The sequence below is a fragment of the Pholcus phalangioides genome, unplaced genomic scaffold (genome assembly GCF_987345545.1).
Source record: "Pholcus phalangioides strain wild (caught in Gottingen) unplaced genomic scaffold, Ppha-v1.0 ptg000008l_1, whole genome shotgun sequence".
NCBI lineage: Eukaryota > Metazoa > Arthropoda > Arachnida > Araneae > Pholcidae > Pholcus > Pholcus phalangioides.
The window spans coordinates 26,478,713-26,622,891 of NW_028301601.1; the positions used below are offsets into that span (position 1 = coordinate 26,478,713).

General features: G+C 38.6%; 2 protein-coding genes and 1 pseudogene across 2 annotated transcripts; 2 read left to right on the forward strand and 1 right to left on the reverse strand.

Moving 5' to 3' along the window:
- Positions 1-7,805: 7,805 nt before the first annotated feature.
- LOC149084110 (5S ribosomal RNA) lies at positions 7,806-7,921 on the forward strand (annotated as a pseudogene).
- Positions 7,922-13,008: 5,087 nt separating this feature from the next.
- On the reverse strand, positions 13,009-90,010 carry LOC149084111 (nose resistant to fluoxetine protein 6-like). Its single transcript, XM_089234459.1, has 15 exons — positions 89,458-90,010; positions 63,547-63,791; positions 63,284-63,398; positions 56,300-56,390; positions 49,833-49,939; positions 43,263-43,433; positions 43,065-43,158; positions 41,134-41,226; positions 34,522-34,690; positions 34,326-34,405; positions 33,518-33,640; positions 25,990-26,113; positions 17,797-17,983; positions 14,445-14,587; positions 13,009-13,445 (listed from the first exon to the last, which is right to left on the reverse strand). Exons 1-15 carry the CDS (start codon positions 89,843-89,845, stop codon positions 13,146-13,148), a joined length of 2,430 nt encoding a protein of 809 aa, XP_089090585.1. The 5' UTR covers positions 89,846-90,010; the 3' UTR covers positions 13,009-13,145.
- A 4,591-nt stretch (positions 90,011-94,601) lies between these two features.
- LOC149084112 (uncharacterized) lies at positions 94,602-95,682 on the forward strand. The gene has a single exon (XM_089235450.1). It carries the CDS (start codon positions 94,933-94,935, stop codon positions 95,680-95,682), a length of 750 nt encoding a protein of 249 aa, XP_089091576.1. The 5' UTR covers positions 94,602-94,932.
- The last annotated feature ends 48,497 nt before the right edge of the window (positions 95,683-144,179 follow it).

A 144,179-nucleotide genomic window follows, 5' to 3' on the forward strand; every position in this document is an offset into this window, starting at 1 on the left:
ACTTTTATATCATCCGAAAAGTTAGGAATTCAGAACTGAAGGCACGTGATTATTTTGCGTAAACTATAGAGTTAGAGTTATTACGAATTCGTGAATGCAATGCAATGTGAGCGTACGAATGATTACATTGATATTTATACTAGATCTATAATGACGTATTAATCAATGCTGTCGGTTGCAGTTCGCCACAAACAAATGAGTCGGTGAATGAGTGAGTGAGCAAATGTGTGAAAGACGGTGTGAGCAAGTGAGTCGGCTAGTAATGAATGAGTGAGTAATTAATCATATAAGTCCGTAAATGAGCAGTTAAGTGAGAGTGATTGAGCAGATAAATACAAATACAACGCCACAACAGGCAAATTGCCCAACGAGGTGGCTGACTTAAGAACATCATGGATCCCCGAGCCATATTTTGGAGGCCCTACCTACTACTGCTACACCACACATGCAACCCCCCCCCCGCGGAACCCCCCGACGAATCGGTACATGCGGGAATGTGCGTGTACGTGTAGTGAAACCTGACGTGAAGTTTTGTTTCTCTGTAATGCTTGTTATGTGCCGTGCTGTCATCTGCCACCAGTTTTTCTAACTATGAGTGAAGTGTTATGATTGAATGATTTATCGTTGTAGGACTGTTGCTCTCTGTGGCGAGGGATTTTAACGGGGAGATCGGCTCGCATTTGCACCTTGAAGTTGGGAACCACGGAAAACCAACTTCAGCCGACCACCACTGTGGGGTTCGAACCCGGATCCTCGCATCGCGAGCCCGTCACTATAACCCCTCGCCCACCACAGCGGCCTTAAGTGACTGAGTGATTGAGCAGTTAAGTGACTGAGTGACTGAGCAGTTAAGTGACTGAGTGATTGAGTAGTTAAGTGCGTGAGTGATTGAGCAGTTAATTGAGTCAATTGAGCAGTTAAATGAGTCAGTTAAGCATCAGTCATATAATCATTGCTTACCAAAAACGAAATATACTTCACTCATCGTTCAGTTATGATTCCCTTCAAACTCGCCGTCTTAGGGCGCTTACTAGGCATTTTGTAAAAGTTCTTCACTTTGATATTGATGCACCTGAGATATTCTACAACTTATTACTTTTTATTGCCCACGGATCAATCTTAGATGCCGTAATCTTTTTTATGTTCCTCCATATAGTTCTAAAATGTTTTGAAAAATTCTCCATTGTACCGATTTCCAAGATGCAGTAATACTCGTGATGTCTATTTTTAAATTTTTATTTTGTGTATACACATGTTTTTACCTTTATCTTGTATTCATATATGCAAACTGTAACCGGGCTTTTGCCTGTAGTTTGTATTTTTAAACAAACAAATACATAAATAAAAAGGAAACGTTGAGACATTCTTTATCTTTGCTTAACAATCATTGGTTAGGTGAACAAAAATATTTAATATTGCTCCAATTTAAAGTTTTAAGCTTACCTGAATAAATTATATTCGATTTAACGATTTATTAAACGATATTGAATTCAAAACCATCATGGATTGTTGGTTTTCAGGTACTGATTTTTACCGATGTCGTTTAAGTAATATAATTAAGCAAACATCTATAAAAATATACGGAAATATTATAATAAAGAAGGAAATTTTAACAATCAAGGTACAATCTACCTGAATGCGATCATCTAAGTACATTGAACGACCGATCAAAGATCAATCAGTCAACGATCACAAGAGTATAGGAGAGCCCAATCATCCGAGCTAATGTGGGCTGAATCCAATTTGGATAAAGAAACTTAACTCCGGATAATCTGGACCATAAATAATATGACATTAAATATATATGCATGGTACGTATCGCTAACAGGGCGTATGAAATTTTAATGGTGGACCGTTGTTCCTATAGGCATACGTCCAATCAGAAAAAGCATCCAAATAACATGTAGTACTCAGATGTGTCATTAATGTTGTAAGCACGGGTTTGTACAGTTATTGAAATAAAAATGCTAGCTTTTTATATGGACACTCTGTGCTTACGAACACCCAATTGCTCAATTGCAAAGTTGTCATCCTGTCTCTCTTGATGTCAACAAAAAAATTCCACGTTTCCAAGTGCAATATTCATTGAGGTACAGTAGAACTTCGGTTAACGAGCGGTTCGGTTAGCGAGCAATTCTTATTACGACCAAAAATTTTGGCGCTTTGTTTATTTATTGTCACGTTTTTACAACTAAGCTGACAATTTTTCGCTTTCATGAACACACGTACTGTGGAATTGAAGGTAATATTCTCCCATACAGTGCCCGGTCAGCGTGCCTCACTGAAAAAATTGAGTGTGACTGTTATACGAAACTAGATGTCGCATTGTAATCGCTAGTATATGCGCTTGTTTTTTATTTAAACTCTGCTTGGCCAGGGGTTGACCATAGACAAACTGATGGACCTCCATTGCATGCAACAGCATATATGGAAGGTATATTTTTCTGATGAATAGAGAAGTGTCTCTCCCTTTTCAAATTTGATTAGAGAGATGTGCGAATCCATGCAAAATTCTGTAGGAAAGTACCAATCAAATAGAAGCACAGTAAAGCAAGCAATAAATCTGTCAAACGAGCCACATGGCATGAGGTTGCGAACTACTACAATATATGCAAAGAAAAATCATTTCGCACTGGAACTTTTGCTGTCACCTATCGAATAAAACTGTTATAATTTTCCGATTAAAGTTGTTGACAGACTTCTATAAAGCGTAATAAATTAATAAAAAAAAATAATGCATCATATTGATAATATTTTAAAACATAATAATATATATAGAATGATCAAATTTGCTGAAAAAATTTTATCAGTTAGTGTTTATATACAGTAATATAATATGGATAAATTTTGTGAAGTGCGGCCGTCTATCATTTTAATAAGTCATAGAGATCAAAGACATGAATTAGAATGAAGCAATGTGTTCTTACAAGCTAAAGACGGCTTTTCTTTTGTAAGTTTACTCATATTATAATACTTTATTAAAACATTAACCGTTAACATTTTAACGCAAATCATTAAATTCAATAAATATTATTATTTATAAAAATATTTTATTATACTATATTATGTAATTTTTTTCAATTTAGTGCACCAATTGGAACCCTCTTATCAATGTCAACTGAAAAATCATAGTAGTTTTATTCAGTAGATGGCAGCAGATATTTATAAGAATCATTTATGTTATTTACATGTTAGATTGTAGTGGTTCTCAATATGGTACTATATGGCCCTCTAGCGTCTCTGGGATATTCTGGGGAAGGGTGCACAGGTGAAAATCAGGGGGACCACAACAAGAGAGAGAGAGTGTGTGCTGAAGAGAGCCCTCAGAGAGGGAGGGAGGTGATAGATTTCAAATGAATTATTTTTTGTGGGAGAAAATGTTAATACTTTCTGAATCCAGCACAGCAGGAACCAGGACCATCTAAATTCGCGGGTCCGGGCCGTCATATCCATGGGGGCACATGAGGAGTTCTGGTACTACAATTTCTGGATGTAATTAATATGTAAGCTACTACTTCTCTCCAGCCAAGTACGGGTGACCCCAGAAAACTTTGTCAGTGCCGTCTTAATACGTGGGCCCACCCTGGAACGGCCCGGGAACCTCAAGTTTGAAAGAGGTGCTCATGATAACGATATTTGCTCAAAATTTTCGAGAGCTTCAATATGTGAATAGCACACTAGACAAGAATTTCTATCCAAGTACAGGGCCATAGAAAAATTACTGTATCCAAGGGGGGAAGTTGATGGGGCTCTTACGACGACCCTGCACTTTTCCTGAGGACCCATGATGTTGAGACGCCCTCCCCGCAAGAAGGAAGTTCACTGATTTCTAGCCCAGGATAGGCGCGGGCCAAGATCAATATCTCTGAAAATTCATTACCTCGTCCAATATATGTTATTTTATTGTATTTGCATTGTGTGTGTGTGTATATTATTGATTAACTGTCGTTCTTATTAGTCATTTTTATGTGAATGAATGATTGTGGAACGGAATTATCCGTGTTTCCATTATTTCCTACGTTTGATTCGAATAACGAGCGATTCGTACAACGAGCACGTTCGCGGAACGAATTAAGCCTCACGAGCTTAATTCGTTCCGCGAAGTTCCACGGTATTCAAAAACGGAGGACAGTTGGGGGAAAAAATGGCTTCACATAAATGCAGGAGGGAATGGTTTACCCACACATTTAATGCTCTCTGTTTTTTTCCGACTTATCTCTATTTTTCGAATCCGAACATACCAATGAAAAGTGCACTTAGAAACGTGGAATTTCATTTATGGCATCATGAGAGACAGGGCAAAGATTTTCTAATTGGGTTTTTCAGCACCGGTGTTCGTATAAAAAGTTTAATTTTTTTTAATTATTAACTAACTCTCCTTTTAAAGGAGAACAAAATCATTGTCCATCATCGTCCAATCATTGCCTCCATCTTTGAAACAAAAACTTTGTTGCGGTTTCAAGTGACGAAATCGTTGAAGTAAAAGCCAGGTAAGGAACTTCGATTGGATATAGCAGACGTTATACTTTTGTTCAAAAACTGCAGAGGAGCCATTCTAGCATTTGAAAAATTTCTAGGCCCCCCCCCTCCTCCTCCTCCTTCTCCTATCCCTAAAGCTCCTATAACGGAAAGAGGAATCGTCGTCCATCTTGGACAAAGAATAGGTTTGCCACTCCAAGTGATATCTTGGAATTAGTTTGGGAAAAAAAACAGGAAAGGGAACGATGATTGGCCATAACGATAATACTGAATTGCCACTTTTGGTCAAAAATGGTCGAGGAGTCCGCTTAAGGTTTCAAGGAGCCCTGTCTCATCCCACCATTTCAGAAGTGCTTGAGCCTGCAGATTTGAAACTTTGCTTGCTCCGATGTGACTGCGAGAGAAGGTGGAACATTGTGATACGATTTCTGAGATTTTCGGTGATTGGGAGATGAAGAGAAGGCCGAAGCGCCACCAGGTGGTGCAATTTGGTCACACCAGCGGTCGTCAACTTCTCTGGAGTAGCAAGCACTGCATACACTTATCATCAAAGAGCACCCCTTACGGCAAGGGTTTTCAACCTTCTTGATAGTGAGGGCCACTATATTGGTTTGAAAACGTCTCACGGGCCATTCAACTACTAAACACACTTGCGTGATCCTTGAATGTGCCGCGGGTCACTTAAATGATCATGATTTTGCGGTGGGCCACTAAAGTAAATCTGGAAGTATGTTTTGGCAGCTTGAGTGATCTATAGTTGTGCTGCGGGTTCAATTAAGTGATCTGTACATATGCCGTGGGTCACTTAAGGGATCAGAGACGTCAGTGATCTGTGAATGTTCAGCGGAACAGTGCCACCGATTACTTAAGCCATCTGAAAAAATGACGCGAGTCACTTAAATGATACAAAACTGCACCACGTGTCACTTAAGTGATCCGTAAAAATGTGCCGCTTAAGTTCATTTTCACAAATTTACAGTTTTGAGGTCGCGGGCCGCATCGTATTGTACCGAGGGCCACATTAGACTCACTAGCCATGAATTGGTCATGTATGCCTTACGGTAACATTTACATACGTATGCTTGAAATCTGCATAATCGTAATTAACGAATGCGGATTTTTTTTTCAAGGTATTTAATTAAAGAGTTGCTCACGGGCATGAAATCTGAAAAATACGAGCACTCTTATGCTCCACAGAGCACCGCAGTGCTCGCGAGCAACAAGTTGAGGATGGCTGGGTTACGCGCACACAAGGAAGTATACTAAAAAGAAAAATTCTCCGACTCTCACTAGAGAGCATTAATCTCTTTCACTTGTTTTTCATTTTAAAAAACAGACAGTCCATTGTGGGACGCTCCGAATCATAAATCGATTCCCGCGGGACCTTGACCACCGACTCAGAGACCCCTGAGAGAGCGATACGGGTTCCCGGCCGCAAGTACCGTAAGCAATTAATATCTTGCAGAGAAAGATTTGTATATATACCGCGCGAATAAAATAACCATTATACGAACTGTTAATGGCTTGACATCGGTGAATTTTCTTCCGAACACCATGTCCCGTTTTTTTTTGTTTTGCGAAAAGGTTAATTTGAAAACTCACTTGTGTCTGATCCTCAGCGCATCTTTAGAGAGGGTTGTTCAAGGTTGTTCGAGGAAACCGCTATCAACAGGTGAGAGCTTGATTGGTCCAACGAGATGACCTCGGTAAGTACCGCGAAGATTGAAAAAAAGAACAAGAATTGGACATCGTGAATTGTATCTTACAATAGTGTTGTGATACAGCTGAACCAGAGCATTCAAGGACGCTGGGGCCAGAGGGTGAACGAATGTTTTTAACCTTCCGTAGTTTCAGTCATTCGTCAATATTACTTGTATTACACAATTTTTCGGAATTTAACATGTGTATGAACTTCAACTCTACGTTGTTAAATTATTATTATTATTTTTTGTGATTCTACAATCAACGAAATGTTTTTTTTACCTATTATGGCTTCTTCGGATTAGGATGTTGTTGCTTGTATCATGCCATGGAGCGTTCGGTTCATTTGGAGAAAGTTGTGCTTCCATTGCGTTTCATGAAGGACGTTTTAATGGTTCCTGACATCTTAAAAATATTCAAGTCTATAATTGCAGGAGAAATCCGGAAACTTTTCACCTCCAACATTCACCGCTGGTACGTTTGTTCCATGGTACATTTCTCTCCTGGACATTTCACCTGCCCTGACAATATGAGTGATTGAGTGAGCGAAAGTTTGCCGCCTGACGTCCAGTGGTTAGGGAACTATCTGTAACTGTATAGGGCTGGGTCCCAATCCCGGTTCGCGCATGAATGTCTACTAACACTAATCTCTTGGACAGATCTCTTGGGTAAATATGCCACTGGATATATATTAAAAAAAAAAGAACTTTGAAACTCTATCTTTCAAATGCTTAGTCTCTCATTTGTCCCTATCTCAATTTTTTTTTTCAGAACAGACCCCGACTATTGCGCAAATCTATACATTATGACTAGCATTTTCTCATGTCACATTGGTATTCTACAGATTCCATAGTGAGAATCCATGTCAGTACCTGCTATTAATATATTGTTCTAGAAAACGCGAAAAACGTTTTAATATAAACGTAAATACGGGCCGCTTAAATGCTCTGTAATTGTACCACGGGACACTTAACCGATCTGTAAATGTACCGCTTAGTTCATTTTTACAAAATTAAGTTTGAGGAGGGCAGGCCGCATCAGATAACCCCCAGGGGCCATATTTGCTCCGCGGGCCAAGGGCCTTTGTGCGATTTATCATTATATGGCTTAGAGGGTGGGTAACAATGGATTTATAGAAGATATAAATTTTCAGGAGTTCATAACCTTCAAATAACATTGGAATTAACAGAAATTGATTAAAATAACATATAAAGGTATTTTCTTCCGAAATTTTAAGTTAAAAAAAATATTTTTTTGCATTAAAAAATAAATTTTTGATCGTGGGAGGGGGGAGGGCACGAGTCCCCCCATGGCCCTCCCCCCCGTGTACGTCTCCGATCCTACCAATATGCGTTAGGATTCAAAGGGGCGGAGCTGATGACGAAATTTTGCTGACAAAGGAATACGAGATCTCTTGTATGTGAGAGAAGCCGCCGCTCTCTGTTCAGCGCGTTCCATCAAATCGCTGCTTGTGAATGCGGCGTGCAAATATAATATATGCTGTTCCGTAAAATAAATGTATTTTCCTGAATTATATCGATTCGCGCTTTGCCATTTCGAGTGCTTGCGAGAGCCATTATCCAGAACAATATATTCAGTTTCGGCTCAGGTTTGAAGAGGTAGCCAACGGCCATACCATGCTGAAAACACCGGTTCTCGTCCGATCACCGAAGTTAAGCAGCATCGGGCGCGGTTAGTACTTGGGAGGGTGACCACCTGGGTACACCACGTGCTACACTTTCGGTGGCATGGTGGTAAGATGCTCGTCTACCACTGTGAAGGTTGTTGTCAGGGTCCCGGTTTCGAACCAAAGGGAGGATATAGATATTTTCCCTAAAGAACTCGCACGAGGCGACCACCGATAGACAGCGCCTTCACTTCCATCCCCTCTCAGTAAATTGCAATATAGCGATATGGCCAGAGTTGGTGTTTGGTGAAGTAGTACATAGGTGTTATGAGCATGCAAATATCTTATTAAAATTTATTCCAAAATTTAACAAGAACAACAATATATTTCGTGTATGAATTTTTATTTTGGAAACCACGAATGACTTGATGTTTATTTATCACTGGGGAAAAAATTATAAATATTGTAAAAATGGTGATTTCCAAGGCCATTCTGAGTCCTTCGTGATGTCTCTCCCTAGACGATCCACGAAAGGTTATCGTAAACTACAGCTGTCTTCCTTAAGCTCAGTTCTCTCAAATGAAATAGCTGAAATTACGAAAAAAAGATGATATCCTTTCAACTCTCCACACGCTTATCACAATAATCTGCTATTAATATCATAATTATATTCAACACTTTACATACTTTCATTATCTTGGTATTCTTGTATCGTCAGCCATTATTAAATTCCCATGAGATTACGCGACCTTATCTGGTTGGCATCAAAACCAGCAGCGCCACTTTTTTACCGGAACCATGAATATTCACGCGCGTGACAAACTTGTCTCCCCAAGAGGAACAAAATTGCAGAAAATGCATGGAGGAATTCATTGCAGACGGAAATACGGCGTATGTGATATGTTACGTTGAATGTGATAAATAGGTTATTGCGCATAATAACCGGTTATTATGCATACTTACCAATCGTCTTGATATGTTTGATAAATTTATCACTTTTACCGGTAAATATGCATGATACCCAAGCGCAGTTGGTAAATTTGATAAATATTAAAAAAATTATCGCAGGTTTAATGTAATAACCACGTGTCTCGTTGGTAAATTTGATAAATACTTGAAATTTATCGCCATTAATATTTGCGAGTATGTATAATATCCTAATGCAGTGGTTCCAAAACTTTTTAAGTCGCGGAACACAAGTTTATCCCGGAGCTGGAACGTTCACAGGGAAGCCGAAAGTCACACTTGGGGCAACCAACTAACATTCAGTTTTTATATATGCCATCCCAATTTACACAAAAAATTAATGTGCCAGAGTTTATCATGGAAGTCTTTGTGCAACTAACATCCCCGCATGTGGGAGGGGGGCCGACAGGGCTCCAGCCCGGTTACCCCGACATGATTCTCATCAATTTTTGTTTTTGTTTTTTCACTTAATTCATAATAAAGTGGGCCAGTGACCTGGGGCCTGACCAGTTTGGCCTGAGAGGGCCAAAGAAAAAGATACCAGCGTAAGAACTATACAGAAGGATATGGAGGTCATGGGTTACCGTGCAGTGCGCGGGTGGGACTCGTGTATTTGGATGGCATTGGATGTCCCGTAAAGTGTACACAAATTCTACAATTCAACAATATCCTCACTTCTAGTGGATAAAAAATTTCGAAAAAGCATCCTTTTAACAACTTATTATACCCCTGATAAATCACAAAATGGCACTCGCGAACTAGCTTCTGGTTAAAAAAATCGAATTGTATGCAAAAACGAGTGTTTTCTTCTGTTCCCCCCCCCCCCCGTTTTTTTTCTGATTGGGCGTTTTCACGTTTTAAAAATTTACAGGTTTGGTAGTGTTCTGCCATCTGTAGGAATTCAAAGTAACTCACGGATTCCTTCCATTTAGCACGGGAACCCGAGAAAAATCTTATTTTCGTTTTTGATTACTTCATCACATTTTTGTCGCACAACGGTCATTTTCTGCACACGAGGGCTAATTAGACCGGGACCCACTGCCAATGTATTGCCAATTCCGAACGTCAGATATTTTTAATACTCACCGAGATGTTGGTGAGCCAGTCCCTCGATGTGGGACTCCCTGTTGTAGCAATCCTTTGCTGTTTCTTTTGTACCCGCTGCGTTAGGAAATTTTTTGACTAGGACGAACTCTCCCCCCTCCCCCGCGACACCTCTAAACATCCTTCGGCACTTTATAAATTCACTCATATATAATAAAATCACTCAAAATATCTCAGTTCAGGGAGCGTGGCTTCAGGTTGTGGGTTGGAGGGGGGGGGGGACATGAGAGCACCGAAACATGCTCGCTGGGAAAGTAAAAATGTTATTCCTACATGAAATATACTCTATAACTTTTTTTCCATATAGTGGGCACATTCTGTTTTATTCCACCTCCATAGACCTGTTGTTTTTCTGCGCACGAGAATTTCGATATTTGTGACAAAAAATAACATGCTATTTTATACTATATAGGGATTTCTCTCTACTCAGCAAAAAACTCTGTGTACAGGGGCATTCTCTCAGTCCTTATCAGTCTCTAAACTTCCATACTCTACAAACTTATTCACCACGAAAAAATTATGTCTTTCTTTGTCACTCTTGTCCACAACCAATAAACGGGTAAAAATAAAATTTTATCAGAAAATGAGCTTTCCTCTAGAAAATATGTGTATACAGTACAGTATACATTACATTACATGCAAACATCAGTGAAATGAAGAACTGTTACCGTCAAATAAAAAACACAACTGTCGCCTGATGTGATTTGTCGAATGCAATTGATGATCGAATTTTGAGTAATGGCCCCGAATAGAGAAAATGTCGATATTTTATGATATTGATAAATATTTTATACACTATATTAGTTAAATTGTTAAGTTTGCTTAAAAATTTTGACGGTTGTTGTTTAAATTAACACAAGTAAAATGCGTAAAACAGTTTTAATTGGTTCTTTGTAATTGCAAGCGAAAAATGTAGACTTCATTCAAGTATGATGTCAGCATAGATCGATAGATAGGGAGGGAGGAGTTTGTATGATGCTTACGTCATCTCACACAAGCACCCTTAATAAAAATACTTCGTAGTGACATCTTTACTGAGGTGTGTGCCATGAACTAGAAAAAACCTTTTCCTAGATTGTTGGCACCTGAGCTAAAATTCCCCCAATTATAAGTCCTCCTCCTTATAAGATCCACTTTAGTAATCCCTAAATCCTCCGCGGATCTTTTAAGTGGTATGGAAATGTGTTTGGGCCACTTAAAGCTCTAGTATTGTGCAGCGGGCCACTTGAGTTGTCTGGGACAGTGCTGGGTGTCGCACAAATGATACGTAGATATACCGCAGATCACGTAAATAATCTGAGAAAGCGCCGCTAAAAAATTGAGTGATGTAGAACTATGCATTACGGGCTGATTAAGTGCTCTGAAACTGTGCCTGTCACTAAAGGGATCTCTAAACGTGCCACGGACCGCTCAAGTGTTCTGGATTTGGGTTCGGATTTGCTGACTTTTGATGAAAGGGGGTGGGGTTGAATGATGCTTACGTCATCAACCATCCTTTGTAAAAATATGGAGGCATTCTTAATGGCATCTTATACTGTGTGTACCAAAAACGGGAGTAACCTATCCCTAGTTTGTGGGCACCTGAACTAACAATCTTCCTCTTGATAAGGCCACTCTCTCTATAGAACCACTTCAGTGGCCTCTAAATGTCCCGCTGATCCTTCAAGTGAGCTGGAAATGTGTCCGGGCTGCTCACGTGTTCTAGAAATGTGTAGCGGGCCGCTTAAGTGCTGTGGAACAGTGTAAGCATGCCAAAAATCACTTAAATAATCTGTAACTTGAGTGATATAGAACTGCACTACGGGCCGCTTAAGTGCTCAAAAACTGTGCCCCATAAGGGATCTCTAAATGGGCCACAGACCGCGTAAGTGTCTTGGAACTGTGCCGTGGGTCACTCAAGTGATCTGTAAATGTGCCGCTGGTCACTTAAGTGAGCTGGGAACGTGCCAACTTGAGTAATCTGAAAATGAGCCATGGGCCACTTAATTTCTCTGGAATTGCGCCACCGGTCAATTAACACGTTCACTGCTAATGACGCTATGGTGGCGTCATAAAGGACTTGTATTAGGGGGCTCATGAATGGCGTCATGTACAAAACTAGTTTTAATCTTAAAAAAAAAAATGTGCCCCACATACTTGACAAGCAATTTAGGCCCCGCAGTGAACGTGTTAAGTGATCTGTAAATGTGCCGCTTCGTTCATTTTCACAAAATTAGATTTGAGGTGATATCATCAGATAACCCCTAGGACCACATTTGACCGGTGGGCCCATAGATTTAGCATATATGGGTTAGAGGGTACGACGCAATGAATTTTGGGAAGAGAAATTTTGAGTTCTTATAGCCTCCAAATAGCAATGCACTTAGCAGAAATCGATTATAATGACATATAAAGGTATTTTCTTCCAATATGTTAATTTTGTTTAAATATGTTTTGCATCAAAAACAAATTTGTGATCGTCTGGGGGGTCATCATGAGGGAAAGGCTTGTGCCCCCCGTACGCTAGCAGCCACCCCGCTCTGATCCCAATATTGCGTAACTCAGTTTTGCTGACGGGAGGAGGGGGGGGGGCAAAATTGCTAAAAATCTGCTGACGTAATACTTGGACGGTCCAATTACAGGAAAAAGCAAAATAGGGAACAAGTCTTGGCTATATAGCGATAATACAGGCATCATGTTCACGCTCAAAGATAGCGGATAAGTCAGCCTAATATTGAGCTTTTGGAAGCCCCCAAGGCTGGCCCATCCACCATTATTTGTCAGTAGGGTGACGTCACACACACACACAGTATTACCGCTGCAGCCATCTTTGTTCCATATTTTGTAGTGAAATCGGCCGATGCTTGAATTTCCATGTTATACAGTCGAATCCCGTTTCAACGAATACCTTTATAGCGAAAATCTCGTTTTAACGGACAATTTTCTAGTCCCCCCATATAAGTTTTCATTGGAACAACGCAAAAACCTGGAATTCCTTTATGACGAAATTTCGTTGTAACGAATTGATTTCTCCGGTCTCTTGGACTTCGTTATAACGGGATTCGGCTGTACGAGCATCGTGTTGGAAGTCGGGTGTGTGTGTGTCAAAGTGGAGTCACAAAAATATTTACACATCAAAACGACCAGGCAAATAAGAACGAATGAAATTTATCGGCAAGGGTTACACGCTTAAAGCTCGTGAGAAATGATAATACTTAGTAATATATGTACATGGTGCGAGATGTGTGTCTGTCAATCACATGTGTAATATAAGTTAATGGAGTTCAGGTCATAAGTGACATTCGAATCCGGGATTTTTCAGACCGTTGGCCACCCCGTTCTCGAGCTGCAGCTCTTTGGCCGACGTCACCTGAGGTAAGGTTCCGTTCGGCGATGCGTCTTTGGGCTGGACGTTCTCCTCGTCGGCTGCGTTCAGCTTCATCAGCTTGCGATTCTTGGCCCGCTCCTCCCAGGAGTTGTGCTTCTCGAAGATTACGAACCCCAGCGTTATGAAGGGAGATTCGATCAAGACGCAAATAGCTACGCCGAGCAGATAGCTCATGGCCAGGAACCCGAACCAAGTGTAGACCTGGTAGAACGAGACAAAACCAAGAACCGCAATTATTTCAGAATCGTGTTTATAAGAGTACATACACATGCTGATTATGATTTTATCATACACATCAAAATCAATTTTATCCTTCAAAGTTTCAGAGTTTGATTTTAAAATGTTATATTTTCGTGAAACTTTTATGTTATTCAAGAAAATGTCCTCGAATACCAATAGCCACGAGACAAAAATGCAAAAAATGATCGTAATGTAATTACGTAATTACATAATGTAATAATCGATGAAATGTAATTACGTAAATACAGTCGAATCCCCCCTCCCCGGACATTTCGCCTACCCTGAACATGTAAGTGACTGATTGTATGAGTGAATAATCGGTCGTGTTATTGTCCATATAAGTGGGTTAGCGACAGCATGAGTGCCCGATTAGTGACCACATGAGTGATCATAATAGTGGGTGAGTAACCATATGAATGAGTAAGTGACTGTATGAGTGACCGTTTCGTGATCAAGTTAGTGACCGTATGAGTGACCGTTTCGTGATCAAGTTAGTGACCGTATGAGTGACCACACTCACTCAATTTGTCACTCATACGGTCATACGCCTACTCACATCTGGTCACTTACCCACTCACCTGTTCACTCATATGCTCACTCGCTCTTCGATTGGTGACTCATACGGTCACGCATCCACTTACATCTGGTCGCTATCCACTAATACGGTTACGAACTTGGCCACTGATACGGTCACTTTTTTGATCACTCATTCGGTCACTTTTTTGGTCACTCATTCGGTCACGCAGTTGGTGAATCATATGATCATTAACTTGATTACTCATACGGTCACTCACTTGGTCACTCACCCACTCACTTCTTCACTTCGTCAGGGCATGCAAAATATCAGGGCTAAATTTCCGGGGGCGAAATGTACAAAGGACAAAACGTGCCGGGGCCGAAATTTCCATAAACCGTATGATGTTGGGTCCTAAAATAGAAATAAAGGAAAGCATAACTTACGGCCATCACGTTTCTGGCTTCGATTCCTTGCCTTATAGTCGCATAGAAAATTTTTTGTACGAAAGGATGGACCAAATACACGGCGAACGTCATCCTGCTGAGAGGTATCAGAGGTTTCCAGCAGAGGAACTTATTCATCAGTCCTACAAAGCATAATAATTGCGTCTTTTAGTGAAACGTATCGAAATAGTGAAACAGTTCGGAAAAATGGCATAAAAGGATATACATGAGCAAAAATGAATAGTTTCAGTACAGGTTTTCTGGAAAATAATAATAATAAATTTCTCATAAATTTTTAGGTGAAAAAAATGTTTTATGTATTAATTATGTGTAATGATTATGCATTTTTTATTTAAAAAAACAGCCACTTTACTGAAAAATAGCTAAACAATTTGTCGATAGATGTTACTGTAGGGAAAGTAATCGAGATCAGTATGCAACGGCAGTTCATGCCACGATAGGATTAGCACAGCGTCTATTACCACATCACTGCGTTATTAAGGCCGACATTACACTATAATAGTTTTGTGAAAGTTCTTTTATCAAACTTGGTTACAATCGATCGAATGTAACCAATAGGCTTATTTGTTGCATTTTTCAAGTTTGATAAGATAACTTTCATAAAACTTTTATAGTGTTATTCCTGCCTAACCTTGATTTTGTGTAAGTTTCTTATTCATATGTCATATAAGGGTGGATCAACTGAAAACGGAACACTTGTTGTAATTTGGTTTATTTCTGTGTGAGTGTGGTGAAGCTTTGTGTTGAGGTAGGACGGGATACGGGAAAGGCAACCCTTACTCCGGAATGGACTTGCCCTATAGTCCGTTTCAGGTTAACTTTGCAGTGGAGAGAAAGGTGGAGAGTGTATTCCTTCGCCGCAAAATAAAGTTCCCATAAATTGTAGTTTTATGTGATGATCATTTATACAGAATATTTCAATTTTTTTTAATGATTTTGAAAAAATAATGAAAAAATATCGTTTTGAACCGATGTTTCATCGTTTGAAATTTTTTAATCAGAAAAAAATATTTTTTACCAGTATCCAAAGATCTATAGCAACCACAACGACATTTTGGTGTGATACCCTAGAAATCGTCCATACCTCACCGAGGCCGCGCATCGATACATTGGTTAAGAGGCTTTTGTTGCCATAGAGTGATGAGTTTCCTTCGTAGCTTCCTCTTCACTGCAAAGTTAACTTGAAACGGACTAGTCGTACGGACGGAATCACGTGATATGTGCTGGTGATCGGCCGACATTCAATCGGTTAGTTTTTCAGTAGAAGAAGGAGTTGAAGTTTGCGAAGTGCATCGGCGAACGAAGGCAGTGTACTGAAAACATGCACAAGCGTTTCCGTGTGGAATCCGTGAATGATGATACAGGACCTTGTCAAAGTCACCTCAAGACGGACGTTTTGGTGAAACAAGTCGATCAGATAATCAACCCAAACAGACGGCGCACAGTAAGGAACATCAGCAAGAAGGTGGGAGTGCGTTTCGCTTCGATTCATGCCATCGTTACAGAGAAACTCTTCTACAGAAAAGCCAGTGCACAGTGGAACGCTTGTGTCAGTCCTGTACACGAGTCAATAGAAGTGAATGTTCACTGTGCAATGCCTTCATTCGTCGATGCACCTCTCGAACTCCCCAACTTTTCTGATACTAAAAAACGAATAGCATCACGTTGCTCTTCTTTACTCGCAACATTAATGTAATTAAATAAAAATTGATTCAAAGTAAAGAAAACTGATCAGTGTGTGTTCATAAAATGGTTGAAAACATTGAGAGAGAAACATCGACTCATTTTTTTTTAAATGTAATATTAACCAAGTATTTTTGAGTGGATCTCAAATCTCTATCGCCATTTCATGAACCGAACTTTTATTTTGTGAATCAATTTTTATTCAATTTCATTGATGCCACGTTATTTTACCATGTCCGTCAGCTGTTTTCAATGTTTTTTTTTGAAAATTTGTGAAAACTTAATTATTAGAGATATGTAAAATTTTTCACTGGCATAAGATAGCATATACATATGTGGTAAATATTGAAATAAATCAATTGATATAACTAATATTTTTAATAATATTTCAATATAAGAAAGTTTTTTCACCATGCAGGATTCCCCTTAATTGGCACTGATATTTTTCTTCTAGATATTGCAGGGATGAAAAAGTGAAACAGTTTTGGCTTCTAGAATATCTACCCCCCTTCTAAATGCACACATAACAACTATTTCAGAATTTTTGTGAAATTCTGAGGCAGTCGCCTTAAGAATGTAGCGACGTGTATCGGCAACATTCAAAACTTAATTTTTAAATCACGGTTTGAAATTTACTTTCTCTCCAATGAAAACTGCAAAAAATCCATCCATATCGCTAAACTTCCTTTCATTTCCAATTGTTTTCGCCTTAAAAATTGTGCAATCATTTTTAAGACACCCTGTATGCATCTCGTATGATTTTCACGTTCCGTGTACCTTTGAATGAGTGAATGAATGAATGCCAGAACTTTGGCACTGGACTTATCCCGTTGCCGAGACCTCTTCCGGCCCAGCTTCGTGGCAGAGTCTGGAACACTTTATTTTGCGTCAAAAAAAAAAAAGAAGAAGGAAAGAAAGAAAAAACATATACAAACTTTTACAACATGCTCTCCTAGGACAATTGGATATTGTCGCGATTAACAAATTTTGTGCTGATTACAGCCTTTAAACACTGAAATTTAATCAACTTAATTTTTTTTTCTGCTGTATAAAATGTACAAATTAGTTCAAAATTAATGGAGAGTGAATGGAAACTCCCGTCTTCTACATTCATTGCCAAAGGGCTGTCTATATACACGTGCGTTTGAAACATCTCGCCTCCAGCGACAGACGCGTACCGTGACGTCAAAATGTAACTAATTGATGCATTTCAGGTGTATATCATAGCGAATACGAAGACGGAAGAAAAACTGCCGCGCGAGACTAGAAAAAAATCATCGAAAATCGTGTTTATGGAGTTCAAGGTTCCATATTTCAAAATGTATCCTTGAACTCATAACGGTGTGAAAGGTATTTTTTTTTCTTTCCTTCTTCATAGGAGGCTAAAATAAAGGGGCATATACGCGAGTTTTCGCATACTTCCGCGTTACTCTTAGGGTTCAGGGTCAATTATGTTCCGATATTTTAATTTTAACCAGTTTGGGGGCCAATAAGTGATATTTCTTCTCGAATCAGTTTTGAGGAGAACATTTCCACTTTTATCGCAAAAATTAGAACTTTGCCTGGTTTTAATTTATACAAAAGTATATACTAATAATCTGATATATAATTCAAAATATATTCATTGCTTATTCGTTCCGATACTCACCTCCGTGGCCCGTGCTGCAGGTCCAAGTGATCCAGGCCAGACCCACGGTCCAAGCGACTCGACTCAGTGCTGCGTAAAAGGCAGTAGCTATGGGTCCAGGATCATTACCGATATTCCACACTTGGACACCGAAGAGTGCGGTTGACGTCAGAAAGGCCGTGAAAAGCCAACCGAACACTTGCAGCGACTGAAACAGAATTGAAAGGAATTTCAAAAAAATTGTACGCACAGAAGAAGCTCATCACAAAAGACCACCAACAAAGAATTTTTGCACACCGAAATATACGAAATTTCTTAATGCATTTCGACACACTATGGGTGCGGTCTTCTCTGAGGATAAATAAAAAAGGGGGGAAAAACCACTATCTAACTGGACCGGGAGATCCCACTTGGGTCGGGTACCGAATCTTAACTCCCGGTTGGTCGGCAGAAAAGTATTCACGTCAAATTTCGTCGGTTTGAATGGAGCTGAGCGCATTCGTGTGCAAGGGTACGAACATAGTGCACGCGTTGGTTTCCAATTCCATTACGGATTGGCTGAAAACCTGAAATTCAATTTTTTTAACCGATTCATAACGGTGCCGACTTGCAGAATCTGAAACCAGCGTGTACTACAGTATGTTTGCACCTTAATTCAACGTTCTGATCGGTTGCTTCCGAAATGGATCTATTTGATTGGTACATTCAAATATCCTTAAATTTAACGCTCGTAACGAGCCTAAACCATGACGCTGTCATCATAGCACCAGATGGCATTATGTAACTCGTCTATGGTCATGAGCTCCCCAACACGGAAGCTGCCTGAGTAGAAACATGGTTCCCTCCGGGCAAAATTACACAGACGAGCCCCCCCCCCACCCTCCTTTCCGGGATACCACCTTTACTACAACTATACCGTACATGCAACTCGTCCATATTCCTCAATGGAATTTCTAACATGATGGCAGGGCCAACTTAAGAACATCATGAGGCCGCCCGGGGCAAAGCTATTTTTCTCAGCATCCCGCCTTCCCCCTACCTGCCAAGAAATGACTGCTTACCAATTAGCATGCTTACTCTGCATAATTTGAATCGGATCTCATTTTTATGAGGCACCTCTGCACATGCGGCCACCGGGCCCAGCCACTGGTTGGCTCGCGCGTTAAGACGACACTGTATATTCGAATGTGCGTGTTAATATTAAGAATCTAACGTGAAGTTTGTTTTTGTGGAGTGAATGGTTGTTATGTGTTGCTTGTAAATTGGTTGCAATCCGTCTTCCGAATTCGGAAGCAGACTTAGACTTTTGGCATGTTGGTTTTGCTTGCGTCATGCATGAATTTTTCAAATGTTGTGGGCCTGATTGATCTCTGTGGGGTGACTTTTTCAAATGGGAGATCGGCTCGCATTCGCATCTCGAAGTTGGAAAACAATAGAAAAACCAACTTTTGCCATCAACCACTATGCCGTCAGGGGGGTTCGAGCCTGGGTCCTCGTGATGTGAGTCCCTGAAAATGTCCACACGTCCGCATAGCGGCTCTACTTCCAGGTTGGAGAAATACCAGTGCCCCTCAATTTAAATTCTTTAAAAAAATCATGCTATCAGATCTCGTTAAGATGGAGGGCCCATATGTATCCGAGCCCCGGTTGGTCCCATGCGTTAAGATGGTGAGAGTTCTATGAACATTTTTGCAAAATTTGGAAAAACCCCCTTGGCTCGGGGGGCCCATGATGCTTTAAGACGGCCCTGACTGACTCTTGGCCATCCGTCACGTGTCCTTTTTCGTTTGATTTTCACCCGTGGCCATTTCAAAATATCCCAGTACCCTGGGGGGAAGCATATGACTCACTGTTGAGAAACACTGTTGTAGATATCTATTGGAATATACAATAACTCTGCTAATGCATAACTACAGTAGAATCCCGTTTTAACGAATATTGTTATAGCGAAAATCTCGTTTTAACGAATATTTTTATAATCCCCAGATAAGTTTTAATAGGAACAATTCAATAGCCTGGAATTTTACGAAGGGATTTTACCGGTCTCTTGGAGTTCGTAAAATAACGGGATTCTACTGTATTAAGATATCCAGGTGATATAAATATGCCTGCCATCTGTTGAGAGAATACTAAAACACATAGTTATCAGAGTGATGTCCTTAATTATTTCAGCAGACGGTTCAAACGCATCTTATTCATCATTATTGCATAATATTATTTAAAAATTAGAATTTTAATTTTAATTCCATAAATTTATTGATCAAAAGTAATAATTAACTTCTAGTTAAACGATATGCATATATATATACAGTGCAATTAATACAGTTATATTTCTATTGTAGATAAAAGTTATTGTCTTTTGATGTAGAAGTAAGTTAATACTTCTGCGATGTATGAATGTGTTGGTTACAGGTAGTTGACAACATATCTTGTACAAAAACAAGATGGTTTTGTTTTTTTTTGTGCAGGGTGCAGCATTGCTAACAACTAGCACTACAATTTATTAGCGAACAAATGATCACATTTTTTTTTTTAATTTATTTCACAATTACAAACGTTTTACACAAATACATACACACAAACAAGAAAGACTGAACAGTCCTTTCAGCAGGACCCCGAAAGGAATTTAGTCCATGGAATATTTTTTAGCAAAAGCATTATTAAATTGATTACATACTAGCTGCTACCCGCGGCTTCGCTTTCGAGGATTTGGTAATTGAATTTGGTTCTGAAAATTGCTTGGCGATGATTCTTTTCCAATAAAATTTTAATCCCTCATGACACCCTTGGGTGTTTCAATTCCAGAAATCCCGTCTTGGCGAGAGTTAGTATCATATTATAAAATATAATACTAACCGAATTTCATATTTATAGCTTCCAGAGCAGTTTGAGATCAGCAATGATTGCCCCTCATAACTTTTGGAAACCAACCCCCCCCCCCCATATCCCTCTTACAATATGAATTTTCAAAAATCCCTCCTTAGTGAGTTTTCACGTTACGAAAAAAAAAATTCTGACCAAATTTCATGAATATATATCTTCAGCCGTGTATATATATATATATATATAACACACACACTCAACATAATACATCATGCATTATTTCTCTTGCATCTTCTCATTCAAAAAATGAATTGTAATGAATTTTAATTTATAAAAATTGAGGAAGAAAACAGCAATGAGGGGGAAAACATTCTCTTTTAGTAGAAACGTGGAATTTTTTTCTTTGTTGGCCTTGGTAGAGACAGAACAACAACTTTTTTATTGGGTTTTTGAGCACAGGTTATCCGTATAAAATCTTAATTTCTTCATTTTAACAACTACGCGATCCTTTGCAATATGAATGACGTATCTGAGGTACACACGTTATTCGGATATTTCCTTCAATTTGAATTATGCCTCTAGAATCAGCGGCTCGCCAGTAAATTGCGGTGCCAGCTGTTAGCTATGCACCCTGTGTATAGATTTATTGCATGATTATACACTCATGTGCAAAATTAAGAGATTTTGCTCATTTGTGTCTATTTTCGCAGAAGATACTAAACCCAAAGGTACTAATAATGCCACCGAAGAAGTATCCAAATATTCAGTGTCGAATACGTAAGCGTACACGTGCGCGTGGGCGGAGCTGTGACCACGAAGGGGATGATAAAGGCACGAGGCGTTTTCCACGATTCGTGTACTCGTACTCCTCGGCTACATTCACTGTGTTTCTCGCAAGAGTTTGGCAAATTTTATAAGCTATCAGGTAAAATGAGTAGCCACAAACGTATGGATGACGGAATAGGATGGAGAATAGTCGTTAGATTGGAGGCAGGGCAATCACAAGTGCAGGTAGCTACAGAGCTCGATCTAACGCCCATTGTCGTCTGGAAACAGTTTCAGGACGCTGCATCCATATCGAGAACATAACATAATTTATTTGTCCACCAGTCAATTACGATAATACTATACAAATTAGAATTTACAATGAAATTACATATATTACAATATTCGAAAAAAAATGCAGAGAAAGAAAAAAGTTTGAATGAAGACGGTCGAACAGTTAATTCATAATGTGATGAAGAAAGCTGGGACAGGGAAGAGAGCAGTAGCTAAACGCTAGTGAAATGACCAGGACAAGGTCGTCGAAGAGTCACGACGTCGTTATTTGGCCACAGAATTGCTACAGCATCACAGCTCTCACGTGAGCTGCATTCTGCCACAGGAACTAGAGTTTCACGGTTTACTGTTGCCCGAGGACTTCATGCTTTGTGCCAGAAGACCCGATGTTTACGTCCCGCTCACTGCAGCACACAATAGAGCGCGTTTAGCATTGTGTAGACAACATCAGCCTTAGACCAGACTTCATTGGAGCACCGTGCTCTTCACAGGTGAGTCGAGATTCAGCCTGGCCACTTATTCTCGACGTACCCTCATCTGGAGAAAGCCTGGTACCCGATACCATCCCTCGCACATCAGGGAAATAGACTACTATGGTGCTGGAGGTGTCATGGTCTGGATAGGCATGATGTTTGACGGCCGCACACCCCTCCATGTTTTTTGGAAGAGGGTGCGTGACTGCTAGGAGGTGTAGAGAGGATATCTTAGAGCCCTATGTTCGACTTTTCAGGGGCGCAGTTGGTCCTCGGTTCCTGTTCATAGATGACAACGCTCGTCCATGCCGGCCTCACATGGTCAACGATTATCTGAAAAGTGAGGATATTCGGCGTAGGAATTGGCTAGCCTGATCTCCTGACCTAAACGCATTAGAACATGTGTGGGACGCTCTTGGGAGGACAACTGCATCTCGCCATCCTGCCTCCGAGAACCATCCCGGAGTTGAGAACTCCGTTGCTGCAGGAGTGGGACCGATTGCCACAGGGACACCTCAACTGCCTCGTGTGCAGTATGGCGTCGCGCTGTGCGACCTGTCTGACTGTGAGAGGGGACCATACTCCATATTAGACCGGTTATTCGGTACGATCTCGCAACGTGTATTTTGGACATTCCTGCAATGATGATCGTTACTGACAATCATGAATGCTTACTATGACTTCTGTATGGGTACATCTCTTTCCCTGTTATAACTTCCCTGTGTTCGTACCAAATTTCATTAAAATCCGTCCACTAGTTTTTCAGAAATTCGTCATGCGTCGTAAATTATGCTGTTGTCATCTCTTCTGAATCGGCTTTGATGATTACGTTTTGGGAATTGGAGGATCTAACGAGGGGTTTTGTTTTTCAATTTGTTAACAAAGAAATTCGAATTTTTATGATTTTTTTAAATTAAATTTTTGGTGAATTCATTCTGATTTTTCGATGGAACTTCTTTTGTTCTGACCATAAATAGAAATAAATTTCTGTAAAAAAAATGGTTTTATATTTTGCGAAATATATATGGGGTTTCCCCATAATAGCAAATACTGATTGTTTCAATTTAATAAAGTTGATTACTGTGCTTGTTAATTAAAAAATACTTTAATTAAAAATAAAGACACTGGATTAACGTCCAATTTTTTTTCCTTAAAGTTCTCCGAGTTAAATTTGAGCGAATGTAACCAATAACCTTATTGGTTGTATTTTTCAAGTTTTGTAAAAGATATGTTATCAAACTTTTAGAGTGTAATCCCGGCCTTAGAAGCAATTTATAAAACATAGCATAATTTTTAATATAATATATGTGGAGTTGTCTGACTTTGAAGTTTTCAGCATTTCTTGCCAGTGATTGACAAAGTGGTTCAAAAATTGAGAAACTGAAATTAAATTCAAAGTGTGTGTGTGTGTGTGTTTAAAAAATTGTGTTGTTTCTAGAATAACTGTCAAAAAATGTAATTGTTATTGATTGTGGATAAAAAAATAAAATAGTTTGAGTTCATTCTGTGTACAGTTGCTAAAAATGGCAACATCTGAGCTAATGAAAACTTGCCAACGTAGTAATAAGTTGCCAAAATATATGATTTTTTAACTTTCAATATCTACGTAAATATTACATTACATTTGTAAAGAAAAGGTATATTTCCTCGAATATCTCTACAAATATTGAACTTAGAAACGTGTAATTCTTTTTGTTGGCCTCAGGAGAGACAGGGCAACAACTTTCTATTTGGAAGTTAGAGGATGGAGGACCGCATAAAAATTTAATTTTTTTTTTATTTTATGACACACTGTATTTTCACTTTCAAAACTGGTGCAGAATAATTTTTCGACTGCCGTTTGAGCATTTTTTTTTTAAATTAAAACTAAACCTCTACGATGAACGATTGATGGGATGAAGGCAATTAGCATTTACGGGACACCCTGTATATCTTACGGTTAATGCGATAAATCGGTTATTATGCATGCTTAGCAATCATCTTGTTATGCTTGATATATTTATCACTTTTACCCGAAGCTCTGCATAATAACCAAAGCGTAGTTGATAATTTTGATAAATACTGAAAACATTATAATTTTTACCGGCGATTATGCGTAATACCCTAGTGTAACGGATGAAGTTGATAAATATATAAAAAAAATCCAAATGAGTCTAGTATGTGTGATGAATATATAGTCGGAGACCCCTCCCCGATATAATGATATAGGAAGGAGACGACGACGATTGTACACCAATATAATGATACAATACACGTATGATTTATCATGTGTAGTATATCATATAGAACGATTTATTATGTTTATCAACGACACGACGCTTGGATGTTATGCATAATCACCGGTAAAAGTGATTAATTTAGAAAAATCTATCAAATTTACCAACGACTCTTGGGTGCTATGCATAATCACCAGCAAAAGTGATAAACTTACCGAAATTTATCAAACTTACCGAAATGCTGGGCGATTATGCAAATAACCGGTTATAATGCATAATAACAGGATTTCTAACATTTACCGAAACGCATATTTCAACAACGTACGTCAATGGATCAGGTGTTCCCTCAATGTTCAAATCTTGGACCATTGCTCTTCTTAATATTCGTGATTGTCCTTCCTCGGTGCTTCAGTGCGTTTAAATGTGTGATGCATGCTGAGTCTGGAAGATTGCGTGGGTCCACAAAGAAACCTCAAGTCTCTCCATGATTGGTGTGGGGCCAATTACTTCCACCTCAATATTCGCAAATGCCACGTCGTCAGCTATACAAGGAAATTGCCATCGACCGAATTTGACTACACCTTTAATGGAATCTCAATCGGCCGTGTTTCTGTCACCAAAGACATTGGTGTTTTTTAACTCCAAGCATTACATTCATCGACCATACATACCAGTGATTCCCAACGTGGGAGTTAACGGCCCCTGGGGGCGATGGAATGTTCCATGGGGGAGGTGGTGGAAGCTACAAGTACAACATATAATCCTATGGGTTAGATTACGTTGGGGGGCGATGGGACAAAAAAGGTTGGGAAACTTATATATACGATCTCAAAAATAAGTGCTTAAAACTGTTAGGATTTGTTGTGAAGAGCAGCATCGATTTCAAATCAATTGCGACACTTTTCAGAGTTTATGTGCTCCCGAAACCGGAGTACTGCGGTATTATATGGAGTGCAAGCAACAATCAATACTCCCTGATGCTAGAACGAGTCCAGAACAGGTTTCCGGTACATGTTTTATAGGCAATTACAAAATTCACATTAATGAATTTGCTGTGGGGCGATATTTTTTTTTTTTTTTTTTTCAATCATTAGAATACCGGAGAAGAAGAAGTTACCTTCGATATTTGTATAAAATCGTAAGTAATGTAATTGATTGTGATCTTCCTCAGCTTGTAGAGCAGTGATTCCCAACGTGGGCGTTAACGCCCCCTGGGGACGGTAGAAGCTACGGGTTCAACATAGGATCCTATGGGTTAGATTGCGTTGGGAGAAAAAATTTCTGAAGAAAAGGGGGCGATGGGACAAAAAAGGTTTGGAAACTATGTTGTAGAGTTTCCTGTGCCAGTTCTAAATTGATCTGTTCGGCGAACTTTTCACCTGCCTAAACCCCTGAACAAATATTTTGCGACGGTCCGCTATGTTTGAGATGAGCAATTTGTATAATCAGTGTCCTTTGAAACCCGCGATTGGTTTAATTCAACTACGTATGAGAATTTCTCGAAAGTTATGATATGTGATTATTGAAGTGTTTTAATATAGGCCATCTCTCCCATCTGTTTCTCGTCTCTTGTTCATCTCTATAATTGAGCAATGCTTACCTGTTGAGATGTGCATAAATATATATTTATACATCAAACATACCTTTGGAATTTTCTTATCTGCCCACGGTGAATGGAGATAGTGGCCGATGTACATACCGAGGCAATACGCTGGTAAATGAGAGTATGGAGTATAATACACTTCCATCATCAGGTCTATTCTCTGCCTGTTGAACGAGTGAGAAGTTAAATGAAAGCATACCCTATATACATTAAACCATCGGATATTTGTATTTTCACTCGAAACAATCAACGTTAGGATTAATACAGTCGAATCCCGTTTTAACGAATGCCGATATAGTGAAAAATCTCGTTTTAACGAACATGTTTGTAATCCTCCAGATAAGTTTAAATACGAACAATGCAAAAAAAAATGGAATTTCTTTATAACGAAATTTCGTTATAACGAAGTGATTTCTCCGGTCTCTTGGAGTTCGTTATAACGGGATTCGACTGTAATATAAAAACTGCATTGCACAGGGTTAACTATAAATTTATAAACACAGTAGTTTAAAAATTCATTAAAATTGAAGGATTTTCTTTATTTGAATGCGGCTAGAGAAAAAGTTATTCCCACAAACAGGGTTTTTTCAGTACAGAAAAAAAAATCGACTCATATATTTGTCGGTAGAGGACCCTGCACGAAAACAAGAAAACCAGGGGGAAAACAGGATTCCTTCGCAGAATTATTCTTCAATCTCTCCTATACTCGAAACATTCGTAAACTTTCAGCCACTATTTCGTGGCTGAGGTAAAACAACTTCACCCTAATAGTGTTTTTTTCCTACCAATATCAACATCATAATGAAAACCATATGAAGCGCCAGTGACAGGAAAATTCAGAAATGAGCTGGTAATCATATACCCAGCATTTAATTGGAATTTGTATGTTTCCAGTGATTTGTTTTGGTCCACTGCCCTCTATCAACAAAAATATGAACTTTTTGTACAAAAAAAAAAAACCCCCTTTCGTGAGAAAAAATAACTCTTTCGCAAACCGCATTCAAAACTAACAAATACTTCAATTCTTATGAATTTTTAAATTATTTATGAATTTAGGGGACAGCCTGAGCATTCAATGAAGCATTTCTTGAGTTCATATTGCCCTCGCTCAAGATTGACTTTGCGATCGTAAGGTGCTTCTATCACATGTGGAATATTTTCTATTGTAACCGAGCACAACTCCAGTCTACCTAACAGTCTGAGTGCGTATCTAGCGCAGTGCGTGAAATTTTAGTGCTGCTATCTATTGGACAAACTATGATCGAAATGTAATTATTGAATATTTGTGACGTTGGGGATCTCCAGTGATATTATTCTACTTTTTAGACTTGTAACGAAAATTTGTAAAGTACCACTCAACCGTACATGCGCCTCGTAAAAATTCTTCTGGGGAATTTATTTGTTATAATTCTTTGAAATAATTAAATGATAAATAAAACATCAAGTATTGATATTGTTGTCTTCAAGGCTTGCTAGTTATGTGGAGTTGAGTGCGATAGACGTTATCGCTGCGCAACTATGTTTTTCTAATTGTGCGGAAATTCGTTAAAATTACGTTAATTGTCATCATCAAAATGATGAAATGACTGCTTTCTGCGTGTTAGAGGAAAAGTCCGTTCGGGGCTAATCAAAATATACTTCACGTCTGGGTACTTTTGCTAGTATCAATGGTTTTTACGGTCGCCGTATAGTGTCATCGTGAAACAGTTTCTCTTCTGCTGGAAAGTGTCGTCTCTTTTCAACGGTCTTGTTTTGGATGGTGGTTCCGGTCTTTGCGAATAATTTGAATTCTTGAAGCAGTGAAAGCGAAGTGTCCTCGGAACTGGATGCACTTGCTGCTTTTTTTGGGCAGAAAACGAGCTGTGAGATTGGCAGCTCGAGGTTCCTCCTTCATCGCCATTTTGTGATAGCCCGACTGGGGCAAGAAAAATTGTTGTATGCGCTCTGCCTCCCAGTAAATATGCCGCTTAATTGCCCCTATTCCGATAAGATTGAGTTGGTAAAAATACTTGAGCTTTTTGAAAATTTGCTGAGAATACTGTTGATGATGAGGATAATGACTAGGAGTTATTTGTACAAAAATTCAAACCATGGATATGTGAAAAATATGATTTAGCTAATGATGGTATTACTGATAACTGCGAAATTATGAAATATTTGCAAAATGTTATTTCATCTTATGTTGAATATTTGGCAAAACCCTCTCAAATGGGTATATTATAATTAATTTGGTCACAAATGGTATGAAGTTCTTTAATAATATAAATGATTATGATTGTATTCATAAGTTGACAAACAGATTCAAGAACAACCAATTCATAAAATGGTTACTGATCCTCTCATTGCAAAAAGTTATAGACCTATCAGCCTTCTCTCTTGCATCTCTCAATTATTTGAGTGTATATATAAAACACGATTTGATAACTATCTCAATCAACATAACATCATCCGACCTGAGCAACATGGTTTCCGCCGAGGGCACTCCTGTGTAACCCAACTGCACAGTGACAGAATTCATAATTGACTCATTTAACTACAAAGATTACGTCCGTGCAGCATGTCGCGACATAAGCAAGGCATTCGACAAGACTAAACATGATACGCTACTGGTCAAACTTATCGAGATCGGCTTCCCGGAGCATTTTATATTATTCTTCCATAGCTATCTTTCAGGAAGAACTTTCAGAGTCAAAATTGGAAAAACATTATCAAACGTGCACCCAGTGAGAGCCTCAGTTCCGCAAGGATCCTGTTTAGGCCCTCAGCTCTTCTTACTTTATATCAATGACATTCCTGCACCTCTGGTAGGAATCATAGCACTTTTTGCTGACGATGCCATCATACTCACCAATCATAGGAAATCTAAAAATTGTCGTGAAAATCTTCAAGGCTGTTGAGAATTGGTGTGGCATCAATGCCATTGAGCTGAACCACAGCAAGCGCCAATTTATTTGGTTCACAAGAAAAACGGACCCAGGAAACGCTCCCATCTATATCGGTGGAGCGGCCGCGGGACCAGTGAGAAAAGTAAAATACCTAGGATGTATTCTGGACCGGCCAATGACTTTTGGTCCGCAGATTGACTATGTCAGGGACAAGGCCACCCAAGACCTAGGCATGCTCTCCCAAATGGCATTTCCTCAAGCTCGTTTCTCCCTAAAGAATAAAGTGATACTATATAAATCTATACTTTGACCAATTACGACTTATGCAGCCCCGGTCTGGGCCTACGCAAGTCATAACAACATGCAAAAACTGCAGTCTCAGCAAAACAAGACCCTAAGGTCTCTTGTGAGGGCACCTATATTTATACGTGGAGCTGACATCAGGAAAGACCTGGGTATACCCCTTATATTGGACTTCATCAAGGAGCTATCTGCGACCCACTATGACAAACTACAGAACTCTGAATATGGCCATCTCAATGAGATAGTGGATTACGTCCCATTACAGAGAACAATATACCATAGGCTAAAAAAGGTATTGCACTCTGACTGGACACTCTACTGATAAAGAAAATTATGTTTTCTATTATTATTTTGTTATAAATGTTTTCGAGAAAAAAAAGGAAAAAAAAAGAATTAAAAGAAGAATTGAATTAGAAAAAAGAGGAGATAGATTTGAAAATATATGTACTGCATTTATATTGTGCATTTCTATTTTTATTGTTCTGTATAAGTCATCCTATTATATCCCACTTTATCTACTTTGCCACTGGTATATTGCACTCATTCATGTATCCGTATGTGTTATCTATATGTCATATGTATTGTATGAATTATATGTGTTATGGAGAACGGGAAAAATGGAAGGTGCATGGTCATTATTATTATTCTGTGATGTGTTTTAGAGACAGGTAAAATGAAACCTGATTACTTATTCCATTCATTCTTCATACACATATGCACGCGTAAATACTCCCTATTCGTATTTGTGGCCCACACGTAAAAACAAACACTACACAGTCATTAATTACTCGATTATTATTATTTATTAGATGTTCAGCGAGGCTGAAAGTTGTATTATTTTATATATATTGTGAAATGGACAAATTCACACTTGCACACACTATTTCACCCCATCTATTGATGTAAACCCCACACCAAAACACGCCGCATATCCACTAATTGCATCATGATGGTTATTATTTTTATCTTCTTGTATAATATTCAAGGGAAGTGACGGAAAATATTATTTTTGTCATTTTAACAAAACCTCACGTCACACCTTAATTTTCCCATACCACCATGTGTGTAACCCCACCCGGAACACCTCCCACACTAATTGATTGCCGCAATTAGAACCCCATTGATTAACATGTGAAAAAATTAAATCCCTCATTTTTGTAAATTTTCTCTGTTCCCCATGATCATGAGTTATAACATTCGGCGGCAAATAAAATGAGGAATCCAAATTCAAAATCTCAGAACTGTCACCCCATAAATTCAACAGAAATTCAAATTTCCATGTAAAGAGTCAAGATCTTTGCATATTCTTGTTTCCACAAGAAGCTTCCATTCCCCCCCCCCCCTTCCGACGGTGAATAATCGTTTGGCGCGCTTTCACGGAGGAGAAGAAAAAGATAAGAGTCGTCACGGTCACGTGAGCAGCGGCCACCTATCAGGATCCGGAAAAACCCCGACTGAGGAGAGAGCTTCGGAGAGCATAAATACTCCAGGGAGCAGGTTTGGGGGTCTTGTGGGGCAGCCGGTAGGGACCACGATGGAATGCTTAAAGCGCAAGCGCGAATGGGCGTGATTTCTCGCGTGACGTAGGAGCACTTAAACAATAAAGTGAGCAAAGGTAGGAGGTTCCCTTAAAATTGGCGTCTAAAATTGGCAAAGTGGCTTAAAAATTACATTCTGCTTCTATTGCCAGTTCTCTTGTTCGCCATTTTTTCGTCTCGTTATGTTCTCGTGTTTTCCACATTTTTTGTTTTGAGAAATGGCAACAAAAGATCATCTCTTTCTCCCTTGGCGACGACAGTTCATGCGATAAGCTATTTATTGTGGTAACCTTGACTAGATATAACGCAAAGGATTCTGGGACTGACACCGCAACGTCATAAGGGACGTCACAGAAGAGATTCAAGTTCTGCGCATGCGCTTTGAGTAATATTCCATTCCGTTTCTTGATCCCTAACGTCTTGTTTGTGACTTGTGGTTGATTTTTTGCCAGCTCGTACGGACGGCTCTCGCCAGTAAATTCCAGCTCCGTACACGGAGAAGGATCCCCTCTCTTCCGACACCTACATGCCGTCGGCCGGTGAGGAAGGACGGTGGGCTCCCGAACATCGAACCACCTCTCCGAAATGTGGTCCTCACGCCACTGCTCAGGGCAAACGCCGCGTAGACACCACCACTGTTGGAACTAGTCGCAGTTAAATATTCTCTCCCCCCCCCCCCCCGGATGCAAGGTCCTCTCTGCCTCTCGCCGTCATCTCTCCTGGTACCACTGTCGATGGACTCTACACCACCACTACAAGAAATCTCTGAATCACCCCATCATTTACTCTGTTTTCAATCATGCGTACATTTACTCAGTGGAGGTTCCCTCACCAGGTGTCCCCAACCCCAATGATTTTTGATTTGTGTGAAAAATTTAATTGATCTTTTGATATGAACGGGGCCCCTTTTCCTAAAATTTCGAATACCCAAAATTTATATTAAATTGATGAATAACTAAAATATTGTCTTGACTGATTCACTGCATTTGTTGAGATGTTACTTTTCATTTTGGTAATAATATAGTTTCAGATACTGTAAAAGAACCTGGGTGGTTATTCGCCCCTTTCCACCTCTTATCACGGCCTTCCCCTATTTAAATTTGGTAATTGTAAAATTAATCTAAATAAACCGTATAACATATGGTTTTTGTCTACCGACGATTTTTTCTTTAAATATTGAATATTTCAATTCCCCCCCCCCCCCACCTATTGCGATCTTTTAGAGTGCATACTACATTTGTACTTTGGACATGACGTTAGACTGGGCTTTTGTGTACACAAACACACACTCATGCTTTACACATACATGTACAAACTTGTCTTCCTCCTTCACAACGCCTCAGAAAGTCTATTTATAAGTTGCCAGATAGCCTCATTGGGCTGGAAAACGACGAAATAAATTAAATTCTGTTCTTTAATCTTTCTTTTATTACTGAAAATTTTTATCTGTGGGAATTTTCTTCAGAGCGGAATTCAAAACATTCATTTTTGAAAAATGAAATTCATTCATTTTCAAAACATTCATTTTTCACAGAGCGGACATGGTTTAAACTAGTCACAATTTTTTGATAAGATATCGACATGGATTGGTTAAATTCAGGGTTTTCACCAATCTACGTCGATCTCTTATCCAAAAATTGTGACTACAGTTTAAACCGTGTCGGTGAATACTTCCCTGGTATAGTTTATACACTCACAATGAATTCTTTTTTTTTGAAAAAAAACTTTTCGTAAAGTGAACGTTTCATGTTCTCAGAGGATCCTTCTGGTATGTTTCTGAGTGTCATCCCAAGCACTTGCGGAAGTTTTTATTCATTCGGAAGCCAGAAATCGCGTTCAATGCATTTTCATCATGCCCAAGGGATTTTTATCAGGAGGGACAGACTTGGTTTTTTGCAACCTCCATAACAATATTTTTTTCCATAACAATGTATGTTTTGAATTAAAAACCCTCTTTTTTTTCAATTCCCCCCCCCCACCCCAAAATTGCTACTTCCTCAAGTTTGGTAGCTGCCCGCCGCCTCCTTTGTCCCTGTCTTTAGTTCTAGCGTTGTATAAACTTGAGTGTTCAGAGTAAAAAGTTACGGAATTTTTTTTTTCCCATGACTTATTATCAAGGAGAACATTTTTAGCACCAATGGCAGTCGCTATGCGGTCACGTGGGCATCTTGAAGGATTCGCATCAGGAGGACCTGGGTTGGAATCCTACCGGTGGCGCAATGGTGGTTCGCTGAAGGGGATTTCCATCTTCAGGCGCAAATGTGAGTCCATCTCCGCTGACAAGTCTCGCAACAGATCTTAGTCATGGTCGCAATTTCACGTTTTTAGGCCTTAAAAATAAGCATACAGAATGAGTAATAAAAACTAGAGTTTTTGTTTTTGAAAGAAAATGTTTTCAAATTTCATTAACAGGTGCGTCTTTAAAACAAGAAAACTCGACATAACACGTAAAATCACGCAACACAAATAATGCATAATTTATGTTTATGACAATTTGCGTTGCATAAAACCACCATGTTTCAACCCTCTCACCCGTTTAGATGTTGCCCGAAATAAAAAGGGAGCTCATATTCAAATATGATATTTTGATTATACGGTGACACCTGTGAGGGAAATTTGAACTTTATTAATTTCTCAAAGAAAAATCTATATGGGGTATGATGGGTATGTTAGTTTGGACAGTACCCTTTTATGTCAATTAGTTGATTTGTTATTAACTTTTAAAACGTGCCTTTTTGAAATTACGCCTGCACCCTTAGGGAGAGTTACATATTTATTAATTTATCACTGCGTGTGTGAAATGCCCTGCAAGGCCTTACTTACTCTACATGTGATCACTTACTGTGGATCAGGATTGCTGTACAGCAATGTCGGCGGCAATTGCCTGACGTAATTGTAGCAGCCACAAATGATAATAGAACCCACCAACAGAACGCCGTTTGTTATCAATCCGACTTTCTCATGCCTGCAAAGTAAGTTCAATAAATAAATTAGAATTGTTATCAATTTATATATATATTTCACTTATAAAACAATCGCGCCTAAAAAAGGGGGAAGTACAGTGAAAACTCGATATAAAAACTAGAAAAGGTATCGTTGTAGGGGGATTATTGTTATATCGACAGGAGGAAGAATTATCATCACCTACAATCGAACTCTCACGCTGCTGATGAATCTTTTCTATACTAGCGTTATAAGTGCCACCAAAAAATAGCAATTTTGAGTATTTCTTCGGCGCAAAAAAATTATAACTGATTGGCAATCAAAATTCAGATTCATACGGCCCTGTAAAGAGGTTCGTCGCAGTACACTTTGGTGTATCATACATTATTTTCGATATGATCAGGTGGTATCAAATTTAGATATCATCAGACGTCCTTAGAAGAAATATAATATGCGACGTGTTTAAAAATATATTGAAGGATATTTCGAGCGAAATGATATATATATATTGTTGTAGCAATTGTAAAAACTCCTCAAACTATATATAGGGATTTATCGCAGTAAAGAATACCGTTGAAACGAGAGGAGTTTAATATTAGACTTCTGGTAATTCCAAACAAGGTTTGAAAAATATCATTTTAGGGAGATTTATCGTTATATTGACTATCGTTGAGGAAAGCTTTCATTGTATAAGAGTAAAAAAGTACCTGAATATCGGTATAAGAACTAGAAGGCAGATGAGATAGATTTGGAAATCTGCAGCCAAGTACCAAGAATGTGAGACGCACTGTAAAAACAACAGGTCCAAGAGTGAATCATCATCACTTCATGCACGTGAATGTCAAACCAATGTCTGCGAATTATATGCGATACAATAGGTAAATAAATCACGTATGCTATTACCCCGTTTGTCCCGCTCCTGTAAAGGTTGTTGATAAGCACCATGTTGGTCCACCAATCCTTCTTACAAGCGTCGACTAGAGGATCGATGCTTTCATGCCACAGGGGACCCGATCCGAACCACGGCAACATCATGGTGAAACCCACGAAAGCCATCTGCATGGGTATGAACCTTGAAAAATTGACAAAATTACAATCTGTATACTAGCAAAAAAGAGCAAGTTTGGTTTTAAGTTATGTCAAAAACTTATTTAGAGCATTCGTGGTAGGGCAACTGGGGCAATTCGATTTTTTAGAGGGAGCGATCAAGATTTATGAAAATGCATACTCAACGAAAACCTAATTTCTCGCAATTAATGAAGAATACATATTTAGTGGGGAAATAATTTCAGAACTAATGAAAATGCGTGTTTGATTGGGAAATAATTTAATAATTGCTTAAAGAAATCATATTTAATTAAAACTATTTTCAGAAATAATGAAAATTAGCATTTAATAACAAAAATGAGCTCGGAATAAATAAAATTCTCCAATTATGTTAAGCTGCCGATTTGACTCGAAGCCTGTGGCCCTGTTGGATGTTGAATCCACCCTAAGACAGTGTTTCCCAAAGTGAGCAATATCGCCCTCTGGTGGGTGATGAAATGGTCCGTGGGGGGGAGGTAGAAGCCACGGGTATAACATCGAATCCTATGGGTTAGCTTGAGTTGGGGGTGATGAGAAAAAAAAATTACTGAAGAAGGAGGCGATGGGGAACGGAATGTTTGGGAAACTATGTTTTAAGGCAGGCATCTTCAACCCGTTGCTCGCGAGCACCACAGTGCTCCCTGAAGCACTCAGAGTGCTCGTGTCCGATTTCGAGCTCGTGAGCACTTGAACTTTCAACTTTCAACTTTCCAATTGAACACCCCTATAAAAATTGCATTCAAGGACTGAAATTATTCTGATTTCATGCATTCGTCCGTCAAACTTTTCGTAAGGGTGCTCTTCTTTTGAGGATGGGTACAAGCAGTGCTCGTGACAAGAAAAATGTTGAAGACCTCTGTCCTCGAGATAGAAGGCTTCCGTACGCGTTGTCAAGTTCAACGTTGTAACGTCATTCAGACTACCTAGCAAGTTTGCTAAAATTTGAACCACAGCATCCTATTTCGATTCTTCTAATTTTGGCGTAGGATTTTTCCTGTTTGTGTCACGAATACTGCATGGTGATTACATATGGGTCATAGACAGACTATTCTGAGCCCTATCATTTCTTTTCCACACAACGATGATATTCCACGCGCAAAGGGATTTTTTCTCCTGAATATTCTGAGGGAAAATGGACTACTTGCCGACGTCACAAGCAGCGTGCGGACGTTTTTATCTCTAGGAGGTGCAGGTGAGACCAGTACCACCTAGAGATAGAAGACCTCTGCAGTGTTTGCTATAAACCTCATTCAGACTACCTAGCAAGTTTGCCACATTTTAAAACACGGCATCCTATTTCGTTTCTTCTTTTATTTTGGTGTGTGTGTGTGTGTAGAATCTTTTTCATTGGCTTACAAATACCACATTGTGACTGGATGTGGGGCATAGAAATCGCCAATTCTGAGCCCGATCATTTCTTTTCCTCACAACAATGATATTGCACGCGCAAGGGGATTTTTTTCTCCTGAATATTCTGAGGGAAAATGGACTACTTACTGACGTCACAAGAAGGCTGCGGAGGTCTATCTCTAGCAGGTACTGGTGAGACTCGTGTGTTAAGATGGCCCTGGGTGTCCAATAAAGTACGATCGAATTCAAGATAGTTTCTCGAATTCAAGAATCCTTGCTGCTAGCGGATAAAAAAAAATCATAGTTTTTGCAAATTTGAAACAGAAAATGGCGTTCAGGAACATTAGTGGGGACTTACTAGCACCTTCACTACTTCACCGCACACATCAACTCCAGCCTTATATCTCCATGTGGCAATTTCCAACTAGTAGAGTTGGGTGGAAAATGAAGGCTCCATCTATCGGTGGTCACCCTTTGAACTTTTTCTGATGTGCTTTCGGCTGGATTCGAACCCATGGACCTTGAGGGCAACCTCCATAGTGGAAGACGAGCATCTTACCACTGCGCCACTCGGGCGATAGGATATTCACTAGCTTCTGGTTCGAATTGCCGAATAGTTGAGAAATATACAAGTTTATTAGAGTCCTACCATCTCTAGGAATTAAAATGAACAATGATATTTTCTCTCCTGTTAGTTATCGTTTCAGGTTGCAAGATTATTTAGGAGGCTAGAAGGTGCTTTTCCTCCTCTCATCTTGTTGACAAATATTTCCATAATCCGTAATCGGTCCATAGTATTCGGCTGTGATCCCCGTACGTGTGGAGCTGCTTTCTGAACGGCCTTCCTATAGTGAAGGCAAACACATGACGAAAAAAAAAAATCTTTCTTTCAGCTTTTGATCAATTTCTTCCAGTTAAAAATTCTTTTTTCCGAGAGACTTTCTCAAGGGATCTATGGAACGAATTGTGCATTAAAAAAGTAATTCATGATACACATTAGACAGTTTCATTCAAATGCCTTCTAATGGCTGAAAAAAAAAATGCAGGCTTTTCACTTAAAAGAAAAAAAAGAAGGCCTTTTTAGAATTAAAAAAAAACCGAAGTGTGTGTGTGAATAAGCAATTTGCAACCAATTATGTAGGAAAGAAAAACAGAGTTGTCCATTTTACCAATACCGTTTGCCATATGTACCGTTCGATCAAACTGGATGTATGGTCAGTGTACTTGAAAACTGGATTTTTTTCGGAAATAGTTATCATTTGGTGATTTTCATCAGAAACCTCCCCCCCGAGTCCCGATGTGATCACATTAAGTGGCATGGATTGTAATTGTAATGGTTGAAATGGAGCATTGTCGATTGCTGATATTCACTGTTTAAAAGACGGAAAAACAGCACAGTATCTTCAACAATGGGAACAAAACATTTAGATTCGAAATTATTCATTAGATTATCAGAACATCGAACAGAGGAGAGAGTTAGTACGTGTGAATTTCATAGAGTTAGAGAACCGCAGAGCAGTTTAGAGGCAAAGACAGAATTCATGGCAAACAAGAAAAGTTCACCGGACAAGGATAAACCTGTCGAAAGCCCAAACCTTTACTGGAACTATCGATGCCTTCCGATCGGTTACGATAATATCCTGCGAATGCGAAAGCTGGTGAATATGTCGGATAGCAGCGTGTTGACGCGGTCCCAGCTCGCCCACATCTACCAAGAGTCTCCGGTTGCGCTCACCAAAAGCAAGAACGCCGTCAATCTTCTGCCGAAGATGGGTGGTGTGCCCTACTCGCTCAAGCTGAACGCGGCAAGCGTCAAGCCGCTCAAGAATTCCAAAACCACCGCTCGTGCCACTGCTGCTGCAGGTAGCCCTTCAAAGAAAAGGGTCGTGAAAATCGAACCGGACCTGAAAATCCAGAAACGTAAGACATCTAAGAGTACCACAAGGGCCACTTCCGCTGCTGTTGGAGCTCCAAAGAAAACGGCAGCCAAAAAGACGACGACCTCCACTAAGAAGCAGACACTCAAACCAATGGAGGCAGTGGACCAGGAAATCGGGCAGCGCAAAAAGCTTAAAGCTACCGCGAAACCCGTCGCCAAAGTCAGCCCGCTCAAGGTGAAGAAAACCACCAAGAAACAAAACAAAGATATTCCGAAGAATTTCGTGGAAAACACCATCAAACGCAAGACGCCCGTGAGCCTGGCATCGTCCACAACTGCAGCTAAGGCTCCTAAACAGAAGAAGACCACCGCCAAAAAGCAGGTCCTGGTGCCGAACGAAGAAAGTGAAGCGGACTATGAAAACCCTACTCGTAAGAAGCCCGCCGCCAAAGCCAGCACGACCAAAAAGGTGACGACGAAGCCCGCCGCCAAAGCCAGCACGACCAAAAAGGCGACGACGAAGACCACCGCCACCAAGAAAAAACCCGTCGCACCAAAACGTAGACGGGAAGATTCCGACTAAAGCGACTAGGACTCGCAAGGCAAGCTCAAGGCGGCCATCACCATTGCAGTTGAATGCAGTTCACACGATTAAAACAAGGAAAACACAGAAATCCAAGAAAAGAAAATATCAGGGAATCTCTCAATCTGATGGATACTGTTTCATGTTCCGTTCGCGCAATGCGGAATCACCAAGGATAAAAATTTGCTCGAACCGAATCTAGTCATTATTGGATCTTTTCTCGTACTGTATGTACATAACTAGGCTGACCATATTTGTTAGAGGAAAATACGGGGTATTGGGATTCTCTAAATACGGGACATTACCGATTGCCGCCAAAAAAAAAGAGCAAAATTGCTCATTCAAGAGACTGTTGCTAAAATCAAAGAAAACTCGCCAATCGTGGGAAACGAAGCACCACTGCGAATTGCAGTGAATTAAAAAAACCCATGAATATTCTTGTTTATATTCGTAATTATGGTAACGTAATTTCTGAGTTAGGAAGATAATTTTAATCGTTGATTTGAAGAATAAAATGTCAAGTTGGCTTCGTTGAAAATACGTGAAAAACCGGGACATATTTGCAAAAAACGTCGGGACGGCCAGAAAATTCAGATACAACCTATACATAATTGATTACGTATGGTTACCCTGTTCATAATGAAAAAAACGTCAATAGCATAAGAAATATCAAATAATGTCTTCTCCTTAACCATCATTCATCTAAAGCAGGCCTCTTCAACCCGTTGCTCGCGAGCACCAAGATGCTCCCAATGGAGGCCAGAGTGCTGGATGCTAGTATCAGATTTTGTGCTCGCGAGCACTTGATCAACGTCCCAAGTAAACAACTTGTACAAATTGCATTGATGGATTAAAATCATCCTGATTTCATGCATTGGTATGCCAAACTTCGCGTAAGCGGTGCTCTTCTTTTGATGATGGGTGCAAGCAGTGCTCGCGACTAGAAAAAGGTTGAAGACCTCTTCCTTAAGATGTCACTGTGTGAACAGAGATACTACTTTCTGACGTTGGCTATTGGGCTTCATGGAAATTTTATTTTTGTCTCACGCACTGGTTGTCAAAGGTTGAAAACCTCTGCGTTAGGCTCAAGATCCAATGTTTCCCAAAATGGGTGTTTCCGTGAAATGGGGATTATTGAAATAGACCATGCCGGAGGCAGTAGCTTCATAACAAAAGGTATATTTAGTGTATTGCCATCCTTCTTCCCAGTGCCGTAAGTAGGCAGGTGTAACAGGTGCACCCACACAGGATCCACTTGGAAGGAGGGGCTAAGGAAGGCGGGTCATTCTGGGCCCAAGAATAGGCCAAAGGGGCCTAAATGCAAATTCTTGCTCATGGCACAATAATGGCTAGTTACGGCACTGCTCCTTCCACTCTGATTTGTAAGACCAGCCATCCGCCTGTGAATATGCCTCTGTCATGGGAGTGATTCTCAACCGATGGTACACCCTTGTGGTAGTAGATGAAGGAAAATTAATTTTAAGGGGAGCCGCGACAGGTGATTACGGAGGCCACAGAGAGCCGTGAAAGAAAAAAAATAGATGTAAATGAGAGAAAGAAATACTATAAAACCAATAGACTTTCAAGTATTATGTCGAGGTGAACTCGGGGGGTGAATTTGGGGAATGTCGGGTGAAATTTGGAGAAAAAAAGTTGCGTTGTTCGTTCTTGAGCCGGATCAACACACACGGCACTACGCAGCTTCAACACGCGGAAAAACAGTACGTACAATTTTCCTACCGGGAATTGAACCCACGGATGGCATTAATGATGGAAAGAAGAGTTTTCCGTTCGATTTTTTAATCGAATCTTAATTGTTCTTTCTTAATTTTTCTCCGATTTCTGAATTCAAATGTATCAGCGAATATTGCACATAAAAACTTGAAAACTTTATTGTTGGCCTAAGGAGAGACAGAGCAACAACTTTCTAAGTGGAAGACAGAGAACAGGATGGGGGGGTGGGCAGTATAAAAATTTAAATTTTTTTATTTTGTGACGCAGTGTATTGTCACTCTCAAAACTGACGCAAGGCAATCCTTGAACGCATTTCGAGCATTTTCTAACCATTTAAGCGACAATGACGAGACATCTCAACTCTATAAAAGGCTCTTATTTAAGCATTAACAAGACAGAATATTTTGTGAAGTTGATTTCTCAACAGAGGAGAACTGTTCCCTTATACCCCTTAGTTTGCACCTGCTGAAAATCGGAAGAAAGCCTACTTTATTCAAATAGATATGGCATTTTGAAGGGTGATTTAGATTTCTAGTTGCCGCTTTTAAAGGGTAAAATTGAAATTATATCGCTACGAAAGATGGTTGGCAAGATAAAGGCCTCTTTAAGCACTTGTAGGACACCCTGTATAATATATACTAAATACCACTAATATTTTTACCAACTCTTGATATTATTTGATGATGCGTTTCTGTAAATTCTGTAACTCTATATGCCACTTGTTTAGATGATCGATTTTTCTTCCCTCAAAATAAGAAATCAAGAACCCCCCCAAAAAAATGTTGTTAGGACCCGGGACGTTCAGTTCTTATTTTATCGAACTTATTTTACCGGGACCTTCGGTTCGCATTAGTGCGTAGAAAGTGTGTAATATTGTACAAACCTGTATAATCTATGGATAATGTACTGCCAGAATTTGGGTGTCCTCTTTGTCTTCTTGACCACCTCGTATGTGACGAAAGTCATCAGCAGTCCACTAAAGATTAGAAATTACTTACAGTTATTTCGGAAATTTTCGATAGCATATGAGAATATTGCATTCGAAGTATTTCCCTGCGTGTAATCCGCGTATGTCAATCCCACCACTTCGAGCAAAAATACCATCGTATAATCAAATAATATTCATGTGAAAATTTCATTCATCAATAATAACACCATAAGAAGTGGAAAGGATTTGTTTCCTCACATTTTTGTAGAAAAAAAAAATTGCGAATGCTAAAAATGCGACAAAAATACGGAAGTTCTTAGGGTCAATTCTCGCCGAAAAAAATTGCTAAAAGTGTAAATAAACATTGCCAATTAGGGCTGGAATTGCGAAAAATATAGCGCATAGGCGGGAAAGTTAGGGTTAATTGAAATCGTTGCGATTTCAATTATATTTCAAGAAAAAAAGAACTTTGCACATATGGCATATATTCATATTTATACTCATAACCATCATAATGTTATATAAGAGAAATATATTTATCAACGATTTGAGCTAGGTTTACAGATTTGAGTACGCTTCGAGGAAAATACGGGACAAAAACGAGGCTATTCTATAAAAATAGCACGGGTGGCCAAAAATAGAGAAACACGAAAATATCCTGCTACATACGGGTCGGCCGATCTCCCCTTTAAAAAGTCTCGCCACAGAGAGCAGCAGGCCTACAAACAGTACAAATGAAATTCAGTCATAACACATCAATCACTTCACTTCTGAAATATAGATGGCAGCACTGAAAAATCAAACACAGTACTACATACGCACTCAGACTGTCAGGTACACACACAGTTACACTTCCGGCACAATTCACTGGGTAGTAAATCGCCCATAGAGGGTGATAGACCTGAGTTGTGCTCGGTTCTCAAAGAAAGTTACATACGGGTTGTATTGTAACTAATCTAAGATCCCTGTGCACTCTATTAAACTTTACTGCTCTTAGCAATACGCAAACCGTTGACAAAGAGCTAATGAGTGGCAAAAAGGCATTCACCATCCAATATTTCACTTGGTGCATCATCATAAATTACCTATACGATAGGTAATTAGACTGGATTTACGGAAAATTCACCGCCAATAATTCACCACCACGCAATTCACCAAAAGGAATGTTCATCAACGGAAAATTTATTGCTGTGAAAATATACCGAGAAATAATTAAAATACCGAAAATTCATCGCCAAAGAATTCACCTAAAGGAAAATCCACCTACAACACTTCCCGAAAGGAAAATTCACCAAGAAAAAATTTTCCGGCAACAGTCCTTCACCAGTGAGTGAGTGGTAACTGAATATCAGGGAATGAATGAGAGAGCGAAAATGTGAGGAAGTGACTGGCGGACTGAATGACCAAATGCATACGTGAGTGACAGAGTGACCGACTGAGAAAATGTACGAACAAAAGAGTGGCTGAGTGAGTGGCCGATTGAGTGACTGATTGAGTTATTTCCTGAGCAAGTGACCGACTGCGAGTACTTGCTAGTCCTCAAAGCACTAGCCCACTCATTCATTAACACACACACACACACACACCTTACTTGCTCATTCCCTTACTAACTGACTTGCTAATTTCCTCACTTAATTACTTCTCACTGACTCACTGTTGTGTATGAATTGTTTGTCGGTAAATTGCGTAACGGAATTGAATTTCCCGAACACGATTAGACTGATACGTAGAGTCGATCCCGAATAGCACTCCGAAAATTCAATCGCGATTTACCGAAAACACAGGTTTGTTCCCAGAATATGCTCGCACAAGGAATAGCTTTTCTGTACATTAGACGTGGTAGAACGGTAGACGTGTATAACGATAAACAGTTTGTAATCACTTACCTGATGAAGAAGAAGTTGTCTACGACCAGCGTGGCGTTGGATATGATATTGAAAGAAGTGTTCTGTAGGAAATCTAAAGTCAACCTCAAGTTTCCTGTGATATATATGAACGAAAAGAGTTATAACGTCTGAAAACGTTTCGTATACTGAGAAAATCGAGTAAATAAAATGCGAAAAATCGTATTGACGACATCTTACTGAGAGATGCAAAGTTGACGTGGAAGTACGTGTGTCCAAGAATGATCCAACATATCGAATAGAACCGAATACCGTGTAGACATCTTAGCTTTCCACTCCCGGCGTTGACGTCTAGAACCTTTTTAAGATTGGAAACAACCGAGAAACACCTCAGGGAACGTACAATCAAATCTGTAAATGTAAGAAGAATAAATTACGTATTTAAAAGATAAAAGTCGTAAAACAAATAAAATCAAACTCGTTATAATGGTTCACGGATGGCGTGCGTAACCTTTGTCTTGAAAAGAAAAGAGCATTGAGGGAGTATAAAAGTGGACGAGGTGATCTATCATTGCTTACTGATAAAAGAAAGGGGACAGCTGGCCCCTCTCGATAGGAGGGTCTAGGGCAGCGGTTCCCAACCTTTTTCAGTCCTTGTACCCCAACCTCGGAATCCTCCAGGCATCCCCCCCCCCGATCTGTTTCACGCATTACAGATTCCGAAAACTTCCATGAAAAGGTAAATGGTGAATTAAATTTTCAAAGTTTTGAAAAATTAAGCTCAAAAGAGTATAAATACGAACTCAAATCCGGTGCTGCGTTCAATTTGCTTCTATATTTATTTTTTATATAAGTATACGAAGAGAACTCCCGTTCAAGAAGCTCCGTGCTAACAAACGGCAACACAAACATTATGGCTTTTCTAAAAAGTTCACTCTATTCGTCAATGACTAGGTGACGACTGTTGTCGCCCAAAAACTGACTAGGTCCATCATTCCGCCATAGAAGAGGTTCTTCGTAGTGGTATATGATGCGATTTCACGTTTTCTGAAATGGACAATGAAAAAAGCCGGTTGAAAATAGTCTTCTTTCAAAGGATTAGGTTTCCACCGATCACCCATTTACGCTCTGAAAATTTTTTTCAAGTGAGTACTTTAATCCTTCTAAGTGCTCAATTATCTTATCACCAATGGTTAATTTTTGCTCTGCTTGTGACAGGAAATCGTGAAGTGTTTCGAACACTTCCAAAGAAAGGGCTACCTTGTGCCGAAGTTCGAACAGTCACATCAGGACTTAACCCTGGGACAACCACCTAACTTCGGTGGACAATAGCAAAGTGTTGTGAAGGCTGTCCATGTGTGCGCACAGCAGTTTAAACAACCTGGAGTTGGTAGGCTTCGCCTTGATAAACTTGACAACTTAGACCGCTTCATCAAGAACGTTTCGCAAATTTCGAGGCAAAGTTTTCGAGATGCAAGGCTCTATCTGTGAATACAGCAGTCCATTCCATTTCGGGGGTGACATCTGCCACGCCTGCACGAAGGCCTGAGTAACAACCTTTCGTGGATTTTCCTCCTTCTGTGGTGAGCCTCGCATTTTGACCAGTGAATTCCTTTTTCAACGAAATAACAATCGATTGCTTTAAATAGGTCTTTAGCAGTCGTACGAGAAACAGATATTATCTTGAATTGTGGATCGTGGTTTCTTGCTGAGTGCAGACTCAGCTAGGAAAAGCATTAATGACCGTGACCGTTGGACGTTATACAGAGTACCGAGCTCAAGAGCTATTCTCCTTCCACCTTGGAAAAGCCCAATATTACATTGATGTAAATGCCGATGCCGTTGATAGTTGATGCGAAGCACCGAGCTCTCGTCTTCTCCGTCTTGGTTTCTCTACTTAGGTAGAGATATTGATCAGTCAATGGCAAAATGATTGCTTAAAAACAATCATCGATGATTTTTTTAAAAATATTATATAAAATGTTCTCACTACTGCAATACGATATTAGTATATTGATTTACATTCTCAACAATTTGCAGAAGTTAAAACATCTTTTACTACTTCTCTCAGATCATACATATTTTCAAAAATAAATCCCGAACATGCAAATATTCTCAATATCCACAATATTAAATATGCAAATACAAATACAACGCCACAACAGGCAAATTGCCCAACGAGGTGGCTGACTTAAGAACATCATGGATCCCCGAGCCATCCTTTGGAGGCCCTACCTACTACTACTACTACACCACCACCCCCCCCCCCCCCGCGGAACCCCCCAACGAATCGGTACATGCGGGAATGTGCGTGTACGTGTAGTGAAACCTGCCGTGAAGTTTTTTGTTGTTTCTCTGTAATGCTTGTTATGTGTAGTGCTGCCATCTGCCACCAGTTTTTCTAACTATGAGTGAAATTATTTCACTAAAGTGTTCACTAAAGTAATTCACTATTATAATTTCACTAAAGTGATTTACTTCGTTACAAATTACAAATTTAACCAATGTTTCACAACATAAGTTTACAGCATCTTTTACAGTATAATTTCCATTCAGAGAAAGGTGATATGTGTATATACATGAAATCCCCAAAAATGCCATCAGAACCATTTAATGTGACTTTTGAGTATTTGACAAACATATTAGGAAAAATAAATAAATAAACTAAAGTGGAAGGTTGCAAATGGTTATTAGAATTTACAGAATACATCCCCCAGTGCCGTCTTAACGCGTGGGCCCACCCGGGCCAGGGGCCCCACAAAAATGATATCCGGTTGAAATTTTCTTGAATTTACCAGATGGGGCCTCCGAAAAACCACTTGGCCCGGGGGCCCATGATACCCTTAAGACGGCCCTGCCCCCCCCCCCCCTCATACAATCAGAATCATTTGATGTAATATGAATCATATTATGTAACTTTTGCACATCTGACAATTATATTAGATTTAAAAAAATCTATATATGCTGATAGGTTATATAATTCCCAACGCGTTCATATCGTATACCTTTCAAATTTTACAATAAATAATCAATTTAGTGAATGAATGTATTTACATTAAATATTTTTACATTGCTATCAGTTGCAGCATTTTACAAAAAAATTGATGTAGTTTATTTATATTAATATTTATCTATATACTATGCTGTTGGTACATTATCAATAAAAAATGCACGGTATTTTCAACATCATAACTTCAGTATGATTAACCATTATTGCTTGTTCTATGGCAATTAAAATTCCTTTCTAAAATTTGTAACCAAGAAATACCTTGGTCTTAGCTGTGCTAATTTCTGTTCAGCTGGGTAGTTGGATGCTGAGCTGATAACATCCACTTTTGAAGCATCTTGCTTCTCAAAGTACTTTTTGACCAGCTTATAAATTTGTAACCAGACCAGACCAGAATGATACTTTTAACTCCCGGGCCTGGCTCAGGGGAGCCATCTGTGGGCTTATATGTATATTTGTTAGACGGATGGAATTTGAAGATCAGCGTGCAGGTCGGTTTGTCTGAAGTATTTTGGAGCACCTGTGAATCTTCAGAGAATATAATTTTGATGATTGTAGAGGTTGTAAATATTGCTTTTCTGAGCGAAAGCCCAAGCCGATGCTCAAAAAAAATAAAAAAGCTTAACCTAGTCTAGATTGATCAATGCTGCATAAATGAATATTAAAAAATACTGTATTATAGATTTCTCTGTAATTTGCAGTAGTCGCACATAGATGGCAGCATCAGTGAGATAATGATTTTACATTTTCCCTTAGGTCTGGGCTGACCATATTTCCTCGAGAGAAATACGGGAAATCGGAATTCCAAATACGGGAAAATAGGGGACATCGCCAATTATTGCCAAGAACGACGCTAAAATTACGCAAAGTTGCCAAATATTGCTGGAATTACAGAAAAATCGCATTGGCGTGAAACGAAGCGTTGCTGCAAATTGCAGTGGATTAAAATGAATTCCACGAAATAAAACGTTCAACAACACAAATTTGTAAGATTAATATGTTCTAATTCACAGTTGTAATTATCATACTATAATCGGGCCTTTTGCCAAAAAATCAGGACGGCCAGAAAAAGAACGAAAACCGGGACTGTCTCGGGAAAAACTGTATCTATGGTCACCCTGCTTAGCCCTTACTAGAGTTTCCAGCATGGATAAAGTGACCAGATCCGAAGACTCAGACAGTAGGACGTCTGCGCACGCACGTTTGGTGACGTCACTTATCTCAATTTTCTCTATTGATGGCGCCACTATTCCGACCAATAAAGCCAGCCTCAACAATAATTTTTCCAAACTCCAAAACAGAACCGCTAGAAAAAAAAGCCGAAACAGCAAAAATTCTGGGAATTTCGATGGCTATTGGTGAATGCGCGTGGGGAAAAAAAAACAAAAACACTCGTATCAATGAAGAAATATAATGTTATGTTTCAGAGTGGAGAAAAAAATTTCCCCAGAAAAATATGAAAAATAATATAATCCCAGAAACTTGAAAATGCGGACAAAAATTCGAATTTTCCGAAACGTAGGAGGACCAGTGGTCCACTCGGGGGGTGGCGGCGTCCCAATCAAAATTCTGCCAAAATTGGTGCCTATCTTCCTGAAACTGACTAACGGCTATTGTGCCTAAATCAGGAAAAGAATAAGGCGCCCCGATTATATTTCGCTCCCACACTGACAAATACCTGGGTACGCCACTGAGGAGGACACTTGAAATGACATCAAAAAGGAGGACGGTTGCTAACCCTAGCCTTTTTACACCGGCATTCTCGAGATATCTCGTCACACTTGACCTGCTTTGTTTCGGTCACGCCGAAATATATCTCGGGTTCTTAACAAGCTTTTAGTTCCGATGTGGCAATTACGGGTCATTCAAGTATTACGTCAGCATCGATGGGGGGTTAGGATAATGCTTACGTCATCAACCACCCTTTATGGAGATATGAAATATTCTTAATTGCATCTTATTCGGTGCGCCAAAAAACGGGGAAAAACAACCGTTCGATAGTTATTGGGCACCTGAACTAACATTCCCCCTATTGATAAATCCCCCACAGAGCCACTTTAGTGATCTCTAAATGTTTCATGGGTCCTTCAAGTGCTCAGGAAATGTGTCCGGGCTGCTTAAGTGCTATGGAACTGTGCCACGCATTACTCAAGTGATCCGTAATTATGCCACGGATCACTTAATAATCTGGGAATGTTCCGCGGGTAACTTGAGCAATGTAGAACCGCACTGGGAGCCTTTTAAGTGATCTAAAACTGTGCCACATGCTGCCGCTTAAGTGCTGCTCAAGGGATCTCTAAATGTACCACGGATCGTTTAAGTGTTCTGTTACTGTGTCGCGGGTTACTTAGGTGATCTTTGAATGTGGAAGTGATCTTTTGAGGCCTACTTCAGTGATCTGAAAATGTGCCACGGTCGTTTAAGCGATTTGTAAATGTGCCGCTTAGTTCATTTTTACAAAATTAGGTTTGGGGGGGGGGGTGAGCTACATCAGATAATCTTCAGGGTCACATTTGGTCTGCGGGTGAAGGGTTTATCATATATGACTTAGAGGGTGGGTCGCAATGAATTTCTTAAAGAGAAATTTTAAGTTCTTACTCTTCAAATAGCATTTAAATTAACAGAAATTGATTAGAATAGCATGCGGTAAGGAAACAGCGATCCACTGTATATGCTATATCCGGGTTATGTTATAAGTGTACTGGACTGTATATATGCAACTTTTTGGAATTTCAAAAGAAATACGCCATAAAAAGCATTTGAGAAAATAAAGTTAAATTCTTAGAAAATAGAGTGCTGCGACCGGTGGTGTTGATTTATTGTCGTTTACTTTGAAGGTGCGAATGTATGTGCCTTCGCAGAAGTTTAAATCGCCCGTGGACTTTGTGAGAATCTCTCGTTTCCTGGAATTTGAACCTACGATAGCGCCGTTTTGCAAGCAGCCAATCAGGTTGTTGCAAAAGACTAACACGCAGGCGCTTCGCTTCATTCTTGCCCCGATGTTTGACTTGCACAGACGTATAGATTTTTCTTTACGGTTGAGCAACCGAGATTGAAGATTTGGTAATCAATCCAAGTGGGATACTCTGTGATCGTGATAGTCTTTTCCTCTGAAGACGGCACCCATAGCGAGTCGAAATGAATAAGGAATTTTTTAGTATTTCTTATTATTTGCCTTAGTCGTTGGTCATTTTTGAGTAGTATGTGCGACCTTATTTTTTTTATGTTGTCAGAGTTGTGCGTGTTTAGTGCTCCACTGGTGATGCCATCTGTCGCCCATATTTTGAAGTGAAAATTCCCGATGTCTGAATTTTTCAGTTTCTAAATAACCAACAAGACTGAAATACGACCGGAGTTATTTTTCTAGTTCCATGATCGTGCTGCTCTCACCACACCCAAAGATCCAAAAAATGTTGTGACTTTTCCGTTTATCTGTTATTTTCAATAAATGACATTAAATACTGATGCCTGTATATGCAATGATTACGTTTGATGTCCCAAACTATTTTTTATTCATGAACACCAATTGAACATCTTTAACCCCCCTTCGCTTACAAGCGATTGGCAAAAATATTCGGGTGCTCTAAGAAAGATTATCAGAAAGAAATCATTATCAGGGAGTGTACAAAAAAACCAAGACAAAAAATGTGGGGTTGCAACAAAGATTCGCGATGATGAGAGAAGATAAGAAACAGGGAGAACTTGTTTGAATTTATTCCACTGGTTTTAGGACGCAATATTACGTCCTTGATCGTAGAGTTGTCAACAAAGATTAGAAACGATGCTAGATGCTTGAAACTTACGTGTTTCCAAGAAAGTCTTGCTGCCCCGCTTCTTTCTCTCGTAAGTGTAGAATACGTCCACGAATGTAGCTATTGCGCAAACTATGAGGAGCATAGCATAACATGTTCTGGAAATTAGAGAAAAAAATAACATGCCTTTGTGTTAATATTCGTTATACATCGGGAAAATTATTTTTCAAATACAACAATGAAATTGCGTCCTACATGAAAATATACAATTCCGAATAATTTTGACATGCTGAACACGAACATCACCGTGAAAAAGTTTTATTGTGGGCTCTTGTTTTCGAGATAATACCATGTAAATTATGAGAAAAGTGCTTTATGAGTGGTTATCTGTGGGCAGCAATTAAAGTGCGTTCCACATGAAAACACAAGGTTATGAATAGTTTTGATCTGCTGAGCGCGAACATCACCGTGAAAATTTCTGTCAACGAATATTTTTTTTTTTTTTGGAGACGTCATGTACAGTGTTACAAAAAGTACTTTACCAGAGGTGTCTGTGGACAACAATGAAATTGCGGCCGACATGAAAGCTGACAACGGAAATTCGACATGATAATCGATAATTCCGAAACGAATATCATCATGAAAAACTTCTATTCGTCTTTTTATTGGAGATTTTACCATGTTAAAAATGAATAAACCATAGCGCTGAATATATTCGTGTTTCCATCGTTTTGGTTGATTTTCGTGTTTTGTTCGGTTTTTATGTACTCGCGTTGTGTTTTTGTGTAGGCCTATATTAATATTGTTTTTCTGCATATTTCCGAGGTTTCTATATGTTTATGTTGTACTTTGCACATTTATTATTTTTTCTATTGCGTTTCAATGTATTGTACTGCTGCGTATGTCTTAAATGTGCAATCACCAAGAAAACAAGAGGAAACCTAGCTGTTTTGTAATATATTCATGTTCAGCTCACTGAATTACTGTTTTTAGCAGAAAAATTTCCAAAATTTCTTGTCTAGTGTAATTTGAAGACGGTTCTTATTACCAATGATACTCATTTACTCGGTCATTCATATTGTTTCGCCACAGGACTATCTTTGCGACCGTTAATATTGGAAGCATAAGTACAATTACAATTTAAAAAAAACTACTTTTAAATCGTATGCTGTGGCTTAAAATGTCGCAATATTGTGAGGGGCCGTAAACACAAAAGAATAAAGGAATTAAAATCTTATCCATGTGTTAAATCTTCCGATTGGCGATATGTAGAACATGTCACAAGAAGTCATTTGCGAAAAATTCTATATTTTTAAATGCAATATTTATCCAGATGTCAAAGCTGAAAAATTATGATAAAAATTATAATTAAATAAAATTATAATCACTTATCAACGTCTTGGTAAGTTTTTCCTGGCTTGAGAATCTCAATTTTAAAGGAATGAGAGCAAATGGAATTACCTCATCCATTGTTATTTCGCTGTGTATTTTAAAAAGTAAAGGTTTTACTTTGCTCACTGTGTCGGATAACTTTTTGTTTATACAAATACAAATACAAATACAACGCCACAACAGGCAAAATGCCCAGCGAGGTGGCTGATAAAAAGATGCCCATAAAAATATGGTTGTCATATGTTTCAAAAATACAGCAACCCAATTAAAAATGCAATTAACACAAATTACAAACAATATATACACATGATAAAATATTATACAATGCCCATAAAGAATACTTATGGTTGTCTTATTCTAAGAATGGATAGCTTCTCGATTTACCCCAACATGTTTATCGTATTTCTTTTTAAACGTGTCAATTGTGTTACAATTTACTACCTCCGGGGGTAAGCTATTCCATTTATTAACAACCCTATTGGAGAAAAATTCCCTGCGACACCATAACCTTGCATTGTCCCTCACCAATCGATACTGGTGTCCCCTTGTAAAAGCAGTCGATTGGCGGTGTACTAAAAGTTCATGGTCCATCCTATCCATCCCATTGAAAATTTTGAACACTTCGATCATATCTCCTCGACACCTGCGTTCATCCAATGTAAACATATTCAAAAAATGAAGTCTTTCTTCATAACTCAAGCCCTGTGTGCCAATAAGGACACGCGTAGCTCTTCTCTGCACCCCTTCAACCAAGTCTATGTCCCTCTGTAGGTATGGTCTCCAAAACCTTACAGCATACTCCAGTCCAGGACGAACTAAGCCTCGAAAAAGCGGAAGAATGACTTTAGGAGAACGCGAAGAGACCTTTTTGAAAATGAGACCAAGCATTCTATTCGATTTTTTGACAACCGCTGAACAATGTTCAGAAAACTTAAGTCGCTCGTCAATGAGAATTCCCAAATCGGTGACTCTAGTTGCATCCGGGATAGTGACACCATTCAACTCGTAAGAGAACCGTGGGTTGTTCGAACCAAAATGAGCGACCATGCACTTATCTACGCTAAACGTCATGCTCCATTCATTTGCCCATGCTGCAATCTTGTTTAAGTTGGTCTGGAGCAACTCCCTATCGCTTTCATTCCCGATTACCCCCATTAGCTTCACATCATCTGCGAATTTGCTAGTAATTCCATCGATACCCTGATCGAGTTTATCGATAAAAAGTGAAAAAAGTATGGGGCCAAGGACACTTCCCTGAGGAACTCCACTTGTGACGTCTGTCCAACCAGAGAATTCCCCGTTCACCATAACTCGTTGCGACCTATCTCTTAACCACGATTCTATCCAATTCAGCAAGTTGCCCCCTATTCCAATCTCGTGTAAACGCTTCAAGAGTTTGCCATGTTGGACCCGATCGAATGCCTTCTGGAAATCAAGGTAAACAACGTCGACATTTTTGCTCTTACCCAAAGCCTTAGTCACGTAATCATAGAAGCAAAGGAGGTTAGTTACACATGACTTTCCCTTCCTGAACCCATGCTGATTATCCGACAATACATTATTCTCGTCTATCCACTTCACAAACTGCCTTTTGATGATAATTTCCAAAATTTTCGAGAGGGAGCTCGTCAAACTCACTGGACGATAATTAGACACCACTTCTCTACTACCCTTCTTAAATATCGGAACAACGTTAGCCAGTTTCCAATCTCTCGGGACGATACCCTCAGCAACACTACTCCTGTATATCTGTGCGACTGGCCCCAACAATTCATTAGCACCTTCCCTGAGAACCCTGGGATAGATATCATCTGGTCCTGGTGCTTTGCTTGCACATACATTTCTTAGAAGATTTAGGATCTCCACGTCTTCCACTTGAATATCGTTGAGCGTTTTATTACCCCATGCAACACCCGTATATCGAATATCATTATCTCCATTAAAAACCGACGCGAAAAAGTCATTGAAAGCACTACACATGCCTACATTGCTCTCTACTTTTGAGCCTCCTATCGAGAGGGGGCCAACTGTCCCCTTACATCCATTATTGACGTATCGAAAAAATGATTTTGGGTCAGAGCCAATGTTATCTGCCAACCTAGATTCAACTTGCTTTTTACTATCCCTTATCGCTTTCTTCAACAGTCTTCTTTTATCAGTAAACAATGATAGGTCACCTTGTCCACTTTTATACTCTCTGAATGCTCTTTTCTTTTCAAGATAAAGGTTCCGCACGCTATCCGTGAACCATAGAGGGTGTGATGTACAAACACGCTTTTTTCGAACAAAGGGTATGACGTCGTGCAAAACAGAGGACAGCTTCGTACTAAATTCTTCCCATTGACTTACCACCCCTACTGATTCCAACCGGTCTTTGAAAACTTCCGCTAACCTTCTTCGCAAAACATCAAAGTTAGTTCTCCGAAAACAAGGAACCAGTCTTTTGTTATCAACCTTACCCGAGGAAAAGTTACAGAGAAATCTGACGATACGATGATCACTGGAAGAAAACTCTTCCCCCACCGAAACATGTTCAACTAGATCCTCAGAACTAGTAAGAACTAAATCCAAAATAGCAGTACCCCTAGTGGCTTCTGATACATGCTGATACAAAAAATTTTCGAGCACCAACTTAAGAAAGTCTCTTTCATACTGATTTCCAGATGAAAGGTTCTCCCAATCAATACCCGGGTAATTGAAATCCCCTAGTATGAGAACCCTCTTTCGCTTACACATGTAGGAAATTTCATCGTGCATTTTGGCGATATAATTTTGATCCCTATTCGGTGGATTGTAACAAACCCCAACAATAAGCTTATGACGTCTTTTGTTCTCAAGTTCAACCCATATGGTTTCAATATCACTTCTCTGCACGTTACACTCTCTAGCCTTCAAACAGGATTTCACGTATATCAACACTCCACCCCCTTTCCTATCAGATCTATTTCTCAAAAAAGTATCGTATCCGGAGATGTGTAAGAAAGATTCATCCCCATCGCTTGCCCAAGATTCTGTAATGGCTATAAGATCCAAGTCCTCCACAACTATCATAGTTTCTAAAAAATCTTTCTTGTTACCCAAGCTCCTGGCATTTATTAACACACATTTTAATTTGCCCGGTGGTTTGTTGTCAATCGAGAAGCCATCCAAGTCAGAGGTGGGTAATTCCCCGTCAGTACTGTTGTGATTATCATTAACTAACTGTTTCTCTTGTAAAAAATCAATTTGTTTGAAAAAAAAGTAATTATTGAAGCCTCTGAAGACCATAATTCTTTGCTAACCAATGTGCGAAATGAACAGAAATGCAAATATATGAAAATAAAAAACCATGACGTGTTGAAAAACTGCCTCTTCAGAAAATGTAGAAAAACTTCTACCATGTATAATAGGCCAGGATAAACTTACAACCATTCTACAGAAAATGACAGTCTGTTTTATCATGCATTCAATATATATATATAATGGAAAATTATTGAACGGGCATTTTGACCGCAAACAATTTCGAAAAGGAAAGCTTTATATCTGAAGATTATGCCACTCTCCGCTATCCATACGAAGGTTTATAACAGCTGGCTGATGCGAAGATATATTTAGGAAAGATAAAATTCAACATGCCTTGAGGGGAATAGAACCCACGTCCTCTCACTTGCCGGGTGAACGCGCTAGAGAGCCAAACCGATTCATCATCCTCGGATAAGTCGCCATCTGGTGGTAATGTCAGCAATTGTGTGAAATCTGACCAAGTGTGTGCTTTGACCTGAAATAGCCTCCCCTCGGGATAGGCAGCGACTAGAAAAAATGAATTCGGTCGGTTGAATTTTACTGCTTATACAGGGCCTTATTGAAAATGTGCTAAGCCTAAAAAATCGCTCATAAATAAATGTATTGAAGTAATATTACTTTCTGCATAACTACTACTTTCTTTTGTGATTCAAACAAACTGAAGTAGGAAAGCTGTTTGGACTGAACTTCAGTGGGGGGAGGGGGGGAGGGAGGGAGGAGGAAATGCAAACAAAAAATTTTAACAAATTAGCGACATCACAACCCCATATGCCACATATGCTCTACAACAAACAAAGAGTTGTTGTCGTGAATTGGGACCTCTACCAGCGAATTCAAAATGCAAAATGGAAAGAGAGTGACCTCACCTCTCATAAAGACGATTATGAATTTTTATCTTCAAACTGGCTCCAGTAATGAACGGTTAAAGAACCCTTTGCATGTATGCAAATCTACGCATTCAAGTGTTACAAACAGTGAAACTATTTGATTTATTTTTTTTTTTCAGACGCAATGACAAATACATTTGTTATGTTTTGAATTTAATTGAAGTTTCTGCAATTTGTGAGCCACGCCCTCAATAATTAACGATAAAAATGCTAAAAACGTCAAAGTCACATATCTTCATAAACATCGCATTTACACTTGTTGAATGTTTTGCAAATGACTTTTCAATTCAGGTTCCACTTTTAATACGGAATCAGTCATTTTCACCGCTTCCGTAACGAGGAATTTTAGCACACGAGGACTGGTATAAAAATAATAAGAAAACACAAGAAGTTTATTTTCTTATGTGCATGTGACCTCTCAATAAAAATGACAGCATTTCAAGAAACGTAAGTCATTAAAAAAGTAAGTTGAAAGTATACTTCTAATGTTAATGGTTGAGGAAATTGGTATCTTCTGCGGGAAAACAATTGAATCAAAATGTAGGTATCAGATATTTTCGATATAACACGTATAGACGTCACGACGTTAAGCTCTATATGCTGAAGGAATTCACATATGGCTGGTCAACAAAATGCATTTTTCGAGAACTAAAATTTTATTCCGTTGAAGGTTCATGGGGTGAGAACGCTTTCAGTCCAAAAAAATCGAAAGTAATGTTTGTGCACTTTTGCATAACTCAGTGCAGTTTCTTTCGACCACGAAAACACCAGAGACCAAAAATGGTTTCAGTCCTCTGTAGTAAAACATGAACGATACATCATAAGGGGGCAACAATGTTCTTAGTCACAGCTTGTTTTAGGTTTTCTGAAAAATTTTATTTTATGGACTGAAAGCATTTTTTCCCCGACCCTTCAATTGGTATCTTTCAAAGTATTCAAAATTTAAAGTAATCTTACATGACAGGAACTTGGAAATCTTCAATTTTGCTCTCTTCCATCACTTCGCATCGGGGTTGACCGACCCAAACGCTGTCAAAATGTTTTGTCACTGAATAGCAACAGAAAATAAACTGATCAATATACATGTAGTGAAAGGTTATGTTATGTTCCTATGGGGTTATAAACACATAGTTATATGTATACATTTACACCGAATAGTACGGCTACGGGCTAATTAAAATCACTGCACGGGAATGAATCTGATTTCACGAGTGTAGACGAGATCGTATTGCTGCCCAATACGAAAAGTTAAAACATTATACGATTTCACTGTTGGGAATTTGTCGCAAAGGTAGGAGCGTTGTGATTGGTTGCCCTTCGATCCAGGGCTGTGTAGTGCAGGGGTTCTTAACCAGGGGGTTCCGGGACCCAAAGAGGTCCTTGGAGAGATTTCAGGCGGGTCCTTGAGCTTGGACGGGGAAACAACTAAATTAACCTATTGTTTTTACATTTCTATATACTGCATATCATTTTGGGAAGTTGTTCGTGGGGTTCACTTTATTGGCACATGAGTTCCGTGGACTTAATCTTATCTCACTGACGCAAAGGGTTCGTAGGAAACAAAGGGTTAGTATCAAAGCCGCTTAAAAGATTAAATGCAGCTTTGGTTAAATGCAGCTCTTAATGCAGCTTTGGTTAGTATAGTCCTCAGATCACGAGAAGAGTTACGGGAACGCCCCTCTCTGGAGAGGGTCCATTTTGGCGCGGGGAAAGGATAAAAATTATCCCGAGTTGCCAGTAAATGCTGTCTTGGCGCAAATCTCTGTATGCGGGTATTCTTCACGCTTCAGTGAACTCCGTCAGTCGAAGACACGCTTGAGTGAGCTGCTCTTTTTGTGTTGGCATTTGTTAAAAGATGTACTCGGAAATTTTTGTTATAAATTTTGGAAGTAAATTAATTTTTTTAATTTAAAAAATTTTATTTAGTAATAAAGGGAGTAAAATTACTATAAATTAATAATTAAATTCCTAAAATAATAAACTAAATTAATTGTTAAATTACTTTAAATTAATAATTTAATACAAAAGAAGTATTATTTTAATATAATAATAATAATTTATCACTACTGTAACTTATATGGCATTTTCTTCGGTTTAATTTCTATACCGCAGCAAGAGAGTGCCACCTGCTAGCAATTAGCCATTCTTCTTCTGTTTACCTTCTGTTATAGCCATATCATTGTCTTTTTTTAATTTTTTTACTTTCTCGACAGAAGCTACTCGTATGGGCTTTTTAAATAGGTGACAAATGCAGTAGCGACAAATAAAAAGATTGAGCATGCCTGCTTGTCAAATTTGCAGTTACGTCTATAGCCACCTTAAGGGCATGTCTCCCCAAGGGCAGGGCCGACAGGGATCCAGCCCTGGGACCCTGGATGATTCTAATCATTTTTTTACAACTATAAATTCATTTTAGATTGACCCATCGAAGTTTCCAATCTGAGAGCCTGGCTGCAAGATGTGGGGGCCATGCTTAAAGGCATCGGAAGAATGGTCCTCTCATGCTGCAGCAGGGATCCTGGCTGGGATCTCTCACCGGCCGTCCATTCTGAATTTACAGTGTGGAAAAAAAAAAAATTATAAGCATTCTACTATAGGCTGAATTTTGTCAGCCCATCCTTCGTGTTCAGCTCGTCTGCCACTACGAAGGTTACCATCAAGGTCCATGGGTTCAAATCCGGGCATAGAACATTCGAAGCAAGTTCTTTACCTACCGAGCCTAGGGCGACCACCGATGGAGGGAGCCTTCGTTTCCCACCCAACTCCACTGGTTGGAAATTACCGTATGGCGATATATGACCGGAGTTGGTGTGCGGTATAGTAGCCCATCCTTCTGGGGGCCATGGTCGAAAATGTTTTATACGAGCAGTGTTCGGCTTCAGCTTGATGAATGGAACTGATTATTAAAAAAAGGCTGGAGTTTTCGATCCCTTCTCTCTGCGGAATAAAAAATATATTTTTTGTATTAAAATAAGTGCTCGAGCAGCCGGGCCGTCTTAAGAGCATCACGGGCTTTCCCGGGCCAAGTGATTTTTCTGAGGCCCTACCACGTAAATTCTGGAAAATTTCAACCAGATCTTATTTTTGTGAATCTAATGCTACAATGCCTTAAGACGACACTGTCGAACAGCCGGTGTTTACGCAACAAAAACACTGCGATGACGACGTTATCGAGAGCACTGCCGTGGCGCTTTTAGTGAAATTTCTAGGAGGCCAAAATAGCGCTAAAGACGCCAAACGGGAAAGCGCCGTTGCTATTGCGCTATTCTCGATGGGCAGTTCCTTTACCTAAAAGTAAATAATAGAATCGTCCGACGTGACGTAGCCAGTGTTCTTCTCGTGATCGGTGGACTGTAACACCTGGTGCACTTTTAATTTGATGTAAGGCGTGGTGTTATTTTGTAACAATTATAGGCGCCATCTTACGGTTTGAGATTTTTGCACATTTCATGAAATTTTCATACTTCCTACAAGAGATTACATTTTATTCTTGTTGAAGTAACGTTCTGAGAAACCGAAAATGCCTGTTAAAATGTTAAATACTTGAAATTTAAAAGAATAATTAAATGATCATTAAATTAGTGAATATTACATATGTTTATTAACTTAAAATAACGTAATTCCCCTTGTCCCCTTGAAGCATTTCTCAGGCGAACCGTTGATGCTAGAGGCATAATTCTAATTAGAAAAATGTATGCTCATAACGTGTGGATCTCAGATGCGTCATTCTTGTTGAGTGGGAATGTATAGTAATTCTTCTTCAAATTTTTAAAAAAAATAACTTTTTATACGGACACCCTGTCTTTGAAAACCCAACTAGAAAGTTGTTGCCCTATCTCTCGCGAATCCAACAAAAATACGTCCACGTTTCTGAGTGCAGTATTAACTGAGACAATTCAATTCGAAAGTTGGGAAAGAAGCGGTTTCCCGTTAGGTTTTTACTTGTTTCCCAAGTTTCCAATTCCAAAAGCTCAGCGAATATTGCACTCAGAAACGTGAATTTTTTTTCCGTTGACTTCAGGAAAGACAGGGCAACAACTTTCTGATTGGGAAACTTTTTGGTGTCCGTATAAAAAAAAAGAGATATATTTTAATAACTATACAACCCCCTTGAAACATGAATGGCGTATCTGAGTTCTACACACAACGCTATTTGGATAATTTTTCTAATTGGAAGTATGCCCCAGGGTCAATGGTTAACCAGTAAAATGCGACAAGGGGAAATTAAGTAATCTCCTTGTAAATTGATTAATTTAAAATTTAAATTAAACGCATAGATGATTTCCTAGATCCGTGCAGCAAATCTGCTATGGGGGGGGGGGGGGTAGAGTTCATCGTTAAAAATGTAATTAAGGTGAGATACACAGTGGAATCCCGTTGTATAACGAACTGTAAGGGACTGAAGAAATCATTTCGTTGAACGAAATTTTGTTATAAGTTAATGTACGAATTTTAACATACGTTAAAAAGTTTCGTTGTAGTGGAATTTGGTTCTTAGGGGGAAAAATAATCACTATTATTTTTACGTTGTAGGTCAGAGGTGGCCGACCCGCGGCACGAATGCTTTCAGAAATTAAAGAAACTCTATTCCATTTTTCAATCAAAAAGAAATTCTCTCCAACTTTTAAACGATTATGAATGATGACCTTGTAGGCCACCAAACATATATTCAGTATGGTAGGCACTCTTAAAATAATAATTATGTGATGGCTTTCTATTCAATGCGTTTCTCTGTCCAGATTTCCATCTTTGGGCATAGTTACTGAACTTCCCACGTGTACGGGATTCAAGATCGTCCACATGGGGGGACATGTATGTTATAATGCAATTATATCCATGAATTCGCGGGGGGGGGGGCACTAAGCACTCTTGTAAAGTTTATTGGGGAGGGGGGACCCAAGTTCCTTGAGCCCTCTGTATCTGATGTCTCTACCTGATATAGAGTAAGTAATATATCTGAATGCAGGGTTATCCAAAAGTCACTGAGAGAGTAAAAATTCAATAACTTGAAGTGGAATGCGCGGGGTTGATAACCTTTCTTAGCCACGACTCAAAATCAACAATTCTGTCACCTTTCTGAGCCATGGGCTTATTGTCAATTTAAAAACTTGAAAACAATTATAAAATGTTACTAATAATAACAACTTGTTTGGTTTTAAAAATTTGTAAAACCAGTCAGTGGTGTCTTAAGACACCCCTAATTTATTAAAAACTTCCACATATTCTGAAATAAGTTTTTCATTAATTCTGAATTCATTTTTTCATTAATTCTGGATTCATTTTTTCATTAATTCTGAATTTATTTTTTCATTAATTCTGAATTCATTTTTTCATTAATTCTGAATTCATTTTTTCATTAATTCTGAATTCATTTTTTCACTAATTCTGAATTCATTTTTTCATTAATTCTGAATTCATTTTTTCACTAATTCTGAATTCATTTTTCCATTAATTCTGAAATCATTTGTTTATTATTTCGTCCATAAATTTCAAAATTATCTCAAAATTTTGAATTTTCATTCATTTATCAATTTTGTAGTTATTTCTTGTATCAATTTTCAATAATTTCTTTCATTTTTTCTGGAATAATTTACTTTTTCATTTATTTGAAATTCTCATCAATTCTAAATTTTCATTAGTTTTTTTGCATAGATATTTTTAGCACTTCTATACAGACATGACCGCTGACCGCCCAGAGTGACCATCTTGGGATGGTTTGCGCTCTTTCCCAAAGGGATGGACGGTCTCGGAGAGCCTGATATCAAACTCGATTGCGGAGGGAAATAAAATAAAATAAATGAAACAAAAAATAAAATAAATGAAATAAAATAAATGAAATAAAATAAATGAAATAAAATAAATGAAATAAAATAAATGAAATAAAATAAATGAAATAAAATAAATGAAATAAAATAAATGAAATAAAATAAATGAAATAAAAGAAAAATGAATAAAAATAAATGAAATAAAATAAATGAAATAAAATAAATGAAATAAAAGAAAAATGAATAAAAATAAATGAAATAAAAAAATGAAATAAAATAAATGAAATAAAATAAATGAAATAAAATAAATGAAATAAAATAAATGAAATAAAATAAATGAAATAAAATAAATGAAATAAAATAAATGAAATAAAATAAATGAAATAAAATAAATGAAATAAAAGAAAAATGAATAAAAATAAATGAAATAAAATAAATGAAATAAAAGAAAAATGAATAAAAATAAATGAAATAAAATAAATGAAATAAAATAAATGAAATAAAATAAATGAAATAAAAGAAAAATGAATAAAAATAAATGAAATAAAATAAATGAAATAAAATAAATGAAATAAAATAAATGAAATAAAAGAAAAATGAATAAAAATAAAATAACCACCTATATATTTTACCCCAGGAAGCACCATTAACATAATGTTATGCATTTTTGGAGGTCGACTTCTTCCCAAAAATGTTGTGTAGAAAATGAAGGTGACCCCGAAAATTCCTGAGTTTCAGGCTTCGGAAGTCGTTAGGGCGTCCCTGAAACCCGTGGTACAACAAATGGATTTATAAGCGGTTTGTAAGGGGATCCCATGTAAGACAGAAGCCCCTGACACCCATGCAAGACAGAAACACCTGACACCCATGTTTGGGCTGTGACCCATAGAATGAGAACCTGACCAAGGATGATAAAACGTTTTTGGATATTTATTAATATCACAGAAATGGTCTAACCCTGGCTCGAGTTCTTAACCCAGCGATACGAGTTTATGAATGACCAATAATCGAAGAATAGAGGGTATTTAGGACATTATGGCCACCGCAGAGGCGTATTTCTTAAGCGGGATACAGCTCAGAGCAGCGAGTTTGGAGGGATGGCAAATTTTAGTAACTAGTGATTAAGAACAGCTGAAGGTCAGTAAAATTTGAATAGCGCGCAGTCAGTAAAACCATAAATTCACCGCTGCCGAGGTAGCCCGCCTTAAATACAAATCAAGGCGTCTGCATATGCTTCTGTACTAGTTAACTAATGAATCTTCATTCAGATCGATTCAGTAGTTGCAGATCATAAAATTTGCTACTCGTAGCCAATAGTAAGACCATTTACTAAATGTTCTGATCTGTCTTACACGTGGCACAACTTTCCTTATTCTGATATTTCCAGAGATCTTGAAAGTTCGCCAGAGCCCCCCGGTAAGGCCTTGGGAGAGTGTCTCGAACTTGTACAAGGCCAAGAATCTTCCGATTCTGATTTGCATACTTATGGATCACCTGACCTGTAAATGATTTGTAATTGTAGGCTATCATTGCCCGTACTTCCGAACGAAAGTCGCAATGAAGGTGAATCTTCCTAGAGGGAATGACCAATTTCTGACGATGGAGCTTGATAGCTTCACGCAACGTATGGTTACGATCTTAATAGATGAAATAGATGCTTCTAAGCATTACCTCCCTCCCCCCTCCGATGAACACTCATTAGTTGTATGTATAAGTGCAAATGAAAATTTAGGAGTCCAATATTATATGACGTGACATGAAACCGAAGCTATCCAGTCGCAACTAGCGCTATCCATGACCATGGGAATTTCTGCCCTTCGTAAGGTTGTTCACGTTCGCAAGGACAAACGTATTGAATTCAAGGGTATCGTTCGTTAAACGGAGGGAACGCGAATCAAGATACGTACACGCATTCCGCGATAATTGTTCCAGGAACTGCCTTCGGAAGAGGAAAGGTATACGTGATCTTGCTCATCTTCGTTTTAGAGATGATAAATCGTCGTGCCCCTTGCTTGGATCACATTTTATTCAAATCACCTTCAGATATGCGTGTTAGGATTCAATGTACCGCTACTTTTAAGTAGTAAAGATAGGAACAATACAGCATCTATGTATGTGTGATGCTTGAATTCAGAGATAAAAGTGGTTGACCCTCAGTTAGTTCGATTCTACTCACCAGCGGATGCAAGTATGGATATGTCCTCAGGTTCGCATGTCGAAGGTACGCAGACGCCGAAACGAAAATTGAGGAAGTAGAAAAGCTGTACAAAATGGGTCACTTCTTTGAATAACTGCAAGATCAGAAATTTGAAAGAAAATCTCTTTTCAATATCGCATGCAATATTTTTTTTTTAATGTTATGGATTGAAATTCTACATCTTCGTTCGATTTTGTTATCGATTATAACGACTGAATGAAATTAGTGAGAGTGCTACCTACCCCAGTGCTGTTTTGGAATGCCTTGAAAGGCTCCATTATTTCGTTTACTTTGTAGAACTTTGGTTTCTTTGGCATTAATGGTCCTCCTTCTATCGTGCAGTATTTCCCGTGGAACAGCGTTCTTTCCGGTGATGATTTGGTTTTCTTTTCGGTCGCCTTTATGGCTATGCATTCGTCGTAATTGCCGAAGGAGCTGACGCTACCGAGGAACAGTCCTTCCATTGATTTGGCTGTTGCATCCAACACTATAAAATAATCAGTTCATTAGTATTATATGATTAAAAAAAACCACCTTATTTTTTTATGCATTTTTAACTTAAAACCTGTCTTAAGCCTTTAATGCTCATAACAGCCGAAAACGGACGGACACTCTAACGGCCATAGACGGTCCACGAGTGCGAGCATATTTCATAGGCTTTTGTAAAAGACTAGGAAGAAGAAGATCTAAAGAGAGAAGCTCTCACTAAGAGACGGTAACCGAAAACTTCAGACTTGCGGTCTGAAACCCCCATCGATGGAATTTGTAAAAGCTGGAGAACAAAAATGTTTCCCTGACTATATTCAGGAGAAGTAATTGTATTTATTTCATTGTATTGTAAAATCAATTTCGCCCGTATCAATACGCCACAGAAAGGAAATAAAAAATGAAGGTTGCATTAAATTTACGCTGTGCTGGTGAAGTTGTTCGAAAAACAAAAAAAATGGAAAACAAGAAAGAGCTAAAAAAAATAATAATTTGGCCAATTTTTCTTTATTTCGGAAAAGGACCGTTTAAGGTTTTTCGTCAGCAAATTTTTAGCCATTTTTGACTTCCCCCCCCCCTATCAGCAAAAATCAGCAAAACTCTGACCCGCCCCCTTGTCAGTAAAATTTCGTCAGCACTGCCCCCTACCTCCTAACACATATTGCGATCAGAAACCTACGCGGGAGGGGGCATAGGGAGCTCTTGTGCCTTCCCCCCCCCTTCCCTCCCAGACGAAAAAATTCTTTTTTAATGCAAAAAATATTTTGAAATAATTAAAATTTTGAATGAAAATACCTTTATATGTTATTATAATCAATTTCTGTTAATTTCAATGCCATTTGAAGGGTAAGAACTCAAAATTTCTCTTTGAGAAATTCATTGTGACCCACCCTTTGAGTCATGTGTGGTAAACCCTTGACCCGCGGAACAAATGTGGCCCTTAAGGTTATCTGATGTGGTTTGCCCCCACCAAACCCAATTTTGCAAAAATGAACTAAGCGGCACATTTCCTGATAACTTAAATGACCCGTGGCATTCCAGAGCATTTAAGTGGCCCGTGAAGTAGGCCCTTGACACATTCAAAGATCACTTAAGTAAACCACGGCACAGTTCCAAGAACACTTAAACGATCCGTGGCACATTTAAAGATCCCTTGAGTGACATGAGGCACAATTTTAGAGCACTTAAGCTCTACATCACTAAAGTTACCCACGGAATATTCCCAGATTACTTAAGTGATCCGTGGCATAATTATGAATCACTTGAGTGATGCGTTTCACAGTTCCAGAGCACTTAATCGGCCCGGAAGCATTTCCATAGCACTTGAAAGATCCGCGAAATATTTATAGATTGCTGAAGTGGCTCCGTAAGGGATTTACCGTTGCGGAGAATTAGTTCAGGTGCCCACAAACTAGCGAAAGATTTTTCTCGTTTTTGGCGCACTGAGTAAGATGTCATTAAGAATATTTCATATTTTTATAAAGGGTGGTTGATGACGTAAGCATAATCCAACCCCCCCCCCCCCCCCGTCATCAAAAGTGGGCAAATCGGAAACCCTCCATCGATGCTGACGTAATACTTGAATGACCCCATTCCAAATACTTCTCGCGCGCGTGTGCTGAAATAAGCGGTATGAACAGTTGAACAGAACAACACCAAAAAAAAAAATAAAAAATAATAATAATAATAATGAAATAATAATAATAATAATTGTTATTATTATTATTATCATTAATAAGCTAAAATAAGTCAACTGCATTTGTCAGTCGATTAATTTCTGCAATGAATACAATATTTAGTAAAGCGAAATGTCAGTCGGACAAACGTCTTATGCTGGTCTGATGGTATCACAAACCATTACACATTATTTATTATCATATTATTTCACAAAATTTCCCTTTACCCCCAACAAACAGGTAAGGTTTTATTTCTTCCGTGCAGTTTCAGTGAGAAACGTCCTGCATGTGCGTATGCAGAACTAAACATTCGTATAAAAACACGCATTTATTTCATTTTTTTTCTGAACATAATGAGGAATTTCCGAGTTTCTATAACTGGCGCTTATCATACTATTAAATTTTTCAGGACAAATTCCTAACCAATGCTCGGTTTATTTGACGCCGTGTGAGTAGTTGCTTTCCATCATTTTTCAACCCTTTCACGTTCAGACTGACTTTTGGCAACGAATTCGGATGATCTGTATTTGACTTATCGGTGATAAATCTGGTAACCTAACGACTATCTGGTAAATCTGGTAACCTAACCTAACGACACTTTAAAAAAAGGAAGGAGAAGGGAGAAAAGAAAAGATTTAAGAGAAAATGAATAGAAAAGGAAAAACAGTATAAAATATAAGTAGATAAGAGAGTACATCATTGATTTATCTTTTCGCCCTCACCCCCATGTGTTCTTTCTCCCTTACATGTATATAGAAGTACGATACATTATACGTGGGGGAAGGGAAGAAATCACTAACAGGAGTATGTAAAGAACGAGGAAGAAAGGAAGAAAAAAAAAACAATTTCGGTTCATACCGTTACAATGAAGCTTCGCGATGCTGAAGGGAGAGGAAAAACACATTAAAAAAACAGTGTTGAATTTATTGCACTGGCGTTTGGACGAAATATTTCGTCGGTGAATGTAAAGGGGTTGAATCACGTTAGTGATAGATCGAAATGATGTTCGGTTTATGCATGTACTGTATTGCACTGTATGTTATCACTCCTCTAAACTTTGACTAAAGGTGATTGAGACTTGGAGTTTGAAATCTAAAATACTAAAATTCAGATCGATTCGTGAGTTAGGAGACATATAGAATAACTGATTGACTGTCACAAATGATCAATTAACATTTTCAGTCCTAAACTAATGAGAATTATAAATTAAAATTTTTATGTCTAATTTTTAATATGATCTAAATGTTTTAAGCTCATATTAAAAGTTATCAGTTCTGTTCTATTCAGAAAATGATGGATGTTTTATTGTGAGGAAAGATCATTCATATGCTAATCATTTATATTGTCTTGAGAGGACTGATCTCATTCAAAGAACGCTGATGCTATACCCAATACAGTAGTTTAAAACGTTCAGGAGTACATTAACCTCTGAGAGACGACCCTTCAGTCTGTCAGACCAGACAAGGTCCGGACTATGTCTCTTCCGGGATAATAGAACTTTACCATTGTGGGTTGGGGTATGCTAGGCCGCCCCGGTCCTCTACGTAAGTCCCAAGTCACTAGCTGCAGGTGTGACGTCTGGTCCTTGGATTCTTGCCTCCCCCCCATTTCAGCGTCACCCCCAACCCGAGACAAACCCCATGAGGAGTCCACGGACCCGAACACCGGTCGCATGTACCTCCGGCCACACTCCCGCAACAGACCAGGTCGATTTATTTGTAACCAAAATTTCGATTATATGTGTGGCCTTTCAGTTTGGGATCTACGTACGAAAATGCCAGCCGTGGAAGTCCATAGGAATAGTAACGTGGGAGTGTGTCTGGTTTTTCAGGTTCAGCCGTGGAAGTCTACATACCGATCTTATACAATTTATTTTTTCAAGCACGTATAAACTTTGCAGGGCAAGTCATTTGAACAACCGATTGTCCTAATTTCCAGGGAAATTCATATTTCTTGAAACAAAAAACTCTACAAGATAGATGCTATTGTTTATATCTGCTTATGCACTATTGCTTATTTTCTAAATTAGTGATATCAGCTGAAACGCATGCAAATTATATCCAGCCTAATCACGAATTTACGGTATTGTATCGGGAAGCAGCTGAATCATTGAGAATGGTTATCTTCTAAAAAAGTTATTTCTCGGCCGAGCCCTTTTCTCATCCATTCTCAGGGTCCAAGTTAATTGAGATAATTCCAACGTGATTCCTATCATTAAAGCAAAAGTAAAGAAAAAACGAACAAACACGTGCTGAGGTATTTTATCTACGGAAAGGTAGAATTTATCGTTGTCCTTCATCGGCGACAGTGTCGTTCTTACGATCAAGGTCTCGAGATCGATTCCGATTTGCTCTAGAAATAAAAAAGCCTTGTAATTAGGGTTCAACTGAAACGAGAATCACTTGATGTGAAAATAAAGTCCATTTGTATATTCCTCGAAGTACTAGTTTTGTGGTTTCTCTTTTGTTCTCGTCATCAATGAGAATGTTACATAATATAAACCTGTTCAAAGTCAATGTTCATTAGACACTAATCGGTATGTGCCTTGTACGAGTTTGTTCGTACTCGTGGCCTTCACGCGCGGGATTTTGAAATCGTAAATTATTCGGTAGAAATATAATTCGGGTTCCGTGCAATAAAAGTCTCGTGATGACTCTTTCTTTAAGACTATCTCCGTATCCAGTCGTGTTAAGGATATTCTCATTGAAGGTGTTTTAACTGTCGGGGTTTTTACGAAGGGTCTTCAGTGGGATGCAGTGTTTGCAAAGGAAACCAACTTAACCTTGGCGTTTATATCCTTTAACTTGGTAGAAAGAGGAAAAATGCATAAAAAAACGTGTTTCTTTTTCTTTTTATTACGCAGTTTCAGCTACAAGTTGCATACCTTCGGGCAAGTAGGCGTCACCAATTCTATGATTAATGGGTCAAGCTTTCATACAATTAATCCTGCCGTGATTATTGATACAACGCGTGTTTGGATTTTAACCCATCTTTAATAGTCATTTATAGTAATATCCATAACATTTCTGAGATCTTTAATTTCGTCGTTTATCGTCATAGTGCGGTATGATCTGGAATCTGAGATGATTGCTTCACATTCTCTTCCATATTGAGAAAGTGAATTCCGTAATATTATGAATATTGCAATACTAAAAAAAAATCATGTTCTTAAGGAAATTTTAATGGTTTTTGGGTAGATTGGGGCTGCTCGTTATGAATCTGGCATTGGGTTTGTCAGATCGGCTATTTTTCGAGATAAAGTGAAAATTAAATTTCCATTTTAAATCAGTGGTAGTACATAAGCAGCAGACAAATCACGTTATTGAGAGTATGCATTATATGGAAAACTAGAACCAATTTGGCAAAACCAATGACTATTCGTAATCAGCGCCCCAAAATGACTCAAAAATCACTGAAATATCTGCCGATTGATTTACTACCCATTTATTTAAAACACAGCTTCAATGTGATTTGTATGCTACTTATGTATTACAATTGAGAAATATGATTTTCACTTTATCTCAAAAACTAGAGCAAATGTGACAAACCAATGTCGGATTCGGAATCAGCAGTCGTAATATACCGTAAAATCACTGACAAGATATCTATTTCTGATAAAGAAATCAGTGGTGAGCAGTGTTATCAGTACTTATTTTATATTGATGCACCAGGTAGATTTAGTAACATGATTCAGAGCCCTCTGGGATGTAAATCTAAGGGTGCAAAAAAAGCAATGAACTCATTTCACGTAAATGTTTTTCAATTGAAAAAAAATCACGAAAATGGTGGCCGATCGCAAAAAATCGGTCAAAGCAAATATATATTTTTAAATAATAACGTGATCACGTATTCCCAAGGGATCAGCATGATCCGTTCAGTGAATTTGTTAGTGTTAGGTTAGTAGACATCCATGCCCGAACCGGGATTTGAACCCAGACCTGCACAGTGAGAAGCTAGTTCCCTAACCACTCCTGGCAGTCGAGTGGTCCATGCCTGAAGGTATGGTGCGGTGTTGTGACAGTACTGGGCTAATACACGAAAATATTCACGAAAAAGGTACGGGGGGTCCCACGAGTTTAGCCGCATACCGGCCAATGCGGGGGAATTTCAGTAGGGAGAATGCAGTACATACGTTTACGAATTCTTACATGAAGTGATGGAAATGAAAATTCTGTGTGGGGGAAACAGCAGCGCGTTACCTACAGGGTACAGGCTGCAAAAGAAAGCACAACACATACAATTTGCGAAAATATTGCAGTTGAAATTTTTCCTGTATGTTTTGAACATTGAAAAAAAAAATCAGTTACAATAAAAAGAACTTCTTGTCTATACATTTTTTGAACATATCGATAAAAACATAAAATGTTGCTATTTCAATTAAGTATTTGTTTTCATGATTTATTCTACTATTAAGTATATAACGTTCACAGATGATTATACTATCGATACCAAAGGGCATCCTGTGTTTATACGCTGACGATGTCATATTAACCCTTTATATCTTGAATTAATTTACCAGTAACTTTTTAATTATATTTTTGCATCATTGATAAATTTTGGTGCAGAATAATCCTAGGAAAAAAAAAAGAGTAAAATACTTTTTACAGTAATTTAATGAATAATTATGCAGCTGGTACTTAGAAGAACCGACAGGAATATGGGTAATATGTAAAGGGGAAAAAAAATCAAACACACACATTTTCATTTACACTACTCGAGGTGACACTTCTGAAAACAATTCTTTTTTTTCTTTTCATTACAACAGAGAAATGCATTACAAAATGAACATTTTGAGTGCGGTTTGGACTGTAACTTTCGAATGCCGCACATCTTCCCCTCTGCTGAACAAAGGTAGGCCAATCAGCTCCAAGAAATTGTTTCCTGATGTCTATGGGCGCAGAAAAGTTACTCTTCCTTTTCTTCTTTGGCTGTTCTGGCGTGGTGCTGACAGCAGGGACAGCCTCTCTCTTCTTGACTAGGCTACTTCCTTGGGTTGTGAGTCCTATTGCCAAGTTTCTACGAAACTCCAATAATGAAATTTTTTTATGTATTTCTTTATAATGACATAGAGACATTGACATATGCCATTTTAAGTATCGCGAAGTACAATCTGTGCCATAATTTCTTTGACTTTCTGTCCTTCATATAGTGAGCGCAGCGTATCTGCTTTGTCCACTCCGCCCATTGATGAACATCATATATAGGTGCTGCAATGTCTTTTTTCGTCCCATCTCGATCTCGAAGAGACTCGTTATTTTGTTTTCCGTATTAAAGTAATTTTTATTGTAGGAAAAAAAAAGTGCTCTCATTTCCTGGTGGTACTTTGTAGTACCGGCATACATTTTCGACCCTATTATAGAAAATAAAATTGTAATTTTCAAATAAAATGTAGGTAATGTTTACCTGTACAATGTAGAAGAGAATAAAAAATAATAACACCAATAAACTGGTAATTAGTCACTAAATTTAATCAAATAAACTCTACTGCAAAACTTCTTCCTAATGCTACATGGCAAAGATAAAATGCCCGCAGCAAAAAAGAAAAACAATTTCTGCTTTTACTGCTAGCTACTGCCTGCAATATAAACTACACTCATCGTGTGTCATTGTAGATACTGCCAGTAAAAGTGGTCATATTCGGAAATTATAAGCGTTTGATTGAAGCGGTACTTGAAAGTGACGTCAGGATATAAAGGGTTAATCAAAATATCATGATTCGGGATACAAAAAAAAAAACAATGAACTCATTCCACATGAATATGTTTCAATTAAAAAAAAGTCACAAAAATGGCCGATCGAGGCTGATCGATGGTGCGGTGCTGTTAGACTACTGGGCTAATACATGAAAATGGTCACGAAAAAAATGCAGGTTGTTCCACGAGTTTCACGGCATGCCGGCCGGTGCGGGGGAATTCCAGTAGGAGGAATACAGTACATTTACGAATTCTCACATAAGTGATGGAAATGTAAATTCTGTGAGGGGAAACAACAGCGTTACCTACAGGCTGCAAAAGAAAACTCAACACACACAATTTTCAAAAATATTGCAGTTGAAATTTTTTCTGCATACTTCAGACAACAAAAAATCAATTACAATGAGAAAAATTTCTTGTTTATGTTTTTAAAACATATGGATGAAAGAGTAAAGTTGTTACTATTTCAAGTAAGTATTTATTTTCATCATATATTCTACTAATGCGCTTCTCCTGCTTGAAACTGATGTTATTACAATACAGAGATGGTATGTGTCATGTCTTCATTATAACTTTTTCTTTGACGTTCTTGATTATGGTTATATGACTGATGACGGTTCAACAGTACCTCAAACATCTTTGGTTAGTGTCTCTCGATTATGTAAATATTTATAATGTTGGGGTTTTTGGGTAGCATATCATCAGCTACTTCCCTTAAGACATTTCCCCCTTGTTTTTCGATTGTGTTGTGTTTTATCTCGATGAGCATTCATTTCGCGAAGATTTGTAAACAATACTCTCCTGACTCTTTCATTCTCTACACACACACATACACAAACTTGTCTTTTCTGGTCTGGTCTGGTCTGGTGGCTTCTCCTGCTCACCAGCTATTCATTGCTATGGTCAACCTCATCAAATATTGCGAGGGTCGGCTAGAAATGATAATATATATAGCAGTGATCAGCGAGCCGGATGCAGATTGCCAAGGGAAAAAGATGCCCATAACCAATATGGATGCCATCTATTTCTAAAATACATCAACCCAATTGAAAATATTATTATATAAACTAATGGCTATATAATCTATGGTGTTTGGTCAGAACATGATAACTCCAAAATCACATTTTTGAGATATAAGAATTTTCATTGTCATTTAAAAATCAGAAATTAAGCAAACACGCAAATTAAAATATCATACATCAGCATGTTGTTTAGCCGTACGCTCGTATTTGTGCATTTATCTCACTACTAATTAGTTATAATTAGCAAGACTTACTACTAGATGAAAAACCATTTTTTGGAGTTATCATGTTCTGACCAAACGCCACAGAAATACAATGCCCATAAAAATATATTTGTGGTTGTCTTAGTCTAAGTATGGATGGCTTCTCGATTTATTCCAAAACATTTATCGTATTTATATTTAAACATGTCAGTTGGGTCGGAATTTATTACCCCTCGGGTGGGTAAGCTACTATAAACAATAATATTCAAACGGAATCGGAGTGACTGACAGTCAAGGAGAGACTGGCTGTTTTTCAAAATGATGAATAGGGGCTACCCCTCAATCATATAATCAAATTTTTTAGTTCACATTCATCTTCTCGGACCTCTCAGGTTCAGATAAACGACTCATTATGAAAAAAAAGATGCATAATCGCAGGAATTGAAAGGTTCCAACTTGAGCCTGATGATCTGCAATATTTTCATGTATATATCCTATGGTACCAAAGGGCATTCCTGGTTTATACGCTGAAGATGTTATATAATTTCAAATACAAATACAAATACAAATACAACGCCACAACAGGCAAAATGCCCAACGAGGTGGCTGATAAAAAGATGCCCATAAAAATATGGTTGTCATATGTTTCAAAAATACAGCAACCCAATTAAAAATGCAATTAACACAAATTACAAACAATATATACACATGATAAAATATTATACGATGCCCATAAAGATTACTTATGGTTGTCTTATTCTAAGAATGGATAGCTTCTCGATTTACCCCAACATGTTTATCGTATTTCTTTTTAAACGTGTCAATTGTGTTACAATTTACTACCTCCGGGGGTAAGCTATTCCATTTATTAACAACCCTATTGGAGAAAAATTCCCTGCGACACCATAACCTTGCATTGTCCCTCACCAATCGATACTGGTGTCCCCTTGTAAAAGCAGTCGATTGGCGGTGTACTAAAAGTTCATGGTCCATCCTATCCATCCCATTGAAAATTTTGAACACTTCGATCATATCTCCTCGACACCTGCGTTCATCCAATGTAAACATATTCAAAAAATGAAGTCTTTCTTCATAACTCAAGCCCTGTGTGCCAATAAGGACACGCGTAGCTCTTCTCTGCACCCCTTCAACCAAGTCTATGTCCCTCTGTAGGTATGGTCTCCAAAACCTTACAGCATACTCCAGTCCAGGACGAACTAAGCCTCGAAAAAGAGGAAGAATGACTTTAGGAGAACGCGAAGAGACCTTTTTGAAAATGAGACCAAGCATTCTATTCGATTTTTTGACAACCGCTGAACAATGTTCAGAAAACTTAAGTCGCTCGTCAATGAGAATTCCCAAATCGGTGACTCTAGTTGCATCCGGGATAGTGACACCATTCAACTCGTAAGAGAACCGTGGGTTGTTCGAACCAAAATGAGCGACCATGCACTTATCTACGCTAAAGGTCATGCTCCATTCATTTGCCCATGCTGCAATCTTGTTTAAGTTGGTCTGGAGCAACTCCCTATCGCTTTCATTCCCGATTACCCCCATTAGCTTCACATCATCTGCGAATTTGCTAGTAATTCCATCGATACCCTGATCGAGTTTATCGATAAAAAGTGAAAAAAGTATGGGGCCAAGGACACTTCCCTGAGGAACTCCACTTGTGACGTCTGTCCAACCAGAGAATTCCCCGTTCACCATAACTCGTTGCGACCTATCTCTTAACCACGATTCTATCCAATTCAGCAAGTTGCCCCCTATTCCAATCTCGTGTAAACGCTTCAAGAGTTTGCCATGTTGGACCCGATCGAATGCCTTCTGGAAATCAAGGTAAACAACGTCGACATTTTTGCTCTTACCCAAAGCCTTAGTCACGTAATCATAGAAGCAAAGGAGGTTAGTTACACATGACTTCCCCTTCCTGAACCCATGCTGATTATCCGACAATACATTATTCTCGTCTATCCACTTCACAAACTGCCTTTTGATGATAATTTCCAAAATTTTCGAGAGGGAGCTCGTCAAACTCACTGGACGATAATTAGACACCACTTCTCTACTACCCTTCTTAAATATCGGAACAACGTTAGCCAGTTTCCAATCTCTCGGGACGATACCCTCAGCAACACTACTCCTGTATATCTGTGCGACTGGCCCCAACAATTCATTAGCACCTTCCCTGAGAACCCTGGGATAGATATCATCTGGTCCTGGTGCTTTGCTTGCACATACATTTCTTAGAAGATTTAGGACCTCCACGTCTTCCACTTGAATATCGTTGAGCGTTTTATTACCCCATGCAACACCCGTATATCGAATATCATTATCTCCATTAAAAACCGACGCGAAAAAGTCATTGAAAGCACTACACATGCCTACATTGCTCTCTACTTTTGAGCCTCCTATCGAGAGGGGGCCAACTGTCCCCTTACATCCATTATTGACGTATCGAAAAAATGATTTTGGGTCAGAGCCAATGTTATCTGCCAACCTAGATTCAACTTGCTTTTTACTATCCCTTATCGCTTTCTTCAACAGTCTTCTTTTATCAGTAAACAATGATAGGTCACCTCGTCCACTTTTATACTCTCTGAATGCTCTTTTCTTTTCAAGATAAAGGTTCCGCACGCTATCCGTGAACCATAGAGGGTGTGATGTACAAACACGCTTTTTTCGAACAAAGGGTATGACGTCGTGCAAAACAGAGGACAGCTTCGTACTAAATTCTTCCCATTGACTTACCACCCCTACTGATTCCAACCGGTCTTTGAAAACTTCCGCTAACCTTCTTCGCAAAACATCAAAGTTAGTTCTCCGAAAACAAGGAACCAATCTTTTGTTATCAACCTTACCCGAGGAAAAGTTACAGTGAAATCTGACGATACGATGATCACTGGAAGAAAACTCTTCCCCCACCGAAACATGTTCAACTAGATCCTCAGAACTAGTAAGAACTAAATCCAAAATAGCAGTACCCCTAGTGGCTTCTGATACATGCTGATACAAAAAATTTTCGAGCACCAACTTAAGAAAGTCTCTTTCATACTGATTTCCAGATGAAAGGTTCTCCCAATCAATACCCGGGTAATTGAAATCCCCTAGTATGAGAACCCTCTTTCGCTTACACATGTAGGAAATTTCATCGTGCATTTTGGCGATGTAGTTTTGATCCCTATTCGGTGGATTGTAACAAACCCCAACAATAAGCTTATGACGTCTTTTGTTCTCAAGTTCAACCCATATGGTTTCAATATCACTTCTCTGTACGTTACACTCACTAGCCTTCAAACATGATTTCACGTATATCAACACTCCACCCCCTTTCCTATCAGATCTATTTCTCAAAAAAGTATCGTATCCGGAGATGTGTAAGAAAGATTCATCCCCATCGTTTGCCCAAGATTCTGTAATGGCTATAAGATCCAAGTCCTCCACAACTATCATAGTTTCTAAAAAATCTTTCTTGTTACCCAAGCTCCTGGCATTTATTAACACACATTTTAATTTGCCCGGTGGTTTGTTGTCAATCGAGAAGCCATCCAAGTCAGAGGTGGGTAATTCCCCGTCAGTACTGTTGTGATTATCATTAACTAACCCGCATTCCCGACTACGTGGTCTGGGAGTAAAAAACCTGACCTAAGACTATCGTAAACCTCCCAGACCCCTCTCTTATTTAGATGGATCCCATCCGAACGAAGCCACCTATCGGTAAATGCGGGAAGCTCCAAGAACGTGACCCCAAGTGAGGAGCAAATGTCCTTCAGGCCTATATTGAATTGGTGGATCCTACTCCTATATCCCCTACTACCCCTTGGCAGCACTGGAATCACTGCCACATCTGAACCCCCCTCCCTAGCGGATAATAGTAAATCCCGGTACTCTGACAGAGACTCACTAATATTCGCTTCAGGAATTCAACCGGCAGGAATTCCTGAAAGTTGCTAAGTAACCTCCAGGAGCTGCTCACAAATGTCGAAAGATGAAATGCATACAACAATGCCAAGTTGAATGTGAACAAATGTGTGATGATATGGCTCACAAACCGAGATGTCCCATCAAACACGAAGATCATCATAGAGCGACAGATGTCTATGTAGAAGTACCATAATATCAGTACCTACATCTTTTAAAACATTTTTTTTTAATTGAAAGTTTTTATCTACGCCCAACGGTTGAGAAGAAAAAGGCATCGGGAGAAACTATATTCTACATTCATACACAGGTGTCCTTCACTTTACGCGATTAGTTAGTTCCACAAAATGATCGTGTAAAGTGAGAAGAATTTAACATGGGTGAGATAGAGATAGGGGTCTTCTTCAGAAGTATAAGAAAAATTTAAACCCAACTTCCAGCAGCAAAATATTGTTTTGAAAAATGAATCATTCATTCAAACATAAATAAATCTCGTCAATTTAGGCTATACGAATGAATTTAATAACACATTTACTCTACTGTCTTCTCTCTCAATACTTTCGATTAATTCTAGTGTAAACGTAGATGTTTTCTTTCCTGAAGAGCCTGATATGATAAGCTGATAACTTTTTTAATTAAAGCAGCCGAGATTCAGCTGTTAAGCAACATTCTTCTCTTTATGAAATCTTTTGTAGCAAAGCTAGCTGTTTCTGAATAATATCACAATCCTGTATTCATTGAGATCTTTGTCTTGGATTAAAATTCTGATGGCGCTTAGTCACTTAGGATGCAAACAAAGTGCACGTTGGTTTCCGATTCCGCAAGTTGGCGCCGTTGCTGATTGGTTAAAAACCTGAAACTCAGGTTTTTTAACCAATCTGTAAAGTTGCCAACTCGCAGAATCGTAAACCAGCGTGCAGTATGTTCGCACCTTTTTAGTCCGTGTGCAAGTTTTTATCTGTTTTCATAGTTTAAGAGTACAGCATTCGTCCAACAAACGAGAGACGAGGGTTAGAGTACCCGTGTAGGCAGATATGACTTGTCTAACTGCTGTGGCGGTAAAGTGGTGATAGTGATGGATTCGCATCACGAGGTCCCTTGTTTGAACCATAATGGTGCCACAGTGGTGGTCAGCTGAAGTTGGTTTTTTTGGTTCCCAACTTCCAGGCGCGAATGCGAGCCAATCCCCTCCCGCTAAAAAAGTCTCGTCACGGGGTGCAACAAGCCTACAAACGCTACACAAAAAAATTCAATCATTACGCTTCACTCCCTTCACTACTGAAATTTATACGGCAGCACTGAAAAATCAGACAGAACACTATATATACGCACTCGGAATATTGTAATTAATATTCCGAGTGCGTCGGCTCACACGTTCGGCACACCTCACTCGGTGCTGATGGTGATAAACCGTAGTTGTGCTCAGTTTGACAGAAAGAAAATCACTTAGTTCGATGCGTTATCAAAAGATGCTCATTAGTGAGATCTGGTGGGATGAGTAGGGGCATTTCTTCCATATTTGCCTCATCTACAAACCCAACGAATTTTGTCATCTTAATTACCTCTGATTTCTAAGCCCATTTTCAGGACTAAAATCAATCTACAAACCTAATTTTGCGTGTCCACAATTTCTAAAATTAACTTCCCAAAATCACGAAAAGCGAAACCACGTTAAGCGAGGGATATCTATTAGTATTATTAGTATTATTTTTATATTATTATATCTTATTATATATTATTATATCTATTAGTATTATTTTCATATATATATGAATACAGTATAAGCGAGTTAGGAAGAAAAAGTGGTAGAGCGGTTCAATTTTCAAAATAAAACCGGATTTTTCAGCATCAAGTTACTTACCAATAAATTTTAAACAAAAATAATACTTCTTTGTATAATGATAACTCATGTTATAGAGAGATTGTTTCTTACACATTTCAACAGCCGCGTCCACACTCCTGTCATTTTAAATAACAATCATGATCGATCCTCAAACAGGTTTTCGATTCACGTAAAACATTATATTCATTGTCCAAAATGTCAGGATCACATAATCCGCCACTAAATTGAAATCGTAGTAAAATCAAATCGATGTCAAGGTGAACGCAAATTTCTGTTTCCTCGTAATAAGCGGCGTATAAACCGCTATTTATTATTAATATTCCTCTGAACCATGAAAAAATAAATCCCCATACAGGTATTTCTTTTTTTTTTCAGATTCTTCTGTTCACATACGGATCGAACCTGTATTTGTTTTAGAAAACAGCCCCGCAATTAAAAAAAAAATATTAATTTTTTTGTTTTTAAAGATCATTATAGACTTTGAACTCTGTAATTGACCTTCGGTTTTTGATGGCTGCAGGTTCAAGTTTTACGACCAGACATAAGGAAGTAAATATATCTTTTTTGTTTAAAAAATACCAGTTTCTTAAGAAATCTCGTGCTGAAATTGTTTTAGGATGACTGTCACACAAGGTTGGATAATTTTTCACACTTATTGGAAATTGATAGAAATATACAGTTTCACGTTTTTGTCTTTATCTAGTCAAAAGAGATTGAAGCGCATGTCTGAATCATCCTGATAAAGAACGCAATTATAATTCTCCATTATCTATAAACTGACATTGACAAGGTTGAGCACGTAGGGTAATTTAAATTATGACATTTTGACGTTGTTAAAATCAAAATTCTTTAATTTTTTCGCTGGTCACGTGTATTCAACATTATTGTCTTCAACCTTTTTACACTTGCGGACCGGAATTGGTAAAATTATCAAAGGAACGGTAAAATTAAACGAGAGAAATTAATTGCTGACCAACAAAAAATAAATAAATAAATATACAAAAGCAACAATTTGAGAAACGGATAAAATAAATAAATACGACAAATAATTTGTGGGCTGGCAAAAAGTAAGTAGAAAAGAGAAATAGTTTGAGGACTAGCAAAAAATATAAAAGCAGGAGAAATAATTGTCGGACCTGCAAAAAATGAATAGATGAGAAATGGTTCGAGGACCAGCAAAAAATAAATACATTAGCGAAGTAGTTCGAGGATCAGCAAAACTATAAAAACATAAGAAATAATTCGCAAAATGAGAGGTTAGAAAAAAAATGAGGGAAATTTTTCAAAACATGCAAGAAATGAGTAGAAATGCGAAATAGTTTTAAAACCAGCAAAAATATAAAAACACAAGAAATAATTTGCGGACCTGCAAAAAATGAATAGATAAGAAGAAATAGTTTGGAGCCGGCAAAAAAAAAAAAATTAATGAATATGTGTTATTATTTTCTGACCGATAAATAATAAATGGACGAGAGAATCACAGTTTGAGGACCAGCAAGAATATATAAACAGAAGAAATAATTTGAGGACCGAAAAAAATTAAACAGATAAGAAAAATGATTTGTGGACCTGCTGGTAGCTGACAGATATTGAAACCTATATATAGAAATCCTAATCATAATTATTTCATTAAGGTTTGGGGGGGGGGGGTGATCATATTTTGAAGAGAAAAATATGCAAAATTCGAATCACAAATACAAGACATGGATAATTGTCGCCAAAGATATTACCAACTATCGATGAAATCACCAATTATTGCGCATAAATAACCCGTAGCGGGAAATGAAGTTTTTCAGCAAGTGTCTGCACACTGAATTAAAATGCACTACACGAAAGCAAAAAACTGAACCCTGACATGTACGAGCGGAGAATATTCATATTTTTGTGAATAAAAATTAATCACATCCATTGCAATATAATTCATTACTTATATAAATTATCTCCACCCCCATTTTGTTAGTGAAGATCGTGAATGTAGATGTACTCAAAGGCCGGTATTACACTATAAAAGTTTGATAAAAGTCCTATTATAAAACTTGAAAAATGCAGCCAATAAGGTCAACGGTTACATTTTCTAGAATGTAACAAATAATTTTATTGGTTAGATTTTTCAAGTTTTATAAAAGGGATTTTATCAAACTTTTATAGTGTAATACCGGCCAAAGTCAGGTATTGAAAATTCAAATACAATCGAAAAGAAAAGGGGTGATACAAACATAAAAACTTTGGTTCGAATCTGAAATCACCGACACACTCACTAATGATTGGAGGCAGCGCGCGCACAAACACACGCAAGCAAACCTATCCCAGAACAGATAAATAATAATAATAATAAATATATATATATATATATATGCGTACGCCATCTATATGAGATTTTCAGAATTTCGTCTCAAACCGAAAACATTTCAAATCATCACAGGATGATAGAGCAGGCTGCTACGTTCATCATCTGTGGGTGATGGGAATGCTTTGAAGGTTAATTAAAAGAGCAAGGCAGAACTACGGAAAATATAGTAAATGTACTGTGTACGAGTTATGCCAATATGCAATTCAGAGCGCCAAACGCATGTAATAAATATTTTTCTTTTTGTAGAACAAAAGATGAACGTTTAGTCAATGCGATGTTGAAAAGTCTCGCCACAGAGAGCAACAGGCCTACAACGATTAATTATTCAATCATTACACTTCACTCATAGTTAGAAAAACTGGTGGCAGATGGCAGCACTACACATAACAAGCATTACACAGAAACAAACTTCACGTCAGGTTTCACTACACGTACACACACATTCCCGCATGTACCAATTCGTTAGAGGTTCCGCATAGGAATATGGACGAGGTACATGTGTGGTTTAGTAGTAGTAGTCAATGCGATGAGCTCTGATTGTAGGAATTTCTCGAAAACGCCATGAAAACGGAAACAAAGTTGTGGAAAAAGTGTTATATCGGAGGTCGTTTTGTATTCATCGACGTTTCAAGCAAGGTCGTTAATTTATATTTTAGGGAAATATATTTAACTTAATTATATTCTTTACGGCAGGGGATGAACAATTCTCCAGTCCATGGGCAAGAAACTTTTATATTACGGGAGATCATACGTCCCACACACACACATTTTACGGGATACTCCACTAATTTTAGGGCCTAAAGGTTTTTGTAAAATTTCCCATTTGTTTCCATTGTTTTCAACAAGGCTAGTTGAATCTTTTAAATCGAGATTCAAGATTATTTTCATGACTAAAAAATTGTAAAATGATAATTATGGCACTATCATAATTAATTATAGTCATATTCATCTCACATATTTATCAAACGCGTTTTGACTTGTTGTACTCATCATTTTCTGCAATTGGGAATTTTTTAGCAATTCCAGTGATACTTGACAACTTTACTTGCTTTTAACAATTTTTTTAGCTGTAATTGGCACCTCAACTTGCCTTTGAGAATTATTCAACGCTGTAAGTTACAACTTTACTTGCTTGTGACAATTTTTTCGGCTGTGAATTTACTTACCTTGACAACATTTTTTTTTTTTGACAGCATCCCATTTTTCTGAAATAAATATGGTCGGCTTACGTATCGATCGTGTGTATATTGATATTTTTTTTAATGGAACAACTTTCGCGGGATGGATGGAACTCCTACGAGGGCCGCATTTGACTCGCGGGCCGGAGATTGTGCACCCCTGCTTTACGGGAATCAGCAGGGACCAAGCAAGTTATTGACGTTATAGCCGAGGTATCGTTACTAACCATATTTATTAGTATTATATTGACTGATCCAGTTTATATATCCAGCTCAGTTTGATTATCACCCGGATGAAATATTAACGGCAATGAGCTTGAGAGATAATTCATTTATCTACCGGTAAATACATCAACCTACTTGAAGGTTGTTGAATAAACCTTCGGCCTGTGAAAAATGATGGATTCCCTTTACGCCTACGGGGGGAAAAGAAGGGGGGGGGGGTTCAACAGTTTGAAAAAAAAAATAAATCTGATGGGAAAGAAAATATATATCGTAATTTGTAACAACGTATTTCCTGGTGAGGAAAAGAATACTTCGATTCTCAAGGTGGTATCGACTTGAAATCTCCATACAAACTTCTCTTTTGAATAATCTTACTGCAAATGAACGTGATCAGCTGGAATGAGTATTAGAGGATTCAACTGCGTAGTTGATGAACTACCTCAAGCTGAATCATCACGTGATTATTATCAATGATACTTGATGTATCTTAAGTGATCAGAGATCATTTATTTCATTTATTTATTGATAAACTCACACAACAACATATCTCCAATTACAGTGGAGTGAAGGAAAAGGAACAGAAACAGCACAATGAAATGCAGAAAGGCAAAGGATAATACAAATAATAGTAATCATTAGAGCCCGGATTATATGCAAATGCACACGTGCATATACATTTGCATATTTTTGCCTTTTTTAGCATTAATGCATATAAATGCATAAAATCAAAGAATTTTTAGTATAAGTGCATATTTTTGAAGATTTATTTAAGCTCACTCAATTTTTTTTATAATATTTTAAACATATATTGTTCATAATATTTTCATAACATCGGATTTTTTTCCCGCAGGTGAAATTTAGTGAATTAGTACATATTTATAAAGCATTTCACGAATATTAACCATTTTATTGTGTAAGGCTATTTCTAGAGATATGCCAAAGTGTTAATTTTCTTTTTTTAAGAATAGTGTCAAAATTCTTTTGTTACTGCTATTTGCGTTATTGAGCAGCTATAACAAACTGAAAATTAGAAAATGCTTGAATAAAAAATGTGTAGAAGATATTTCCATATGCGAATGTGAATATGTGTTTTTTTTTAATCATATTTTCTCATTTTTTATACATATTTCGGAATTTTGACTTTTTTAAGATTTCTAATGCATATTCTGGGTGTTTAATGCATATTTTTGGTTTTTCAGTTCATATTTTGCCTTTAAAGTGCTTATTTTTGCATTTTTAAGTGCTTATTTTTGCATTTTTAAGTGCTTATTTTTGCATTTTTAAGTGCTTATTTTTGCATTTTTAAGCGCATATTTGCATATTTTGCCACTTTTTTAGTGCATATAATCCGGGCTCTAGTAATCAAAGTTCCGCAAAAAATGTGTACATACATGCAAGAAGGAAAAAAAATCATGTCAAGAAAGCGCATGAGAATTTCCACACCTGAGGAAGTGAAAAAAGAGGCGAGATTTCCAAGACATTAGTTCGGTATGATGGTACATACAAGAGATATTTCGGTTACGAAGATTGTTGTTATTGCAGTGAAAACTGATTTGCGATAAAAACGAATGGTAAATACAAGTCGAATTTTCACTAAAAAAAAGGTGATAGATTCATTCTGAGGACGGACTTCAAGTGATTCGTAGTTGAAGGCAGATTTGGGTATTTCGGTAGGAATTCGTATATTAAAAACTTGAAATTTCTTGAAATTGACGAAAGAGCAAAAGCCTATTTTGTATGCATTCAATCTTAATGTTATTGAACGGGTGATATGGATTCCAGACAGATTATGGAACAATATTCTAGACTGATCTGACATGAATTGTAAAGAAGCAGAAAGATTTCTGCATTTTGAAGAAAAAAAATTTTGCTGTTACGGATTATGAAAATTTTATAAACTTTATAATAACCATTGCCTATATAATGGATGGAAATCTCAACTAAAACTTAACTTAGGTGAAGAAATATTCTTAGTCGTCTATTAGAACTATCACTATTAAAATAATTTAACTATTTTATATTAACTATATTAACTATTTTATATTAACTATATTAACTATTTTATATTGACTATATTAACTATTTTATATTAACTATATTAACTATATTAACTATTTTAAATTACTTTTTAAAGTGCTGCACACTGGGTGGTTTAACATTTTGCTGACGAACTTCATTGATTGCCAGCAAACCACGATTTGGTAACAATAAAAAATCAACAACAATTTGCTGCTGTTATTTTTATTCAGTAATTACTCTCACACATTCAATGGAATTTCCATCAAGAAAACTCTGAAATTATTGGTTTCATTTTATTAAATATGGATATATACAAAACGCTGAAATAATTTTTCTTATTAAATATGAAATTTGATAAATTGTGAAATTATTTCTTAAACACAATTACGTAAACATGAATATTGAATTTATGTATGGAAATATGTTTCCATAAAATAAATAATAATTAATAATAATTCATAAATAATTTAAGAGTTGAATTATTTCTTCTATATTATATATGCATTTCTAAAATTCCGAATCCATTCCTTTTTATTAAGTATGAATTTTACTAAATTATGAAATTATTTCTTGCAATGAACATGAATTTTCTTTCATTCTGAAATTATGAAAGTACTTCATTCATTAGTTTCATAAATGTATTAAGAATATAAAATAATAAAAGTTTTAATTCCATAAATTGAGTTAATAATTTCATAAATATGGTATGTTGATAAATAATTTAAAAGTTTCATTAATTTTTAAGATATTCTGCCAAAAATCTCATATTTGATCAATACTGCATATATCTCACTGTGTGTATTTCTTATATTTCTGCACCTACAGTCGGCCCCCCGTATTTGCGGTTTTTTTCTCCTTCATTGGAAAATTTTTTTTTGGAAACACTCAGCAATCGTCATTCGCATGTTTTGCTTACAAAATTTGAGTTGTGCGTGTTTACGATGGCTCATTTTTCTTGTGCTACTGATAATGCTTCGGAACGACAAAAAAAAAGTGAAAGGTTTACAAGAAAAATTAGATATATTGACAATGCTTGGTGAAAGTAGGTCGATTGCTATTGCTATGGCCCGCCATCACGGAATCAACGAATCTACGGTGAGATATATCAAGGAAAAGGAATCTAAAATTCGTTAAGTCGTGGCTGTAGCTGCACCTTTGGCAGCGAAAACTTTGCATCGCCTACTGGATCCATGTGTTACTCGTACACAAAATGCAGTTTTTTTGTGAGTACAAGCCTGCTACAAAAAAGGTATTCCAATTGATTGTAATATTAAAACGGAAAAGGCGATAATATTTTACGCTTCTATAAAGAGTAGGGCTGGTAAAACGTCTATTTCATCAGAATTTTATGCCAGTGAAGGTTGGTTTCATAGGTTTAAGAAACGATTCGGATTACGCAATGTAAAAATCGCTGGCGAACAAGCCTCTGCCAACCAAGAGGCAGCTAGAAAATTTCCAAAGACTTTGCAGAAAATTATTGAAGAGAAGAGTTATGACCTCTGTGAAAGAACTTTTCCTGGATTGGTTTAAACGGTGTTCCGTTCCGGAAGTCAGGAGATACCTCGAGAGTGAAGACATGTCATTCAAGTTCTTTTGATACTGGATAATGCTCCTGGATAACAAGATGTCAATGTGTTCAAAGCTGATGGTGTTGAAGTCCTCTATATGCCTCCTAATCAACATCTGTCATTCAGCCCCCTTGATCAGGGGGTAAAGCGAACATTCAAGGCTCACTATACACGCCACGCAATAGAAGATGCAAATACATAAAATGCCTTGAAGATATGGAAGAATTACACTATCACTAACGTCATTATTGTCACAACTAGCGCCGTAGCAGCTCTTAAGTGGAAGACCAGTTCACCATGAGTAACATAGCGGAAGGGCTTCGCAAGTTTAAATGAGCAATAGATTATTTTCATGACATCTATTTTCATCCATCTATGGTACGTTCTTCACATGTAGAAAAATTAGTTAACATACCTTGTTAACATACACCTACATACTTGATGATATGAAGAAGAAACATCAAACAGAAATCACAATGTTCTTTCAGAAAACATCGCCAACAACCGCTGCACCCTATTTTACATTCCCCTTCTACCTCTGCGTCACCCTACTCTTCTCATTATACTCAATAAACGAGATAGACAAAAAAAAACCTTATGGTTTCGGTTATTCGCGGATTTCCGTATTCGCGGTCACCCTCGGAACGTAAACCCCGCGAATACGGGGGGGGGGGGGGAGCGACTATACTTTTTCATCAATTGTAACTATTTCTCCATTAATTCTTATTTTCACACAATATATGCATTTTTTATTAATTCTTGATTTCCCACTAAACATGAATTTTTCATTAATTCTTAGAAATTATTTTTTCATCAAATATGAATTTTCTAATAAGGCTGGGCAGCAATTACACTATAAAGTTTGATAAAAGATCTGTTACAAAACTTGAAAAACTACTAAGCATATTGGTTACACTAATTTCTATCTTGCTTTAAATTATATTTCTCAATGATTCTGAAACCATTTTTCTCATTGATTCTCAAATTACTTCCACATTGATTTATAATTATTTCATTCACTCGTTTTTGAAATTATTTGTGTCACTAGTTCTTGAAAGTAATTTTTTCTTATAAAAATATTTCATAGGTATTGTTTCATAAAACAGTTTTCTGCGTTAATTCTGAAATCATAGTAACTTTTCGAATCCTATCTGTTGATAATTTTGAAACTAGTAGTAACTCAGTAGCCTGAAGTTTCTATTAATTTTTATTTCAATTCAATCATATTTAAATGTTAATTAGCTATTCGATCTAAATCATCGGTGGGCTCGGGAAAAAGCCCCAAAGACTACACGTTGAAGACCCTTGTCATACGATAATGTAATGGGACTTCGCTTAAAAGAAAAAAAAACTTATGTAGATCAATCGGGAAATAATTAAGGGTTTAAAAATTATCATAAACATGTGGAAAAGCAAATTTCATATGCGTGATCAGCTCAACATGGATATATCCCATGGGTGACTGATCTATTCAACATGAATGCTGCAGATGCCATGCTTTTTTTACAACAAGCATTCGTGCAAAATAAAGCTTTCAGTCAAGAAAACACGTTTCTGAATCATAAACTAAAAATTTTCACAGCCGTGACATAAATCGAAATCATTTTTCTTCCTGTCAGTGCTTTGTATTCGGCAGAATCGGGTTTGAATAACGTGAGTCAAATTACACGCCGAATATATAACCTTGACTAAACAATCAGAGCTGGTCTTCATTTATCCTTTACAGGACCAAAAAAAAAAATGTCTCTTTATGACAATCAATCATATTGGCCGCATTTATTAAAATAACACGGGAGTTGGATCTGATACAGACAGGGGGGCCACAGAGAGGAAACATCATCCAAAAGGGGGCCACGGACGATGAAAATTTATTAAATACTGATATATATCAGAGGATGTTGTCCTCCGACTTGTTCCGTAAATAAAGGAGAGGAAAATAAATATATAAACGCGAGATTTAGTTACTCTTTTTCTTTTCTCTCGTCCTTCAAGGACTCGGAATTACTCTTCCGATATCAATATTTATGATAATGCATCGAGAGTAATCGGTTTTGAGATTTAGAACGAAAACAAATGGAAGTGCTTCCTCAATGTGGGAACAACATTTCGGTTCATTTTCACATCCTCAGATATGAATAGCATTGAATATAGATGAAGTTGTTTGGAGTCTTGACTTTTTTTTTGGGAATTTTGTTGACGTTTTTATTGGGATGTTTTCTTGTTAATAAATAGAGATTTCTAGAAGCCTCAAATAGTTGACTAATAGCTGTGCTTCCGAGCTGCGGGCACCACCCATTCTATATATAAATTGATAACAAAACGCCTTATTAAACGGAGGTATTTAGTGAAGAAAAAGAGCAGCAAAACTATATAACTGAGATTGCTTCACATTAATTAATAACTCTGAATTAATATCTCTTCCAGAAAAACGTAGTTCTTCCGTGTTAGTTAGTATTCCCAGCAGCAGAAATCAATATTATTTAATATACGTTTTTTTTAGATTTACGTCAAGTTCTAACAAATGTGTCGATCGTGCGGCATGAAAATTCTGGCAAAACCGGACACAAACGAATTGGCCATCCAATAAAAATTATCAATTTGAATTTAAGGTCCCGGTGAAATATTTACCATCAAATATGGAGGTAAAAATAAAACTGACACTACTTGGCACAAGAATGTTAAGATTATAGTTGAATCATTCAATTTTTGTTTAAGTTCATCGCGAAACGCATAAAATTGAGTAAAAAACTCTTAAAATGAATCAAGGAAAAAATTATTGCAACTACGGTTTCTCTTCATAATTTCTTCAATATAATCGCATCAAAAAAGGTCTTTAATTATAATATTTCCACAACATTTTCCATCTAATAAATGGTTTCAATTCTTCCAATCCGCCATTATAAATATTCAATGATTGTGATATTGATATCAAGATAAATATTTTCTTGTTTCATTAAAATGTGAATCGAAATTTTTTTTAATAGTTTGAAAAATTTCGATTTATTTTAGGAAATCGGAATTAAATACTGATTTTTTTTTTTAAATTTCAAGAAACTTTTCAGAATATGAGAATGAATATACATATGAAAGATAGTAAATTATGAATATATAAGATATTTTCATCAAGATATCTTGTTTTAGAGGAATCTCAAGACCTCAATTTAGCTTTTTTTTCAGATTTATCGGTGCTAGGAAAATACTGAGAAACTTTACATGTTATGTGCAAAAACATTTTTCATGCAAAGGGTCGGTAGCAAAAGTGTTTGAAATTTTTGTTATATTTTCCACAAAATCGGATGATTTCGAACTTTAAGCTACGCCTCCCTGGTTCAATCACCAAAGTTTTCCATAGAGAGGCACACGGAAACTTCGAATTTCTAAACCTACTTAGTGATAATAAGCAATAAATTGATGAAACTGTAACGTATATTTTCACACGCAAATTAGTTTCGGAAGCTTAGAGAAGTCGTGTGCGAATTTAGGAAATTCGGAGAAGCCTCGTGAAAATTTTGCTCGAAAGCTTAGAGAAGCCGTGTAAAAGTTTTGAAAGATCGGTGATGCCGTGTCTAAATTTTGAAAACTCAGAGAAGACGAGTGAAAATTCAAGAAGCTCGGGCAAGTCATAACAGCGGTTTCTAAACTCCCTATACAATACAAATAATATATAAATTATTGCCACAAAGACCAGCGGAAATGTGTGTGGCTAAGTACATTGATAAAAAATAATAATTGTCTCTCTATCTGTTTTTTATTACTTTTAACTTTTATAAAAATTCAAGAACTTGTTGTAATGTATACAAGGTGATCCAAAAGTATCTGTCAAAATTTATCATTGCAAATTTTAATGCAAAATATATTCAAGCGATTTTGCAGAATTCAGACTATTTCCTTCTGAATTAAAAAATATATGTATGTAATGTAACAGCACGATTGCAAAAAAAAAAAGTTATAAATATCTCTTATACTTACTGTACACAGCCCAGCTCTTCATGTCGCGGAAAGCAGCGACGGTCTTCAACAAAGATCTCTGGCACTCGCTAGAGATCTGCAGAGCCTCGTCGTACATCATCTCCATAGCGATCGGCATCACGAACTTGATAACATCTTTGGCGAGTTTCTTAAGTTTTTCGAAGTTCTGGTGGAATTTCTGGACGATCTCTTCGTCCGTAAGAAACGTCTGGTTCTCGGATGCCTTGACCACATCGATGACCATCGACAACAGCAATAGCCATAATCTGAAATCAAGCCTAAGCAACTTCATCTTCACTGGTCCAGCTATAAGATTGAAGTTGCTGCTGCTGCTGGTGGTGGTGACCGGCACTATCCGAGAGTGAAACTGAGCGTTACTTCCATGCATCGAACCATTTTTTTACCTTTTTCTAGTTCCGAGTTCTTTTTTTTCGTTGCTATATTCATTACGCCAGATTTATGTTTCTATAATTATTTTCTTTTTCTCTCTGCCTGTGTTAACTCTCTTCGAGCTTCCCCAAGGTCCGAACCGCCCCTGAAGGCTTATTTATTCTTCCTTTGAAGTCCTTCACGTCTTTTTCCCTTTTCACCTGTTTTGAATAAATAAATCCCTACCGTATATGTTAATATAAGATCTCGTCCCCCTCTAGTTTATGTTAAGTATATTACGTGTGGTGCTTTATATTGTCATAAAAAAAAAAACTTTTTTTCTAAATTTTAAAATTTAAATTTTTTCACTAAAAAGTGAATTTTTATTTGGAAAATCTACGATCGAAATTATACAAGTTGTGCCTTTGTTGTCAAAGATATTTCAGTGATTTTAGGATGATTTTGGGGACGCTGATTACGAGTTTTGAATAGCTGGCTCTAGTTTTGCAGATAATGCATTACTCCCAAAAAATGTGTGGTGCTTATGTGTATTGAAAAACAATTTTTCTATTTATCTCAAAAACTAGAGCCAATCTGACACAACCAATCAGTCTCGAAATCAACACCCCGAAAATCACTGAAATATCTTTGCCAATGATCAACTATATTTATTTATAATGCACAGTTTCAATGTAATTTTTATGCTTCTTATATACGGGGTGATTATAAAAAAACTATCCCGACATATGGGCCCCTAACTATCATACCATTCACAGAAACTGAATGAAATTTTGGCATAAGGTATTTTGATGTATGCGCTCAAGAACGATATGGAAAACAACAGTGCCACTCTAACAGTTACGGTTACAGTGAGAAAATTTCGAAAATATCAAATGGCAACACCAAGTTTTTTGTATTGGAATGCGATCTCCATACTGAAAAACACTGAATAGCGTTGGAATTTCACCTGTAGCACGGAAATCCCCGGAGCTAGGCAAGGAAAAAGGACTTTGCCGTGCACCAGAGCATTAATGTTCGTTTCATTCGTCACACCGGCTGAGATCCCAGCCTGATTAGTCCTCCACAAGGTCATGTGGAAAATTTGTGAAACACAATAAAATGCTTTATTTTATACTGCTTCTCTGTGCTTATTGGTTGTCCTCACTTTTAGCCTATCTACCGCCGGTGATTTTCATGCTACAGTTGCCGTTCGAACGCTATTTAGGGTTTTTCACAATGGAGATCACATTCCAATACAAAAAAATTGGTGTTGCCATTTGATATTTTCGAAATTTTCTCACTGTAACCGTAAATGTTAGAGTGACACTGTTGTTTTCTATCATTCTTGAGCGCATACATCAAAATACCTTATGCCAAAATCTCATTCAGTTTCTGTGAATGGTATGATATTTAGGGGCCCATATGTCGGGATAGTTTTTTTATAATCCCCCTGTATATATATATATGTGTATTTTACCAGTGAATTCTAATTTCACTTTCTTCTGAAAAGCTAGAGCCGATTCGGCAAAACCAATGAGAATCGGAATTCGGCACCCCAAAAAATCATCGTTAAATAATTAATATCTTTGAGAACGTGAATTCATTTATCATTATTTTGTTTTTGTTGTTGAGCAGTGTAATCAGAGTTATATATAATCAAATATATATTACATGAAATTTTTATCTCGTGATTAAGGCGGCCCAATTTCATCGAGAAAAATACGGGAAATTAGGATAAATAATACGGGACGTCGCTCATTCTCGCCATACTTGCCGTCAAATGTTAAAAAATTGCCAAATTTTGTTTATGAAACCCTTGGTGAGAGAGGGGCAAAAATGCTACTGCAGTTCTCCGCTAAAATGTATTTCCCGTGGGAAAAATGAATTTGGCAAATATGGGAGATGGATATTTATAGTCATGTTTATTGTAACACCGTTTGTGAATCGTGTCAATTACCTAGAATCCTGATTCTAGTAAAAATTAGAAATTGAAGCAAACTTCACTGAAAAAAAAACACATCGCATTTTTACAAAGAATAGTTTGGCAGGGCAAAATACTGAAATATTTCGTATATTGGTCATATCAATGAGCAAGTTGAACGTCAGACATGCAATAAATCTCATCTTCAATCTTAGGTTTAAGAAGAACAACGGACGAACATTTTCTGGATGGGATGAACTGGAATCTTGGGCTGATGTCATTGACACAGAAAAAAATGTGACGAAAAACTTGTCGTTGTATCCGAAGTGGTTGCTCGTGACTGTGGAAATACCAATTATTGACGTTATAGCCATGGTGTAGTTACCAGAGAGGTAGTTTTAAGCGCTTGATTGTATTTGAATACGGTTTACGAAAAGTTATTCTCACGAAAGGGGATTTTTTTTTTTGACACAGAAAAAAAAGTTAAAATTTTCGTCGATAGAGGACGCCCAATAGTAATTGGACTTGAACCTCTCTTCTATCTCTTCTGTGTCTGAAACGTTCGTAAAGTTGCAGCCGGCGATTCGTGGCTAATGTAATACAACATCGCCACACACACACAATAGTGCTTTATCCACCGATGTAAACATCACAATGAAAACTTTTATAAGCGCCAGTGACAGAAAAATTGAGAAATGAGCGACTAATAGTAGATACGGGACGAATTCTCGGTTGCTATTCGATATTTGGCACTTTTTGGCGAATATTCGGTTCGGCCGAATATCTGCGTGAATCTAAGCGCCAGAAACTAATTTTAAAAACTTATATGAATTATAATTTTTCGCATAAATTAAAAATTTACCGATCATTGTGTTGTGTGCATCCCTTTCTGTGCAAGGGGTTATATGAGAATGAATCTCTAGGATAAGTAAAACATGAAAATACAATCCTACTGCAATAAGGTGGAATTGAGCATGAATTACACGGGTTCACTAACTGAAGGATGTACCTTCACAAGATACACGTTATGCTACTGAAAGGGGCAAAGAACATCTACAGAGGAAATAGTCATAAATTTTATGATGCATTAATACGTAAGAGTAAATAATGGTTAGCATTTCGTTAATTAGATGTAAAATTGTTACAAGTGTTGAAGAAGAAAATTGATTCTGTAAGTTCAGCGATACCTCATCTTACGAATTTTTCGACTAACAAAGATTTTTAGTGATTTTTCCGCCTCGGCTAACGAATACGGATTTGGCTAACGAATATTTTCGATGATTTGAATTCATACTCTAATCTAAAATAGCCGCGTCGTGAGCTGGACTTTTCGCACCAATCATCATCAGAATTACTGTCATTAGAGCCTGATTAGACTCTGGAAATTGTTTAACCATTCTACGACCTAAAAAAATACATAAAATTGCAGGGTGTGCAAAAAATGCTGAAAAGGAAAAAAATGTCCCCAATGAAGGAAATTTACCTCAATTGATGAAAGAAGTAATTTTTGAAATTCACTTCCAGAAAACATTTCAGAATAAATAAGAAAAATAATTTTAGAATTTACGGGAAAATTTTTTAATAATTCTGAAATTCATTTTTTTTAAATGAATGAAAATTCGCATTTAATGAAAAGAAAATGATTTTCAGAATTATTAAAATTTTCAGAATTTCGAAGTAAATTAATATTTAATAGCAAAATATCTCAGGATTAATGAAAATTATTTTTTGATTTAAAAAAAAAATAATGAAATACCTCTGAAAAATTTGAGGTAATGAAAATTCCGATTTGGTGGGGGGAAAACAATGAAGAATTAATAAAAATTCATATTTAACTTGGAAATATTCTCAAAATGAGCAACACTCCAAAAATAATAATATTGGTCCCCTATTTAGAAAAGTCTTTTGAGGGAGTAATCGAGGCAGCAAATGTGTGAAATTTCTCATGAAGGAAGAGAATCATGCATGACCGCCTGGCAGTCGAGTGGTTAGGGAGCTAGCCTCTCATCTGTGCAGGTCTGGGTTCGAATCCCGGTTCGGGCATGGATTCCCGACAAATTCCCTGGATGGATCATGCTGATCCCTTGGGAATACGTGAGGATCACGTTATTTAAAAAAAAAAAATTAATAATAAAGTAGGTAAGAGAAATCTTCCATTCGAATAATCATTTAACTAGAGATGATGAAATCTTCTAATGGCAACACACACACACACACAGATGGTGGGAAGTGATATCCGAAAAAAAATTAATGAAGAGTAATTTCACTCCACTCCCAAATTTTGAGGGTATTTTTGAAAATGAGGGGTATTTCTTTAACTGTGATGAATAATTTTAAATTGGAATTGAAACACCAAGACATTCGTAGCCTATACAAAATTCATGACCCATAAATTGACTTATGGGTCATGAGTTAATAATATAAAATGAGTTACACGTCGAAACTCTCAAACTTTGAAAAATATTTAATCAAAACACTTATACTAAATGTTCATTTCATACGAGTATATAAAAAATATGAAATTTATGATGCAAAGCACCTTACTTCCGTTACCTCAAAAGAGTCAGAGATTTAAAGTGTGGTGGTGCCCCGTGCTCGCAAGTATCGAATCACTAGCGTCGTTCTCCCCATGAAGACAGCCATCATCTCGATGCAACGCACAAGCCATTTGACTAAAATGTAAAGCTGAACCCAGTGATTAGGGAGAAAAATTGCACGTGCGCCCAGTGGCACATAAGGGCCGGAGACCACAGCCTGGGATTTCGAAAGAAGTAGTGTAGAAAAGACTTGTGGGCAAGGAAGAAGAAAAAGTTGGCATGTTGAAGTGGGAGAGATTTGAGAATGGTCTTGTGGCGTCGCCGCCGACGTGTGGGAAAAGAAAGCCACTTCCTCAGAGCGAGGATTGATGTACGCGCTCAAAGCGCCATCAGGTGATTATTCTAGTTATTGCGCAGTTCGTTTCTCGTCATGTATATAGGATGTTGTGTGAAATAAAGTCCGTCCCTTGTGTAAGATATGTCTCTGTAACTACACGCAACCGATGCATCTCATAATTCCCGATATTGGTGACCTTGGAAAGTCTGATCATCAGTTGAGACATTATATCTAAAAAAAGAAACAGCGGACGCATCTCAACGGAAACAACACGTGCTGTTGAACATTCTCGCCCACGCAAAAGGGAAAGCATGGCGGACGTGGCAGCGGTAAAGATACCACCGTACAATTTCGCCGATCCTACACTGTGGTTCTTGATGTGCGAATCAACTTTCGAACTGGGGATTCCGAAACCGGTAACGGACAGTCGCACAAAATTCAACTACATAGTGGCCCATCTACCACCGGAAGCAGCTTCCGTCATCCGCGATGTAATCACGAATCCAACGGCAACAGATCCCTACGGACACGTGAAATCGGAATTAATCAAGCGCAGTGGTGAATCGTCACAGCAAGAGATACGGAAACTTCTCACTGGGGAGCAACTCGGTGATCGTCGTCCAAGTGAACTTTTGCGCGTCATGCGGCGTCGCGCGGAATCACACAGCGTTCCGGACGAGCTCATGTTGGAACTGTTTCTTCAGCATTTGCCAACATCTGTGCAATCTATCCTGGCTGCAGTCACACCACTAACGTTGGACAAAGCGGCCGAAATCGCCGATCGCGTCATGGACGTAGCACCACAAGCGGTAAGTGCCTGTTCTAACTCTTCCGCGAATTCCATCGAGGAACGTTTGTTGTCGGAAATCGAAAAGCTCCATGTGCGAATCGACGAGATTTCCCGAGGGCGAAGTCGTAGCCCGTACCGAAATCGCTACCCGCGACAGCGTAGCAGATCGAAAAATCGCGACGAGTGTTGGTATCATCGACGATTCGGCACCGATGCCAAGAAATGTGTCTCTCCCTGCAAATATTCGGGAAACGAACTCAGCAAAGAATAGAGGCGACTTGCTCTTTGCCATCTACGTCACGTCGCCTGTTTGTGAAAGACATGAAAACGAATCTATCTTTCCTCGTTGATACGGGCAGTGATGTTTCGATCTTGCCGGCAAGCCTTTCTCAGCGCAAACAACGGCCTGTTCAAGCGTTCGCAGCCGCGAATTCATCATCCATCGAGGTGTACGGCCAACGTATTCTTTCCGTGGATTTCGGCTTGAGACGAAATTTTTCCTGGTCATTTTACATCGCCAATGTGTCAACTCCTATACTGGGTGCGGACTTCCTTCATTATTTCGACTTAGTCCCGGACCTTCGCAACAAGTTCCTACGTGACTTGAAAACGAAATTGAAACGTCCCGGACGCGTCTCAAACGCAACGTGCATTCATTCGGTGAAAACGATTACCGGTGACTCGGCGTATCACAAGCTGATTTCTGAATTCCTGGAGATCACTAAACTTCCTAATCCAAATGCACCAGTAAAGCACAACACCATCCATCATATATCCACAAAAGGACCGCCTGTGGTGGCGAAACCTCGTAGGTTAGCTCCAGACAGATTAAAAATAGCGAAATCGGAATTTCACAACATGCTGCAACTGGGGCATTTGAGACCTTCGAGGAGTAATTACGCCTCATCACTTCATATGGTACCAAAAAAGGGTACCTTGGAATTTCGACCGGTCGGAGATTTCCGTGCTTTAAATGCACAAACGTTAAAAGACAAATATCCCATTCCTTGCATTGCTGATTTCACTGCTGAACTGCATGGTACTAAAATTTTCAGCCATGTGGATCTCATAAAAGCCTATCATCAGATCCCAATAAATCCTGATGACATCCACAAAACAGCAATATGCACACCTTTCGGATTGTTTGAGAGCACCAGGATGCAATTCGGATTGTGCAACGCTTCTGCAACTTTCCAGCGATTCATCGATGAAGTGACCAGAGGACTTCCTGGAGTTTACGCATTCGTCGACGACATCCTGATTGCATCAAAAGATCCTGATGAACACATCCATCATCTCAAGACTCTCTTCAACAGACTTCAAGAATATGGACTCTGCGTCAACGTCTCCAAGTGCAACTTCGGTAAAGAAACCATCGACTTCCTTGGATTCCGGCTATCTACAAGCGGCATCGAACCTCTGACAGATCGAGTTCAGTGTATCTTGGATTATCCACAGCCAACGACCTTGACACAACTTCGAAGATTTCTCGGTATGTACAATTTTTATCGACGTTTCATTCCGAAAGCTGCCGATTTGTTAAATCCGTTAATAAAATTTCTCGAAGGTCATAAAAATAAAAAATCACCTCGTTCTGCTCGTGCCAACGACCAACTCGCGTGGACCGATGAAGCAACAAAGTCGTTCACTTTGGCCAAAGATGCCATGGCAAATGCCACACTCCTGAGACATCCACTTCCTGGAGCTAAATTAAGTGTTTGGGTAGATGCTTCAGATGTCGCAGTGGGTGGTGCTCTCCTGCAATTAGCCGACAAATGGGAACCCATCGCATTCTTCTCTATGAAATTGTCCAAAAGTCAAAACAAATGGTCCGCATACGACCGAGAACTATTTGCAATTTATTCATCTATAAAAAAATTCAAGCATATGCTCGAAGGCAGGGAGTTCATTATCTACACAGATCAGAGGCCCCTAATTTATGCCTTCAAGCAAAATCCAAACAAATGTTCGCCGCGACAGCTTCGTCATTTGGACTTGATATCCCAGTATTCAACCGATATCCGTCACGTCCAAGGCTCTCAAAATTATGTCGCAGATGCACTGTCAAGAATCGAAATCGACGCAATAACTGGTTCTAAGGACATTAATTTCAAAGAATTCGGGGAATTTCAATCAAGCGACCCGGAACTGAAAGAAATTTTGAAGGGTAACAACACATCTCTACAGCTGGAACTGAAGCCATGTCATCTAACAGATGGTGAATTATGGTGTGACATTTCAACTGGCTCACCCAGACCTTTCGTTCCAGACTCGTATCGAAAGCTGATTTTTGACCACCTTCACAATCTATCGCATCCCGGAATCGCTGTAACAAAAAACCTCATTTGCTCACGATATGTGTGGCCAAACATGAACAAAAACATCACAGCTTGGGTACGCTGCTGCCAATCATGCCAGCGATCGAAAATCCAGAGGCACACAAAAGCACCTCTGAGCACCTTCGCACTTCCCGACGCTCGTTTTTCACATGTGCACATTGACATTATAGGCCCTTATCCACCATCAAACGGGAACATCTACTGTCTTACCATGATAGACAGATTTACAAGATGGCCCGAAGTAACACCGATACCGGACATACGCGCCGAAACCATCTGCAAAGCATTCTTTGATTCATGGATCAGTCGTTTTGGGTGTCCCTCAACAGTGACCACAGATCGTGGAACTCAATTTGAATCTCATCTCTTCCAGCAGCTCGCAGCACTACTAGGAACAGATCGCATACGAACCACTGCATATCATCCAATTGCCAATGGTCTGGTCGAGCGATTTCATCGCACCCTAAAAAGTGCCATCATTGCTCACGACAATACCAAATGGTCAGAATCGCTTCCGATAGTCCTCCTGGGTCTACGATCCGCTTTCAAGGAGGATCTTCAAGCTACCTGTGCCGAACTGGTGTATGGAACCACTATTAGATTGCCATCTGACCTACTTTCAGATGAGGTGTCCAAATCTACACCAGACGCTACCTATGCATCAATGCTGTCTTCGCTCATGAGGAGTTTATCACCCGTATCTCCATCTCATAAGAATACTTTCAAGATTTATGTTCATCCTTCCTTAAAATCTTGTTCTCATGTGTTCTTACGCGTAGACAAAGTTCGACCTGCATTAAGCGCACCCTACACTGGACCATATCCTGTAGTGCGAAGGACCGACAAAGTTTTTGTAATCAAAGTAAATGGTAAATCTATCTCAGTGTCTATTGACAGAGTCAAATCTGCATTCGCCATGGATGACAGAGAACCACCTGCAGTCACCGAACTACCAAATGAGATCAGTTCTAAACAGGACTCCAAAAATCCAGTGTCAACGACAGAAAAAACAGTAACAACTCGTTATGGACGAAGAGTTCATTTTCCAGAACGATTTGTTTCGTATTTTTGATTGCATATGTTTTACACCCATTTATATTCTTGTGTTATGCCTTTACATTTTCGCATTTCTCGCATAAGTGTTAATTTACATTATTTATTTTTTCAAATCATTGCGAACATGTTAACATCGTATATATTCGTATTTTTCATTCGTCTTAGCAAAATATTGAATTCTCAGCTGTCGCAAGTATTTATACACACATGCACATTGGTTATTATTTGTTATAATTTTGTATCATCAATATGTGAATGTCAATCTTGTATTTCCTACATTAGCGTTCGCTCGCTCACTGGGGGGATAGTCTGTGGCGTCGCCGCCGACGTGTGGGAAAAGAAAGCCACTTCCTCAGAGCGAGGATTGATGTACGCGCTCAAAGCGCCATCAGGTGATTATTCTAGTTATTGCGCAGTTCGTTTCTCGTCATGTATATAGGATGTTGTGTGAAATAAAGTCCGTCCCTTGTGTAAGATATGTCTCTGTAACTACACGCAACCGATGCATCTCATAATTCCCGATAGTCTAAATACACAATGCATACAAAATATACACAAGGGACTCCACTGTGACGTGAAACGAAGAAACAAAGCCTCCGTCCACCGTGCTGATGCAGTTTTGCTTCCCTTTCTTCTTACAGAATATGCAATATATATACTGCGACGGGAATAGTCAAACCGAGCCTCTGTTCACAGTGATGGGCACTCACATTTCAATTACACACATATATTATTTACATAGCATAAGTTTTCCTTTTTACATAATTGGGAATGCACATAAATACTGCTACAGTATAAATACAATACATACTGGAAGCAAATATTGTGTGCTCATACAAATATTCATGGTTACAAAATTATAATCATGCTATATCAGTGTACAATATACTGAAACATTCGTGTTATTCTTCCGGTTATTTACGACACGGTCGCCGAGTGTGTTGTTTTTAAAATAGGGTGTGTGTGAGGACATTAACTCCTACTTTCAAAAATTGCTCTTACACAGATGTCCTTGATTCCAGTTGATTGAGATGTAATGGAGTAGGTGCCTAAGTTGTGCCATTTAACTTGAGTCTGCTTCTATTTAAGATTCTACTTCCGAATCGCTAGTAGTTTGTTCACTGCCTCCAGTTAGAGAAGTGACAAACACATATGGCTGAAACGCATTATTTGTGAACCACGATAACCGAAGTGGACATTCCAGAAGTCATTGTTGAAGCCCATTAATCATGATCCGACATTTTCTTGCCCATTATGGGCATTTACCAGCTCGCACTAACATTTATTAAAGTAACCTGTCGTGGATGTCGGGGTCTGTTTCGTATACAGAGGGTACGTCAGTAGATTTTTAGCCTTTCTCCTTCTCACTGTCAACAAAACTCTGACCCCCTCTCACTCTTTGTCAACTCTGCCCTTCCTTCTAACGCTTATTGGGATCAGAAACGCACTCTTTGCAGTTGGGTTACACAGACGTAGCCTCGGCGGGAGCCATGTTGCTCAAGTCATATATACAGGGTGATTATAAAAAAAACTATCCCGACATATGGGCCCCTAACTATCATACCATTCACAGAAACTGAATGAAATTTTGGCATAAGGTATTTTGATGTATGCGCTCAAGAATGATATGGAAAACAACAATGTCACTCTAACAGTTACGGTTACAGTGAGAAAATATCAAATGGCAACACCAAGTTTTTTGTATTGGAATGTGATCTCCATTGTGAAAACCCTAAATAGCGCTCGAACGGCAACTGTAGCATGAAAATCACCGGCGGTAGATGGGCTAAAAGTGAGGACAACCAATAAGGACAGAGAAGCAGCATAAAATAAAGCATTTTATTGTGTTTTCCACATGACCTTGTGGAGAACTAATCAGGCTGGGATCTCAGCCGAAGAAACGGTGTGACGAATGAAACGAACATTAATGCTCTGGTGCACGGCAATCCTTTTTACTTTTTCCTTGCCCAGCTCCGGGGATTTTCGTGCTACAGGTGCCATTCCAACGCTATTTAGGGTTTTTCACAATGGAGATCACATTCCAATACAAAAAACTTGGTGTTGCCATTTGATATTTTCGAAATTTTCTCACTGTAACCGTAACTGTTAGAGTGACACTGTTGTTTTCCATATCATTCTTGAGCGCATACATCAAAATACCTTATGCCAAAATTTCATTCAGTTTCTGTGAATGGTATGATAGTTAGGGGCCCATATGTCGGGATAGTTTTTTTATAATCACCCCGTATATACGCTCAAATAATTTAGAGATGCTAGACAGAAGACTGATTGTTCTGTAACTTTTTGCAATGAGAGCATCAGTACCCATTTTATGAATTGGTTTTATAATAGAAAGCTTAGGATAAGCTTCTTTAATAGAAAAATTAGATGCGAGGAAAATAGTTGATTCGAAGCATGCTGTGGAAGAGATTTGTGAGAGTAGAGAGAATTGGAGGGGGTAAGTTTTTAATAGCATAATTGGAGATTTCGTCATTTTCCAGGGGCTTTCTTAGTTTTGAGTTTATTAATAAGTGTTAACCTCGTCCGAAGTGGTTAGTTCTGCTTCACGAAATCCTCATAGAGCCGGTCTTGGTATGCTCAGGAAATCTTGAAGTTTCCTCCGATGTTCAAGCTCGATGATAGATGATTGATTGGAGTTCGGTCAGAACTGTTCCTCGTAGTTGTTGGCCAGTACTTTGGCTATTTCACTTTCGGAGAAGACAAATTCATTTCTTTGGTTTTTGATCTTATTGATGTTGCCCCCTTTGACCTTGCAGTCCTTCCAGGCCTTCCAAAGGGGTCCATCTGCTGCTGTGGCGTCTTCTATAAGGTTGAAAAATCATTCGTTATAAGAGAGAACTTATAGGAAAAATGTTAGTTCAGGTGCCCACAAACTAGCGAAAGGTTTTTCCTCGTTTTTGGCACACCGAGTAAGATGCAATTAAGAATATTTCATATTTTTATAAAGGGTGGTTGATGACGTGCGCATCATCCAAAACCCCATCCTCCCATGGAGGCCGTGGATTGATTGATTTCAATGCTATTTGAAGGGTAAGAACTCAAAATTTATCTTTAAGAAATTTATTGCGACCCACCCGTTTTATGATAAACACTTGACTTAGAGACCAAATGTGGTCTTGAAGATTATTTGATGTGGATAGCCCCTCAAACCCAATTTTGTAAAAATGAAGTAAGCGGCACATTTACAGATCGCTTAAATGACCAGTGGCACAATTCCATAGCATTTAAGTAACCTGCGACACAGTTCCAGAACACTTAAGCAATCCGTTTCACATTTAGAGATCCCTTGAGTGGCATGTGGCACAGCTTTAGAGCACTTAAGCGGCCTCCAGTGCGGTTCTGCATCACTCAAGTTCGCCGCGGAACATCCCAGATAATTTAAGTGGTCCGTTGCATAATTACGGATCATTTGTGTGATGCGTTTCACAGTTCCAGAGCACTTAAGCGGCCTAGACACATTTCCATAGCACTTAAGAAGCCCGGACACTTTTCTATAGGTGCCAGTTCACAGACTTGAAAAATCTGTAGTTTATCCCGTGATGACACATTCCGCATCAAAGAAAACATATCATACAAATAAAAGGGAAAAACCAAACAGGGACATTTTAGAAATTTCGATAGGTGACCATATATAAAGCCCGTTTTTCCTGGGCGCATTTTTTACTGTCCCGATTTTTTTTTTTTTTTTTTGGCTATAATTCGCTACTTTGCTTGCTTTTGGCATCATATTTGGCAACAATTACCAATTTTTTGTACTTGAAATCCTGTGATTTCCCCACATTTTTTCTCGGGGAAAGTGGTCAGCCTGAAATTGACGGACTCGCGATGCGAGGATCCGGGTTCGAGCCCCACAGTGATGGTCGGCTGAAGTTGGTTTTCTGTGGTTCCCAACTTCAAGGCGCAAATGCGAGCCGATCTCCCCGTTAAAAAGTCTCGCCGCAGAGAGCAACAGTCCTACAGCGATAAATCATTCAATTACTTCACTCATTTCACTCATTTCACTCACTTCACTCATTTATCTCCAGGTATTTTCTCCAGGAATTTTCCATTCAAACAAAGCTAAACTCGATGAGTTTTAGAGATTTTTCTACGAAGATACGAAAAAAAAAATTCGGAAGAATTGGATTTCCGACCGGAAGATTTTAATAAGGCTGAAAAATCGGATTGCTTACGGGTGAATCAGAAGCATTAGCATCTATGCATTTCCACAGCCCTTAAGCAGCCCGGACGCATTTCCTGAGCACTTGAAGGATCCGTGAAACATTTAGAGGTCGCTGAAGTGGTTCTGTAAGGGATTTATCATTATGGAGAATGTTAGTTCACCTGCCCACAAACTAGCGAAAGATTTTTCTCGTTTTTGGTGCACCGAGTAAGATGCCATTAAGAATATTTCATATCTTCATAATGGGTGATTGATGACGTAAGCATCATCCAAACCCCCACCCCCGGTCATCAAAAGTCAGCAAACCCGAAACCCCTTCCCCTCCTATCGATTCTGACATAATACTTGAACGACCCCCTTATTGAAAAAATAAAATGTTAACTGTCAGCGAATTTAAAAAAATCAAAATCAGAAACTTGAAATCGAAAATTAAATTTGTAAAATTTATTTGATCGTAAATATATATTTATCTATTTCACATCACCCAATATTGTTGATAAATTTTTGAAGTACATTATTTGAATATATATTCTTTGTCAAATTGATTTTGAAACGTAGAGATTTACTTAGATAGAATTTCTGCTCGGCGGGATTATGACTTGGTGATCCTGTAACTTCCTCAGATTTTTTATAATTATGTGAATAAATCTTTTTGATGCAAATAATTGAAAAGTGCTGAATTTTTATTCAGTAATCATAGTTATATGAATCATTCTTTTCAATTAGGCTTTATCCTTTTTCTTATATATGCTACTGCAAAGGCAGAAATTGGCCAGTCCGCGAATTGGCCGATTTCGTTGTGAATTGACCCAGCCAATGTCGGAATTTCGGGCTTTGGCCTGCCAGCTCGTGAAGTGTCCAGAGATACCTGGCCGAAATCCGATAACAAAAGGTATTATTTCTTCGGCAAGTTAGCGTACCTTTGCGTGATAATTATGCCAACGTTAGCTATGGCCACCCATCAAACAACAGTTACGATGCGATAATCACTTTTGTTTGCGATAATCACACAAAATTTGACAGAAAAAATATTTGCGTATAATATTATATGAATATTTTTTTCTCTAAAATTTCTTTTTTTTTTCTCGTCACATACAGCTGTTCAAATACGGCTGCTATATAGAGAAAGCCATGGAAATGGCTCGTTGGCGATGGAAAAAAAATGTATCTAGCTCCTACAGGACAATCTCACACTCACATCGAACTTTGGCTAGGGATCTCTGGCCATTTCGCGAATCGGCCAGCCAAAGTCCGAAAGTCTTTCGCCGAAACTCTCGCGCACATCTAGCTTCGGCAGTAACATATACAACTCGATTCGACAGTTTGTTGAAAGATCATGCAAATACTCAGACTTCATAACTAATTCATTATTCATCCCTAGTGTTGAAAATCCCAATCTGCGTTACTCAGATGCAACTCGAATACAGTATTAGAAGGCATTCTCCTCAGCGGGATTTGTCAAAATAAATAAAGCCTATTTTCCTCTAGTGTCACTCATCCCAGCAAGGACCGTTCAGCTTTCCCTGTTTGGTCATCCGATACACACACACACACACAGCCTACTATAATTATTACAGCTGAAAAGGTCGGAATCGAAGGACGGATCCGAGCGTGAATGAAACAAACTAGAAAAATATATCCCTACGATGAAATTCCTACCAACGAATCATGCCCTCAATAATCAAGTCGACCTTGACAAGAATTTTTATTCTTTTATCTTGTAATTCAATTATTTTCTCACCGATGATCCTCTTCTTACCCCTCTTTATCTGACCACATTCAGCTTTTTCAGTCCATTCAGGTGTCAGTCGAGGCTGTTGAACGTTCAACTAAAAGAAAGTGGCAGGAAAAAGTACTAAACAAAAAAAAGAGGTTCGTATTCACTGGTATATATTGTGTAGAGAGTATTTTGAAGAAACCTGTTCGAAGTCCCTTATATTCATTAACAAAAGGATGATCAGTGACGTCCAATCAAATACTTCTGATCGAAAGTTATTGCCCGTTTATTACCCCCGGCCTTGGGTCGGGGGGTTCATTTTCCCATGAAAATTCGGACAAAAAAACTGACTTGGACGCTCTTATTGACACGCTACCAGGGTGACCCTCTTTGTTAGGTCTAGTGTCGTTAAAGAACTAGTTTTCAGAGTATTTTTTTGCGATAGGGTTGGACCATTATTTCAGTGTATATGGATGGGAACCCTTCTGAAATAACCGTGCTGTGAATAACTGATGCTAACGTCAACGGTTTAGATCAATATATGCAGTAAAGATTGATTATAGTGTTGAAAATAGATTATAGGCATAAAAAAACAGATTATACATGAATCACTAGTTACAGAGAAAGGCATGCATGTGCTCGTAAAATGTCTTTTATGTGTCACTATTGCCGTGTATATAGTACTCATAATTCAGTAACTAATCCTAGACAGACAATTATCGCAGTCCGAGCTTAATGTCTCATATTTGTAGAGTTCCGCCAGTGATGGGGGGATTATAAATGCATAGTAGTCCCATAAAATTTTTTATTGTTCTCATAATCATTATATCTCGCCACTGACTCTATTGAGATGACACCAGCTCATTACCTTTACGAGCTTAAATTTTGAATAACACTAGGTTTGATGGATGAAATTCCTTGAACGAACTTGTTTTCTAAGCAGATTTGATTCCTCTGATATATTTAATACGCTCATTAAGTTGGTAAATTTAAAAGTTTGTGCTTAGTTTAATGACCATGTAAAGATAATAACGTTCGTAACGGTGGTAGCACCTCAAAATTCTGCATTGCAGTGTCCTCCTTTGAAGCGTATAAAAGCTGATGCAAAATAAAAGGAACTGTTCAGTTCATGAAATGAAGCAAAAGACTGAGATTTCATTGATTCAATCTTATCTAAAATAAGATTTTAATTTATAAATTATGAAATTCAAAAAATTTTGAAATCAAAATTTAATTTTAAATGAGGTCGAGTCAAATTGAAATCCCAATCTTTTGCTTCATTTCATGAACTGAACAGTTTCTTTCAATTTGAATGAGTTGCATTGATGCCATGCTATTGTATCAAACGCGAAAGCTGCTTTCTAATGCTTTTTTTTTTAATTTGTAAAAAATAAGTATTGGACATAGGAAATTTTATACTGGCGCTGGATAGAATACTGACCCACTAGAAGGACTATCAGTCCCTTGGGGTCACAGAGTGTCTGTATCATCGTAATGTTACTTTTTGCGGAGTTTATTGTTTTGTGTTTTTCTCAGTGTGATTGTGTTTTATGTCCAATAAATAAATATTTGTAAAAGATTGAAATAAATCCATTGCTAAATAGTAATTTTGATAATATCTCTACTGGTATATAGTTTTTCACCATGTTAAAACCTATGGGATCCCTCAATCGGATATTGTCTGTGTTTTGGAACTATGGATATCCGTTTAAGCGAGGCCGACTGTATCTAAAGGGTAAGGATAGTGAATATGATCGATTAATGAAGAGAAAATGTACTCCTATAAACTCGTTTTTTTCCCCCTTTTGCATCCTAAAATAAAGAATGTTACCAGACATGTAGATTCGCTCTCCAGCGTGGCCAAACCCCTCCAGGTAATGCGCTTATATCCTCTATGGGACAGAGCCTGGGTCATGTCTGGCACAACAGTCATGTAGATTTATCACTGGTAATTCATTGCCAAATGTCATAAGCAAAGAGGTTGATAAGATCAGTTTATTTGTAGCCCATCTGTTGTCTTGTCTTGTAGTGTGTGATCTGTCCATCCCATTTCCATCCAAACGTTTGGAATGGTCTGATTTTTCTCCGTAAACACTTATGTAATAACATTCTACCATATGCAATGCCATGAAGAAAAAGGTCATCTATTAGCTTATTTCAATCTTCGCATTTCATTTAGAACTGTCCAAAAAAACCAAACGTCCTTGATTTTGAACCTTAGATGCCTGATTAATGAAACCAAATGGAAAGTTGAATGCGACATCGAGTAACAAATGGCTGTTGTATATAATTCCCAGGTGTGGAACAGCAAATTTAACAGATCCGAAAGCTCGAAAATGTCGAATAAATTATTCGAATTACACGGTATCAATCTCTTATTGTTATGCCTTAAAACGGATAATTATTATATTTATTGAAACTCGTACAATACCACAATATATTTACGTATTGTCCTTTTGAACAAACGGATATGGGATTAGAATAGAGCGATTCAGACTGGTTTCGCGTCTGTATGTGATGGGTATACCCTTCGAAAACGTTCATCGAATTTCAATGAGATTAACCTTGCGAGTATTGCGTTCATTTATCTCTCATAGGAACAGAGAAGTGTCTTTCATTTTTTATCTCTTCATATTCAGCTGATATTCTACTGTATTTCGAGATCAAGAATCTCGCGGAGTAGAAACAACGATGCGAATTTTTCTTCTGATTCCGTCTCAGTATTCGTAACGATTATCACGATTTGGCTATTTGACACCAGCAAAAATTTTTTGATGCGTAGAAATTTAAAATGAAAAATACGTTTCCTGCACACACAGGAAAAAAAACGGAGCCGTTCTTCTCTTCATTATTTGCCCGTATGGATATTTTTCTCTTAAGGTTAAAGCCAGAACAAAGTTGCATTCGTTAATAGAATAATAACGAGAAAATACATATCAAACTAATGGACGTCTGAAAGCATTAACGGAATGTTACTAGAACCCGCCAAAATGAAAGATCGTGCGTACGCGACTCCGTCCGAGAAAAATTCCAGACTTACGTAATGTCTTTTACGATTCGTTATGTAATGACCAATTCTCAATCAAGACCTTGGTTGGAAAAAGCAACGAGAATTTGATGGAGATGAGATAACCTCCGACTAAGGGTATCGAGCGGACGTTCGTTTGATCACGGATCAAGTTAGTTATTTTAATGAACTCATAAATGCTGCTCATTTCAGGGGGGGGGGGTGTGAAATATTCCCGTTAGTGATGGATATAGAGTTATTTAGCCACATAAAACCAACTCTGACAGGTTTAATTGCCGGTGTGGACGTGCTGGATGAGACGTCCGCAATCGACCGAACTGTAGGTCACGGTCTTAGTAAACCGTTCATGGTGGATGTCATGTAAACGTCGTCTTCAACCTGTCGATATGAAGGTTGATTTTCCGTGCATATCTTTAATGATCGTTGAGTCTCAAGTAACCTGATTATAAACGGTACATCTTACATAGCGCTAAGTGTTTCTTTACCTGTTTCAACTCATTGCTCCCCCCCCCCTTTTCCGAGTACAGTGCGCTTCCTTCCTATGGAAGGAAATACATTACAATATCCTTTTCTTCTCAGCCGTTGCTCTCAGAAAAGAATTCCAATTGTAAAAATGTTTCTAATGAAATAAATACGGTCGGTTCTGCTTAAACGGATGAAATTCCCAAGTAACAGAATGTCTCTCATACAGACAATGTTACCCGCTTAATAGAACATCATTAACAACTTTTTCCCCGCTTACAATCGAATGTTACGATTCACACGATAACTGTAAATATACGATATGCGTAGCTAACTAATCTCGCCGCAAAAATGAACCGTTGATCCTAGAGGCATACCTCTAATTAGAAGAAATATCCAAATCGTAGATCTCAGATACGTCATTCATACATTCATATTGCAAGAGGGTTCTATAGTTATTGCAAAAACCACTTTTTGTACAGACATCCAGTTCAGAAACAAAATTAGAAAGTTGTTGCCCTGTGTCTTCTGTGGCCAAAAAAAATTATAATAATCACATTTTAAAAATCAATATTCTCTGAGATATTTTAATTCAGAAATTCAGAAAGAACCAACGGACAAGCCTCGTTATACTGTTATTTCCCCTCAACCCCTGTCTTTTCAGTGTTTTTCTTTTTTAAATCAAATATCTCAGTGGATATTTTATGTGCTGGTCAATTACTATGCTTTACAATATGCCTTAGTCATAGTACCCAAGCGTCGTCGGTAAATTTGATAAATTTTCTCAAATTTATCACTTTTATTGGCGATTATGCATGGTGCCCAAGCATCGTTGGCAAATTTAATAAATACAAACTAAAAAATTATCACTTTTAGCGGTAATTATTCACAGTACCCAAGAGTCGCGTCGTTGGTAAACCTGATAAAATGGACTATATGATATAATATACATGATAATTCATACTTGTATTCAGTGGTGGATTAAAGCCGGTCGAGGCCTACACGGAAAAGAAAATATTGGGCCCCTCAAATTAGAAAAAAGTGTGAAGTTGGGTTTTTTCGGGCCCTTTAGAAGTCGGGGCCTAGGGGCTCACCCGATGCGCCCTTCGTTAAATCCACCTTTGCATGTATATATCGAGGAACGATCGTGTAATTTATTATTATTATATTGGAGTCCGACTATGTTCATCACACATACTAGATTCGTTTGCAACATTTTTTTTTTTCATATTTATGAAATTTACGAACGACTCTTGGTATTATAAATATTAGAAGGAAAGTGATAAATTACCAATCATCTTGGTAAGTTTACCAAGACGATTGGTAAGTATGCGTAATAACCGATAATCAAACCAATTTATCTCATTTACCGTATTATATATATCAACAACACCCATTTTTATAATCTTCCCTAACTATTTGAAAATTATATAATGAATATCTCGATAAGAAGAAAACACACAAACACATCATCATCAAAATAATACCCAGCATTAATTATACCTTGGAGCTCAAACTATTATTAATTACTTGATACATATTAAAAATGATAATCATCTGAATATTCGAAAACATGTTTTTTTCGGGGGTGGGGGAGTATCCACGAGAAGAACAAGCATATAATATGATTGGGTGAAGACATAGACATAAGATTAACATGGTTATATTATATCTACGGATGACGACAACTATCTGGGAACAGTTGAGCAATAGTATGGTGACTCGCTTGCCCTCTAACTGAAGATTAGCACTCGATCGACCGATCAGCTCCCATTGGCTTTACTCAAATTTCCTCTAAAAACCGGTCATGATGGAAATAACGAAGGTTGAAACTGGAAATAAAATGACTCCTCAATATCTAAAAATGACTGCAGCTATAATTTCGTTTTATCGCTAATATTTCTACCAACGAAAAATAAGCGGGAAAGATGACACAAGATCAGCTCAATAAGAAACAAAGTGCGTATGCTTCCTACTATGATTTGTACATCAATTTTTTTCTATATTCTCTATTCTCAAGGGAACTTTGAATTGGACCTTTTTTTACGTTTATTTTTGGACGTGATGCGGCCCAAAATTAGTTTCTGCCGACTGATGAGTTGGAATTATTATACAAATACAAACACACTCTTTGTACTCTCACGCTAACAAAACTCTCAGCACAAGAGACAAAATTCCCAACGATGTGGCTGAAAAAAAAAGATGCCCATTAAAATATGGATGTCAAACAAAATATGGATGCCACTAAAATATAGCAACTCAATAAAAGAGCGATTGGGAAATAATTACTAACGAAAATTATTAATAATTAATATCTCGAAAATAATTAGTAATTAATATCTCGAAAATAATTAATAACTAAAATAATTAATAATTAATATCTTGAAAGTAATTAATAATTAACATCTCGAAAATAATTAATAATGAATATCTTGAACATAATTAACAATTAACATCTCGAAAATAATTAATAATTAATATCTCGAAGATAATTAATAACTAAAATAATTAATATCTCGAAAATAATTAATAACATATAATACCCTGCCAAAACAAAACATTGCTGTCTTATCTAAGAGTGGATAGCTTCCCGTCTTATTCCAATATGTTTTTCGTACTTATTTTTGAGCGTGTCGATCGGGTTAGAATTAACGACCCCCCGAAGGTAAGTTATTCCATTCATTAAGAAAGGCGATTAGAGAAAAACTCCCTGTGACGCCTAAGCCTCGGAAAAGCGGAAGAATGACTTTACGAGCACGCGAAGAAACCTTCACCTTTCACCTTTTTGAAAATGAAACCGAGCATTCTATTTGCATCGCACTGCACCACTGACTACACTTGCTGGCCACTGTTGCGCAATGTTCAGAAAACCCAAGCTGTTCGTCAATTCCGAAATCGGTAACCCTATTTGCATCCGGATTATTAATACCGTTCAACTCGTAAGTGAAACGTGGGTTGTTCGAACCAAAAATGAGCAACCATGCATTTATCAACACTAAATGCCACACACACACATGCTCCATTCATAAGCCAAATCATATTCTATACTTTGTCTGGAGCATCTCCCATTGGAAAATATATCTTTAACACAATACTTGCATAACATAAGAAAATTCTAACATTTATAATTTTTATTTCCAAACATAGAACGCGGATGTCAGCACCAGCAAGAAAACGAAGTAACAGCAACTCTGGCAACATAAATACGTTAGGGCTGCGCCTATACATAGATATATACGGGAAAGAAAGAGACCAGGTCAGCGAGTGACCTATAGTGTTTGCAAGCATGTGAGTGAACAAAAGAAAGAACTAGAAAGCAAAAGAACAATTCAGTGAGCGACCAAAATAGAGTTTCCAAGCATGCGAGAAACCAAAACAGTGACCTAGAAATCAAGGGGCCGTGTCAGTGAGTGGCCAAACGTGACCTAGAGCGTGTGCAAGCTTGAGAATGTCCACAGAAGTGACCCAGAAAGCGAGAGTTTAGGACAGTCAGCGACAAAACATACATCTGAGTGGCGAGGTGATAAGATATTCGTCTACTGCCGTGAACGTTGCTGTCATGGTCCCGGGTTCGAACTCGGGGAGGAGAATATAGACAAAATAATTTCCGTAACCAACTTGAGGCGGCCACCGATAGACAACACCTTCATTTCCAACCCATCTCATTAATGACAGTAAACAACAATATAGCGATATGGCCAGAGTTCGTGTTTGGTGAAGTAGTAGCAACGAAAACGGTAAGCTAGAGATTTGGTGACCAGCAGAGTGACTCAAAGCTTGTGCACGCAGGTGAGTGTCTAAAACAGTGTGAGCAAGCATGTGAATGAGAAAAAGAGTGACCTAGATAAGCCAGGGACCAGGTCAGTGAGTGGCCAAAAGAATAAGTGAGCATGGGAGTGATCAAACCAGAGACTAGGGCAGTTACCACAGCACAGTGACTTAGAAAGTATGCAAGTAAAGAATGGCTTGGACACAGAAGCGTATGTACAGAGACAGGAGCTAAGCGCACAATAGTTCAGGGGCAGCAAGTTTGAGGAAAGAGTGGTAAAGAAAATGAGACTGGAATGTGTGAAGGGCGCAACATTTGTGTACACCTACAGGCTGTATCATTTTTCGCGCCCACTGTTATCGATAGACTAATGATTGGAGGCGGACACTCTACTACTACATCATACCATGTGCACCCGTCCTATACAGACAGTCAAACATAACCGCTGACAGCCCAGAGAGACCGTCCTGGGATAATTTGCGCTCTTTTTCAAAAATATGGATGGAATATATTAATGAATAAAAAAAAATGCACTAGAAATATATCGGTACGCGCGCGCGTGTGTGTGTAACCCGAAATTAGCCACTTCGTGAATTAGCAAATTTCGCTAAATATTGACCCGGCCAGTTCGCGAAGTGGTCGGTGATCTCAGGTCAAAATCCGATTACAAAAGACATGATTCAAATCAAGATCACCGTCAAGTTGGCGTATTTTTTTATTATGTTAATCAGTAGTATGTAGTCAAATTATGTAGTCAATTAATTATGTAGTCATAATTATGCCCACGTTTGTTATGGCAACCCATCAAACGGTAGTCACGTTGCGGTAATCCTTATTTTTCTCCAGAATCAAGCACGAAAAACTAAAGCTTATGTAATTACTTTTATAGTTTTTCTCCCAAATTTTTCAGTTTTGTTTTTCTCTCGTCACATGGAGCTATTCTAATGCAGCTGTTGTATATAGATATGTATCACGCGTTGGCGATTGTTAAAAAAAGAATTGGCTCCAACCGGGTCGTCTTACATCAGCACATCGAGCTTTAGCTGGGTATCTCCGGTCACTTCATGAAATGGCCGACCAATGTCCGAATTATTTCTGCAATGCAGACTTAGGCCAAAAAGTCTTGATTAATTCGCGATGTGGCCGGCCTCGTCACGAATTGGCCACACTTCGAGCTTTCTTGGCGGTATATAGCATATGTATATACAGTCAAACCTCGTTAGTGCGTCACCCGGTTAACACGTCACTCCGCTTACCGGGTCACTTTTTGGAACAACAACAAAAAAACGGCGATTTGACCGCAGCAAAAAACTGCTACCGCAGGGAGTCCCCCGTCGAGGGGTTAGCGCACCAACCTCTCGATGAGTATAAAAAAAAACAAGCCTGCCGTTCGGAATCGGAAATAAATTGTAGGTCCCGGTCTAATTAGCCCTCGTGCGCAAAAAATGACCGCGGTGCGACAAAAATGATCAATGATCAATGATTTTTGGAACTCCCAATTGGAATTGGCACAGCTATGGCTTACTCCGCTTAACGAGTCACTCCGCTTACTAAGTCATATTTTTGCGCTCCCAAGAGTGACTCATTAACGAGGTTTGACTGTATACACAAAAAAAAGGTAATTATTTGAATTAAAAAAAATACAAGATGGAGTTTATGCAAGAGTGAAACAGAACCTATGCAGTGGGTCGTCATCAGCAAGAACCCCATGCACGGTTCGAAAAGAGTAGACAATAAATTTTGTAAAAGCAGGGCCGTAAAAAATGATAGTTTTAACTGAACTTTGACATATTTAATTCCTTTACATCACTTGAACTGAATTAACTGTCTATCAAAGACTTTTAGGTGTCCATTATTAGGTTATTATCCACAATAAATATAAATGGACTTGCAATAGTTGTGAAGCCTAATAGTACGTATAAAACCGAACAAAATTTAATTGAGCTAAGAAACTGAAACTGCTTTAAAACGGAACAAATTTTGACCGCTTGCCTCAAAGGAGCTTTCCACGGTCCCCAATCAAAATCCAGGAAAGTAGTCATAATTTCATGCACGAAAAAAGAAACACTCTTTTTTTTTATGTCATGAACACAAGAATGGTCAAAGCCTTGTCATGAACCCAGCCGGGCAGAGGTCTGGTGTTCATAGCATTTGCCTTTAAACATAAGCAGGACAGAACATAACCCTTACATTTGCAGCGCTATCTGTTTTGTATAAGATAAACTATAAAAGAAAAAGATTTTATAATTTCAAATCACAGTCAACTTATGTGATGTTTTATTTACTGATTTCATTATTCTATCAAGTTTTGAATGTTTAAATGATAGAAAAATTATAAATTTCTCATAAAGTAACTTGATAGAGTTCTATTATAATTAATTTTAAAGAATTTAAAAATATATATTTCTTTGACTTAAATATAATGTATTCATATCTGCTTAACTAATCCAAAACTACTACCACTTCCTCAAGGAAGGACGCGATCTCGAGCAGTTCTTAGTACAGTTAAACCTCGTTAGTGCGTAACCCGGATCACTTTTTGGAAGCCCCAATTGTCCTTGGGCAGGAAGTGGTACAGCTATGGCTTACTCCGTTTAACGAGTCACTCCGCTTACTAAGTCATATTTTTGCTCTCCCAAGAGCGACTCATTAACGAGGTTTGACTGTATATATATACTTGTTAAAACTACAAAAAAAAATTCTTCATTGCAACATCAAATTTTATCAACAGAAGTCCTCATGACAATTATCCCAGTAGCACACCGATATAGAACGACGTTTCTGTGCTGTTTGACGTAGAAATGGCATACATTTGTTGACGTATTTCGACATAGAGAAATTTGGATTATTTCAAAAGGGGTCAATTATATCGTACAAGTTATTCTCCTTCGAAACGAAATGCTGTAAAAATCGGAGAAAAACTATTTTAGAGAAAAAAGATATGCTGGAGAGTGAATACGTTATACTATATCGTTCGATATCGGACAAGTAAAAATTTCCGACGTTCGGTATTCATTCCGAATGATGAATTGATTCATTCCGATTCCGTTCTGATGTCGGACCGGTATCGGTACGATATTCTAACGATATTGTTGTGCTACTGAAGTAATTTTTTCTTTTGATTGAAACAACATATTTGCTTGAAATTTTAAGATGGATTAAACGGGGTGTTTTAAAAAGGACTCCCCAAGTTCGAAATAGCACAAATTCGAAGCAGTGACAGATGATGAGTGCAAAAATAAAAGATTTATATTAACGTAGTTATTTAATTATAATTCTTCTTTTTAGGTGAGGGTGAAAAGCAGTGTCGTACCCGGGGAGATCGGGGCAGCGAATGCCCCCCAATCAAAATTCTACCAATATTGGTGCCTTCCTTCCTAAAAATGACTAACGCATTCTTCAAAACTTGCGACAAGTATTGTATGCCCATACTTAGTTGGCCTCTGACCTTGGCACGCGAAAGGAGGGGGAAAAGCTCACTAAAATATCGCAAAAGACGCCAACGGAAAATACCAAACTGCTCCTTTTCCCTGCTACCTTTTTACCGAAAGAAGAGCGAAGAAAGAGGAAGAAATACTGTATTTTTACATCCTCTCTCTCTCTCTCTCTCTCTTGGAGATTTTCGCGGTGCACATCCCTTTCCTATGTATAATACTTTGGGATTTTTCCCTATTGGGGAGTGAAGGAAACAGAGTTGGCAGTTTTCCCGCCAAATTGGCCTTATTTGAAAAATTTTCGGTGAGAAATTCTTTGGCTTATGGTGGTTTTTTTTCAGCGGTGTTCGTGACGATTTTCTCTCTTATTTTTTAATTTCCCATGTAAACGGGGCTATTGCGATAGCGTTGAGGACAAGGTGCTGCCCTTTTGAGGACGTGCAGAAAATTCAAGGTCATATAGATCCACGCGCATTTTCTTTTACTCGTGAGAAATTTCCCATATTAATGGGCAAAGTGGGCCAAAATTTCTCCAAGTGGGAAATTTTGAGAGTTCATCAAACAAAAGCATTTTTTGAAAAATAAAAAAATTCAGTGCAATACTTTTCTATATTTGCCTACGTATCTTCCCCGGTAGATAGCAGCTTATTTTCGAAACGTGTGGGAAAATTTAAGTCAAAAGGGAAATTTTTTCTGAGGGAAATTTTGCTCGACGAGGTTGCCATCGAGGTTGAAATTTCATCGTTAGTGCGTCACTCCGCTTACCGGGTCACTTTTTAGAAATCCAATTGTCCTCTATGGGGGTTCTAATGTTATTAAACTCTTGACAATGCGTCACCCCACTCCGCTTAAGAGGTCACTTTTGAGATAGTACCCTTTCCAAAATTACCATTCAAATCGTAAACTCTTCGCAAAATATAAACGATAAGTTCAACGTTCACTCTTACGTCATCGAAGATCTACCTAGCTAGCACTTCAAGCAGAAGCCACTTAAGCCGTTTCCCTCCAACTAATTCCCCACTTTTCACTGCAGCAGGGGTTCTCAAACTTTTTTCAAAAGCGGCGCTTTTTCCCGCCGCTTTTAGAATATATCTTTTATATATTCTAGAAACCTTGCTTTTTCCCCTAATCAACGATTATTCGCGGCTCCCTCCAGAGCAGTGTAATAAAGAGTCGGTTCGAACAACCTTTGTAAGCGTCAAACCCTGCGGCGAAAGTTTAAGAACCCATACGCAACAGGATTGTTGACAGATTCTTTCAACGTTGGGCTATTTATCATTTCGGAATGGTTCAGCGGGAATTTATTTTTCTTGCAGAATTGCGTTGCTTGGTCAGCTTTTGCTAAATATGAAAAATTGACCTATTAAGAAAATTTGTGTCGGGACTGTAAAAGCACAACAGACAGAGACTTACAATTTCTATATCCTTTGGAGAAAAAAAGAGATCTCTCTTCTTCAACTACCAATTCCAAGAGAACAAAACTTTAATTTCCATAAACAAGTGGGAAAAATTTTCAATTATTTGGAAATCGAGAAATGTAATAATATTTTTTGTTATTCACTCATGCGTAATTAGGCAGCATATAAACACTGATTGATTAAGAATAACTCGAATAGCCAGTTTTCATCACTGAATTCATTCGGATAATTAATTTTTTTTCATGAATTCACCAATGAGGAGGCAGGAATCAGCACGGCGTTCACTCCATTTAACGAGTCCTTCCCCTTGCGAGGTCATATTTTTCGTCTAACAAGAGTGACTCATTAACGAGGTTTGACTGTATTACAGATAACAGTATAGCATCTATTATACTGTTTTTTCTTATTTGTTTTTTTCTTATTTTTTTACTTTCCCCCCCCCCTCTTTTTTTTTAACGTGCTGTTAGGTTAGGGCAAGGTTACCATATTTATTGCTGATTTGTCAAACGGAGATCATCCGAATTTCTCGCCTACCTCTTGTAAGCGAAGCAGTTAACTCCGGGGAAATTTTTTTTTTATCTTACCTTAGGAACCACCATTAACATTTCGCGTGCAAATATTTAGTGCGCCCCTGGGGTTTACATTCTTGCATCAAATTAAAGCATGCATAAAACATTCATATGCCAGGTATCTGGAAACGATGACAATCATAAAAAAGAGGGTACTCTCAGTAGAGGGTGCCCCTCCCTCCGAAGTACACATTATTGTACAACTTTACAATATTTATCGCTACAGTAACACCCTTTTTAACGGACACCCCCTTCAGATGCAGTTTTCTTTGTATAATGTAAGTATGCACTTCTAACTCCTGCTTAAAGGTCGCCACTCTTTTATTCAGAAAAAAGTTTGCATTCAAATTATATTAATATTACTTCTCATCTATATCTACATTTTACATACGTTTTCCATTGTTATAAAATACGTATGTTATACAATTGCACGCGGTATAAAATATATACAAACCGATATGAGGTTGAAAAATAGAAATAATTGTGTCAAGACAAAATTAATCGAACCAGAACCCCCCGGCGTACGCAACTAAACGACACATGCACCTCGTCCATATTTCTCTGCGGAATGTGGTGTGTGTGTGTGTGTGCGTGTGTCAGTGTTGTGAACCTAACGCGAAGCTTGTTTCTGTGCAGTGCTCATTATAGTGCTGCCATCTACCACCTGCTCTCTGTGGCGAGATTTTATAACCACCCACATTCACCAGAAAAAAAAAACAGCACGCTATAACACACTCTTAACACCATACGCACGCGCTCGAAACGTCAAATCACAGATCACTGTGTGTGTGTGTGTGTAGCTGCTTTTTTTCAGAAAAAAAAATCAGTGGTTGAACAGATTGAAATTTATTTGCTGAGAGAATTTCTGAAGGGATCTATGAAACGTATCGTACATTAAAAACGTATTCGCGACACTTTCATTGTGTAACGCCTCACAATGCTAGTGTTAAAAAAATGCAGGATTTTAGTATTAAGGTTCCGGTTTAGAAAAAAAAAAAAGCAACAATTGAACATTATGCAACCAATTATATGGGAAAGTAAAAGAGTTCTCCCGTTTTACTTATTGCCGTTTATCATGCGCCCTAACAAGATATATAGTGACAGTACTTCCAAACGGCATTTCCCTCCCATGCAATTATCGTTCTTTTCAGAAACCGACCCAATTAGTACGCTCGAGATTCAAGTGCGGGCATCCAAACTTCCTCAGCTCCGACAGATTGATTAGCTTCATTTTTAATTTTGATTAACTATTACTATCCTAAATATGACATAGTGGCCTGTGGGTTCCGACTGAAATTGGCAAACAGTGCATACCCCTGAGTCATTTCTTAGCCATCCTGGACTAGTAGTGCGATTTTCGCCGTGGTTGTATATGTTATTATTTTTAAACTACTTAGAGTTTAATATTACCCATATTGGGTTATTAATCTAGGGGGAAAAGAAAGCTTAAGTAGGCTGGAGGAGAAATAAAAAGCAGAAAGTGTCACTCAACAGGGCAGTGACAGAATGTCACTTCATCAGCCTGTTAGGACGTCATTAAGTTATAATTAATGCTATTCTTTTAACATTAATCATTCATCATATAATGCATATATTACCTACTCTTATTTTTATGTTTAGCGTCAACTATATATCATATTAATAAATGCGATTATATGTTATTAAATGCAGTTAATTATGATTATTTGATTAAATATATATTATCTACAAAATTTGATATTTTGCAGTTGGTCTAATTATTTGCACTATATATAGTTGCTTATATACATTTTTCACAATCCCGGTACCTCCGGTCTTTTCATAACCAGAAAGTTTTTGGGTCTGGAAAAAGCTGATATCTGATCTTTTGGGTAAGTGGATATTTCCCTAAGATGTTGGTATTCTGACTCTTCAAGAGTTTGGAAGAGATCATTAGCCGGATTTTGAGCAAAGTCACTTTGTTCGCTTTCGACAGGTGTCGCTTTGTTGGAAGTCATTCTCAGATTGAATATAAAAGGTTTTTTTTAATTGATCAGAACGCAATAATCACAAAATTTGAGAATCCAGAACTGTTTTGCCATTTTAATCAACACTCAGTATCACAAGAAATATCACTAAAATACTTATCATATTTACAATATTTTTTGTTGGGTTCGGGAGAGGCAATAAACTACTTTTTAATTGGGAATTACAAGGCGAAATTACCGTGAAGAAAATAAGTTTTGTTTCTCAGTACGTACACTGCCCGTTAGTAGAAAACCTGGCATATCTGACAATGGCACATCACTTGAATACTTTTTCTAATTGAACGCATGTTGCTGTGACAAACAGAATTAGAAAATAAGAGAAAATTTCAGTAAGAATTTTTGTTGTGTCCAACCTATTAAAAGCTATAATATAATGCAGTTATATAATACACAGTAACAACTATAATATAATATAATACGCAGTTTTCAGCTACGAAAATGTCTGTCTTCGAAATAGTCGTGAAAGGAATGCCCAAACCCTGTGGAATACTTCGATATAGTTTCGGATGAGTCTCATTTCACACATGATTTTTTCGTACGCATGTTATCAGCATTTTCGTTTCTCTTTTTATGAGGAAAAACCAAAATGGTACTCTTGTTTCCGGGGCGGGCTAGATCTGGATTTCTAAAACATTCTTTAAGCGGGAAATAGGAAAATTTTTTAGCATTATAACTGGGAAAATTTATATTAAATATAAATATAGGGGAAAAATGTCACCAGGAAAAGAAATGTTATCACTCACTGCGAGAAAAATTCGTAGCAAGTACGATCCACTGTAAACAGTTTTGTTTCACCAGTGAAATGGTCACTGATTAGTGGCATGGCTGTATCGATATTTAAAGGAGGATTTATCTGTGCTGCCATGTACCTTTTGTCCAAGTTATTGAGATTCGGATTGGCAACTGTGAGTGCTAAAAATTCCTCGTGTCACATTAGTAAAAATTCCATTTTAGCAGAATGGGATTGTGGATAGAGGAGTGTATCTCCACGTGTATGTAGACTCTGAAGCTGTTCCGAAATGAAAATATTTTATAACTAAAAGAATCGAAATTGCATATAAACGTTCATTGCATTGTTATTATTGTCGTATGAGCACTTAAAACATCACTGTACATATTTGCTGATCGAATGATTTTTTGCTGTTATGACAGCCGAACGAGGTTTAGAATTTATATGATTACGATGGATTATATAACGCAAAACTTTACTTATAAAGAGGTTTGCAAAATATTTTTCTCCCTCGGTGAATCATTATTTTGAAAAATGATAGAATTTGATGATAAAATATGAACTATCTTTAACTTTCTATATTAATGGTAATTGTGAGGCAAATGGATTTTGTGTCATTTAATAAAGTAAAGATGACGCTGTGAAATCGGCTTCATTTTCCTGTCTTTTGGTTTTGCTTTAAACCTTTAAGCTGTTTTTAAAATTTTCCTGATCCGGAATAAAATTGTCCCATCGGAAATAGAAGCGTGTTGAGAACCCGCGATTTCAAACTCGCGATTTTATTTATTGCCAAACTTATCACCTTTGCAGCCGATGAGTCTATACATATCAAAGTAATTTGACACTTTATGTTCATCTATGCTAGTAATGAACTCCTGTAGATTGATGTAGTGTAACTGGTCTTCTATAAGTCATTGATCACTTGCTTGATTTCATTTTGGTCAATAGCGTTGAATGTCAGTTTAGATTCTTTGAGATCTGCATACTGATACACGGCATTGCAAGCTCTTGACATTAGATTTTTCTGGTTAGCACAAGAGATTCCAGCATATGTAATACGGCTGTTCCAAATTTCACTGTTATTCTTACGATGACGACGATTGCAGGAAATCGAGCCAGATCTAAATCGGACAGCACGATCCAACCCACACGGGTAAAGGGCTCACATCCCGGAAGGGACAGAGAGTCCGGGCGGGTCTTGTCTGGTCTGGCAGATTCAAATCGGAATGCCGAAGAGGCCTCTCTCTTATAATTCTGTTCTTGGGAGTCATAGACAATATCACCCGAGAGGTTTGAATTTTTCTGATACATTTTTCTGTTTGAATTTTCTGATTGATTTTTTTAGTATACGTTCTAAGAGATATCACGCTTCGTATGAAAATTTTCAAAACATGTGGCATAGCGCAAAGTCCCACATCACACTAAAATTGAAACGAGGAGGAGCGAAGCACACTGTTTTACTTCTACCCACATCCTTACTGAGCTTATATCATCATCTTATTTACTAGAATCTGAATGAAAGCCATCACTAGATAAATCAGAACTATCATCTTCTGACTGAGAGATATTTAATTCACTGCCCTCGGACTGTGGCCCCCACTGACACTGAAATGACATGTGAACTGGGGTTCCAGAGTCCACTGAAGTAGTGGTCCATACCCCCTTCATCTCTTCTCGCCATCCGCGTAGCGAATAATGCGTATAGCCATGGCGGGCGTTCAGATTTATTAAATGCTTTCCTTGCGAAAGCTAGCTTCCCTTGCGGGGTTTCAAGGTTCAAAACGTAATTTCATCGGTGCGCGAGAGTAGCATAGACAGATAAATCGTAAGTTTCGATCGTAGTCCTGTTATTTTCTAACCCTTGTCCTCTTTCCTTCCTCGTTGCCGGAGGGGGGGGGGGTCGAGTCGTGAAGGTTTTCCAACCAAAAAGGGGTCTTTTAAGGGCCATTGGTGCCTGAGCACCATGCATCATGGTATTCATATTCAATTAGGTATTGATATCTATCAATTATTAATATACAAATGAAATGTGTGTGTGTGAATGAAATGTTTTCCCTTCACCAATAAAATTTTATTTACACCTATTCACATTAATTTACATTATTCACATTATGTACAATCTTATTTTCCCTGGTTAACAAGGGATTAAAGAGAGGGGAGATTTTCTCTCTCTAAGGGCCCTTTCACACGGAGCGGATGCGGGTCCGGAAGAAGTTTTAACAATTGGGATATACTGCGCCTTTCAGACGAGCCGAAAAATCTCCGCACCTAGGAAATGTTCATGCGGGTCCGGACGTCGTCCGCATGTGTCAAAACCTAAGTGCGGGATCCGCATCCGCACATAGAAGTTTTGACAATAGGTTTATTCGGAGCTATTCACACGATGCGGATGCGGAGCGAATTCGTCCGCATCTTTGGCCACTTTTTGAAGGTGATTTTTCACGGAATTTTTTTAATTATTTGCCATAAATACCCTTAAAAACACCATATGATGGTCCCTGCTCATTAATATAATGTACCTACATACGTCTATCCCTCCGTTTCCTTCTGAGATGGAGATATAGCAACTTTAACTGCCTTTTGTCCATATTTCACAATTTTATACAATAAAACCTGTCAACAACGGCCACTGACGGGACCAAAATTATAAGCCGTTCTGTTCATTACGAATATTTAATTGACTACATACTTTAATGACTTTTAAATTTAATTTAAAAATTTTAATTTTTTTCTTTTTAAATTTTTAAAATTATTTAAAAATATAAATATCTGAAATATTATTTTAAATATTTGTTATTTTTTAAAATTTTTTAACTGTTATTTTTTTTAAACTTTAAAAAAAATACTTTTTATTAAACAACGTTATCCACGTACGGTGTTCACTCAGGGCCGGATTAAGACGTTTGAAGACCCTAGCACTTGAATATTTTTGGTAGTTCCCCCGATACCTACAAGTTTATTTTACTCGATATTCAGTCTATAAACTGAAAAAATGAAATTTTGTATTTCAGAAGTGAGACTAATCTAAGGATGGGATTTCACTCTAAAAAGGTTTATGAAAGTTATTTTATAAAACTTGAAAAATGTAACCAATAAACACATCTGTTACATTCGAGAGAACTTAACTGATCCGCCTATTGGTTGCATTTTTCAAGTTTTATCAACGAACTTTTATAGTGTAATCCCGGCCTAAGATAGAATTGTGATGTGAATATTTCTAAGCACAGACATTTTGAAAGTCTCTATCCCTTCCCTTTTTTACTACTTGCAAATTCTTTGATAATACCTGAATTTTTTTTTTTTTTTTTGGAACATCGAATGTTTTTGGATTGGATTTTTCGAACATTGGATGTTTTTGGAATTTTTCTTCCATATTTTTCCGAAAAGACGGATTTTTTGTTTCAAAATATTTTGAAAATATTTGAAGACATTTTCTCCCATCGACTACTTGTGAGGATCGGAATGAAGACATCTTTATTCCCATATTCTATGTGGCTCTAGACTAAACCACCAAAGAATACCTCTAGGCTGCCTATGGGCACTGAATCAGGGGTGAAGGAGAAAAATAATTACAAAAATTGCGAAAAAACAGTTTATATGCACGAATTTTCGAACTGAAAGATGCGGGCGATTCGTCCGCATCTTCAGCGCTCGTTTGAAAGGGTATGCGGACCCGCGTCCGCATCCGCTCCGTGTGAAAGGGGCCTAAGGGGTTTTCAGCCCCCCAACACAAAATTTATTGGGAGGTTGAAATAGCCCCCCCCCCCCCCCACCCGCCATGTTCTGGTGCCTATGTCCCATGGCAGTACGTTTCTTATTAAAAGCTATTCAGGGACAATTGAAAAGATGAAATTTGAAGAATGGAATTTGCGCCCCATCTGATACATTCAAACCTCGTTAGTGCGTCACCCGATTAACACGTCACTCCGCTTACCGGGTCACTTTTTGGAACTCCCAATTGGAATTGGCACAGCTATGGCTTACTCCGCTTAACGAGTCACTCCGCTTACTAAGTCATATTTTTGCTCTCCCAAGAGTGACTCATTAACGAGGTTTGACTGTACTACACCAGGGAAACCAGGCCAACCCCCCCCCTGCTCCCCTCCTAATTGCAGCACTGTTCGTTCGTCAGAAAGAAGTTCTCTTGCACATAGTGTAGTTTTCCATGCAAAAAGCGCAATGGGATGGGCGGAAATTTGCGAAATATCTATAATCTATCTCGTAGTCCCAGTAAAATTTTGAAAAATATTCACTTCTAAAAAAATGGCGGGGGGAATTAATCCGTAAAATGCTACCACAACAATCGTCAAACTTTTAAATTAGGATAGACTGGGTTAAGCACAAAAAATGGGAATCGAAAAGAAGTGAGAGCACCCAAAGTGAAGAAAAATCCGAAGCACTCCTTCCAAACCAAATGGGTGTGATGATGATGATGATGATCCTCCCCAGACCAGAATTAAACTTTTATCTCCCGGGCCTGGTTCAAGGGAACCATCTGCGGGCTTACAAACTGTAGCCACGGGGACTACGTGTGAAGAGAAAGACAAGGGAGTATGTGTAAATTAAAAGTGCATGTGTATTGGAAAGTTGTCAAATTTGGGAAAAATGATAAGGTCATGGTCCTGTTTAAATTAATATTAAATTTAAACGAATTTTGCAGGTAAAATGCTGGCAGCAACCTTCTTGTGTTAGTACCATTACGATTATGTTTCGCTGTGAAGAAGTTCGGAAGCGACAAGGTAACTTCGCCTCTGCTCGCACGGGATTGGCTGGTGCGGTCTCGATCCCTGGTTGGCTGGACCTGTAATCGATATGGGTTAGCAACAAGAAGAGAAAATTCAGAGACAGAATTAGTATGTTATTTTTCAAAGTTCAGAAAATGGTAGAAGTCAAAGCAAAAAAATAAAAAAGCACAATTTTTTTTTTTTTTTTTCACAAGTTTTAAGTTTTTTTGAAGAAGGGTTTTTTTTTTTTGATTTTTTGAAAGAAAAAAGATGGGTGAAAGGAAATGAAGAAAAGTTGAGGAAAATCCGATAAATATGCTGAAATAAAAATAAATTTAGAGAGCTCCTTATCATCAGTCTTTGACCAGGATATTTCCGGCTTCGACGAGAAATCTATCGATAATGGCTCTCTTTTCTTTGCCAGAGTTCAACTTCATTATATCCTCGAGGCAGGATTTCGCGAACTCGAACATTTCGTACGTCGAGTTTAGGCTTATGGCCGATCCAGAGTCGGAAGTGTCCGCTGGGTTGTCCGCGGATGTGGCCGTCGGGGTCTCGGCACCTGGTTCTGCCGGTTCGCTGGGTGGCAGGCGTCTGGACGGGTGCTGCTGCGAAGATTTTTCGAAGTTTTTTCCGAAGTCCGTAGACGTTCCAAAGTCCGTAGAGCGGGACTCTGAAGTTTTTTGCCTCGGCTTGGCCTGAGTTTTTTCTAAGTTTTTCTGCACCTTTGTTGACTGTGCACTGAAGTCCGTGGGGCTGGACTCTGGTTTTTTCGGGCTAGCTTGGGCTGTTGGAACGTCAGAGTCTTTCGCCAAGTCGGCAGATTTTTTGCCGTTGAGTCCTGGTAGGCTGGACTTGGTTTTTTTCGTCGCTTTTTGGGGGCGATTTGCACCGTGGGTAGTGGCGGTGCTAACTTGGCTGGTCTGCGGGTTTGGGCATTTGGTTTTTTCGTTCCCGTCACTGGCGAGTGTTGAACCGCGGGTCTTGTGAAAATTTTTCCACACACTATCTGGCAGGAAGGTTGACGTCCCGTATTTTTTGGACGACTTCGTCACTGTGATTGATTTGATCGTCTCCTTGGGCGCCGGTAATTTGCGCTTTTCTGCCGGTTGGTTGGCTTCGGCTTTCAGGGACTTTTCGGCTGCCTTGTACGCTGCACAGTTACAGATCCTCCCCTCAGAAGTTCTCTTTTTCTTTCCAAGAGAGCGAGGAGAAAAAAAGGGGAGAAAACTGACCAATCCCCAAATAGCGTCAGAAACAAACCGGCGTGAAAGAGTCGCGTAACTCTTGGAGCTGCCTCTTTCTCCAGGAAGACCCCCAGACACCGTTGGGGACGGACGCATAAATTTTTGCTCCTGAAATGATAGCCTAAATTATCATCTACGGCCCGTACTCAGTCGGAGCCTTAACACTTAAATGTTCAAATTGATTAATAGTAACTTGTAAACTGTCTTTAAATCTTAACATCTAAAATGTCCAACAAAACTAAAATTCGCTGCTTTTTCCATGACGTAATAATGGACTCGCAAAACTGGAGATGGCAAGATGTCGTCCAGCTATCTGAGGACCCCAACGCCGAGACCACAGCTCGAGCCAAAGCCGCTAAAGAACTTCTTAGGTTCACGGAACGGAAATTCTCAGCCTTCCCGAGAATGAAAAGACATGCCAACCTCCACCAAACGTGCAAAGGCGATGCTGTCCTGCGCAAAATCATGGATTACAGCAAGATGAAACCCACGGGAAACGGACCGATAGATCCTGACGAGGTCCACTGGATCACTTTCAGTGAACTACTCGACGTAAACAGATGTGGACTTGCTACTGTGAAAGCACAGATTGGTCATGCTGACACTCTGGAGCTCCAAGATTTCCTGAAACTTCAGGCGGATCAAACAGGAAGGAAGCCACATAAAAAACGGGAAAAAACCGGAGACGAAGCCAAATCTCGTCAAAGCAATGCACACAAAAAAGCAATGCACCCAAGCAGCCAATCACAAAACGGCAGCAACACCGAGGCCCCGCCTACTACAACGACTTGCGTCGGAACCGAGCGGATGCCGGGACGAGCGGAGGACGGAAAAGAACGTCGGAGGTCGCAAAGCGAGTACGGGGAAACCCAGGAAAGCCAAGCTGGACCATCGAGGCTTCTGACTGACCTCCCGCGCCCTGTGTGCCCAGGCGGGATCCATGACCAAGCCGAGGACACCGACGGCCAAGGCAAATTCTTCCCCGTCGAAATTCGTACGGATGACAGTTGGTTCAATCTGGCGCCATCTATCGAACTTGTGTGTAAATGCAAGTTCGAGGCGAAATTACTAAGAGACAGTTATAGATTAACACTCCAAAATTCTAGAGATCACGATGCCGTTCTCCTACTATGCAGAGAAAAGGGCATAGAGATCCTCAACTACACGAAGGAGGAGAAAAGCACAGCTAACTACGTGCTCAAAGGCCTTGATACAAACACAAGTGCCACCGACATCAAATGTGAACTCGAAAAATTGGGGTTTACAATTCTAAATATTTTCCAGCTCTCTTCGAAGAGACGAAATCGATCAAGGAAACGCCTTGCGATCTGGAAAATTACAATTCCTAGGGACGACAACAACATGAAACTTACAGAACTGTCCCACTTAAGACACGTGATCGTGGACATCGCCCCTTACAGAAGAAGGCCCAGACTTCTTGAGCCAAAAAGGTGCATACGATGTCAGCGATGGACACACACGGAGAGAGACTGTTCGTTCCCCCCCAGGTGTATAAAGTGCACGAATTCACATCCCGGGAAATGTCACCGGCCAGGACCCCCCGGTCTGTGTAAATTGCGGGAAAAATCACCCGGCGTCCTACCGGAACTGTGAAGCTTTCAAGGCAGCCGAAAAATCCCAAAAAGCCGAAGCCAACCAACCGGCAAAAGTGCGCAAAAAACCGGCGCCAAAGGAAAAGATAAATTCGCTCACGGTGATGAAATCTTCCAAAAAATACGGGACTTCCACGTTCCTGCCAGACAGCGTTTGGAAAAACTTCCACATGGCCCGCGGTACAACATGCATCAGCATTGGGAACGAAGCACCCGCACGTCCAAGCCCGCAGAATAGCCAAGCCAGCACCGCAACAACCCACGGTGAAATTCGCCCCCAACAAGTGACGAAAAAAGCCAAGACCAGCCCACCGGGAAACAACAGCACTAAATCTGCCGAGTTGGTGAAAAACTCTGTCAAATCTATAGCCCAAGCTAGCCCGAAAAAACCAGAGTCCAGCCACAAGGACTCCAGTGCACAGACAAAAAAGGTGCAGGAAAACTTTGAAAAAATTCAGGCCAAGCCGAGGCAAAAAATTTCAGAGTCCCGCTCTACGGACCTTGGAACGTCTACGGACTTCAGAGAAAACTTCGGAAAATCTTCGCAGCAGCCCGTACCCAGAAGCCTGCCACCCAGCGACCTGGCAGAACCAGATGCCGAGACTCCGACGGCCACATCCGCAGACGACCTAGCGGACGCCTCTGACTCTGGGTCGGCTATAAGCCTAAACTCGACGTATGAAATGTTCGAGTTTGCGAAGTCTTGCCTAGAAGACATTATGAAGTTGAACTCTGGCAAAGAGAAGAGAGCCGTTATTGACAAATTTCTCGTCGAAGCCGGGAATATCCTGGTTAAAGACTGACGATAAGGAGCTCTCTAACTCTATTTTTTTTTTTATTTTTTCAGCATATTTATCGGATTTTCTCAACTTGTCTTCTTTTCCTTTCACCCATCTTTTTCTTTCAAAAAATCAAAAAAAACCCTTCTTCAAAAAAACTTAAAAATTGTAAAAAAAAAAAAATTGTGCTTTTTTATTTTTTTGCTTTGACTTCTACCATTTTCTGAACTTTGAAAAATAACATACTGAACTGAACTGAACTGAATTAAAATTAATTTGCCAGTTCCGCGGCACAATTTTTGATGGCCGCTCTACTGGTCTTAGAAGCGGGTCACTAAGGGAGTGACCTATTTTGGAGCGTGTGTGTGAGTGTATGCAAAGTGTGTGTAAGCTGTGGTGTAAGGACAAAATTGGGAGTTTAAAGTTCAAGTTCCGGCCCTAACTTAATCACAGGTAAAATGCCACCATGACCTTGTTGCACCTAAAAGAGAAAAATTTTCCCCCAAGTCCATTGTCGGAGCGCCATTGGCCAATAGTTCGTCTGCTTCAGGATTGGCTGCTGACCTGTGGGAGATATGAGGGAAAAAAAAAACAAAGTCCAGAGGGGAAAGGAAAAAGAAGAGAAATAGAGAGATTTTTCTTTTTTCAAAATTTTTTGATTTTTTTGGGAAATTTTTTTTTTTTTTTTGAGAAGAGGTAGTAAAAATAAAAATAAAAGGAAATAACACATAGATAGAGGACGACACAAAAAGGAAAGCGGAAGAAAAAAAAGAGGGAATTCCAGCCGGAGACAAGATGGCTTGATAGATTGATCATCGATGGATCGGTAATCGATGATTAAGGCCTGGATAAATCGATAGAGTTTTGCACCAATCGTATCGTTTCTCTCGCCTTGGCTTCGAATCGTGCGATCGCGTGCTGGAGCTGAATGTTATCTTTTCGCACCAATTTCAGGATACTGTTCTGGAACAAGATGGCGAATTCCTCAACAGGATCAGCATTGTTTTCCTCGACACTTGTGTCTGGCGAGAAGGATGGAGATGAGCTCTTGGGCGCCATTGTCGCGTTTTCCCGAGGAGAGCTTGTTCTCTCGACCCCTTGGATTGGCTTGGGCACCTGGCTTGGCTTGGAGACAGGTTTCTTTCTGCTGTCATCGGTTTTCTCGGACCTAGAATATGGAGAGAAACTGCATTTTCTGTAATTTGCTGTGTGAAACAGCTTGCAGTTTGTGCACTGCGGTTTGTCGATGCCTCTTACGTTTGGGCAATCTCGGGACGCATGGTTTAGGATGCATTTCACGCATCTTTCTGTTGCCTTGCAGCCGGAGGAGTGATGCCCCCACGTCTGGCAGCGAAAGCACATGATATGCTTAGGAGGGCGGTGAGTCCGGAATCGCTCAACCCTGATTCGGAGACAGTCCATGGACTTCAGTTCAAGCAGCTTGGCTGATCGCGGCTCCTGGGGCATGTCTACTCGCCAAAGCGGTAGTTTAGCCCCGTCTCGGCGTCGTCTGATCTGCTGGGCTTTTATAGGCTGATGTCCTGCTTCCTGTAATGAAAAGAGCACATCCTCGTCGGACGTGTTTGGGTCAAGTCCTCTGATGACATAACTGTCAGGTTTCTCGCTGTCCAGCAAGAACGAGTGAAACTCGATTTTTTTCTCGGTGCAATGTTTGGTAATTGCCCGGTGGTCATTTTCAGACTCGGGAAAGACCGAGATCTTCCCTCTTCTGACTTCAGCCTTGATGGTGCCGGCGCATACCGTCTCAAGTTCGCAGGAGATCTGCCGCCATTTTCCACCGGAAGAGATGATGATCGGTGGAATCTTCCTTCTCCTGGATTGGCCGGTCGTAGCCGGGGTCGCCATTGGCTCTTCATCTGGTGAGGGCGGGGCTAGTTGCTCCGCTTGGGTTGCCGTCGTATCGTTCAGTGAGGTGTTCCCCGAGGGCGGGAAGGGCACCGGCGAGAACAGCGGCGGCGGGGTGGTCCTGGTACCTGGAATAGCAATGTTAGGGTTCGGCGTTTTGTCCGAGCCCTTGCCTCGCTTTCTCTTGACGTTGCAGGAATTAGGATCCACAACGTTCGTGAGGGTGTACATGTTTTCCAAAACACGCTCCTTGGTATCTTTACTGAGTTGGCCTTTCAGTCTGAACATCAGCCTGGTTCGGAAGAGGGTGTCCCTGAGGAGGGCATCGTCTCGGCAGGTTCGCTTGGTGTCTGGCCGCTTCGAGATTTCTGCTGTTTCAGAGATCCCTTTGAAGAAATCGCCAGTTTCCACAAGTAATCTTTCAAACTCGGCTTGGTCAGTAGGTTTGTCTCCGTCCTCTCCGACGTACTTCCAGAAGCCGTGCTCCAGGGCCTTCCAAGCATCCCCATATTTCGGGATGATCTTAGTATGTAGAACACAGCACTTCAGTATTCCGGTCGTCATACCTGAAAAGAGAAAGAACGGTGCATGCGAAACGCTAGGCTATCTGAATGTGCGAGAGCTAGAACCTCATGCCTGCACGCTGTGGCGTCTCGTGATGAAATGTGTTCGAAATAACATACTAATTCTGTCTCTGAATTTTCTCTTCTTGTTGCTAACCCATATCGATTACAGGTCTGCCGACTTGGCGAAAGACTCTGACGTTCCAACAGCCCAAGCTAGCCCGAAAAAACCAGAGTCCAGCCCCACGGACTTCAGTGCACAGTCAACAAAGGTGCAGAAAAACTTAGAAAAAACTCAGGCCAAGCCGAGGCAAAAAACTTCAGAGTCCCGCTCTACGGACTTTGGAACGTCTACGGACTTCGGAAAAAACTTCGAAAAATCTTCGCAGCAGCACCCGTCCAGACGCCTGCCACCCAGCGAACCGGCAGAACCAGGTGCCGAGACCCCGACGGCCACATCCGCGGACAACCCAGCGGACACTTCCGACTCTGGATCGGCCATAAGCCTAAACTCGACGTACGAAATGTTCGAGTTCGCGAAATCCTGCCTCGAGGATATAATGAAGTTGAACTCTGGCAAAGAAAAGAGAGCCATTATCGATAGATTTCTCGTCGAAGCCGGAAATATCCTGGTCAAAGACTGATGATAAGGAGCTCTCTAAATTTATTTTTATTTCAGCATATTTATCGGATTTTCCTCAACTTTTCTTCATTTCCTTTCACCCATCTTTTTTCTTTCAAAAAATCAAAAAAAAAAAACCCTTCTTCAAAAAAACTTAAAACTTGTGAAAAAAAAAAAAAAAAATTGTGCTTTTTTATTTTTTTGCTTTGACTTCTACCATTTTCTGAACTTTGAAAAATAACATACTAATTCTGTCTCTGAATTTTCTCTTCTTGTTGCTAACCCATATCGATTACAGGTCCAGCCAACCAGGGATCGAGACCGCACCAGCCAATCCCGTGCGAGCAGAGGCGAAGTTACCTTGTCGCTTCCGAACTTCTTCACAGCGAAACATAATCGTAATGGTACTAACACAAGAAGGTTGCTGCCAGCATTTTACCTGCAAAATTCGTTTAAATTTAATATTAATTTAAACAGGACCATGACCTTATCATTTTTCCCAAATTTGACAACTTTCCAATACACATGCACTTTTAATTTACACATACTCCCTTGTCTTTCTCTTCACACGTAGTCCCCGTGGCTACAGTTTGTAAGCCCGCAGATGGTTCCCTTGAACCAGGCCCGGGAGATAGAAGTTTAATTCTGGTCTGGTCTGGCCTCTTTCTCCTCGTTGTCTCGCTGCCCGAGTATGTGAGGCGCAGAACAAAACAGTACATTTGTTTTCGACGCTCGCCCGTACCTCTCCGCTCACATCTTCAGTATGTGTTCGGCCTTTAATCCTTCTATTCTTTCGTGGTTTTCGTGAGTCGAGCTGGTGGTGGGAGGGGGGGGGGGGTTGGCGGCGGCGAAGCGTTTCTCCTTCCCTATTGTGATAGTGTCGCTCCTCCGACGAGGCAATACCTTCTAGAGCAGAAGGTATTGGACGAGTTTTAGAAGGTATTGGACGAGGGGTATTATCGCTTGGTTGCTTTTCTCCTTTCCTTTCTTTTCTTACTTGTGGGGGGGGGGGGTCAACTCTCCTCTTGCCTACCAAAGCTGCATTAAGATCTTTCAAGCGGCTTTGCTTGCCTACAAGTGATAGTATGTTGGATGGGGGGCTTCGTTTAGGAGCTGCTCCTTGGCTATGGGGCCATTCAAGTATTATGTAAGCAAGTTTTTAGCCATTTTTGACCCCCTTTCCCCCCCCCCCGTCAGTAAAAGTCAGCAAAATTTCGTCATCAGCTCTGTCCCTCTGAATCCATTTCATATTATTTTCATAAAAGATGGTTGATGACGTAAGCATTATCCGAACCCCCCCTCCCCCCTTGTCATCAAAAGTCAGCAAATCGGAACCCCCCCCCCCCCATCGATGATGACGTAATACTTGAACGTCCCCTATTCTTATCGATCAGTGCTCAGGGTTTGCTCCTTTTCTTTCCTTTCTTTTTCTAGCTACCTGAAAGGGGCACTCTCTTTCATTCTTTCCCCTCGAGTTCTCTCCTCTCACTTCGAGACTGGCGACGTGTTTAGTTTCGTTTTGTTTTCTCATTACACTGTTGAAACAGGGTCATCGTTTCTCCTTGATTGAGAATTGTGTTTTTAATTACAGGCCCGGTAGTTTCGGCCTGGTCATTTGGAGAATGTTTTTGGGCCTTCTACGGACCAAAATTTCAGTGCTGTCGTAATCGGATATGGCCGTATTGTGATGGTGTTCCGTGCTGTCTAGAGCAGTGGTTCTCAACCTTTGGAAGCCCGCGGCCCGGTTTCATTTATTTTTGTAAGTGGAAGGCCCGGTCAAACACGTGATTAACAGAGCATGAATGGGGGAAAAGGAAACTGCAGATCAGTCGCAGCCTGGTAAGAATGATGTCACGGCCCAGTACCGGACCGCGGCCCGGCGATTGAGAAACACTGTTCTAGAGCTTCGAAGAATCGGGCTGCGTCGTTTCTTGAAATCGAAGAGTGTCTCCAATTGCGGATATTTCTATTTCTGACATACCAGGGTGCTTTCAGCGCCTTCCTGATATACTTATTCTGTTCTCGCTCCAGTTTGATAATAATCGAATATCGATTATAGAACCAAACTATCGAGCCATACATCATCGTGGGTCGGATGACCATTTTGTATAGTTTGATTTTGTTTTTCGTTGATAGGACAATTCCATACTGAACAATTCTTCTCATCAAGTCCATTGCTATTACTGCCCGAGTAACAGCGTTTTTGCAGTGCGGAAGAAACGTGAGTTCCTTGTCGAGGACAATTCCGAGATATTTTGCCTGTGTGGACTGCATTATGTGAGCTCCCTCGACTTCGAGAAATGCATTTTGTAAAATGACCGTGGCCCCCACATCCTGGAGCAGCGCCTTTAGGCTGGGGTCTTTGGTGATCCTCCCTAGACCAGACTTTCACGAGCCCCCTTATGATGAATTTATAGCGTGAAAAAACAAAAAAAATGACGAGAATCGTCCCGGGTCCCAGGGCTGCAGCCTTATCAGCCCCACCCTTGTGGGGGCCATGCCTCGGACTCACTGTCTGAATCCAGCATAAAAGAAATTTTGGCATGCAACAATAACTAATGACAGCCGACATTACAGAAAATACAAACTAAAATACAGTGGAACTTCGGTTAACGAGCTTAATTCGTTACATCAACGTGCTCATTATGCAAATCAAGCATCCTCATAGGAAATGATGGAAACTGATAATTCATTCCACAATTATTCTTTTTCATAAAAATGACTAATAAAAACGTCATTTATTCAATAGTTCAACACAATAACAATACAATAAATAATACAATAAAATATTTAAAACAATAATAACACCATAAATATGTAAAATATACAATACGATAATGTTTTCTAATTAACTTATTTCTAAACGTCCAGAGAGAGGAGGAGGACAATCGTTTAGAGCAGCGGTTCTCAACCTTTTGTGACTCGCGGAGCCCTTTTCAGTAAATAATTTCTCTGGCGGAGCCCTGTTTAACTCGAAGAGCCCTTTTTAATATATCTTTTACATGGCGGTACCCTTTAGGCCTCTGTTTTGTTTGTGTATCGAATTTATTGATTTATTTTATTATTCTCGAGTGGCCGCGGAGCCCCTGGGAAGTGCACACGGAGCACCGGTTGAGAACCGCTGCTCTAGAATACTTTACTAAGTATATATATATATATAGTATAAGTATATACTATAATTACTAAGACATTCATTTTTGAAAATATTGTTGGTACTTTGAAAATCGGAAATGCCTTATGTGGTGATGACGAAGCTCAGGTATAAAAAACTAAATTCTTCGTTCAGCTTTGTTCCTTATAATCTGACCTGAAAGAGCAAACTTCAGTTATTTTTTCAAGACCCAAGGAGACATCCAAAACCTCCACGTAAGCAAACGACAGGCAAGATCGTAAAAAAGTGAATTTTTACTCCAGTTTTTAGTAATGTGCTGCCATCTAATGTCAAATTTAAAAGCGACTCATGTGGTGATAATGAAGTTCAAAGTAAAAAAACTATATTCTCTATTCCGCTGAGTTCCTTACAAAAAAAGCTCATAAACTGAACTGGAAATTCAAACTGAAAGTTCGGTTATTTTTTTTGAGCATAGGAGACGTCTCAATGAGCAGACGACAGACGGTTTGTTCGGTTCCCTACAAGCTAAGCTCAGAAACGGAACTGAAAGTTCAAACTACCAGTTCGGTTATTTTCTCAGGACACAAGGAGACGTCTTAATGAGCAGACGACAGACGGTTTGTTCGGTTCCTTACAAGCTATGCTCAGAAACGGAACTGAAAGTTCAAACTACCAGTTCGGTTATTTTCTCAGGACACAAGGAGACGTCCAACACAAGTAACCTCGAAAGAAGCAGACGACAGAGATTCAGAGGCTTGTATCGAGCTTATATTACTGGAGGGAGCTTCCATGCGCCGCGACTGCAGCGACATCAAATGCAAGGAAATTACGGGACTCGCTGGAAACAAAGTTCCCGCCTGGCAATTTGACCATAGAAATGTACAGTTCGGTCTCTAAATATTGGGTTTTAAAGATTTAAAAAAAGGATAGAGAACTCATCTAAAGGTGAAAATAGATTAAGTTATTTATTTCATTAATACTGGAATCATTTCTTTCATCAATTCTTGAATTTTCCTTCATCAATTCTTGAATTTTCCTTCATCAATTCTTGAATTTTCCTTCATTAATTCTGGATTTTCCTCCATTAATTCTGGAATTTTTCATTCATTATTTCTTGAATTTTCATTCATTATTTCTTGAATTTTCATTCATTATTTCTTGAATTATTTCCTTTATTAATTATTATTTCTTTTATTACTTCTGGAGTAATTGCTTTCACCAATTCTGGATTTGTTTCTTTCATTAATGCTGAAATTATTTCTTTCATTAATGCTGGAATTATTTCTTTCATTAATGCTGAAATTATTTCTTTCATTAATGCTGGAATTATATCTCATTAATTCTGGAATTATATCTCATTAAATTTGGAATTGTCTCTTTCATTAAATTTGGAATTGTCTCTTTCATTAAATTTGGAATTGTCTCTTTCATTAAATTTGGAATTGTCTCTTTCATTAAATTTGGAATTGTCTCTTTCATTAAATTTGGAATTGTCTCTTTCATTAAATTTGGAATTGTCTCTTTCATTAAATTTGGAATTGTCTCTTTCATTAAATTTGGAATTGTCTCTTTCATTAAATTTGGAATTATCTCTTTTTCATTCTGAAATTATCTTTCATAAATTTTAATATTCATTAATTTTGGAATTATTTCATCGATGCTGGGGATCGTGTTTGTTTTCACCGAGTCACGTGATGTTACGACGAAAGATGTTGGGGGACAGTTCTCAGTATAGCCACTATATAAGGGCCCTATCCTTCTACAGTCACCTTAGTTCTCAGCACTGCCAAGGCGGAGACCACTGAGACAAAAATTTTGATAACAAAATTTTTACATTTGCAACAACCGATTTTATGTAGAAAAAAATAATTATTTCTTTCCACAAAAACATTCGGACAATATGGATGATCGAACAAATAAGTGAAAACACGGATTATGTGATCTTCAGATAGGGTCACCAGATTCCAAACTGAAAAAAGAGGACGCCTGGTGCGAACCTTAGGCAGTGCCGTCTTAACGTATGCTTCCCCCACCCCGGGCCGTGCCCGAAAGGGCCTCAAGCGAAGAGGTGCCTCAGAAAAACGAGACGTAGTTGAATTGTTCGAGAATTTTTCAGGTAGGTCCTCCAAAAAATCCCTTGGCTCGGGGCCTATGATGCTCCTAAGACGATCCTGCCTGTTAGCCCCACCCTTGTGGGGGGTCATGGAATTCCAGTACTTGATTCCTTTACTTCTATTAATTTACAATAATTAAACAAAAACGGCAATAAAAAAATTCGAAAAATGATTAAAGTTACCGAATTGCAGCGTATTACTTGATGAAGAGATGATGAAGTGCTTTAAAAGTATGGCAAAAAATTTATGTCTGTTCAATATGGTTCGAGCCACGATGAAGTGTCAGCAGGTGGACCACGCGCTAATTATTATTAATAATTTATGAATTTTGTAAAATTAATTTAAATGTCATTCCCTATCAATGGATAGTGTTCGATTACGATCTAGACCAGCGGTTCTCAACTATTTTTGACTCGCGGAGCCCTTTTCAGTACATAATTTTTACATCGGAGCTCTATTTGACTCGAGGAGCCTTTTCTGTATATAATTTTTATGGAGGAACTCCGTAGGTCTCTTTTTTTATTTACCTGTCAAATTTACATATTTATTTTCCTTGAGTCGCCGCGGAGCCCCTGGGAAGTGCAAACGGAGCCCCAAGGGCTCCGCGGAGCACCGGTTGAGAACCGCTGGTTTAGAGCAACTTATGCACTGCACTCACCATCTGTAAACTTATTCTTTTTGTATTATTTTGAAATGGAATCCTATCTATGACACTTACTTTCACCTCTTTTTTTGGTTTTTTTTCGGAAATCGCACTATGGTTGGACAGATTTATCGTTTACACTGATACAGCTTTATTTGGTGTGGTTCACAGTTCCTCACTTTTTACAGGTCTCTTAATCTCATTTGAAGTGATTGATTGATTGATGACCGCATTGTCCAGTTGTGGACACTGTGGACATTGGAAGTTGTGCAAGACAACTTCCTCTCTTCACCTCATAGGAGACTGGGTCTTGTCGCAGTGCATCTCATATTTATTCAACAAATGAAACAATTATATACACTCTATGGAAACAATCCATCAGAAAACATTGAGCACGAAACAATCAGGATTAACATAAGAGAAAAATGAAATAACAATAAAATAAAGTATATATATACCAAAGAAAAAGATTAAACACATGCTTATTTACACTTTGGAATTGAAGGGACTTCTCATTTTTCTCTTCCTCAGATCATCATAAGCGAGAATTCATTCTGCGGATCTCTATTTCGCGCAATGGAGATCCATCAGTTTGTTTGTGGACATGGCCATGTTCCTCCACTAGTGCTTGAATGTCGGGCTCAGGCACCTCCAGTCTCATGGTATTTCCCAATTACACTACCTCTTCATAAATGGTGGCCCTTGTTCATGAGCTAGCCCCTCAAAGTCACATTCAATAACGCAATCAGCCTAAAGTTTTCCTCCACACAAGCAGTATTTAAAGAAAAATAACTTCAAGAGTATATACACGTGATTACAATGCTACAACTATTTTCATATCGTAAACAGTCACGTTCGTGTAGGGGTGTTCATTTTTCGAGTTAGGCACACTGATCGAAGGGGGAGAATATTACCCACAATTTCACAGCACTTGTGTTGATGGAAGCGAAAAACCACCAGTCAGTTGTGATAACGTGAAAATAAATAAACAAAGTGCAACTCGAAATGCGAATCATCGCTGTTAATCGAATCAAAATTTTTGCTCGTTATGCGAATTTCGTTAACCGAAGTTGCGATATTCAAAAATACTTTTTTTTTTTACAATTTTACAATTTTTTTCTTTGTCGCATGACATGCGACGCCGACCGTACGGGCACAAAAAAACCGAACGTATAATCTATGAGTATGACATGCGACGCCTACCAAGGAGGGGTTAATTGTTAAAAAAAAACAATTTCTGTACTCACGTGCTGTCATCTTTTGGTCACTAATTCGTTAAGAACGAATTGCGAAATAAAATTACATTTTGGAGAATATTTTTATCGCTCGTTTTCGTACATATGAATGATTTTAGCTGCTTAAAATTAAAAAATAAATTATAAAAAATAAAAATGGGATTTAATAAATTCAAAAAACTTGTCAATTTACTGGCTATTGAAATATAAATATATAAAAGTTTAAATGAACAATCAATAACCATCACTAGAAAGCGCACTTCGCGTAAAGATATCGACTCTAAGCCTTTCGTATTTTATACCATAGGTTTCTTCCCCGCGCGCGCAAAATCAAACCCATGTAATCCTATGCTATTACCCGTAGCTTCTGCCGCCCCTCTGGAACATTCCATTGCCCACGTTGGGAATCACTGCTCAATATTCTAGTGAAATCGATAATTAAATAATACTTTTTTAAATTATTCTTGCTTTCACCAAAATTTTATTCGTTCCTAGATATTTTTAAATGTGATCGGCAGAATTTAGTTTTCCAAATTTACGGAGATGTCTCCATTCACAGAGCATCTCGTTATCCAAGGTGACTTCGGACCCACCCCTGGCTAACCCGTTAACTGCCGCGGACCTATATACAGCCTAGGATGTCTGTGAGTTAATTGCCATGGGAGTATATATACGCCTTTACTCTTTGTGATCGGAAAAGGGTGGAGCAGATCGAAATATTTCGCCTGCAGTTAAGGGGTTAATCCAGTTTCTACTCACTCTACAGGGTCATCCATACTAAACACTGACGCTACTGAAAATCAGCTCAATTCAGCAACCGGAATTATGTCTCGACAGCTTTCTCTCAGTATTTTTTATACCTTGAATTTGTTTTTAGTGAATCACATATACTGTGAACTTCTTTTAATTTTCTACGCGTTCTTGCCTGGTTCTGACTCCTTTCCTTCCAGTGAAGGCCTTTACAACTTGTCACTGTAAGACCAGACATGGTCCACGCTCTGTCCCAAAAGGGATGTAAGCGTTTTTCCCCGATGGGCTGGACCACGCTGGGGAGACAACTTGTCACTGCCAAAGCCCGAAGTGCAGCCAATTCGCGACGGGACCGGCCAATTCTCGAGTTTGCAAAGATTTTTGACTAAAGTCCGGATTGCAGAAATGATTCGGAATTTGACCGGCCATTTTGTGAAGTGGCAGGATAGCCCTGACCGAAGCTCGATGTGCTGATGTAACACGGCCCTGTAGGGGGCAAATCAATTCTTATATAATCGCCAACACGTGTGATACATGCTTATATATAGCAACTATATTGGATTAGCTCCATGTCGTGAGAAAAAAAAAGTGAAATTGGGGAAAAAACTGTAAAAATAATTATGTAAACATATAGTGTTTTTTCTACGAAATTTTGGATAAAAAGAACGATTACCGCATTGTGACTGTGGTTTGATGGGTTGCCATAGCTACCGCGGACTGTGGACACGTGCACTATCGCGAAAAAATACGCCAACTTGACAATGATCCCGAATTATGTCTTTTGTTATCATAGTTCGACCAGGGATCACCGGCCACTTCGCAAACTGGCCGAGTCAATATTTAACAAAATTGGCCAATTCTCGAAGTGGCCGGCACCAAAACTGTATTAAGAAATAATACAGCTCTTTAACACAGCTTTGGCCGGCAGCAATTCGCGAATTTGCCAATTTCAGGCAATGGAAGTAACATATATACCAATCTGTTGCATTTGTCATTTGACGACTGCCGAACCAAATTACATCCATTCAGTGTGGTTCCCACATTTGGAAGAGATTCCAGAAGTAACACATGATCCTCCCCATTGGCCAATTAGAAAGTGACATCTCTGTCAGATCGCTCAAGATCTGTGTGTGACTCACACTTCTTGGCAGGAGTTCCAGCTCTTCTCGGCTGGACTGACTCGGGTTGCTTTGAAAATCAATTAAACAATGATATTTCCTGTGACTGGGTGCTCACAAAGGAGCAGAGTATGATGGTGAGAGTGTTGTGCTTTTGTATTTTGATTGATTTTTGGTTAGATTATCCTATTGTTTTGCCAACTTTTATTATTATTCGTATTTTGAGAAAGGCTTATAAGGTAATATTTATGTAAGATAATACATTGCTTTAATTGAATTGCTTAACCATGGCCGAAGTCGTAGTTCAAGTGTATAGAATAATTTGATTCAAGTGTTTGAATGCTTAATATCTGTATAACGTACAGAAGTGGCATAACGCAAGAGTCAGAATTATAGTCAATGAGTACGTTATGTTCATTTTTGACTTAATTATTATGTTCGTGACTCAACCCACGACAATTACACGGAATGTACTGATAATGACGAGGTAAAAAAAGTAGAATTTCCCATAGGAAAAATAAAATTATGAAACTTGCTGGATATAGGTGATACGTAGCGGAGATTTCGGTTATAATATTGCTGAAAAACTGGAAATGCAAATATTTGGTTTCTTAAGCAGCAATAGCATCAGTTGTAAATAGGAGGGAGATGTGTACATCCTCTTGAGAAAGGACCATTTCAGTGACTCAGTGATAAGACCTTCTTTTCAGAATAGATCACACCATTTCAATAGTACGACACCAAAACAACAACAAGGGAACAAAAAACGTTTGGTGTTTAACAGAGAAGAAAAACATGGGGAAAATACGTGTAGATCAGGCATCATCAACCCGTTGCTAGCGAGCACCATGGTGCTCCCCTGAAGTACCCAGAAAGCTCGATGCTCGTGCCCGATTTGGTGGTCGTGAGCACTTGATCAACGTTCCAACTAAACACCTTGTACAAATTCAAGGATTGAAACCATCCTAATTTTATTCATTTGTATCTCAAGCATGCCGAAAGGTGCTCTTTCTTTTTATGATGAGTACAAGCAGTGCTCGTGACTAGAAAAAGGTTGAAGACCTCTGGTGTAGATGATCAATAACCTGTTTCTTTTCTCTCTTGTAGGGAAATGGAAAAGAATGAAAAAAACACGCCAACGAGGCACAGCTAAAGTCAAAATTTTTCATAACTGTCAGTGACAAGTGTTTTCTAAACATAAAATGTTCATTACATTGATGACTGTCTTGCCATCTGTCTTAAATATGATTGGATTGCTTCCAATAACTATTGGTACATGCACGGCCGACTAGACATTCATTATAATTGTTTAGTGGGCTATGGTACATGCGTCGCTGAATATTTAGAATTCAGAAATTTTTACAATTATCACAGTGCAGAACTCAGATAAAAAACTTGGATTATAACATTAAACTATAATTAATGTTATTAAAAATATGTCTCATAAGATTTAAAAAAGTAGTTTGACCGTTAAACATTACCAGTAAATCATTTCATATATTCTCCAGCATCATAAGCAATGGCAAGTACTCTGATCGTGTTATGCAATTTATATAGTTAAAAATCAGCACCGGCTGATTTCAATCTCGCATCTTATTCCACGCTGGTACGACACAGATTGGTTAAAAACCCTAATTACAGATTCTTTTGACCAATCAGCATGAACTGTGGTGAATTTCAATCAACCGAATTGTTATTTTCAGCTTGGTTATAAAGAAAAAAACTAACTCTTTTTAATTGGTGTTTCCTAACTTTTTAATGTCACAGGCCCTCTATAGTGAAGTTCAATGCACCGCGGTCCCCCTGTATCGAAAGTCAAATTCACTATGCGACGGCCTGCCAACACAAAGCGCATCTGCACTTCAGGGCCCCTGCTGTACGCTGAACAGCGGTCTGGATAAAATGGGTACTCAAAACACCGGAACTAACCAAAATTTTAGTAAACCTCATGACATTCCTGAACTACAACCCAGAGAAGGCCAAGTTAACGGGTGAACCCTAATAATAACCAAAATAGGGTTGGTTCGGACATCCCAGTGCCCCCCGGAGATCAGCCAGACCTACAAGAGGACGCGCTTACACGGAGATCCAGTCGTGCAATGCTCCAATGCACAGAATTGGCTGAAAGTAACTTTTGTGGACAAAATTATCAGTCCTATGGGCTGAAAAGATGGTACGAACTTCTTTTGAGCAGCACCATCACAGTTCAGATCTCTCAGCTAAACTTATCACAAAATATTTTTTTTATTGTCACAGTGTTTATTATCATTGGTATTATTATTTCAATTCGAGGGCCTTCTAAACAAGAGGTATCACGCACCTGACAGCGTCTCAAAATCAAGAACTGATTCCCAATGCACCCGAAGAGCCTATACTAGTTGTTTTGTGTCCAAACTTAATATTACATTTGATTCTTCTAATCGCTTGTTTGTATTCAAATTAGGGAATGTATGAGCCTAATCCAGTGCGAGCACCTCAGACAAATATTCGTGAAAGATAGGATGAGACATAGTGTTTTTAGATGGCGTACCTGCAGACGGAGGCATAGGTAGCCCGCCCTTTCAAGACGATGAATTTGCCATGGGACAATAGTCTATAATAATAATATGACAGGTTTCTAGGCACACCTGCGTTGAATGCCGTAGTAATGTTTCGCCATTGTGTGATTCGTTGGAACAACTTATTTTATTGTTTGAATCCATGTGATAGGGTCTACGCTCACCCTGTGACTCAATGGCTCGGTCACGAGCACAGTTACCTTTTTGAGCTGTAGGTTCCTCATTCATTGCATGGTCTACAAATGCTACTATACCACATAAAAATCAATTATCATCATATGACTTGGCAAAGATCCATGCCCGTTTCTGACATAGTAGTGGTTGGTTCAAGTGAATTCTCCGAATTCAAAACGCAGATATGTGACGATTTCACTGAGGCATATCGCTTAAGTGAGCCGCAAACCCACGGTATTAAACTACATTCTTAATTCTCCAGATTATTCACTTAATTCCCCAGTTTCTCATTTCGAATGCAGATGGCACCACATCTTGCCACATGCGTGCACGACACAAACATGCAGAAGTGAAACATAACTCACCTCTTTTCGAAAGTAAACGATAGGCCGGGATATGAAAAGGAAAATAATTTAAAGTATTAAATTTAATTTATTTTAATGCATGTTACGGTAAATGTGATAAATTGGCTTATTGCGCATGATCGCTGAAAAATTTTGGTAAGTTTGATAAATTTCTATAAATTTATCACTTTTTCCGGCGATTATGCATAGTACCCAAGCGTCGTTGATAAATCGCGTGAATACTAAAAAAACTATCACTCTTATTGGCGATTTTAGATACGACTCAAGCGTTGTTGTTAAACATAATAAATCGTACTGAATGCATCACATTCGTTACTATGCATGATCCCCATTTCGTGTATGAATAATAATAAAGGAGTAATAAACATCACTTCATTTCACTTCCGACACATCGATGTATAATAATCGGATCGGGTGAAAAGGCCATGGAGCCGAGGAGATACAAGGTTGTTGACTGTTGGACATAAGAAATGTCGGACGCTCTGGTTTAGGCGTCTATGTAAATAAATATGAATATAAGTTATTCTCGTTGGCTCTAGTGTATACTTGAATCGCAATATGTCTAGGAGGCCAA

Coding starts and splice junctions, on each gene's coding strand:
- LOC149084111 (XM_089234459.1), bottom strand. CDS start 89,845: ATGCATGGAAGTAACGCTCAGTTTCACTCTCGGATAGTGCCGGTCACC. Junction 49,940..56,299: donor GATTTCCAAGTTCCTGTCAT/GTAAGATTACTT, acceptor TCTAATTTCCAG/AACATGTTATGCTATGCTCC. Junction 41,227..43,064: donor GACAACTTCTTCTTCATCAG/GTAAGTGATTAC, acceptor TCTAATCTTTAG/TGGACTGCTGATGACTTTCG.
- LOC149084112 (XM_089235450.1), top strand. CDS start 94,933: ATGGCGGACGTGGCAGCGGTAAAGATACCACCGTACAATTTCGCCGAT.